The sequence below is a fragment of the Hyperolius riggenbachi genome, chromosome 3 (genome assembly GCF_040937935.1).
Source record: "Hyperolius riggenbachi isolate aHypRig1 chromosome 3, aHypRig1.pri, whole genome shotgun sequence".
NCBI lineage: Eukaryota > Metazoa > Chordata > Amphibia > Anura > Hyperoliidae > Hyperolius > Hyperolius riggenbachi.
In genome coordinates this window covers 323542280-323686458 of record NC_090648.1, presented here as the reverse complement: position 1 = coordinate 323686458, position 144179 = coordinate 323542280, and the positions used below count along the sequence as shown (strand labels likewise).

Genomic DNA, 144179 nt, shown 5'->3' with positions numbered 1-144179 from the left:
GGATTATCCCCCAGAGGGTTAACTTCATTGAACCAGCCATTTGTGTAAAGAAAACCTTTTACGACATCAACCAGGGATTTAAAAAAATAAAGAAAAAAACTATACCTCTCCTTGGTCAATATTAGTGTTTTCATCATAGTCATAAAGATTATCCAGTAGGTCAACTTCATATGTATCTGTGTCATAGTTGATGGAGTCTGTTGGAGGAGCAGTAACTACTGCTTTAATTATTAAAAGTCCCAGGAATAAATCTGCTAATATCTTCATTCTTCAAACCTTGGAGAGACACAGCAATATATAAAAAGCCATAAATATATTTGCAGAGCAATCATAGCATTACTACCTGAGTACAAAAATATTAATGTCAATGTGTCCTGTGCCCCTGTGTGTTTGGACCCTATGATGCTATGTCCAGACAGCACTGCAGGATTTAAGAAGAGGCATTGAGAGATCACACTGTAGCATTAATTCAGTAATTTTCCCAGTGCAAATACTCTGTAAATGGGAGTTCTCATAGAGTTTGGATGCATGCCATTGAGCATACAAGTCAGCATGTCACAGACGGTGTATCCAGCATGTATGAGGACATGATGATCCTTTGCTTTGTGTTTATTATGCCACACTTCTGGCTCAATAGCATCCTACTAGATTTATTTAATAGGACAGTGCTGTGGTTAATGGTTATTTGCAGTAACTCACAGCAACAAGTCCTAAGGACTCACCTTTTATTCTGTATACAGTAGCATGCTATTCACTCTGGGATATTATGAATTGTATACTATTTTTTTTATTTTCGCTGCCTTACTCTTTATCGGAGTTTATGAGCAGTAGCCTGGGGCTAATTTAGCAAGAGTAAAAAAACTGGGGTCAAGCGGAATAAACAGATCTGGGCAACTGATCGTTTTCTACTGTTTGACACATCAACTTATTGCATACATCACATTAAACATATCATTTAATATGTTAAATCCATACCTGTTTAAAAACTACTTTTCCCTCCTTGTTTCTTAATGACGCCCCTAGTGGCCACTCCAGAAGTATATCTGATACCATACAAGCGTCATAATGGTGATGTTGATTTTTTTGGCATAGAAGGGGATTGTCTTATTCAACAGAGAGGCACTCTAAACCAATGTTATTTGAAATCAAGTTACAGCCAATCGTATTTGATTTTCAGTGTTTCCATTTAACGGATGAAAAAATAAATAAACACTTTAATGTAGGAAGCCATATGTGCAGCTTGACTTTGCCTGAGATAAATAAGTGTGTGACATGGCACTATCTATGGGAAGGACAGTGCTTTTGAAGACACTAGCTGTTGCTTAGCACTATACACTTGTCCTATTCATCTCTTGCTTCCAGTAAACTTCAACCCTGCAACATTACCAATTCATGTGCCAGAATGCACTGACACACAAACTAAATTTCAGTAGCTCAAAAGAAAGAAAGTCTTTATGGAGCAGCTTTAGGCAGGAGGATATGAAATTCCTCTGGGAACAGAGAACAGTACAAAGCTCTCATTTATGTCAGATTCTCAAAGATACTTTATGCTGTGCACCCATCAAGCCTACTCTCCTAGAATTACCTATTTCCATTGGAAAAAAAAAGTCTTAGGCAGCAATAACATCTTACATGATTAAATATATACTGGCTGGTTCAGTGCACATGAAGAAATGATATTTTGTGATATATCATGCATACATTCATACTTAAATATATATATATATATATATATATATATATATATATATATATATATATATATATATATACATATATATATATTATCCTCTTAAAGTGATAATAACCAGGTCTATATGTTTGCAGTGGTCATTTGCAGCAACAACTGCAATCTCAGTATCCCAGTATACCAAAACATTAACATCTTTCCTCCTGAAAAGTTTTTTTTGTATTATTTAAATTGCATAGAAAATAAAATCAATTTCTTCTTAATTTCTGATGTAATGTTTTTTGTTCAGTCATTACATTCTAAAAAAAAAAATATCATATATTTTGAAAATGTAAATATATAAATTTCCCTCAGGTAGACATCTGTTTTCCAAATATTGGCTGTGATAGTAAAAGGTGCTTAGAGATAAAATAACACTGAAATATACACGTGTTCAGATAAAAGTTACATCTTTAAGCAAGACTTTAGGAGAGAAACTTACCTTTGGCTCCTGTCTTGTGGAATGGCAACAGGTTAGCTTGAGTACACTGCAAGTGGTATGTGACCTGACCAATTGCAAGCCATATCTCAGCTTCAAGGAGGGTGGTACACTGACTTCTTAGTATCAACTTGGAATTCTAGCCATAGGAAATTTTGTTGGGCTTGTGCAAGCTAGAATTAGTAATATTAATGATCCTGTGTTTATATTGAAACGTGATGTCCACTATGCATTGATCCTGGTTTACAAATGCCAGATGTCTCAGCGTGAAGTTTACTTTGACATGTGAATGCCTCCATTGTAAGTTCTGAACCTGTGGAGTTTGTAAAGATGTAATTATGCTACTACAGTTTATGCAGTTTTTAGAGAAATCTGAGAGCAGCAAGCAAATGGGCAAAAAAAAAAAAAAAAAAGATGTAAAAACATTTTAAGATTTGCTATATCAATAAAACAACAATTATACATGTAACTATCACTGCATAGAATTACATTATATATTTACATTTTGGTTTATCTAAGCAAAATAAATAAATACATGAATATTGTGTTTCAATTGCAATGGGGTATTGTCATCAAACATGCCCCTTCATTTAACCTCATTATTAGGCTTATTTCACACCACAAAGCCCAGTCACTAGTGGTTAGTGATTATAATTTTGCAATGAGATTTTCAGAGTAATTTTTGAATGAATGTGCTTTTTTGCACATTCATATTCTACATGCAGTATGTTTGCAATCTTAACCAAGTTGCAATGCTGCTGTGGGAACACCCTCATAGGGGGATACTGCACTAGCATTTTGCCAATTGACGGCGATTGGCAAGAGCATCTCAATAATCCCTGGTGTGAACCAAACCTGAGGCTACTTAGGTGTTGATACATGAAAAAATGCTAATATTGTTGTGTGCACATATCTCACACCAATATTATCATTACTACCGCCAGCAGTATACTGCAAGCTATGCTATTAGAGCATTACCTTAGAAATGCTCATTTTACTCGAATATTGCAGGTCACGCAAGTAGCGTAGCTTGCGATACATTGCTGGTGGTAGTGGGCAGCACGGTGGCATAGTGGTTAGCGCTCTCGCCTTGCAATGCTGGGTCCCCGGTTCAAACCCAGCCAGGTCAACATCTGCAAGGATTTTGTATGTTCTCCCTGTGTCTGCGTGGGTTTCCTCCAGGTACTCCGGTTTCCACTCACATCCCCAAAAAAAACATACAGATAAGTTAATTGGCTTCCCCCTAAATTGGCCCTAGACTACGATACATACACTACACAATACATACATAGACATATGACTATGCTAGGGATTAGATTGTGAGTCCCTCAGAGGGACAGTTAAGTGACAAGACAATATACTCTGTACAGCACTGCGGAAGATGGCGCTATATAAATACTAAAATAAGAAGTGTAATGTTAAAGGGGACAGCAATATTTCCACCACTTTGTTTATTAACCCCCTATGAGTGATATTTTATGAGAAAGGAGAATGAAGTGTGTATATTTGCCACAAATAACACACAGACCACAAATGAAACTCCTTAAAGGATACATCCAGGCAAAATGAAAAACAAAAATCCACTTACCTGGGGCTTCCTCCAGCCCCTGGCAGCCGTCCTGTGCCCTCGCCGCAGCTCCGGTGGCTCCCGGTCTTCTCCGCTGCAGAAGCCGACCTCGCTAGGTGGGTTTCTCATGTGCTCCAACGCTCCTCTGCTGATGTCATTAGCACAGACAGAGAACTACTGCGCTTGCGCAGTGCAGCGCTGATAATGTCAGTGGAGGAGCGTTGGAGCGCATGAGAAGCTGACCCAGAAGCCAACCTGGCGAGGTCGGCTTCTGAAGAAGAGAAGACCGGGAGCCACCGGAGCTGCGGCGAGGGCACAGGACGGCTGTCAGGGGCAGGAGGAAGCCCCAGGTAAGTGGATTTTTGTTTTTCATTTTCCCTGGACATATCCTTTAAAGGAACTATCAGGGAATTTTAATAAAATGGGGTCTACTTACCTGGGGCTTCTTCCAGCCCCTGGAAGGCCATGTGTCCGTTCCCAGCTGGTTTCCCAGAGTCCCCTCCGTTGCAGCCACTGACCTGGTCAGGTCAGTATCTTGTGGGCCTGCACTCACATGCGGCCCTGCTCATATAGCCGAGAGATATGTGCACAGGTGCAGTACGTCTGCGTCTTCGCAGAATGCTCCCAGCTATGTGAGCACGAGTGGCGTGGCCACTCGCTTGTGCAGGTGCAGGAGATGGCGATCTCGCCAGGTCAGGGGCTGCAATGGAGGGCACCCAGGGAGACCAGCTGGGAACAGAGCTGCAGTGAGGGACACATAGCCTTCCAAGGGCTGGAGGAAGCCCCAGGTATGTAGACCTAATTTTCTGATATTTCCTTTTATTATGCCTCTAATTGTTTAAAATATTCAATACAACTTTTGCAAGTCTTGCTTGATTACTTTTCATAGCAATATGTATAAGCAGAAATGGTCAATGAGATGCAAATCATGTTCACTTGCATGCAGATTCCTTGCAAATTGTACGCAGCTTAAAAATAAACTATTCAAATTCACCTTCCTGCTGAAAATGATCCAATTTTAAGCTGCGTACACTTTGCATGAAATATGCAAGCAAATCAAATTATTTGCATCTTACCATCTCTTCTTGTAGGTTATTGGCCTTCATTTTTAAATAAAATTATTGTATGTCTTTTTCATTTTCTTTCTAAAGTAACTAACAAGGAGTGTAACAGTCCTGAGCAGGGCTGGATTTAGCACTAGGTACACTAGGCACAATTCTACAGGAGTTAGTGTGCTGAGAATGGCTTTCACAGGTTCGCAAACCCATGCTCACCAAACTGGAGCTGTGCTGATGTCACCACCCCCAGTATATGAGGATGGGTAGTCCCATCCAGCTCTCCATGTAACCCAGGTTTGTGTCATGATTTGTGGAAGCAGAGGGCGGAGTTTAGAACACCAGAACATTTGTGCCCATAGGCTCCAGATATTTAAATCCGGTCCTAGGTTTTACTTACTAAGGTTGAGTGCCCGTTTCCACTATCGCGGTTTCCGCCGCTATTCCGCAGAGTTTCCCCGCACATGAATCGCACGGGGAAACTCTGCCATAGGGGATAACGGCGCCGCGGCCGAATCGCTTGCGGGAGCGATTCGGCCGAAACCCCCCGCAGAATTCGCGGCGGAGGCTGCGAATCCCATAGCCGTGCATGGCACGGCTCATGGGATTCGCCTGCGATCCCGCCCACCCGCTCAGTGCTGGCGTGCGTCTCGCAGACTAGTGGAAACGAGCCCTTAAAAAAAAAACTGAGTGCATCTTAAAAGTCAAATTATGTGCAGAGCAAAGTTTTTCTCTCATTGGTTTTGATTACCTTGCCCATTACTGGAAGAGCACACAGGGCCAATTTAACATAAGAAAGTTACTCCACCTCGCAACTACTACACAAGGGAGACATAAGAAAATAAGAGAAAAATATGCCAAAATGTCTGCTTGCATGATGGCAGGTGTTAGTTAGTGTAGGGACTGTTTCAAGGAAGAAACCTTGCAGTTTACTGATCTGCTTTGTTGCAAAATACTGCGGTGCTTTCTTAACTTATGTCCTCCATTATCAGCCTCTTTAAAGGTTTTTATATTTGCCTTTTTATCTGGCTGTTGGATTGCATGTAGTTTGTGAGTGTAAGCTGTTATCAATGATACTAGTGGACCTAAGCCCGGTTAAAAACGGGCTAGGTCTGTCACTGCGCTTGTGCAATCTGCGCAAGCACATTCCCACCACGCACGCGCCGCACGTGTCCACGCCACGCCCGTCCACCCGCGCACGCCCACTTGCCGGTCCGTCCGCCCCTTTGCCCATCATCGCTCGCCGCGCGTCACTCTCCCTCAATGTCTCTGCATCCCTGCACAGGCGCAGAGCACATGTGGGACACATATGGGACGCAGAGACAGTAGGGTTTTATTATAGAGGATTTGTTTCATTTGGCAACTCCCTCTAGCACCTGCCTTTGTCTATTTAAGGTCTCTGAACACATCTCTGTTTGTTTGTGAGTACCCTTGTTGGATTGAAAACCTTGCCATCCAACTCCTCTTCCTCCTGATTGAACTGAACCTTGCAGTAATAAACAGGAAGTGGTGCCTTTATTTTTTGCTTGCATGTGGATCTCCCCCTCAGAAATGGCCTGTGGAGGAACACTAAGCCTGCATGCTCTTCTTCCTCCTCTGAGGAGATAATGTGTTGGGTACCAGTGCATTGTAAATTGCATTCTATATTTTCATGCTCTCCTTAAGTTTGTGTCAATTCCTTCCTTGCTGGACCAAACATGAGTCTGTCTGCAGAGGAAGTAGAATGAGCCTTTACCAAGCTTTCAAGTACAGGAAAGTACAGGAAAATATACTTTGAGTTGACCCTTACTATGTTATCCAGTCTAGTACCTTGGCATCATGCTGACTCTGGGAGTTTCAACGGGTCTATTAGTGCTGAGTTGTGTTAGTGCTGCAGAGGTTAATTGTGGAATTGTGAATTTATTTTGCCTTACTGTTGATTTTCCCATTTTACTCTTTATTGTGATAAAAAGTCAGTCATACTAATGTAGTCTGTCAAGGTAGGTTCCAGACTTTAGAGTCAGGGACTCTAGACTTTGCTGTCTGGACCAAACTTGTGAGGATGCTCTCTCACCCCCACCCCAGGAAAATCACAGTATATATGATTATGTGTATGTATATATATATATATATATATATATATATATATATATATATATATATATATATATATATATATATATATATATATATACAGTGTATATACAGTGTATATACAGTGTATATATATATATATATATATATAGTGGGATGCAAAAGTTTGAGCAACCTTGTTAATTGTCATGACTTTCCTGTATAAATCGTTGGTTGTTATGATAAAAAATGTCAGTTAAATATATCATGCAGGAGACACACACCGTGATATTTGAGATGTGAAATGAAGTTTATTGGATTTAGAGAAAGTGTGCAATAATTGTTTAAACAAAATTAGACAGGTGCATAAATTTGGCACCACAAAAAAATAAATGAAATCAATATTTAGTAGATCCTCCTTTTGCAGAAATTACAGCCTCCAAACCTTTTATTTAGGTTCTAATGATAGTCTGGATTCTGGTTGAAGGTATTTTGAACCATTCCTCTTTACAAAGCATCTCTAGTTCATTCAGGTTTGGTGACTTTCGAGCACGGACAGCTCTCTTTAACTCACTCCACACATTTTTAATTATATTCAGGTCTGGGGACCGAGATGGCCATTCCAACACGCTGTACTTGTTCCTCTGCATAAATGCCTTAGTAGATTTTAAGCAGTGTTTAGGGTCGTTGTCTTGTTGAAAGATTTAGCTCCGGCACAGCTTCAGTTTTGTCACTGTTTCTTGGACATTGAGCTCAAGAATCTCCTAATACTGAGTGGGATGTGGGTGTCAAAAACACCCTCTAGTGAAAAGATGCAGGAGACAAAAGTGGGAGCCCAATAGTGTAGTATGTCAAAAACAATTGAACGTAATAAAAGTAAGACACTACTCACAAAGGTGGGTTGCAGAGGGGCAACCGACCACAGGAAGCAGGTGGAGACAACAAACCCGACTCCACTCGGGGTGGTCCCTAGGGACCTGGATGCGGTCGCTCTCCTTGGTAAAAGAAAGGGGACAGATATCCGCCGTGGTCGAGGTAAGGGGGTATGATTGCACAATAAGGGTATAAGAGGCGCCCTGGTGTAATAAAAGCATCTAAAAACAGTTTAAAAACGGGAAATAAATTTGAGGTGGCTTACCTCAGTGACGAAAAAATCTTTGTGTTTTACAAAGGTTTTTATTAGTAGCACAGGCAACGCGTTTCGCGGGTCAGAGCCCGCTTCCTCAGGCCAATAACAGTGCCAAACTAAATGACAGATTCAGCAAGAGGCTCCCTTTGCTGAATCTGTCATTTAGTTTGGCACTGTTATTGGCCTGAGGAAGCGGGCTCTGACCCGCGAAACGCGTTGCCTGTGCTACTAATAAAAACCTTTGTAAAACACAAAGATTTTTTCGTCACTGAGGTAAGCCACTTCAAATTTATTTCCCGTTTTTAAACTGTTTTTAGATGCTTTTATTACACCAGGGCGCCTCTTATACCCTTATTGTGCTCTTAATACTGAGTGGAATCCATGCGTCCCTCAACTTTGACAAGATTCCCAGTCCCTGCACTGGCCACACAGCCCCACAGCATGATGGAACCACCACCATATTTTACTGTATGTAGCAGGTGTTTTTCTTGGAATGCTGTGTTGTTTTTCCTCCATGCATAATGCCCCTTGTTATACCCAAACAACTCAATTTTAGTTTCATCAGTCCACAGCACCTTATTCCAAAATGAAGCGGGCTTGTCCAAATGTGCTTTAGCATACCTCAAGCGGCTCTGTTTGCGCTGTGGGTGGAGAAAAGGCTTCCTCTGCATCAATCTCGTATACAGCATTTCCTTGTGTAAAGTGCACTGGATGGTTGAACGATGCACAGTGACTCAATCTGCAGCAAGATGTTGTTGTAGGTTTTTGGTGCTGTTCTGTGGGTTGACTGTTCTCACCATTTGCTGCTTCTGTTTATCAGAGATTTTTCTTGGTCTGCAACGTCTAGCCTTAACTTGAACTGAGCCTGTGGTCGCCCATTTCCTCAATATGTTCCTAACTGGGGAAACAGAAAGCTGAAATCTCTGAGACCGCATTCTGTATCCTTCCCCTAAACCATGATGGTGAACAATCTTTGTCTTCAGGCCATTTGAGAGTTGTTTTGAGACCCCCATGTTGCTACTCTTCAGAGAAAATTAAAAGAGGAGGGAAACTTACAATTGACCCGCTTAATTACTCTTTCTCATAATTGGATTCACCTGTGTATGTAGGTCAGGGGTCACTGAGCTTACCAAGCCAATTTGACTTCCAATAATTAGTTCTAAAGTTTGTGGAATCAATAAAACGACAACACGGCCCACATTTATGCACCTGCCTAATTTTATTTAAACAATTATTGCACACTTTCTGTAAACCCAATAAACGTAATTTCACTTCCCAAATATCACAGTGTGTGCCTCCTATATGATATATTTAACTGACATGTTTTATCATAACAATCAATGATTTATACAGGAAAATCCTGACAATTAACAAAGTTGCCCAACTTTTGCATCCCACTGTATTTATATACACAGATTATATATGATTGCTATGGTAGGGATAGGTTTGTAGATGGATGAGACCGATTACACTGGGTTCTGCTAGTGGATGGGTATGAAAAAAAAGCAAATTAGGCAGGTGAGAGATATTGAAATGTACCTGAGGCCAATGAAGCACAAGCATTTATACTTTCCTGGGGCTTCCTCCAACCCCTTGTAGTCTGTGGGCTCCCTTGGTTTCTGTCTTATCCCCTCCAGTCACCTACAGCCAGCTCCGAATAAGTCCCTGACTGACCTAGTGCGGAACTACTGCACATGTTCAGCCCTGGCTGTGTGCCTCCTGGGTCATGTTTCCATTGCTGGGAACATTCTGCAATATGCACCTGTGCAGTTACAAGCCTTAACTAGTTGTGCAGGTGCAGAACGCTCCCGGCTACGGGAGCATGACCAAGGAGGTGCTTGCTCCACAGTCCTCAACTACCGGCGCTAACTGTGGTAGAATGGATGGGACAGGATGGAAATCGAGGGAGCCCACAGACTACAGAGGGCTGGAAGAAGCCCCAGGTAAGTATAGATAATTATTTAGTATTAGTATTTAGTATTTATCTAGCACCGCCATCTTAAGCGTTGTACAGAATATGTTGTCTTGTCACTTAACTGTCTTGTCACGTAACTGTCCCCCAGAGGCTCCCTATGCTACATTGATTCATTCATTTGGCACTGTTATTGGCCTAAGAAGGCGAGCTCAGACCCGTGAAACATGTTGCCTGTGCTAAATAAAAAATCTTTTGTAAGTTACAAATATTTCGTCATTGAGGTAAGCTACCTCGTGTTACTTTTAGCTTTTATGCTGTTTTTAGATGCTTTTATCAACCAGGGCGCCTCTTTCCCCCAATTGTGTCCCTCAGAGGGGCTCACAATCTAATTCCTACCATAGTCATATGTCTATGTATGTATCTTGTAGTGTATGTATTGTAGTCTAGGGCTAATTTTATGAGAAAGCCAGAGGAAACCCACACAGAGACGGGGATAACATACAAACTACGTGCAGATAGTGTCATGGCTGGGATTTGAGTGCTAAGCACTACGCCAGTAACGCCACCATGCTGTCTACATAAATGATTGTGTATAATTGATCTCAGGCTTCATTTAGGCTAAGAGCAGCTTGGTGGAGGAAATTAGACTGGGCACTTCTGGGTGGGGGGAAATTTATGCTGCTTGCTTCTGGGTGGGGGGAAATAGGCTGGGTGCTTCTGGGTGGGGGTGGGGGGGGGGGTTAGGCTGGGTGCTTCTGGGTGGGGGGAAGTTAGGCTGGGTGCTTCTGGGTGGGGGAAAATTAGGCTTGGTGTTTCTGGGTGGGGGGAATAATTTGTGTGGATCTATAAGGGAGAATGTAGACTAGGCGTTGATGGCTAGGTAGGTGACTGCATGCTGGGTGCAGATGCCCGATGGGTGGATGCAGATGGATGTCTGCTGATGTGTGAGTGGCTGATTGGATGCTGTCAGGTGAGTGGATAATTGTGTTTACTAGTTGACAGCTCCAGAGCATACATGTTAGTCCTCTTGTAGTGGTAACAGTAGAGGTGGACACACATTTAGGCCTCTGGCATGGGACCTTGTTCTTTGGGCCCTGTTTGTTCCTAGCAGGCGAGGTCCAGGCTTCTGCATTCTTATAGCACTTCTGAGGCATTATAAAATAATGTGGATACCTGCAGTGAGCTCCTGAGGGGTTCAGATAGGGTTGTCACCTTTGGATACCAATTCACTATGCTTTAATTTTTAAGGGCCGTAACCTACTAGCATGCTTCTGTTCATTTTTCAGCAGCACATCAATTTACTGATAAGCATTGCTGAAAAGCAAACACAAGCACAGTAGTTTGTTTAGGCACTAAGGAAGTTTTCACACTTATCCATGCAAATTCCACATGCAATTTTCTACTTGTTTCACACACATGAATCTGCATTTTCCTTTGTTTTATTTGTTGTATATGTTACGGCCAGAACCCGAAGTTTGGCCACTTTGCGTTCTGGCCGGCCACTTCGGGTTCTGGCCAGTCGATGTGCGAACTGGCCGCGGCGGTGTGGTCAATGTTAGAAATGAAATGATTGCAGTAAAGATTAATGTATGTTCTGGCAGTCTCTCTGCGGCCAAATATGTCAAAAGTGCGTTCATTTAATGAAATTAAGCCGGCGGCAATGTAGCAGATGAAGCCGCCGGATTTCTCTCCTCCCCCCTGCCTCTCTCTCCTATAGAACATCGGGCAGCCGACGGGGACATGCGTGTCCCCGAGATTTGTTCATCGCGCCAGGGCAGCAGAGCGAGGAGGCTGCAGACATTTCTTCTGCCAGCACATGCTCTGCAGGAACGAACAGCAGGATTCCCTGCTGTGATGAACGACTCTGGGGGGACACGCATGTCCCCGCCGGATGCCAGGAGAGAGAAAGAAAGAGAGAGAGAGAGAGAGAGAGGCAGGGGGGAGGAGAGAAAGCCTGCGGCTTCATTTGTTACATTGCCGCCGGCTTTATTTAATTAAATTAACGCACTTTTGATACATTTGGCCGCAGCGAGACCAATTTTTTGGATTGTTTTTTTTTTCTGTGAACATCAATGAAGTTAGTTTACATGAAAGTGTTCTTAATTAACTTCAAAATTGCATTTGAACATTTGCAAAAATTACTATTTTTTGCAGCGCAAATGCAAAAACACAGAAAAATGCAAAAAAACTACAATTTTTTGCAGCGCAAATGCAAACACACAGAAAAATGCAAAATTTACCCCCCAAAAAAACCCAGAATAACACAGGACAAATGCAATGCTATTGAAATGCACACATAACGGTACTGATTTCACACGAAATTCACGTTTGCGCACGAAAACAATAACGATTTCACACGAAAACGTTTAATTGCTCACGGACGCGAAAAATCGTGCGAAAAACGGCCATGCTAACAGTTAGCACTCTTTTGTGAATCAAGCCCTATGTAATGCTTCACTATGGAGATTCGCAATGAAGTGTTTTAAATGTTTATTTTTCTATTGTAACTCTGTTGCTTTTGTTTGCACACCACATGCTTTTGCCAACCAGGCCCAGCGAGGGTAAAAGCACAGAGCTCCGTGGGTACAGGGAGGGGGGTCTTGACTTCTGTCTTACTTCTCCTCAGGCAGGGGCGTAACTAGAAATCACTGGGCCCCCCTGCGAATATTTGGATGGGCCCCCCCCCCCCCCATAGGTGCCAAATAATCGTAATGGGGCAGCGTTTCACTGTAAATTAATTGTAAAGTGGGCAGCATTTTACCAGACAATCGTAATGTGGGCCAGAAAATCGTAATGTTGGCAGAGTTCACCAGAAAATCGTAATGTGGGCCTTTAGAAAATCATAATGTGGGCAGAGTTCACCAGAAAATCGTAATGTGGGCACCAGTCACCAGAAAATTGTAACGTGGACAGCATTCACCAGACAATCGTAATGTGGGCAGCGTTCACCAGAAAATCATAATGTGGGCAGAGTTCACCAGAAAATCATAATGTGGGCAGAGTTCACCAGAAAATCGTAACGTGAGCAGCAGTCACCAGAAAATTGTAACGTGGACAGCATTCACCAGACAATCGTAATGTGGGCAGCGTTCACCAGAATATCGTAATGTGGGACAGAAAATCGTAATGTGGGCAGAGTTCACCAGAAAATCGCAATGTGGGCAGCAGTCACCAGAAAATCGCCATGTGGGCAGCAGTCACCAGAAAATCGCAATGTGGGCATCAGTCACCAGAAAATCCTAATGTGGGCAGCAGTCACCAGAATATCGTAATGTGGGCAGCAGTCACCAGAAAATCCTAATGTGGGCAGCAGTCAGTCACCAGAATATCATAATGTGGGCAGCACACACCAGAAAATCCTAATGTGGGCAGCAGTCACCAGAAAATCCTTACGTGGGCAGCAGTCACCAGAAAATCGCAATGTGGGCAGCAGTCACCAGAAAATCGCAATGTGGGCAACAGTCACCAGAAAATCGCAATGTGGGCAGCAGTCACCAGAAAATCCTAATGTGGGCAGCATACACCAGAAAATCGTAATGTGGGCAGCAGACACCAGAAAATCGCAATGTGGGCAGCAGACACCAGAAAATCGTAATGTGGGCAGCAGACACCAGAAAATCGTAATGTGGGCAGCAGACACCAGAAAATCGTAATGTGGGCAGCAGACACCTGAAAATCGTAATGTGGGCAGCAGACACCTGAAAATCGTAATGTGGGCAGCAGACACCTGAAAATCGTAATGTGGGCAGCAGGCACCTGAAAATCGTAATGTGGGCAGCAGACACCTGAAAATCGCAATGTGGGCAGCAGACACCTGAAAATCGTAATGTGGGCAGCAGACACCTGAAAATCGTAATGTGGGCAGCAGACACCTGAAAATTGCAATGTGGGCAGCAGTGACCAGAAAATCGCAATGTGGGCAGCAGTGACCAGAAAATCGTAATGTGGGCAGCAGACACCTGAAAATCGTAATGTGGGCAGCAGGCACCTGAAAATCGTAATGTGGGCAGCAGTCACCAGAAAATCGTAATGTGGGCAGCAGACACCTGAAAATCGTAATGTGGGCAGCAGGCATCTGAAAATCTCAATGTGGGCAGCAGACACCTGAAAATCGTAATGTGGGCAGCAGTGACCAGAAAATCGCAATGTGGGCAGCAGTGACCAGAAAATCGTAATGTGGGCAGCAGACACCTGAAAATTGCAATGTGGGCAGCAGTGACCAGAAAATCGCAATGTGGGCAGCAGTGACCAGAAAATCGTAATGTGGGCAGCAGACACCTGAAAATCGTAATGTGGGCAGCAGGCACCTGAAAATCGTAATGTGGGCAGCAGACACCTGAAAATCGTAATGTGGGCAGCAGTGACCAGAAAATCGCAATGTGGGCAGCAGTGACCAGAAAATCGTAATGTGGGCAGCAGACACCTGAAAATCGCAATGTGGGCAGCAGTGACCAGAAAATCGCAATGTGGGCAGCAGTGACCAGAAAATCGTAATGTGGGCAGCAGACACCTGAAAATCGTAATGTGGGCAGCAGGCACCTGAAAATCGTAATGTGGGCAGCAGTCACCAGAAAATCGTAATGTGGGCAGCAGACACCTGAAAATCGTAATGTGGGCAGCAGGCACCTGAAAATCGCAATGTGGGCAGCAGTGACCAGAAAATCGTAATGTGGGCAGCAGACACCTGAAAATCGCAATGTGGGCAGCAGTGACCAGAAAATCGCAATGTGGGCAGCAGTGACCAGAAAATCGTAATGTGGGCAGCAGACACCTGAAAATCGTAATGTGGGCAGCAGACACCTGAAAATCGTAATGTGGGCAGCAGACACCTGAAAATCGCAATGTGGGCAGCAGTGACCAGAAAATCGTAATGTGGGCAGCAGACACCTGAAAATCGTAATGTGGGCAGCAGACACCTGAAAATCGCAATGTGGGCAGCAGTGACCAGAAAATCGCAATGTGGGCAGCAGTGACCAGAAAATCGTAATGTGGGCAGCAGACACCTGAAAATCGTAATGTGGGCAGCAGACACCTGAAAATCCCCCTGCAGAATTTCAATGTGTGTGGGCAGCGGGCAGCGGGCAGCAGCGGGATACATACCTTCTTCCTTGCGTTCCATCGCCGCCTTCTCGCTCTAGCGGCTGACGTCACTTCCGCTTCCGGAAGTGACGTCAGCCGCTAGAGCGAGAAGGCGGCGATGGAACGCAAGGAAGAAGGTATGTATCCCGCCGCCGCTGCCTGCTGCCCACACACATTCACTAGCTGGAGGGGAGCGCAGAGGGGAGAGCCCCGAGGTGAGGGAGAGGGGGGAACTTCCCCTCTCCCCGCCGACTGTGGGCAAGGCTTTCCCCTCATGCTGCCACCCCTCCAGCCCCCAAAAAACGGCCCGAGCGGGCCCCAGGGGGGGGCCAGGCCCCCCCGCGGGCGCAGGCGCTGCAGGGCCTATTGCTACGCCCCTGTCCTCAGGCCCACCTTCTGTCACTGTGCTGCCCTCCCATCTGCAGAGCTATGGAGCAGTAGATGCTTTACAATACATTCACCTCCTTCAGACTTCGTGCTCCAGCCCCTTGAGTTCTAGGTCCCCCCCCCCCCTTGTCATAAGTGGCTCTGCATAGAAGACAGATTGTACCTCTAGTAGTTGGGGCCTGGAGGAGGTAAGTGTGTACTGTAATCCATGCCAGCTGAGCCATTACTCGGCAAATGGGGGAGCACAGCAGGGGCCTTTGAGGTTGGGCACTTTAGAGTGTCTGCCTGTGGTGCTGGAAAACTTTGTTTTGCCCCTGTAACCATGAGCTGTCGTCAGCTGGCTGTCGGCCAAAGTGTGCAAAACTGCTAAGAATGATCTGCAGAAAACCGCAGCCATTGTCCGTGGACTCACTCAAGTATGACTTCTGTGCGAGGCTTCTTTTAAATGACGTCCATTGTATTGCAGAATAATTCTGCATGTCATCTCTCTACAACCTATTATTCTCAAAGTGCACCTATGGCTTTTTCTGCAGTCCATATTTTCACTAACTGTTCAAACAAGGTCTGATTTCTGCGCAAAGCATTTCCCACACTCAGCACATGAAAAGGGATTCTGACCAGTGTGAGATCTCTCATGTGTGACATCAGGGTGCTGTTGGTGTAATGGGTGAGGGTAAGTAGCAAGGATTGCAGAAGCCTTGGCAGCAACAGTGACGACCAAGCTCTCAGCTATATTTTGTACAGCTGAGAGCCTTAGAGCGGATTGTCACCATTAAAATCAAATTTCAACAACAACTGTTCAGAGTGTATTAAGTGATAAAGATGCTAATCCTGCATTCAAAACTTTTTCTGCTATTATGGTTTGGAGTTATCACATACCTTAGGAGCACTAGCCCTTTAATTGCCATTGCATTCTGGGGGGCTTTTTATCTATGATATATCCCTCCTCTTCCCTTTATTTCCCCCACCTTCTAATGACATAAGACAGTGTGCTTCCTAGTATAGACACCTCAGTAGGAGTGTCTGAAGATTCTGGGAGGAGGGCGGGTAAAAAATACACAATAAGCAAGAGGAGAAAAAATAACGAGTGATGGAGGAAATTATGTCAGAAGGTCAAAAGTAACCAAGATGAAAGCTGTCTAGAATAGGATTCTCTGCTTTTCTGTTATCAAATTCACAGGAATCAGTGTAATACATCTGTTATGTAAGTAGAACTAGTATTTATCTACTGATATATGTAGGTTACTTATATGTATGTAGGTTAGCATGGGTGTCACTTGTTCTTTAAGCATGTTTAACTACTTGCCGACTGCTCCACACCAATTGGCGTGAACACGGCGCCAGTCCCAGGACCCTCTACGCCGATTGGCGTGAACGGCTCTCTATGGGGCTAGCAGGAGATCACGCGCAGGCTGCGCGCATCTCCTGCTTGGAAGTCGGAGCTCCGCTCTGCCTTCAGTCTCCCAGCGGCAATCGCCTCTCAGAGATTGTTAGACGGCGAAACTGCCATCTAATACCTGTGTACAGCGCTGCGATCTGCAGCAGCGCTGTACTGGGGCTCTTTTAGTTCTTGTTTGTGTTCCTTATAAGGATATTTGATTATACATTATTTATAGCATGTTGTGGGTTTTACCACGGTTGTCTTTTTGTATGAATTCATATGATTTCAATTGATCACTAGCTTTGGGATGCTGTTGAAGAAGAGTTTATAATGAGGTGTGAGTGTGTTGGAGGGATAATAGTTAAAGCCCCAGTTTACCCACTGGGATTTTTGGTAGTTAGTGAAGATAAATAAGAGCCTGTGCCGCCCATAACTCATTCAATTTTCATATTTGATGTAGTTGTACAGAAATGTCTTCTGGAAAAGTCAATCATATGGTGCAGAGATCTATAGAGTATGGAGCAGAGGGACAATTGCTTCCCATGCATAGAGCCGTCACCTGACCACATCCACCTCCTTCCTCTCCTGCTAAGAGAGCTGAACTCTTTGTTGCCAGCAGTGCGGCTACAGTTCAACAGGCTTCCATTTTGCTCGGTGTGTAATGAACTCATTTGTCAGTCTTTCATTGCTCAATTGCAGGGTCCCTGGGGAACACAGGTAAGTTGACAGGCCCGTACAGGCTCTGGGGCAATTGCCCCCTTTGCCTCTTTGGAAGCGCTGGCCCTGTTCCCACCCCAGGTGTTCCTTGAATACTTCATGCGTTGAAGAGATGGTGAAGGAGTATGGACACTGGGCAGAACATAGACTGAACACTGCTATTCAGTCCTGTCATGCAGCATCAGTTACTTGCACAGGCAGTCTGTATTTTAAAGGGAACCAGAGACGAAGCACCCTCGTGTATTTTACCATATATATCAGTGGGAACATTAGAGAAAACACCTACCTTGCTTTCTGTTACATTCGGCACTGCACAGCTTGCTTCTAATCAGCCCTGATAAAATCCCAGACTGAGCATTCAGTCTGGCTTTGCTCAGGAATATTTATAGCTCAGTCTGTGTTCTCTGGTGTCTTTTCTAGCCCAAGCTTGCCCCCTGCTGGCTCTGCTCAGAAATTATTATACTGTAGCTGTGTCATTATAGCAAAGCCAGACTGAATACTCAGTCGAGGATTTTAACAGGGCTGATTAGAAGCAAGCTGTGCAGTGCAGAATGAAACAGAGAGCAGGGTAGGTGTTTTCTCTAATGTTCCTACTGATCTATATGGTAAAATACATAAAGGTGCTTCGTCTCTGGTTCACTTTAAACTTAATCAGCTAGGTATCTGCAAATATATAATACAAAATGGTTGACTGTACGAATTGCAAATTATGAGCCTGAATTATGACTTTAAAGGGGCACTATGGCGAAACATTGTACAATTTAAAATATGTGCAAACATAGACAAATAAGAAGTATGTTTTTTCCAGAGTAAAATGAGCCATAAATTACTTTTCTCCTATGTTGCTGTCACATACAATAGGTAGTAGAAATCTGACAGAAACGACAAGTTTTGGACTAGTCCATCTCTTTATAGGGGATTCTCAGCAAGGCTGTTATTCTTCATAAAGATATTCCCTAAAATAGAATTTATAAAATGATGTTTGTCAGCTTCCCTGCTCGCTACACAGTTTTTGGCAGTTAGACAGAGCAAATTAGATGTTATCTTCACTCTTCCATGATATTAGCATTAATAAATAAGGAGGGCAATCATTTAGTGAGTGGGCATATAGTTTTAAACAATTCTATTTAGTAGATAAAAGCATGAACTTATATAGATCTGATTAGATAGGATAGAGGGACAACTGAAGAAAAAGAGGGACGTGTGGATTTAGTTTCCAAACAGCGACTTTCTTCCAAAAACAACGAATACTGTAATTGGGATCTCTGTAACACTAACAATTATAATCTTCTTTCCTTGTTTTGCCAAAATTAATAAGCTTCAAACAGATTTATTTAGCAGTCCATGGCCCTACATAGACACAGTTATCTTTATGCTGCAATAGGTTCCAGCATCTGTTTCTTGATGCTAACAAACTGTTGCCTTAATAAAGTGATAGAGGTTTTTAACATTAATATTTGATTCTTAAAATGGATTACAGCAGGGTATTGCATGTCTTTATTCATTCACTAATGGGTCACCTAATTAATGAGTTAGCCCTTCAATAGAAGAAGATGCAGTTGAATCTTCAAGAAGGATTTACCTATAAGTATGATCAGTGCTTTGTGGGTTAAGGAGGCTGTCAGCAGATGTGTCCGCCGGCGCCAAGCTTGGGGAAGCCCATGGAATGCCAGAGAGGTGACTCTTGCTGTTTTCTGACTGAGCATGTGTGTGTGCCAAATCAGTAAAATGTTTAGACAAAGTGTGAGCTCCGAGTTGGTACTGAATGCCTGTGAGCAGATGTGAGAGAATAAGGAATAAATAATTCACTCCCCCAGCAATTCATTGGGTTTACTGTTATTCCTTCATTAGATACATAGTGTATTAGCTGATAATTATCAGAGTTTTTATTTATTACTTTAAAATAATGATGTGCTCTCTCTTTTAACATGTTATCATCAAATCATATCAGACAGGATGGGTTGTTAAGTTGAAGCTTAAAGGTCTGCATTCTGCAAGTGTGCTGCATACACATGTACAATGTACAATTGTTGTCCCTTGTAGGGATTGGGACTTGATCCTCTGGGCAATAGTTAAAGAGGAACTCCAGTGAAAATAATGTAATAAAAAAGTGCTTCATTTTTACCATAATTATCTATAAATGATTTAGTCAGTGTTTGCTCATTGTAAAATCTTTCCTCTCCCAGATTCACATTCTGACATGCATTACATGGTGACATTTTTACTGTGGGCAGGTTATGTACCTGTTCCTAGCTGTTCTGGCCTTGCAGACAGTTGTAAACAGCCATTTCCTGTCTGTGAACATTGTTACATTGTGGCAGTTTGCCCAGAGTACCGTACGGTACCAGAGCCTCTTGTGGGAGGGGTTTCAGCACAAAATCAGTCATACAGCGCCCCCTGATGGTCTGTTTGTGAAAATCATTATATTTCTCATGTAAAAGGGGGTATCAGCTACTGATTGGGATAAAGTTAAATTCTTGGTCGGAGTTTCTCTTTAATAACAAATCTATACATGCAATACAGTTTGTTTATTATATAGTTAGTTTGGTTGAAAAAAGTTTTTTTTTTTACTATCATCATTTGGGGAGTTAAGGAAGTGGTAACCTCGAATATATCAGCACTGGCTGCCTCAGTTGGGGACTGTTGTGTTGTTGTTTTTTTATTTACTTTTAACTCTTTAACCCCCTTCTCAGGATCTGTCTCCACATGCGTGAAAGTAGTTAACCTCATCGTCCCAAGCATGAGCTTCAAGGGGGCTTAGCAAAAGGAGGAACACGTTTCTGTCCATCTCTTGAAGAGTCCCCAAATGTCATGGGCCATGAGGACTGGTATTGTTTAAGCGGCAGTGCCCCATGCTGGCTGCCTCAGCTCAGTTATTAGCCTGCCCGTGGTAAAGGGGGTTTGAAGGGATGGGGAGAAACACAAGTTTTATTTTATTTTATCAATTCAAATGTTTAAAAATTAAAAAGAATTATTAAAAAAAAAATTTAAAATAAAAGAACTGTGGTAAATAGTGCAGCATGGTCCTGACAACAGCTCAACAAAAGCAGTATAACTTGCCCAGCATTTTACCAAAAAACACCTTTTTAGTGCTCAAGCTGTTTACCTGAAAGTGCCAAGTGAGTTAGAATTTGCACAGGCATCAAAAGTGTTACTTCTACTATTGCATTAAGTGGTAACTAGTTTGTGATGCAGGTGGGTGACAGGAGACCCATATGGTGTTTGATGTAGTGCACTGTAATATTTTCTGGGTTTTTGTTTTACTTCTCTATTATTTTTTATTAAGGATGTCCGATAGGAAGAAACTAAGAGGTTATAAATGACCTCTGCCATTACTTTCAAGCTTCTTTCCATGCTGAGAGTTGTACTGACCAGTTTGAATGAGGGCAGAACATGGACCCATAGATTTACTAATGTACCTACTTGTGAGCATGCTAATCTGGTAGTTGTTGAGCTGTGCCACTCACTCAGGAATAGGGATGATTGCACAGAATTCATAGAATTCCGATTTTTGCACTGGATTTTAACAAATTCTTGTTAGTTAGCTAGTCATAATTTGGGAATCTCAAAATTCCGACTTATAAATTCCCAAAGAATTGTGCATAGCATTTTCTAATTTTTGCAAAAATGTTCACGCTTTTGTTTAGAATTTTTGTATTTATGTCCCTTGAGCATGATCAGCAGATATTTTCCACAGTAATGTTCACATAAGGAATGAAAAATGTCTAGTGAGCATGTTTGAGGGTCATTAATATGAAAGTTCAAAGTGAAAATGTCAAGATTCTATAATACATTACAATTTCATGTTTTCGTAAAACAAACTGGCATCCACAAAAGTTAGAATTTGTTAGCTATATCTTATGAAATTTCAGAATTTTTGGCTCATTTGGAATTAGGCAATTCCATCCATCCCTGCCATGGAAGTCATTTTGAAAATAAGGGAAGCACTGAGAATTCCTTGTGAGGAATTGTTATAGTCCAAAAGCTGTTGGTAAGAGGTTATAGATCAAAAAACTGTCTATATTGAAATTGTGCACACATAAGTTTATGAAAAAAAATTGTCCCAGAGTAAAATGCACTGCAAATTACTTTCTTCCTAGGTATCTGCCACAGTAGGCAGGGGCGTAACAACCACCCCAGCAGCCCCTCTAACTGCGGGGGGTGGGGCACTCAGGTTCTGACCCCTCAGTGTAATGGCAAATAAGGTATTAGCAAGGGTTACTTACTCCATGGGCTGCCTTACTCATTGGCTGCAGCTCCTATGCTCCACCCCCGCTCTATCTCTAAATGGCCATGATGGCTGTGTTATAGCTCCACCTCCCATATGAGCTGCGGCATTTGCTAGGACGCCTTAAAACATGGTCAGAGGATCAAAGTAGCAGGCTAAGTTCAGCCCCAAACAGCTAAGCTTGACCTCCAAATGGATAAGCTCTGCCCCCAACAGCTGTGTGAGATGAGCAGAGCAGGAGATTTGAGATGTAAACTAAATCTAGTTTTCTTTTCACTTCCCTTCAAAACACTCAATAAACCCTTTTTGTTCTCCCCGGCAGCCTCAGTAGCCCTTAGCCTCTCCCCTCCAGACCCCTTTCTGTAATTTCTCCTTATCCCTACCTAACACTAACCTCCTCCTCTGGGATGCACATTCTGCCAGGCTGAAAAAACACTACGACAACTGTGCTTTATTTGTGCTACTATGCTGCACACACATTTTGGCTGTATGTACATTGGCCAGCCCCCCTAGTCCCCCTCCCTGACCATTATGCAGTAAAATCTGTCACCCCACAGCACCATAGGGTACAGGGTATCTTGACTCTTTAGCTTGCTGTCAGACCCTAGTCAAGTATAAGAACTATTCGGCGTAGATCGTGTATTTGTGCTTGCCGAGAGCGCTACTCGACCCACCCCGATACAACATCATTGGGCTAATCTTTGACACAGTCAACAGGCACATGGCAGCCAATCAGCCTGCACTCCCTCACGTAATCCCCCACTTCCTATAAAAACACTGCAGCGTCCTCCATGTTCCAGTCTGTGTTCCTCTGGAATAGATAGAGGAAGGGATAGACATTGCTGGAGATAGGGAAAGTGGTAGTTAGGCTTGTTTATTTTGATCCTCGCTGGCTGATAGCAGTTTATTCATCCCAGACATCCCCTCTGAAGGCTACTTCATCCTTCTGTTGTTGTTTTTTTCAGTGTGTGCGACACTCCACATGACCACATCCCACAGGCACCCACCATTGTGCCCAGTGCCCACTACAAGCACAATAGTGCTCCAGGGCCTGTGTTATTAGCACTGTATTGTGTTTGAACGACTGTTGCAGCATTCTCAGTGTCTGTGTGTTAGTGCACAGGCAGCACACTGGCACAGAGCCATCCACTTGCCCACTTACTCTGATATTGAATTGTGTGCCATATACTGTAAAAGCACCTTTTTTCCACAATTGCTGCAGGGCCTGTGTTATTATCACTAAATTGTGTTTGAAGTGTTGCTGCATTTCTCAGTGTCTGTGTGTCTGTGTGTTAGTACACAGACAGCACACTGGCACAGAGATGCACACGTGCCCACTTACTCTGATATCAAATTATGTGCCATATAAAAGCATATTTTTTTCCACAACTGCTGCAGGGCCTCTGTTATCATCACCGTATTGTGTTTGAACTACTGTTGCAGCATTCTCAGTGTCTGTGTGTTAGTGCACAGACAGCACACGGGCACAGAGCCACACACGTGCCCACTTACTCTGATATCGAATTGTGTGCCACATAAAAGCACCTTTTTTCCACAACTGCTGCAGGGCCTGTGTTATTATCACTATATTGTGTTTGAAGTGTTGGTGCATATTCTCAGTGTCTGTGTGTTATGGATAGTATCAAAACATATATATCTTTATTATTAAATAATTGTGTTTGTAAAACACTGCACTTCACAAATTATCCATGATTTAAAAACAATTAAAATTGGGAAACAGACCCATCAAATGTTCTGCCCAATTACAATATATCCGCAATGCATAGTATATACCTACTAAATATAATGAAAAGTGAATCAACTCCTCAAAGGGCTCAGTGCATGAGCCCTGATCGGAATGAACCCGGGTTCAGTATTGAAAGACAGTGTTTAGATGAGAATACCTCAATATACCAATTGTGTTAATATATCAATAAATAATATCACAAAACCTACAGTTCCAAAAATATAAATACGTAAAAATAAATAGATCAGTGATAGAGAGTAAAGGCAGGACCAGTGAATGTGAATTGGCAGCCTATAGTGAAAAAAGAAAGCATTAGATCAATACTTAGCCAGGCCAATCATAAAGGAGGTAGGCAGAGCGGATCCCCTCAAACGGCGCCGTCTCCCTCCCACCTTGAAAAAGCGGGGTAACTCCCGCGAAACTAGTGGGTCCGTTTGAGGTGATCCTTTGCCGCACTCTGCCTCCACTCTGCCTACCTCCTTTATGATTGACCTGGCTAAGTATTGATCTAATGCTTTCTTTTTTCACTATAGGCTGCCAATTCACATTCACTGGTCCTGCCTTTACTCTCTATCACTGATCTATTTATTTTTACGTATTTATATTTTTGGAACTGTAGGTTTTGTGCAAATGATGTGATATAATTTATTGATATATTAACACAATTGGTATATTGAGGTATTCTCATCTAAACACTGTTTTTCAATACTGAACCCGGGTTCATTCCGATCAGGGCTCATGCACTGAGCCCTTTGAGGAGTTGATTCACTTTTCGTTACATTTAGTAGGTATATACTATGCATTGCGGATATATTGTAATTGGGCAGAGCATTTGATGGGTCTGTTTCCCAATTTTAATTGTTCTTAAATCATGGATAATTTGTGAAGTGCAGTGTTTTTACAAACACAATTTGTAACGACCGGTGTAACACAGAGAGGATCTGATTACCGGTGATCTGCAGTATCACCGAGAATGCAGATATATACCCGATTATTGATGATCTGCAGTATCACCGATAATCAGATATATCTCTAACCTCTGGACACTGGAGTAATATGAGTGTTTGATGCAACAGTAATACTTAGAGGAGGATCCCCGTAAAGGGGTACAGTACAGTAAGAGATACTAAGGAGGTATACAGAGGCGCCAATAGAGTAAAAAAATTTTTGCCAAATAAAAACAATAAAAGTGTGGGTGGTGGGCATAGACCAACCCACCCCACAACAGACACAAGCACAGCTTTGTGTAAAATAAGGAAAAATTTAATGATTACTCCTAGTACATATACAGTTTGCAACGCGTTTCACGGGTCCCAAGCCGCTTCCTCAGGCAAAAAAAGTTTTACAGGCAGGAGCAACTGAAATATACAAAAAACAGAAAACAGAAAAACAAAAAACAAGGGGGGGAAGGGGGGGGGGGGGAGGGGAAAGATATAAAACAATAAAGGAAAAGAAAAAGACAAAAGACAAAAAGAACCATATGTCAGAATAACTAACATCAAGGTTAACATCTGTCATGTTAAAGCCAAAAACAGTGCATGATCATGATTATGCTATTATAATATAACATCCAACTATATCTGTGGGACCTATATCCCCACCGCTACATCGGTATATGGTACTATATATAAGATAGAACAACGGATCTTGTTTCCATAGTAACAACAACGTTAGTCCCTCGGGTGGTGTGCAGTAAGTTTAAACACAGGTATAGGATTTCTTTAGGCCATTGGTGCAGCGGGACCCTGCAATTAATCAATCAGGGACACAGCATCTATATATGCCATAAGACGGCCATCCCTGGGCAGTCTCCCCCCCAAAAAAACAAAACAAAAAAAAAAAAAAAAAACCAAAGTATGCAATTTGCTACAATAATATAGTCAATCTTCAAAACGATATACTTGGTCTCCCACATGGAGAACCTTTTAAATACTTACATAATAGTGCGGAGGAGTGGGTGGAGGGTGGGAGGGCTATACCAAATAGTCCGTGGTAAGGAAGGGAAAGGGGGGGGGGGGAGAGGAAGGAGAAGAAGATTGTGCTAGGAGCTTGCACAACACTTACCAGTGTCCTTGTGCAGACGAGTGTGGCGCCTTTGCTACAGGTCGGCGCCACACTCGCATCTAAATCACTTCCGTACTGTGACGTATGCGTAAGGGAGGGGAGTATGGTCACGTGGAGTGGGGAGGCGTGACTATCTGATACATTGTCATAGGCCGCGCACGCCGCTCGTAGAGTCATAGAGCGGAAGTGCGTCGGCTAATGGCATGATGGCTGGGCTGCCATCTTTCTTATGGGCTTATAGTTATTTATATACGGAAAGAAGTAGCATAACATATACGGAAAGGCTTTTAAAGCCACATGAGAAATTCTATGATATCAGAAACGGAAAAACGTATAGTTATATAAACGGAAAGACCATGCAAGCCTTCCAGGTGGTAATATAGTGAGTGATTTATAGAGATAGGGAAATATGTGAGGGAGAGGGTGTCTGTGTTAAGGTGAACTCCAAAACGGGAGTTCACCTTAACACAGACCCCCCCCACTAATAATTTACTTGGGTATAGGGCTGCAAAATACAATGTGGAACCTCCATTCATTTATTACCCCTTCCATTTACCTGCCCAACCAATTGTACTATCAATTTATTCATGTTTTTGTTCATATACTATGCTACCTTTACATATTTCCCCGTTTTGGAGTTCACCTTAACACAGACACCCTCTCCCTCACATATTTCCCTATCTCTATAAATCACTCACTATATTACCACCTGGAAGGCTTGCATGGTCTTTCCGTTTATATAACTATACGTTTTTCCGTTTCTGATATCATAGAATTTCTCATGTGGCTTTAAAAGCCTTTCCGTATATGTTATGCTACTTCTTTCCGTATATAAATAACTATAAGCCCATAAGAAAGATGGCAGCCCAGCCATCATGCCATTAGCCGACGCACTTCCGCTCTATGACTCTACGAGCGGCGTGCGCGGCCTATGACAATGTATCAGATAGTCACGCCTCCCCACTCCACGTGACCATACTCCCCTCCCTTACGCATACGTCACAGTACGGAAGTGATTTAGATGCGAGTGTGGCGCCGACCTGTAGCAAAGGCGCCACACTCGTCTGCACAAGGACACTGGTAAGTGTTGTGCAAGCTCCTAGCACAATCTTCTTCTCCTTCCTCTCCCCCCCCCCCCCCCCCCTTTCCCTTCCTTACCACGGACTATTTGGTATAGCCCTCCCACCCTCCACCCACTCCTCCGCACTATTATGTAAGTATTTAAAAGGTTCTCCATGTGGGAGACCAAGTATATCGTTTTGAAGATTGACTATATTATTGTAGCAAATTGCATACTTTGTTTTTTTTTTTTTTTTTTTTGGGGGGAGACTGCCCAGGGATGGCCGTCTTATGGCATATATAGATGCTGTGTCCCTGATTGATTAATTGCAGGGTCCCGCTGCACCAATGGCCTAAAGAAATCCTATACCTGTGTTTAAACTTACTGCACACCACCCGAGGGACTAACGTTGTTGTTACTATGGAAACAAGATCCGTTGTTCTATCTTATATATAGTACCATATACCGATGTAGCGGTGGGGATATAGGTCCCACAGATATAGTTGGATGTTATATTATAATAGCATAATCATGATCATGCACTGTTTTTGGCTTTAACATGACAGATGTTAACCTTGATGTTAGTTATTCTGACATATGGTTCTTTTTGTCTTTTGTCCTTTTTCTTTTCCTTTATTGTTTTATATCTTTCCCCTCCCCCCCCCCCCCCCCTTCCCCCCCTTGTTTTTTGTTTTTCTGTTTTCTGTTTTTTGTATATTTCAGTTGCTCCTGCCTGTAAAACTTTTTTTGCCTGAGGAAGCGGGCTTGGGACCCGTGAAACGCGTTGCAAACTGTATATGTACTAGGAGTAATCATTAAATTTTTCCTTATTTTACACAAAGCTGTGCTTGTGTCTGTTGTGGGGTGGGTTGGTCTATGCCCACCACCCACACTTTTATTGTTTTTATTTGGCAAAAATTTTTTTACTCTATTGGCGCCTCTGTATACCTCCTTACAATTTGATCCACTTTGTGGATGGGTTTTTAACCCCTTTTTTTCCTTCTACGGAGAGCGACTTTTTAACCTGAGCGAGGACAGGTCTAATCTCCTCGCCCGCGATTTGAGTGGTTGCCTGGATCCGGCAACCCAGACTTGTGAGTATATATTTTTATCATTCTTATGCCAACTGTACCACAGTAATACACTATCGGGGGCTCTCGATTGTCTCTTCTTCTTCTTTCATTTCAGTAAGAGATACTGCTCTGAGAACAGATTCCTTCCAATGGCCTGATGCTCCCCAAGGGGCGGAGACAAGCTGAGAGTGGGAAGGACCAGAGAGTGAGTGACACCAATGGTGAAGTGTCACTGACAGGTCAGTGAACTATCTCCAAACAGGGAAGATAGTTCTCGAGGTCGGACAGGCCAGGTCGGCAACAGACAGACAGATCAGATACAGAGACAGGAGGCAGATGCAGAATCTAGAGACTAGCCGAGTTCAGCAACAGGGTATCAGAATGACAGAGGTACAAAATCAGAGATCAGAAGAATGGTCAGGGAAGCAGAAAGTCATAACAAATAAACAATGCAATTAGTACTTTAAGCTATCAAGAATCTGACTCAGTCTGGATTCCCAGCTCCAGCCGGTTCTGGCACACTGTCGGATCTAGCTAAGGTCTGAGAGCTAGCACATACAGATTTCCCTAGACTGAGGTGTGAGGTCCTTGATCATCAACACCTAGGAACTGGTCTAGATAATAACACAGATAATATCACAGATACTGACAAGGTCTGAGTGCTACCACGTAGTGATCGCAACGCCAGACACCAGAGGAATGACCAGCACCCAGTATATATACACCAGCGCTCACCTGCGCCTCCCCTAAGTGCTGGACCAATGAGAACTGAAAGAATTGTCAGCTGACCGGCCTGGTCAGCTGACAACCCTCTGGCTGTCATAAATGCTCTGCCTCTCCACGCGCGCACGCGTCCTTCTGAACCAGTGTGGACTATCAGTCCCAGCCACACTAGACATGTGTTGTAATGCCTCTGCTGTATTGGATGCAGAATCCACCGCACCGCTGTCAGAGCGTGCGGCATTTTCTCCGCATTCAGCAGTACTGAGAGAGGTAGGCCTATGCGTGCAAACCGCCGCGTCGGACGCGGAATCCGCCGCCCTGTTCTCTGGGCATGCGGCGGTTTCTCCGCGTTCCGTCAGGCCAGTAAATGCAGGTCCATGCACGCAAGCTGCCATGTTGAACGCGGAATCAGCTGCCTTACTCTGAGTACTTGCGGTGGCTTTTCCGCATTTTCTCACAGTTGTTCCAAAGACTGGTTAACCCTTTGCGTCTGACCATTTGTCTGTGGGTGGTAGGTCTAGTGTTGGGCGAACAGTGTTCGCCACTGTTCGGGTGATGTTCGAGTTCGGCCGAACACCTGGTGGTGTTCGGCCAAACTGTTCGGGGTTCGCCCGAACTGCGGAATGACTAGCCGAACAGGGCCGAACAGGGCCCCTGTTCGGCCGAATACTGCCCCCCTATGGGGTCGCAGGCATAAGGGGGGAGCATGCCCCGATCGCGGGGGTGGGTCGGAAATTCCCCCCACCCCCTCCGCTAGCGCTCCCCCCTCTGCCTGCTTCCCCATACAAAAGTTTCAGGAAGTAAAACAGTACCAGTGGTACTAGTGGGTGGCTGGCAGTGGGCGGCACTGTGAAGTGAGTGACTGAGGAGGAGGAGTCCGAAGAGTGACGCGTTGAGGGAGGCCGGGCAGCGGGCGGTTCAGCAGTAGTACCGTACTACTGCTGAACCGCCCGCTGCCCGGCCTCCCTCAACGCGTCACTCTCCGTTACACAACCCGAAGGGCATCACCAGGTACTCGTAATGCCCCTCGGGTGTGTTGAAGGCCGTCTTCTACTCATCGCCCTTTCTGATCCGCGCCAGGTTGTATGCACCCCTCAGATCCAATTTTGAAAAAACCTTAGCATTGGTGACTTGGGTGAATAAATCGTCTATCAAAGGTAACGGGTAACGATTTTTGACTGTGATCTTATTCAGTCCCCAGTAATCAATGCATGGCCGAAGGCCTCCATCTTTCTTTTTTACGAAAAAGAAACCTGCTCCGGCAGGCGACCGGGAAGGGCGAATGAATCCCTTAGCTAAGTTTTTACGGATGTATCCTTGCATGGCCACCTTTTCTGTCCCAGACAAATTGTAGAGATGACCTCTAGGGGGCATACAACCTGATCGGAGATCAATGGGGCAATCGAAAGGGCGATGAGGAGGCAGTTTATCGGCAGCTTTGGGGCAAAACACGTCCGAAAACTCAGCATATTGCTCCGGAACTCCCTCCACATGAATCCTGGTCTGGCCTAAGGTCACCTTCACTAAACAATGACGAAAACAGTGGGCCGACCAGCTAGTTAGCTGATCAGTGGCCCAATTTATCTGAGGGGAGTGAAGGTGTAACCACGGCATGCCAAGGATGACTGTGGAGGTTGTCATGCGCAACACGAAAAACTGCAATTTCTCTGTATGCAACACCCCTATTGTGACTTCCACCTCTGGTGTCTGGGACAGAGGATAGTTACGCTGCAGGGGTGAATCATCCACTGCTGTAACCTGGAGGGGTGGTTTTACCGGGGTGAGCGGAATACCCAATTTCTTTGCAAATTCGTAATCCATAAAATTAGCCGCTGAGCCTGAATCAATGAAGGCCTCAGAGACTTCAGATTTATCATCCCATGTAATCATACAAGGAAGAAGTAACCGCTTATCCTCTAGGGGTAAAAATTGCACGCCCAGGGTACTACCCCCAATCTGCATTGGCTCAGGGGGAGGCGGGACTGGAGGAGATGGAGTCACAGGAGGCACAGCGTAGGACACCATTTTAACACTGTTCCTACCCCGGGTCTGCCTTTGATAGCGTAATCTGCGATCAATCCTGATGGCTGAGGAAATGGCCTCATCGACGGTTTTGGGTTCAGGCTGACTTAACATAAGGTCTGAGACCTCATCTGATAATCCTGATAAGAAACAGTCTAAAAGGGCATAGGTGTCCCACCTGGCTGAAACTGACCACCTCCTAAATTCGGCAGCATACTCCTCGACCGGACTCTTGCCTTGACGCAACAACTTGAGCTTCCGCTCAGAAATCGAGGCAATGTCTGGATCATCGTAAATTACTGCCATAGCCTTAAAAAATTCATCTACGGAGGTTAAAGCTAAATCTCCGGTGGGCAAACTGTATGCCCAGTTCTGAGAATCGCCTGACAACAAAGTTTCAATAAATGTGACCCTTTGGGCCATGGTTCCTGAAGATCTAGGTCTCAACTCAAAGTATGACAACACTCTACTCCTAAAATTTCGAAAGTCAGATCTGTGACCAGAAAATTTTTCAGGTACAGACATACGTATGTCTGTGCTAGGAGGGGATCGCACTTCATCTACAGCTGTCTGGAGGGTTCGTACGGATTCAGACAATGCGTCTATTAAAGTCTGATGACCACCCAGTACTTGGTTGATGTTATCCACCGAAGTGGCAAGTGTGCCCAGACGGCTGTGTGCGTCCATTTGTTTTTTGGTCTGGCGTTCTGTAACGATCGGTGTAACACAGAGAGGATCTGATTACCGGTGATCTGCAGTATCACCGAGAATGCAGATATATACCCGATTATTGATGATCGGCAGTATCACCGATAATCAGATATATCTCTAACCACTGGACACTGGAGTAATATGAGTGTTTGATGCAACAGTAATACTTAGAGGAGGATCCCCGTAAAGGGGTACAGTACAGTAAGAGATACTGCTCTGAGAACAGATTCTTTCCAATCAGGGGCGCCTCTAGCCATGTTGTCACTCCAGGCGAGAAAATCTGTGGCACCCCCCCCCCCCCCCCCCCACGGCGCCCTTCCATGAAAATAATCATAATGCGGCAGCGTTTCATCCGAAAATTCGCAATGCGGGCAGTGTTTCACCAGAAAATACATGTAATGTAAGGCTGCAGAAGTGATCTTACGGGCTGTGGGCCAGTGAACTGATGCGGAGTCTATTTGACGCCGCAAGCCTGTTCACCACCTGGGGACACAACATCTGCCGGGGGGGGGGGTGGGGACCACGGTCCTCCCTGCACAGCACTCATGCCTGGTCGGCCTGGCACCCTCTACAATGGGTCAGAAGGAGGCACACAGGGGGACTAAAGGAGTCACAGGGGGACTAAAGGAGGCACACAGGGGGACTAAAGGAGGCACACAGGGGGACTAAAGGAGGCACACAGGGGGACTAAAGGAGGCACACAGGGGGACTAAAGGAGGCACACAGGGGGACTAAAGGAGTCACACAGGGGGACTAAAGCAGTCACAGGTGGACTAAAGGAGTCACAAGGGGACTAAAGGAGTCACAGGGGGACTAAAGGAGTCACAGGGGGACTAAAGGAGTCACAGGGGGACTAAAGGAGTCACAGGGGGACTAAAGGAGGCACATGGGGACTGAAGAGGCACAAAGGGAAACAGAAGGAGGCACAAAGGGAAACAGAAGGAGGCACAAAGGGACACAAAAGGAGGCACAAGAGGACAGAAGGAGGCAGAGTGGGACTAAAGGAGGAACAGGGGGGCAGAGGTAGCACAAGGGGACAAATAAAGGCAAAGGGGACATAAGGAGGCACAAAGGGCACAGAAGGAGGCAGAGATGGCACAAAGGAGGAAAGAAGGATGCACAAGGCACAGAGGTGTCAGCTGCCTGCAACTTACGCTAAGTAGATTCAGCAGAAGCAAGTAATAGAACAGCCACAGGGGTGGGGCTTAATTTGGGGGTGGGGCTTAATTCTGCAACATGGCGCCCCCCAGGACCAATGGCACTCCAGGCAATGGCCTGTACTGCCTATGCCTAGAGGCGCCCCTGCTTCCAATGGCCTGATGCTCCCCAAGGGGCGGAGCCAAGCTGAGAGTGGGAAGGACCAGAGAGTGAGTGACACCAATGGTGAAGTGTCACTGACAGGTCAGTGAACTATCTCCAAACAGGGAAGATAGTTCTCGAGGTCGGACAGGCCAGGTCGGCAACAGACAGACAGATCAGATACAGAGACAGGAGGCAGATGCAGAATCTAGAGACTAGCCGAGTTCAGCAACAGGGTATCAGAATGACAGAGGTACAAAATCAGAGATCAGAAGAATGGTCAGGGAAGCAGAAAGTCATAACAAATAAACAATGCAATTAGTACTTTAAGCTATCAAGAATCTGACTCAGTCTGGATTCCCAGCTCCAGCCGGTTCTGGCACACTGTCGGATCTAGCTAAGGTCTGAGAGCTAGCACATATAGATTTCCCTAGACTGAGGTGTGAGGTCCTTGATCATCAACACCTAGGAACTGGTCTAGATAATAACACAGATAATATCACAGATACTGACAAGGTCTGAGTGCTACCACGTAGTGATCGCAACGCCAGACACCAGAGGAATGACCAGCACCCAGTATATATACACCAGCGCTCACCTGCGCCTCCCCTAAGTGCTGGACCAATGAGAACTGAAAGAATTGTCAGCTGACCTGCCTGGTCAGCTGACACCCCTCTCTCTGTCATAAATGCTCTGCCTCTCCACGCGCGCACGCGTCCTTCTGAACCAGTGTGGACTATCAGTCCCAGCCACACCAGACATGTGTTGTAATGCCTCTGCTGTATTGAATGCGGAATCCGCCGCACCGCTGTCACAGCATGCGGCGTTTTCTCCGCATTCAGCAGTACTGAGAGAGGTAGGCCTATGCGTGCAAACCGCCGCGTTGGACGCGGAATCCGCCGCCCTGTTCTCTGTGCATGCAACGGTTTCTCCGCGTTCCGTCAGGCCAGTGAATGCAGGTCCCTGCGCGCAAGTTGCCATGTTGAACGCGGAATCAGCCGCCTTACTCTGAGTACTTGTGGCGGCTTTTCCGCGTTTTCTCACACAATTATTTAATAATAAAGATATATATGTTTTGATACTATCCATAATTGTCCTGAGTGGTGCTATTATACAGGGTTTTCTTTTCTTCCATTGTGCATTGTTGTCTAAACCCTAGCACACTGCAGACTTATGTGGGAGTAGCGGACGCACTCTTTTGAAAAGTGTCTGTGTGTTAGTGCACAGACAACACACTGGCACAGAGCCACACACGTGTCCACTTACAGTAATATTGAATTGTGTGCCACATAAAAAAGCACAAGCACAGTGCAGTGGAATTGGTGTCACCACCACCAGGAATGGTAGGCAGGACTGTTGCTAGCCTGGGTGACACTTGCTGTGTTAACATTTCAGGAAAAAAAAACCACTGTAGAATGTTATTTTATAAGAAGTAAGTTTTTTGTTTTTGTTGTTTACATTTTTCAAAATGTCAAAAACACAAATATGTTATACAGTATATGTAAGTATATTTTTTAAAAAATAACTTTGTCAAACAAGGTTAACTAAAAAATGAGGGTGCCAATTCACCTACACCACCCACCACCCTCCCTTCTCATTATTGGTTCTTCAGACACCATGATGGAGTTTCAGGTAGCCTTCATTTCATTGCTTGAAAGCCTCCACTGTGTGGCTCTGCACTGCAGGGGAGTTGCTGGCACCACCACCACCACCACGAATGGCAGGCAGGCCTGCTGCCAGCCTGCCACCCACTGAACACCAATGGCAAGTGGCGGCAAGCCTCCACTGCGTGACTCTGCATTGGAGTTGGTTAACACCACCACATCACTCCCACCATGAATGGCAGGCAGGCCTGCTGCCAGCCTGACACCCACTGAACACCAATCAATAACTTTCACAAATAGGCCCAAGAAAAAAAAAAAATTCACCTGTACACTGAGCTAGTCTGCCTCAGTTGAGCGTGCATGCAGCGCCCACACACCTAAGGGCCTTACAGACCTGTTAGCGCTCAATCTCGGTAAACACAGTGTTTAGTCTGTCAGTGTGAAGCAGGCATAACCCTTACATTACCACTATGGACATTTTAAAGCAGCCCTTTTCCTCAAATGTGGGACTGTACTGTGATTTCTGCCCTTTAGGCAGGGACGGATCTAGGGGGGAGCAAGCGGGTCTCTTGCCCCAGGCGCAGTTTGTTGAATTCTTAAAAAGGCGGAAAAATTTGGATGGGGAATGGCAGTTTAGGCGCCAAAACCTGACCTTGCCCCAGGCGCAACTTGGGGCAACTTGCTCTAGATCCGTCCCTGCCTTTAGGGATTAAAACCTGACTCTGCATCAACTCCATAATTTTTGGTGGGACTTTTCGCATAGATCGCCCTCCTCTATGCCCCTGTTCAGGTGTTAGAGCCTTTGAAACTAGTTTTCCATCACTTTTTTGGCCAGAAACAGTATTTGTAGTATGTGAAATTCGCCTGCCCATTGAAGTCTATGGAAGTTCGCGCAAATCCCAACTTTTTCCGAAAGTTCTGATTCGACGTCCGCTAACCCAAAATCTGATGTTCTCGACATCTCTACTGACCAGGGGGAAGGTTTACCTAAGTTTTGGTGAGGAGTATATATTTGCTGTCATTCATTCAAGCATGTGCACTTGAAGAAGAGGGTAACCCCGAAACGTTTCATGTATTTGCTAAGCTATACATACATAGTTACATAGTTACATAGTTATTTGGTTTGAAAAAGACATACGTCCATCAAGTTCAACCAGAGAACAAAGTACAACACCAGCCTGCTCCCTCACATATCCCTGTTGATCCAGAGGAAGGTGAAAAACCCTTACAAGGCAAGCTCCCCAAAAGGGAAAAAAAAAAATTCCCGACTCCAGATGGCAATCAGATAAAATCCCTGGATCAACATCATTAGGCATTACCTAGTAATTGTAGCCATGGATGTCTTTCAACGCAAGGAAAGCATCTAAGCCCTTTAAATGCAGGTATAGAATTTGCCATAACTACTTCCTGTGGCAATGCATTCCACATCTTAATCACTCTTACTGTAAAGAACCCTTTCCTAAATAAATGGCTAACGTTTATATAGTTTATTGAGCCATTGGAGTGCCTCCTTATTTTTTATAGGGGCATGCCTGTACAGCACTTAGCTTTGAACTGTTGCCCGAGTTTATTGAGCCACTGGAGTGCCTCTTTAATTTTTATAGGGGTATGCCTGTACAGCACTTAGCTTTGAACTGTTGCCCAAGGGATTGAGTCCTGATCACTACAGGCAACAGTCACAAACATCATATCCTCTATTTATTTTACTGACAAGAGTGAATCTTTATCTCAATACAGATTTTTCATACATTACTTATGATACTTGATTTTCACCTAGAGCAAAAATGTTTTTCTTCTGTGGGTGGATATAAGAAGAGTAACAAAGCTCAGAAACCTCAGGCCTGATTCACTAACACTAAACTTGTGCACACCGTGCATGTAAAGCTTTGCTAACTGAACTTAACTAACAGGTGTTACATAAATAGTGTAATTTGATTTATACATGCAACGTGTACATTGCATGCATGTATAACATGCAATACAGGCTGACTTACTCAGTGTTAATCAGCCTGTAACATTTTATACAAGAAATGTGTATAGCACGAGTTACGTTATTTATAGTATGTAGTACATAGTACATAATTGATGTACCTTCAGTTGAATTTTATGTGTGTTGTGTGCGCACAGACAAATTAATATTTATTAGTGAACCTGGGCAATTGACTGCATTCTCCAGACCTGTTTCTTACAGTGGGCGGACCACGTGACCGCCTAGGACTCTGCTGAGGGGGGAGGGGGGGGGCACAGCATTGGGGCAGAGTGGGCCTAGAGCTTTACTCACCTTTGGACATGATCACGGTCTCTATCTTTTTCCCTCCAGGCATGTTGGTAACAGCGCCCCTTGTGATTTAACTGCATGTCATCACATGGGGCACTTTTATCAACTTTGTGACGGATGCCTGGCTATCTATACTGAGAACACCTGTGTCTGGCTGCCTATACTGGGAACACCTATGCCTAGCTACCCATACTGGGGACACTGATGCCTGACTACCTATACTGGGTGCACCTATTCCTGACTACCTATACTGGGAGCACCTATGCCTCGCTACCTATGCTGGGTGCACTTATGCCTGGGTACCTATACTGGGGGCACATATGCCTGGATACCTATACTGGGACACCTATAGCTGGCTACCTATACTTGGGACACCTGTAGCTGGCTACCTATACTGGGGGCACCTATAGCTGGCTACCTATACTGGAGGGACCTATAAATGGTTGACTTATACTGTGGGCACCTGACTAACCTATACTGCGGGCACCTATACCTGGCTCCAGGTCTAAAAGCACTTGGTTTCCTGCTTTTAATTCTATTTGACATGTCAGCTGCTCCCATTCACAGCTGGGTGCTTGCTAACACTTGGTATGGGCAGTGGACAGGCAGCTCCCCCCCCCCCCCGACCCGCTCCCCATCCTAAAGTTGCATGGAAGCATGGGAAATGATGTCTTCAGACTCCACATGAGATAACTTTTGGCTGCTAGGTAATGCTATCACGTGTCAAACATGATGCATGGTATTGCCAAATATTGCCATATGGCTGCATGTAATTGCAGCTGAACCGTGCTATGTGATCGGCAGCCAGGAGAATGAACTGTCCGACAACCATGCTGTTCAACCTCTTGTGGAAAAGATCCCTTAACCAATAGCTGCACTGAGTGAGTATAGACTCTCTGATTGATTATTACATTGTCAAGTGAAATAATGCAGTAACACATTACTTTGAATATTATATACATTTTTTTTTACAATTTAATAACATTTGTACCCTTTTACATTTGAACTGGGGCCATCTATACATATCACAAATGAAACAGAGAGAACATAGACACACAAACATCGCTATACTTTTAATTTATCTATTGTGGTGCAGAGTATCCATGTTCACCATGGCTAGGAACACCTGGTCAATGCATTGCAAACTGAATGAAGTCTAAGAAAGACATTTTTATTTTAAATACAGAAAAAAAAACAATATTTCTTGTAAACAAATGCACAGCAGAATTCTAACTTAAACCAAAGACTAATATGAATATATTGCTTGGGGATAGAATGGACATTTAGCTAACTAGTGTCATATTGAGGGTAATGCTATGCAGTAATTGTATTATCTTCTCTCCCTCTAATCTTTCAAGTTTGTGATTGTATATGTTATGGTATAAACTTCTGGTTTTATTTCCCTGGTTGCAGAGGTGTGCAACTCAAGCAGGCACTACCATTGCTTCAATAAGAAGCTTATCAGATAAGTAACCTCAGACCGTTAAGATACATTTCTCATGGGGACTTCTACAGTTCCATTTTTTAAAATTTACCATAGTTCAAATACTTGAATCCACATGTTACGCAGGGAGTTCTTATTTGCTATAACAATAATAAAACACTTACAGAAAATTCATAAAAATACCTTAGGAAAAGGTCTCCCCAAGGCTTAAATTGATCTATTTTCTTTTTTTTTATTGACACGATTAGGTTATTGTCACTCCAAGGATTTAAATCACTACAGTTTGCAGAAGTCTAAAGCAAATGATTAGATCAAGGGGGATTGGTGGCTGAATTTCATTTCCATCCAGGCGCAAATAACGAAGACGAGGTCCATGAGGAAAATGAGGGTCAAATTCTTCTCTGACTTCATCGGGGCAGACTAAAGTTCCATTTATGTCTGTAAAATAGAAATATATTTATTACATTGAGAGTTTCAAATTCAGCCTATTGCAATACTTTATACACATATAATGGTGAGTTCAAAGGTAGCCACACACGGTACAGCAAACAATCGAAGTTCCCATGTATCTGTTTGCTTCTTTTTTTGTTTTGTTTTTTATAAAAATAATTTCTTGTATTGAAAAATTGAATGTTTTTTTTTCTCCCAACAAGAAATGTTATTTAATTTTGCAGGTTTTTTTTTATTGTTATTTGTTGACACATTTTTCTGAAAAGTCAATGTGTAGGATAGGTTCTAAATTTCTTGATTTATAGACCTAAGATTTTTTTTTGAAGTTTTCAATTATTTTTTACATAAGTGTGTGTATGTGATACATTGGTCAGATGTTTCAAAATGTATAATCAATCTATGTATATAAACAATTGTATAGTGTGTGGCCACCATAAGTGAGAGGCATGTGGAAGCTGCCATTCATCTTCCTCTTTATTTATTTAATTTTATTTATATTTATTGTATTTATAAAGCGCCAACATATTACGCAGTGCTCTTGCAACAAAATTAACAGGGAAGGTCACCTCAATAGGGTAAAAGCAAAAGTATTTTTATTTTAACACTCCTCCGTGTATAACAATATTATACCTTTACTCACATTAAAGTTTTTAGGAACATTTTGTATGCCCACCTCACACTCAGATGTGGTAAAATGATCAATAATTGGTTGCCCGCTTTCAACCCTCAAATAACACTACTTTTGCTTTTAATCTTCTGAGGTGTCCTCCACTGTTACTTATTGTTGGTCATTCACGCTGAGTGGAAAGAGGACTGGTGGTGACAAAGAGAAGAAGGGGACACCAAGTGATGGAAAAGTTGTTTCAAGGGGCCTAACACCTGGACTGTGGCATGCCGAAGGGGAATCCATGGCAAAAGTCCCACAAAAAATTACATAGTTGACGCAGAGTTGTGCTTTAATCTCTAAAGGGCAAAAATCATTATCACAGCACATTCCTAAATTTGTGGAATTAAGTACTTTAAAATTTCCAGCTTGTGAACACGGTAATAAGATAGTATAACGGTTAGGCCCAGTTCACACTTGCAGATGAAACGCCGTGTTAAACACACCACAAACAACTGCAAAGAGATTTAGTGATAATGTCAGGTGAGCAAATTATTGTTTTTACTAGTTGACACCTCCAGGATATAAATGTTTGTCCTCTCAGCGTCAGTCTTTGTGTAGTGGTTGCCGTGCTTGTACACACATTCCTGGGAGTGCAGGCAATCACGGTTTTCCAGCCTCTATGGTAAGGCTGTGGTAGTTCATTGACAGTTAAGTGACCAAAAAAAAAAAAAAAAAACCACTGACTCTGCACTGAGGCCTTATACAGGGGCAGTAATGTATACTAGATGACAGTAGTGGTGGTGAATGATTATTGGGTTATGGTCGTGCACTACTAGGACCAGCAGATATGTCTGCAACAGCTAACTTGTGCACTGGACACAGAACAGCAATACAACAGCAAGAAAAACAATGTACTAGCCCTAATAAGGGCTTAGCTGTTCAGGACAATGTGGTAGCAGCAAGAATCTGCACTGAAAACACAGAACACAGGCATATCTAAAGCTGACCTTGTCAGCAGCACTCTCTCCCTGATCTGCCTAGCACAGAAGCCAAACACAGACTGCAAAATGGCTGCTGTGCTGGCTTTCTGATAGGTGTGTGTGTGTGTGTGTGTGTGTGTGTGTGTGTGTGTGTGTGTGTGTGTGTGTGTGTGTGTGTGCGTGTGTGTGCGTGTGTGTGGAGGGGTCAAGGTGGGAGGGATAGGTGATTGGCTGCCATGTGTCTGCTGACTCTGAGGAGAGGGTTTAAAGTTTGGCTCCATTATAATATATAGGGGGCGTTGGGTGAACAGTTCATGCCATCTCTAAAGGGGATTTCTGCAGAGTGGTTGTTTACTGAGAGTTCCAAAGACAGTGCAAAATATACCTGGTCTCCAGAATGCTCTGGAAGAAGAATTCTGCAAAGCTAATCAGTCTAGACTAAACCTCACTGGGAGGAAGAGCTTCCTTTCAATATTCAGCAATATATAGCTATAGGTGTGTTTGAAGCTGAAAACCAACATAATTACTATAAAAGTAGGTATCCTGAATAATTTGCTGCTCTCTATTATATGTCACTACAGTAGTGCCTCTTTAGGTGCCTTTCTGTTGTTGTTTTTGTCTTTTAGAAGTGAATGTAGCGAAGGCTGCTTCAAAGCTTTGTTAACTACTTTGGCCTCCTGGACATAGTAGTTACGCCCAGGAGGCCATGTGCGCGTCCGCGTGCTCCCAGCCGCGATTCGTTAGCCTGGCAATCAGTGAATCGGGCTATGGTGCCCGATCACTGATTCCTCTCCCCCGCTGAAAAAGTGACAGCTTCTCTCGGAAGCTGCGCTTCTTCTGGCTGTAACGTCCCCCATACGTCGCTCTAAGCGTATGTTACGCTTAGAGTGACGTCATGTAAACAAACTCATGGCCGCCATCTTGTGGCCAAAAAGTAAAACTACAACTACAAGTGAAAAAAATAAAACTCAAGACACATTTACATTATAAAACTATGGCTTACATCCCACCCTCCCAAAAATACCCAAATAAAATGTTTAATACAAAAAAAAAAAAAAAAAAAACATTACAATAAAAAAAAACAACATGTAAATATTTACCTAAGGGTCTAAACTTTTTAAATATCAATGTAAAGATGAAATATTTCTAATTTTTTTTTATTTTAAACTTGTAAATAGTGATAGATGCAAAACAGAAAAAATGCACCTTTATTTCCAAATAAAATATTGTCGCCATACATTGTGATAGGGACATAATTTTAACGGTGTAATAACCGGGACATATGGGCAAATACAATACATGAGTTTTAATTATGGAGGCATGTATTATTTTAAAACTATACTGGCTGAAAACTGAGAAATAATGAATTTTTTCAGTTTTTTTCTTATTCTTCCTGTTAAAATGCATTTACAGTAAAGTGGCTGTTAGCAAAATGTACCCGCCAAAGAAAGCCTAATTGGTGGCGGAAAAAACAAGATATAGATCAGTTCATTGTGATAAGTGGTGATAAAGTTATAGGCTAATGAATGGGAGGTGAAAATTGCTCGGATGCATAAAGTGAAAACGACTGAAGGCTGAAGTGGTTAACAATGGGAATCCATAACAATGAAGACTGAAAATATTTTAGAAGGCAAATCTTGGGAAGTCATACCTGTAGGCCCCTTTTACACGTATTATTATTATTTATTGTATTTATAAAGCACCAACATACAATGCAGTGTTGGACAATAAATATATACAATGATACAAGAATAACAGATATAACAAGGTTATACAACATAGAACAAAGTTATACATGCAAATTGGACAAGATACATATGATATGATCATGGGATTATGGGCTGGTTATGTAGGCCCACTAATACAAGTACAGGCTATCATAGGAAAGGAGCACACAATCATGTAGACTACACTGAGGAAGGGAGGACCCTGCCATAGGCTTACAATCTAATGGGGGGGGGGGACACTAGAGAGTAACTGTGTGATAGGGGGTGGGTAGGCCATCTTAAAGAGGTGGGTTTTGAGAACTTGCTTGAATGTGTTGAAGGAGGGAGCAAGTCTGACAGGCAGTGGAAGTAAGTTACAGAGGGTGGGGGCAGCTCTTGAGAAATCCTGCAGGCACGCATGGGAGTCGGAAATGCGTGGGGAGGTCAGGCGAAGGTCATTGGAAGACCTGATGGGATGACCTGGTGGTACCTGTGAACAAGCTCCGAGATGTAGGTAGGGCAGGTTTTGAGCACAGATTTATACACCAGGCATAGAATCTTAAAACGTATCCTGAATCGGATAGGGAGCCAGGGCAGGGATTTACAGAGGGGAGATATGGATGCAAAGTGGTGTGAAGAATGGATAAGTCTTGCAGCCGTGTTCATAACTGATTGAAGGGGGGCAATGTGTTTCAAGGGGAGACCAGACAGGAGGAAGTTACATTAACCAAGGTGAGATATGATGAGAGCATGGATGAGCAGCTTGGTCGTGTCTGGGGTTAGGAAGGGGCAGATCTTGGAGATATTACGGAGGAGGAAATTGCAGGCTCTGGTGACATTTTTGATATGGGGAATGAAGGAGAAGTCAGAGTCCAGCTTGATGCCCAAACAGCGCGCCTGAGAGGTAGGTCGAATGGTTATGCTGTCAATTGTGAGGTCTAAATCTGGGAGGGGTGTAGCAGCATGGGGTGAAAAGATCAGGAGCTCAGTTTTGTCTACGTTAAGCTTCAGGAACCTAGCTGACTTCCAGTAGGAAATTATTAAAAGACATAAGGAGACCTTGTCCATAGTCGGCATAAAGGTGGTATTTGAAGCCCAGGGAGGAGATGAGTTTGCCAATTGAGGAACTTTATATGGAGAACAGAAAGTGGCCCAGAACAGAGCCCTGGGGAACCCTGGCTGAGAGGGGGGAAGGTGTTGAGGAGGAGCTGTTGAAGAAAGTCATGAAGGAGCAATTGGATAAGAAGGAGATCCAGGCCAAGGCGAGGTCATGGATGCCCATGGACTGTAGTGATTGAAGGAGGAGAGGGCGGTCTATCAAATGCAGAGGAAAGGTCAAGGAGGAGCAGAATGGAATAACTGCCTTTGTATGCAGGTCAGAATCCAGACTGTATGGGGTCATGTACGGTATTGGTGTTGAGGTATTGGGTAATGCATCAGTGGACCAGGCATTTAGAGGAAAAGGGAAAGGAGGGAGATTGGGCGGTAGTTTGCACTTAATCAGTTGATCTCAGTTATAACTGAAAGAAAACTAATTTTCAAAGTACTGCCCATGTTTTCCTTTGGCTCAGTTCCCACTTTGCGCGTTTTAACTGAAATATTTTTCACAATGCACTGCTATGGAGAAAATGCATACCAGCACATACTAACACATATTATCGCATATGGTACCAACGCATTACGTGTAAAAGGGCCCTAAGTAAACTATTGATAAAGGTGCATTTATAAATGGGCAGATATCTTATCGATGAAGGCTCAAGATGAGAAATATTTGCATCATTATCAGCAACACTTCCATATTTGGTGAAACCCCTGTTACTTTTTTACCCAATAGTAGATGGTTGAAGAGCCATTCCATCCACTTTGAAGATGAAGTTTCAGATAATATGACTGTGTCCCAAATCCTCATGGTACAATGATTCCTTCAAACACTAAAGCTATTTATGCACTTTCAAAAACAGACACCAGAAAATGAATACGTGATCATTCTGGGTGACAGTTTAGGAATGATTGTTGCACAGTAATGTTGCTCAGGTCTGTCCTGTTTTATGTTACAAAGATAGAGGATAGGTGGGTGATAGCAAGGGCACCTATACTTTGCTTGTATTTTTGCCCATTTGCATGCTGAACAGTTTTTTTTCTTTTAGACAACAGAAATCTAGCATTAGTAGGTAACTTGAAGGGGACGTGTAGATAGAAAAATTGTATTGTATAAACTAAACCAAGCATCATGATTGTATTTAGTTGCATTAATTTAGTTTGTATCTATCGTTGTCTTGCTTAGTGAAAACCTGACCGGTAGCATGGTTGCATGGAACTTGATGTATTGACCAGCTCCAACCCATTTCCACCCACACTGCAGTGTCACTCCCTCCCACCTTCCATTCACCAGCCTGTCCATTTATGAGAGGCGCTCTAACTTGGACATGACCTGCTAATGTTCTTCTCCGTTTTGATTGCCTGATGAGGCGGGAGCTTTACCCGTGAAACGCGTTGCATTACCTGGAGAATCCCTAATAAATAATACAGTTGTTTGTTAACGGCTCATTGGCTGGTCTCTGCTTAGGGGAGGTGAATCCACCCACATCCCTCCCTTTTTTAAACGCTTTTAAAATAATTATTTTATACTTACTGGCGCCTCTGCCGTTTGACGATTGCATTGATTGAGTCCACCCTGGGTGGAGGGGTGCATCCCCAACTTCTTTTCTTGTCTACAGAGAGCGACATTTTAATACCTGAGTGGGGTCAGGTTACAATTCTCCCTACCTGCCGTTTCAGTGGTTGCCTGTTTGGTAACCCAATTTTGTGAGTATATCAATTATTGACTACTTTTGTTTCCATTTATCTTGACATACTACACCATATCGGGCTCTCGGTCTCATTTGTGTTTTTTCATAAGCTGTCCATTTATGCTAGCATTGTTTAACTACAGGGTCCCTTAAAGTTCTGATTCTTGCTTCTTGGCTTTTTATCCCAAGTTACATCTGTTGCAAATTGGATATGTATGTGTGTGGAAAGAGTAACAAGACAAATATACTACAATAATGAACATCTATGGGAAGCAGATGTCTGCACAGGATGTGTCTAGGGCAGAGTTAACCAACAGTGGGAGGTCATCTCCCACGGGTCATTCCACCAGGTTAAAGTTGTATTTGTATCTGTCAAAAAAGCAACACGATAGTGTAATATACACATATCTCAACAGATAGTGTATTATAAAGTATATCACATTATCTGGACAAGTGAATTTTAACTATATAAAAACACACAGTCTTGTAGTACATACAGGATGCCAAAAATCCTCCACAAGCAAACATTTGTTCATTGTTTAGGGATACTTGAGGTAAACTGACACATTTGGAAAACATTACGTTACTTGGTAAAAATGTTCTGTTTTAAAACAATTTACAAGACGAGAAGGAAAACTTCTTGATGTTTCATTGAACAAGGCAGTGACTGAAAAAAGGGATTGTAAGTTATATATTTTTAGCACTTTTGTCCTGTAAAGAAGTCCTTTAAACACTTTCTTGGCAACAATGCCAATTAGAATTATTTGAATAAATCTCGGGTAGAAAAGAACCATATTTATCTAAGAGGAGGGAATCCTTATGATGCTGTAAAGGCTCCCCATGTCCTCCTCTCCAGGACCATCTGGAAGATGCAAGCCATGCCGCTCTTCAGGTATGGTCACAGTTATGCTACACCCATGCAGGCATTGCCTCGCCTGCACAGTAGCATGGAACTGCTCCTATATGAGCGCCACCTGTCTAATGAGCAGGCGTGGTTGGACCCGTGTAGGCACAGTACAGCCGTGTTTGTGCCTGGAAGGGAACGTAGCCCAATCTTCTTACCGACTAGCCCTTGTCGGAATTCTTCAGGGAGTCCATGCTTGGTAACAGGGGCCAGGAAGATGACTAGGGAAGCCTCTATAAAATAAAGAGGGAGATTTTCCCTCTTCTTAGGTAAGTATGAGGTATTAGGTAAGTAACTCAAGGTTTGACTTGGGTAAACCTTAACCACTTGCGTACCACACTCTGGACAGAAGAGGAGCATGGCCCTGATTTTAGGAAGGGTCCAGACAAGCCATGAGAGGAACAAGGATGACCCACAAAGCCTCTATAGGATCCAGAGGAGTCCACCTTCTTAGGTAAGTATGTGTTTCTAAACCTGAGCTTGGGCTTAGGTTCTCTTTAAGGGGAATGTGTCAGAGTGACTGAAAATGAACAGGGAACTGTAGGCTGCTATGGAGTTGAGGTGCAATGGACTTGAGCAGAAGGGATTTTCCTTTTTCAGTTTTTAAAAAACACTGCTAAATATAAATATACCAATTGACAGAGGTATTCTGTGAGACCACCCTTTGCCTTTAAAACAGAGTCCGTTTTTTTCTATGCACACCTGACAGTTTTACAGAACTCAGCAATAGATTTTTCCAAATGCCTAGCAGAACTAACCACAGTTCTTTTATGGATTTAGGCCTCCACAGTTGCATTTGTCTTTTTGTTTGATCCCAGTCTAGGCAGATTTAATTATATTGAAATCAGAACTATATGAGACTAATAACCTCTCTTCCAGAACTCAATGTTCCTTTTGTTGCTATAGATAATTCTTTGTGGCTTTTGCAGTAGAGTCATTGGGCTCGATTCACAAAGCGGTGCTAACCCAGTTAGAGACTTTAGGCGTGATAACCATTGCACTATGCTGGTGAATAGTGTTGGGCGAACATCTAGATGTTCGGGTTCGGGCCGAACAGGCCGAACATGGCCGCGATGTTCGGGTGTTCGACCCGAACTCCGAACATAATGGAAGTCAATGGGGACCCAAACTTTTGTGCTTTGTAAAGCCTCCTTACATGCTACATACCCCAAATTTACAGGGTATGTGCACCTTGGGAGTGGGTACAAGAGGAAAAATTTTTTTAGCAAAAAGAGGTTATAGTTTTTGAGAAAATCGATTTTAAAGTTTCAAAGGGAAAACTGTCTTTTAAATGCGGGAAATGTCTGTTTTCTTTGCACAGGTAACATGCTTTTTGTCGGCATGCAGTCATAAATGTAATACATATAAGAGGTTCCAGGAAAAAGGACCGGTAACGCTAACCCAGCAGCAGCACACGTGATGGAACAGGAGGAGGGTGGCGCAGGAGGAGAAGGCCACGCTTTGTGAGACACAACAACCCAGGCCTTGCATGAGGACAAGAAGCGTGCGGATAGCATGCTTTGTACCGCCATGCAGTCATAAATGTAATAAAGATAAGTGGTTCAATAAACAGGGACCACGCGGCAACGCTAACCCAGCAGCAGCAGACGTGATGGAACAGGAGGAGGCGCAGGAGGAGAAGGCCACGCTTTGTGAGACACAACAACCCAGGCCTTGCATGAGGACAAGAAGCGTGCGGATAGCATGCTTTGTACCGCCATGCAGTCATAAATGTAATAAAGATAAGAGGTTCCATAAACAGGGACCGGCAACGCTAACCCAGCAGCAGCAGCAGCACACGTGATGGAACAGGAGCAGGCGCAGGAGGAGAAGGCCACGCTTTGTGAGACACAACAACCCAGGCCTTGCATGAGGTACCGCCATGCAGTCATAAATGTAATAAAGATAAGTGGTTCAATAAACAGGGACCACGCAGCAACGCTAACCCAGCAGCAGCAGACGTGATGGAACAGGAGGAGGCGCAGGAGGAGAAGGCCACGCTTTGTGAGACACAACAACCCAGGCCTTGCATGAGGTACCGCCATGCAGTCATAAATGTAATAAAGATAAGTGGTTCAATAAACAGGGACCACGCGGCAACGCTAACCCAGCAGCAGCAGACGTGATGGAACAGGAGGAGGCGCAGGAGGAGAAGGCCACGCTTTGTGAGACACAACAACCCAGGCCTTGCATGAGGACAAGAAGGGTGCGGATAGCATGCTTTGTACCGCCATGCAGTCATAAATGTAATAAAGATAAGTGGTTCAATAAACAGGGACCACGCGGCAACGCTAACCCAGCAGCAGCAGATGTGATGGAACAGGAGGAGGCGCAGGAGGAGAAGGCCACGCTTTGTGAGACACAACAACCCAGGCCTTGCATGAGGACAAGAAGCGTGCGGATAGCATGCTTTGTACCGCCATGCAGTCATAAATGTAATAAAGATAAGTGGTTCAATAAACAGGGACCACGCGGCAACGCTAACCCAGCAGCAGCAGACGTGATGGAACAGGAGGAGGCGCAGGAGGAGAAGGCCACGCTTTGTGAGACACAACAACCCAGGCCTTGCATGAGGTACCGCCATGCAGTCATAAATGTAATAAAGATAAGTGGTTCAATAAACAGGGACCACGCGGCAACGATAACCCAGCAGCAGCAGACGTGATGGAACAGGAGGAGGCGCAGGAGGAGAAGGCCACGCTTTGTGAGACACAACAACCCAGGCCTTGCATGAGGACAAGAAGGGTGCGGATAGCATGCTTTGTACCGCCATGCAGTCATAAATGTAATAAAGATAAGTGGTTCAATAAACAGGGACCACGCGGCAACGCTAACCCAGCAGCAGCAGCAGCACACGTGATAGAACAGGAGCAGGCGCAGGAGGAGAAGGCCATGCTTTTTGAGACACAACAACCCAGGCCTTGCATGAGGACAAAAAGCGTGCGGATATAGCAGCAATGCTTTTTGCCGCCATGCAGTCATAAATGTAATACAGATGAGAGGTTCAATAAACAGGGACCGGTAACGCTACACCATCCCAGATGTTCATTGGTCATGTTACTTGGTTGGGGTCCTGGAGTGTTGCGTAGTCGTTTCCAATCCAGGATTGATTCATTTTAATTTGAGTCAGACGGTCTGCATTTTCTGTGGAGAGGCGGATACGCCGATCTGTGACGATGCCTCCGGCAGCACTGAAACAGCGTTCCGACATAACGCTGGCTGCCGGGCAAGCCAGCACCTCTATTGCGTACATTGCCAGTTCGTGCCAGGTGTCTAGCTTCGATACCCAATAGTTGAAGGGTGCAGATGGATTGTTCGACACAGCTACGTCATCTGACATGTAGTCCTTGACCATCTTCTCCAGGCGATCGGTGTTGGAGGTGGATCTGCACGCTTCCTGTTCAGTGGGCTGCTGCTGCATGGGTGTCAGAAAATTTTCCCACTCCAAGGACACTGCCGATACCGTTCCCTTTTGGGCACTAGCTGCGGCTTGCGTTGTTTGCTGCCCTCCTGGTCGTCCTGGGTTTGCGGAAGTCAGTCTGTCGGCGTACAACTGGCTAGAGGAGGGGGAGGATGTCAATCTCCTCTCTAAAGTCTCCACAAGGGCCTGCTGGTATTCTTCCATTTTGACCTGTCTGACTCTTTCTTCAAGCAGTTTTGGAACATTGTGTTTGTACCGTGGATCCAGAAGGGTATAAACCCAGTAATTGGTGTTGTCCAGAATGCGCACAATGCGTGGGTCGCGTTCAATGCAGTCTAGCATGAATTGAGCCATGTGTGCAAGAGTCCTACCAGAATCCTCATCATCCTCTTGTGAGCGTTGTGATAGTTGTTGTGATGCATCATAGTCGTCACCTTCCTCCTGGTCTGCTTCTGCTGACCATTCGCGCTGAATTGTGGAAGTCCAACGTGCACGGCTCTGGCCCTCGTCAGTGGTGGCATGAAATTCCTGCTCCAACTCCAGCTGTTCCTCCTCCTCTTCTTCGTCATAGCTGCTGGGGCCAGCGTTCCCTGAGGCGGATGGCCTGATGTTGGTACCATCACGCTGATCGTTTTCTCCTTCAGATTCCCCCAGTTGCATCATGACAGCTGTTTCCTTGATTTTCAACATTGACATCTTCAGTAAACACAGCAGTGGTATGGTAATGCTGACTGAAGAGTTGTCACTGCTCACAAGCAACGTGGATTGCTCAAAATTTTGGAGGACTTGGCAGAGGTCCAACATGTTGGCCCAATCGGATCCACAGAAGCTTGGCAGCTGTCCGGATGCGCCTCGGTACTGCGCCGTCATGTACTGGACCACTGCACTCTTCTGCTCACAAAAGCATGCTAGCATGTGCAGCGTAGAATTCCAGCGCGTAGGGACATCACACAGCAAGCGATGGTGGGGGAGATTGAAGCGCTCCTGCATCTTGGCGAGTGCCCCCGAAGCAGTACTGGAATTTCTACAATGTTTGGCCACTCGACGCACCTTCAACAGAAGATCGGCCACGCCTGGGTATGTCCTCAGGAACCGCTGAACTACTAGGTTCATCACGTGCGCCAGGCAAGGGATGTGTGTCAGCTTAGCCAACCTTAAAGCGCGAATGAGATTACTCCCATTATCACACACAACCATGCCCGGTTTCAAGTCCAGCGGTGCCAGCCACAAATCCGTCTGTTCCTTTATTCCCTTCCAAATTTCCTCCCCTGTGTGCTGCTTATCCCCAAGGCAGATCAGCTTCAGCAACGCTTGCTGACGCATGCCAACAGCTGTGCTGCACTGCTTCCACGATCCTACTGCTGCTGGGTTAGCGTTTCCGGATGAGGTACAGCTTTGAGATGCGTTGGAGGAGAAGGAGTCAGAGAGGTAGGTGCTGCTGTTGTTATCCAGTGGGAGGGACGGCGGTGCAGCTGTTTGCGGCGTGGGCAACACCCGCGCCGTAGCAGGTGAGGAATCGCTGCCAGGCTCCACAAGGTTCACCCAGTGCGCGGTAAGGGAGATGTATCGACCCTGGCCGAACGCACTCGTCCAAGTGTCAGTGGTGAGGTGAACCTTGCAGGCAACGGCATTCTTCAAGCTTCGGGTTATTTTGCTGACCACGTGCTCATGCAACTCAGGCACTGCAGAGCGCGCAAAGTGGTAGCGGCTGGGAACCACGTAACGTGGGATGGCCACTGACATCATGCCCTTGAAGCTGTTTGTCTCCACCACTCGATATGGCAGCATTTCGCAGGCCAGAAGCTTGGCTATGCTGGCTGTTACTGCCACGGCCCGGGGGTCATTTGCTGGCAATTTCCTCTTGCGCTCAAACATCTCCGACACAGACAACTGAACCGTAGCGCTGCACACGGAAGGGCTGTTGGTTGTTGTGTTTGATGAACACTGGGAGACCTCAAGAGCACTACTCCGGAAAGTGACAGTGTCAGCGTCGTCTGATGTTTGTGAATGTTGTGAACCACGCAATGGCTGGGCTACTGCTGCTGCTGAGGCGGGTCTGGTGGTGAGTCTGGTGAACCCAAGGGAGGCAGTGTTGCTGGTACCCTGTCCTGCCGCGTTTGCCCACAGAGTGGGATGTTTGGATAGCATGTGGCGGCTCATGCTGGTGGTGGAGAGGTTGTTAATACTTTTCCCCCTGCTCAGGCGAGTCTTGCACACCTTGCAAATCGCCATGGTAACATCCTCAGTGCAGTCTTCAAAGAAAGCCCAGACTTTGGAGCACCTGCCTCCTTGCTGGCGATTTCTGTTTCCTCCTCTTTTGCCTCTCACTCTAACTTCCACGCTTGTGGTGCCTGAAATTGCGCGCCGCCTACCTTGTGGCACAAGGCGAACTCGTGCAGCAGTGGGTTCTTCAACAGACTCATCTGTGCTGCTGCTACGACGGCGATGTTCTCGTTCACAAATAAAATCTGGGTCTCTGTCCACATTGTCCATACCCTCCTCTTCCATCTCCTCAAACTCGTCATATGTCATTGTGGGGGGCCGCCGCCGTGGAGTAGAGCTCCCCAGAACAACCTCTGCGCAGCTCACTCCAACGTCGTCTTCCAGATCTTGTCGGCCGACCTCCTGCAATTGCAACCCCTCCTGCCCAACTTGCTCTGGGATTTGGGTTTCCGAGTCCTCCTCGGACTCGCCTTGTATTTCAGTGCGCGGTGCATTTCCCACAGTTAATGGCTGTGAATCCGGGCACAACATTTCTGGCTGTTCCTCCATTGACCTTTCATAGGTGGAAGTTTGTTGGGCTGGGAATAGCTCCTGCGAATACCCCATTGTGTCCTGAGGTAATTCATAGGACTGGTTATCTGGCAGTTGTGTGCGTGGTGTCGCTGCCGGTTGTGTCAGCTTTGTGCCCACTGGCTCCTTGTAACTGGCTGAGGACTCGGACCTCATGCGTGATGTGCTGGTGCTGCTTAACCCACTGCTGGACGCTTGAGAGGTCATCCAAGTAATTATCTGGTCCTGTTCTTTTGGATTTGTGAGGGTTGTTGTCCTGGACAACATGGGCGGTATTGAGTGGGTTTTCTTGGGTGCTCCCCTGTGGCCTGTACGTGAACCGTCAGGGGAAACACCTCTTCCCTTGCCCCTTCCTCTTTCACCGGATTTCTTCCTCATTTCACTTATCCTTACAGTACACGCTTACTGGCAGCAGTACAGTGGCAGTACAGAAATGCTATACAGTACCACTATTCCCAGCAGCGACACAGAGCACAATGCTATACAGTGGCGGGTGAGCGGTGTACTACTGTTCCCAGGCCCAGCAGACACAGAGTGGAAGTAAACACAATGCTATATGGTCTGGCTGAGCGGTGTACACAGAGTGGCAGTACACACAATGCTATATAGTCTGGCTAAGCCGTGTACACAGAGTGTCAGAAAACACAATGCTATATATAGCGTGGCTGAGCGAGGTGCACAGTGGCAGTACACACAATGCTATATTAGTCAGGCTAAGCCGTGTACACAGAGTGTCAGAAAGCACAATGCTATATATAGCGTGGCTGAGCGAGGTGCACAGTGGCAGTACACACAATGCTATATAGCCAGGCTAAGCCGTGTACACAGAGTGTCAGAAAACACAATGCTATATATAGCGTGGCTGAGCGAGGTGCACAGTGGCAGTACACACAATGCTTTATAGTCAGGCTGAGCCGTGTACACAGAGTGTCAGTAAACAATGGTATATAGTCTGGCTGAGCGGTGTACACAGAGTGTCAGTAAACAACGGTATATAGTCTGGCTGAGCGGTGTACACAGAGTGGCAGTAAACACAATGCTATATATAGCGTGGCTGAGCGAGGTGCACAGTGGCAGTACACACAATGCTATAGAGCCAGGCTAAGCCGTGTACACAGAGTGTCAGAAAACACAATGCTATATATAGCGTGGCTGAGCGAGGTGCACAGTGGTAGTACACACAATGCTATATTAGTCAGGCTAAGCCGTGTACACAGAGTGTCAGAAAACACAATGCTATATATAGCGTGGCTGAGCGAGGTGCACAGTGGCAGTACACACAATGCTATATATAGCGTGGCTGAGCGAGGTGCACAGTGGCAGTACACACAATGCTATATATAGCGTGGCTGAGCGAGGTGCACAGTGGCAGTACACACAATGCTATATATAGCGTGGCTGAGCGAGGTGCACAGTGGCAGTACACACAATGCTATATTAGTCAGGCTAAGCCGTGTACACAGAGTGTCAGAAAACACAATGCTATATATATAGCGTGGCTGAGCGAGGTGCACAGTGGCAGTACACACAATGCTATATATAGCGTGGCTGAGCGAGGTGCACAGTGGCAGTACACACAATGCTATATATAGCGTGGCTGAGCGAGGTGCACAGTGGCAGTACACACAATGCTATATTAGTCAGGCTAAGCCGTGTACACAGAGTGTCAGAAAACACAATGCTATATATATAGCGTGGCTGAGCGAGGTGCACAGTGGCAGTACACACAATGCTATATATAGCGTGGCTGAGCGAGGTGCACAGTGGCAGTACACACAATGCTATATATAGCGTGGCTGAGCGAGGTGCACAGTGGCAGTACACACAATGCTATATTAGTCAGGCTAAGCCGTGTACACAGAGTGTCAGAAAACACAATGCTATATATATAGCGTGGCTGAGCGAGGTACACAGTGGCAGTAAACAATGCTATATATAGTGTGGCTGAGCGAGCGGTGTACTACTGTTCCCAGCAGCGACACACAATGACTGGGGGGGACCCTGGCTAGCGTGGCTGGAGAGCGAACTACCCTGCCTGCCTACCCAAAGCTAAACCCACAGACAAATGGCGGAGATATGACGTGGTTCGGGTATTTATTTACCCGAACCACGTGACCGTTCGGCCAATCAGAGCGCGTTCGGGCCCGAACCACGTGACCCGTTCGGCCAATCACAGCGCTAGCCGAACGTTCGGGGAACGTTCGGCCATGCGCTCTTAGTTCGGCCATGTGGCCGAACGGTTTGGCCGAGCACCGTCAGGTGTTCGGCCGAACTCGAACATCACCCGAACAGGGTGATGTTCTGCAGAACCCGAACAGTGGCGAACACTGTTCGCCCAACACTACTGGTGAAAAGCCAGTTTAGGTGTGATAAGTTTAGGCGTGATAAGTTTAGGCGTGATAAGTTTAGGCATGATAAGTTTAGATAAGTTTAGATCGCGCACAAAGTCCCGCACGCAAAGCAGCGCCATTAAACTCTATGCGAAGTGCACCAGACTTTGCTAGCGTAAAACTTTTGATCAGCTGTGCACTGCGGTGCTAACCCAGTTGGTGCTTAAACTTATCACGCCTAAACTTATCACACCTAAACTTATCATGCCTAAACTTATCACACCTAAACTTATCACACCTAAACTTATCATGCCTAAACTGAGTTTAGGCGTGATAAAGGGCTTTTCACCAGCGTGTTAACTGTTAGCACCGCTTTGTGAATCAGGCCCATTGTCTTGCAGCACAATTAATTTGGAACTGTTAACTTTTTAGCACCGAGGACACCATTAATTCTGATCAAATATTCAACTCCATATGAAAAAATACAGCCTGCAAGGAATAATTATCATGCTTCAGCATTGGCTGGCTGTATATATTAAAATATTTGTTCTCGTACTGCTGTACAGACCCTTGGTAAATAAACTACCAATTTTTGCAACAAAATATTTGGGCTTTTCTGTGCAGATTGCCTGCTGTCATATTTCTGTACCAGGTCATGAGTTTTCATGCACAGGCTAGTCCAGTGGTTCTCAAACTTTTCCAGGTGAGGGCATCCTTGCGGACTCCACTTAGTAAAAGCAATTACCGAAATGCATGGTTGCCATATTACGCAGCAAATATGGCCCAGTAGTATGCATTGCAAACACCACACTAAACAAGCCCCCTCTAATTACACAACATCCCAGCCAGACAAGCTGGGTCCCTCTTAACATAAGCAATTTCCAGTTTTAGTTAGGTCTAGTTAAGTGTCCCAGTCCCCTTTTAGATAAGACTTATTCCTGTTAGGTGTTTAGTGCCCCCTTTGTGCAGTGTCCCTTCTAGGTGGTCCCTGATCTAGTTCCCCTAAAAAAAAATAGATTCCCTGGCGGTATAGTGGTGCCCATCTCTTCCCCAATCAAATTCCCTGGTGGTCTAGGGTTTTTCCCCTTCCCCCAAATAGATTCCGTGGTGGTCTAATGATGCCCACCTTATCCCCCAAAAAGATTCCATGGTGGTCCAGAGATGCCCACCCCTTCCTAAAACATTCCCTGGTGGTCTAGTGGTGCACACTCCATCCACAAAAAGATTCCCTGGTGGTCCAGTGATGCCCACTGCCCACCCCTTCCCCACACATTCCCTGGTGGTGTAGTGGTGCACACCCCTTTCCCAAACATTTCCTGGTCATCTAGTGGTGCCCACCCCCTCCTAAAATAGATTCCCTGATGCAGCATGTTATCCCTGGTGGAGCCCCACCATGTGCCAAGTGTACCTGGAAGGCAAATGGTCACATCAAATATCTACGTGATTTAGACTTTATCTGTTGTTTTGTTTATGCACTAGTTTGTAGTTGATAAATGTTACATTATTTTTGAAGGAGTCCACACTTTACAGCAAACGTCTTGCTCTGAAAATAAAAAAAGAGTGTGATGCAGTGTGTCAATTTTCACGCTTTAACCTGATGGATGTAATGACTGCACAAAGTTATGTTGTCAGCTGTTATAGAGGACAATGACATTAAAACAAGATGTGTTCATAGGACAGGATGATTTGCAGTGAAAAGGAACCTCACAGAAACAGATCTATATAGATGTCTTATTTAGCTAAGAAATGGTATCGGAGTGGAGTCTAAATGTGAAATATGAGAATTTCCAGCTCAACTGTAAACATATGGCTCAAAGATGTGTTCATGCTCTTAAACAGCCTTCAACCTCTTTCTGCATTTGTTTACAGCAGGTTAGAATGGGCTGCGAGCCTGCGACCACTGGGTATCAGCAAACATGATTACCAAATGTTAAAATAAAAGATACAGAAAGCGCTGCTGTTGGAAAAATTGTATATAAAAACTTAATAAACTTTATTTGATTAAATCAACCTGAGGTTGCTAGAGGATTGATAGGCACCTCTAATAAAAAGTGCTGTTTAGCACAAGAAGCTGTATCAGGTGGGTAAACACCCGACACAATATATGTACATATATTGAAAAGATAAAAATCATAAAATGTCATAAAACATTACAGGTAAAAGCACCTGGTGCTATGGCTGAGATGTTCCAGATGGTGGCCTTGATGTGGTACCAGTTCCTATATATACCAAAATGTAGATCAATCTGAGGTGGTCATAGGCCACCTTTCAACATTGCAGAGCGTTATTTCTCCCGTGATAGGGTGATATGAGAAAATCCCTCCGAAACTCCCATTAAGCCCTATGGGACTTTGCGCGCGCACGTACGCACGTACGCGCGTACGCGCGGAAACTTTGCGCGAGTTAGAGCACAAAGCGGTGATAACTTTGCTGGTGCAAAGGTTATCACGCCTAAAGTCTTTTAGGCGTGATAACTGAGTTATCACCGCTTTGTGAATCGAGCCCATTGTGTCGGGTGTTTACCCACCTGATACAGCTTCTTGTGCTAAACAGCACTTTTTATTAGAGGTGCCTATCAATCTTCTAGCAACCTCAGGTTGATTTAATCAAATAAAGTTTATTAAGTTTTTATATACAATTTTTCCAACAGCAGCGCTTTCTGTATCTTTTATTGTTTTCAAATTAGATCTGGGATCCCTACACAGAGTCTGCAGCTACTGGTGTGGGCGCAGCGTTATCTTATCTTTATGATTACCAAATGTATCTTGTACGCTGACATCGTGATGCTGAATTTGGCCATTATGTCCTAGCCTAACTTTAACCAATCACTTTGATGCAAAGCCTTTAACCCTTTCTTAATGTCTAACTCCCTTCTTAATGTCTAACTCCCACCTTCCCTCTAGTGGCTGGATAGTGCACTGGTTGAGGAATCTGCCTCTGACACAGAAGACCAGCGTTCAAATCTCTTCTTGTTCAGTAAGCCAACACCTATTCAGTGAGGAGACCTTGGGCTAGACTCCCTAACACTGCTATTGCCTATATATTGCGCCCTTGTGGCTGCAGCTCTGGTGCTTTGAGTCCGCAAGGAGAAAAGTGCAATATAAACGTTCTGTGTCTTATCTTATCTCTTAATGCTCAGCCCTTCTTAGTGTCTTATGCTGGGTATACACTGTTCGACCGGCGGCTCGATTAGCCACCGGATCGACCCCAGCCGTGTCCCCGCTCATCCGCGCGTGCGCGTGGATCGATTGCCGCTCGCCGGCGCTTCCTTATCAGCGCTCGATTCCCTGCCATTGTCCGCAGGCGGGAATCGAGCGGGCGAGGGTTAAGCGGCTTGATCAGGCCAGCTGAATATTATCAGCTGGCCGGATCAGCTGGTTGATACACGGTACAGAAATGTACCGTGTATCCCCAGCATAACCCTAATCTCACCCAATAGCAGGGATGAGCAGAAACTACGCCAGTGCGAATTTGCGCATCGTAGTTCGCATCTACGCATCGTAGTTCATAGGCGAAGTTTCAAACCAACGCTTACGAATTTATGCGTAGCGAAGTACCGCTACGAGTAGCTTACGCCCACTATGCGTAGTTAACATGTGTATTGCGTAGTGAACTACGAATGCGTTACTCGCGTCTAATTGTCCGCATGCGATTGTATGCATACACATTTACGCATTGGAAAGGGGAATGTACGCATAGAAGGGTTCCCAGTATATGCATTTATAAAGAAATTAATGCGTACAATTTTCTGCATACGGGCAAAAGTATCCGCATACACTACGCTTCGCACTATGCGTAATTGCGTATTTTAACGCGTATTCTACGAAATGCATACAAAGCGAATATTTGTTTTCGAAGCCGTAGTTTGGCAAAGCGTAATTGCGTAAATTTCCAGCGTAGCGAAGTTGGCTGACTACGACCATCCCTGCCCAATAGCATTAACCCTTTTCTGATGCTAACCGCAAAAGTCAACCTTCCCATAACAATACCTCTATTAATCTATGGCTAACACTAAACAATAACACTAACCACTATTCCTTTTATACGAACTTTGCCTACAGATCTGGGTGCCCTTTATTTTCCCCTCCGGGTGAAGATGTGATTGTAGCCCAGTGCAGGTGCCCAATGCTACTGGGCCAAATCCATATGCTTCATGCTGGTATGGGTAAGCAGCATTTCCTAGTGCTGTGTTAGACGCAGATCTTGATTCTGTAGCCCATATGTCTGTCAGTCCCTAATACGTGAGGTTAGAAGGAAGGTTCATAAAACTGTTACTAAAAATATTCAATTTCCAAAAATAACAGAAACCTAAAACAGCTCTTCTTTGTAGCCTTAGCAACAAACAATTATCTCTGTACTATGTGAGTACAGTTGCTATGAACCTGTGTAGAAACTCCTACATTGCTCCAGTAGTAATTCTATATATAGTGTACAGAACAGCACAGTAACTTGCTGTTTTTGTATACCTCTTCCACTTGGTGGGCGAGCACCTGTGTAATCTCTCAGTTTAGTAAATTACCCTGTTTGGAGTATCTCAGTTATTTTTCTGATATTCCTTGAACATGCAAAGTTTGGATACTCAGAGTGGAGACACCAGAACTCGGAACTGAAGCTAATTATTTGACTAGAGGCTTTACCAGGAGCACATTTACTGGTATGCATGCACAGAAAAAAATAAAAAAAACAGCATTGTGCAATTTGCATACCACAGAACATGGGACCTAGTGGTGTACAAATCTGAACGCTGGCATACTATAAAGATTGATTATTTTTTATTCATCACTAATAACACTGAAAATGTTACATGAACATGTACATTTTTTTTTTTTACAGGATTCTTGATCAAGATGGCCCCTAAAAAGGCTTCTTCAGCTGAGTTTATCCCAGTGCATGTATGCACTTGCACTGTAGCTTTAGGCGTGCATGAAAAAAGGGCGCCATGAAAAAAGGGCCCAGCTGGATAACGAAATGGCGCCGGTGGATAACGAAATCTGGTAACGATAAACACATGTAAAAACAGATGGGAAATAATAATAAAAAGATATAATGTTAAAAATTGTTACGTAAGTGAACAATACAGCGTAACCCAACCCTACTCTCACATAGAACCCTCCCCTGGTGGTGCCTAAAACGAACCACCCCCTGGTGGCACTGGCACCTAACCCCACCCCCCTGGTGGCGCCTAACCATAACTAGTGTTGAGCCGAAATTTTCGAAATTTCGCGTTACTATAATTACGCATGCGAAATTTGCTATTACGATGCGAAATTATGGTAGCGTAATTGCCATTAAAATCGTAATTGAAAATACCGTAAGCGTAATTTTCAACGCGTAATTTCGCGTTTTGTTCATAACGTAATTTCGCGTTAAACCATAACGTAATTTCGCATTAAACCATAACGTAATTTCGCATTTCTTCGTAATTTCGCGAATTTCGTAATTACTTGTTAGCAGGGTTGCTCGCGAATTTTCGCCAAAGGGTTCGCTTAATTTCCGCGAAATTTTGCTTATTTTTTCGCGTTTTCGTCTGCATGGCGAATTTTGATGCGAAATATCACTACATGGCGAATTTTATATGCGAAATAGCACATGTAGACAGTACAACTTGTCTTGAAGAACAACTCAGCATTCCGTAACGCGAAAACTACGCGAAAATTAACGCTTACAGTAATATGAACTATCGTGAAATTACGTTATGTAACTACGCTTACAAACGGTTGCATGCAAGGCAAACGTAATTTCGCGATACCCACTGTAATGCGAAAATTACGCGAAAATTACGCTTACGCGGAATTTCGCGAAATCCTTCTTCATTACGATTATGTACTTACGGCCATAATCGTAATTACACTAATTCCGTGAAATTCCGCGAAATCGTAATTAAGTCATTACGCTCATCTCTAACCATAACCCCCCCCCCCCCCCCGGTGGTGCCTAACTCTAACCACCCCCCGGTAGTGCCTAAAACTAACTTCCGCCTGGGTGGTGCCTAACCCTAACCACCGTTCCGGTGTTGCCTAAAACTAACTACCCGGGTGGTGCCTAACCATGACCATTCCCTCTTCATTGTGTTACTTTCGATGCCATTTAATATGTCTCTTTTTTGCATTGGGAGCATAATAGTGACCTCTTTACTGGGAGTTCCCTCCTAGGTGACGTTATGATAACTAATATTCAATGCATACTTATGTCTCAATATTTTCCCTCCTTCCCTTGTCTCTCTTCTTTACTCCCCCCCCCCCTCCCTCCTTTCCCCATGTTCTTTCTATGTCTTTAAACTATGCCAGCCACACTAAGAGTTCTACGCATGCTATGCGTAGGTTTTGTCGCATATATACAGTATGTTTATCCGCATGTCACTTCCTATTGGCTGATGTGGCTTATGTGCACCGCCCATTCCATCCGTCATGGCGTGCGGCGATACGCTGACGCGTCGCCGCTCGCCTTGACGTTGCCAGGACAACATGGGAGGCGGAGCTGTGGCTCCTTCTATCCCATGTGACGTTGGTCGGTTCCCCATCAGGTCCGCCGGACTGGCGGCTTGTGGGGGGAGTGGCCATACACTTCCTGGCTAGGCGATGCCCGATGGCCTCTCAGCAATAGGTGAGTGTGAGAAGAAGGGGAGGATCCACATTTGAACGGTCCAATTGAACTTATCCAACTTAGTTTCCCATTAGGTCCGCTCTGAGGACGGGCTGCAGGATTGGGTGATGTTAGAAGTGAGTTGTGATTGGTTATGTTTCAGCCATGTTTTGTATAAAAGGCGTTCTATGATCATTTGTACACTTGATGGCAAGCAGCTTAACTTGATAAAGGCGTGGTTGCCCTGAAACGTCATTATGACAGCTGTCTGCTAATAAAAGAGCATATATACTACATTGATGGTGCCATGCTCCCCTCATGCCGTGACCCCTTCTGCCCCCCAAAGTGGCCTAGAGAGGGCCCGGGGAGGGGCATCCAGATTTCCACAGGGGGTCCCAGTGATTTCTAGTTACACCTCTGACCATAACATTTATGTACAAGGCTGGATTTTTACTGCCCCTAGGGCAAGTAGGTTGGTGCTCCCATTCCATGTGCAACCCCCACCTCTTCTATGTGTTACATCCATGTATGCAGCCCCTCTCTTTTATTAACAGCTCACTTGGGCATCAGCTTTCTTATTAACATGTTGCTCCCCATTTGCAGCCTTCTCTCTTTAATATGTAGAAACCCTATTTCATGTCCAGGTGCCCTCTTGGGTTGTAGCCACCCAAGGCTTAGGACTTTGTGGCCTTTCCAGAAATCTGTCCCTATTTATGTACCAATTCTTTATTATGTGGCTGTGTCTGTATTTATACACCCATGTTTGTTTCCGACTCTGTACATTACCACTAAAGATGATGCCACTATATCAATAATAATAAGTAGACCTTCTAGGAGGAAATATGAAAGTGCACTTTTTGTAATGAGCTCTACAATTAATAACACTGTCTCTAACTAAGCAAACTACAATAAAGCGGTTGTTTGGTACATTTTCTTATTTAAGAAAAGAAAAAGAATTTTTGCAAACTCTGCCATCATTGTGGTATTACTGATTAAAGAATGGACTTCTAACAGACATCTACCAAACACAGTGCCTCAAACATTTTTCATCAGAAATGAATGATCTGCCCTATCCTAGGCTGAAGCAAGTGAAGCCATGTGGTATAAAATTATAAAAATAACAGCTTCACATAAGTCTGAAACTTGTTAGAAGCATGATGATGGTGGCACTTTCTCATCCTTTATAAATGATCTTGATTTCTCCAAACCACATTCTCTTTCCTGTAATGTTCCACTGTATACTTGCCAGATGTCCATAATTTCTGTCTGCAGTTACAATTTTTAAAGAGGGACTTTAGTGAAGGTAATGTAATAAAAAAGTGCTTAATTTTTACAATAGTTATGTATACATGATTTAGTCTGTGTTTGCCCATTGTAAAATCTTTCCTCTCACTGATTTACATTCAGACATTTATGACATGGTGACATTTTTACTGCTAGCAGGTGATGTCAGTGGAAGGAGATGCTGCTTGCTTTTTTGGCAGTTGGAAACAGCTATAAACAGCTATTTCTCACAATGCAACGAGGTTCACAGACATGAAACTAGGAGGACCATGGTCCTCCCAGTTTCCTGTGGGAGGGGTTTCAGCACAATCAGCCATACAGAGCCCCCTGATGATCCGTTTGTGAAAAGGAATAGATTTCTCATGTAAACAAGGGTATCAGCTACTGATTGGGATGAAGTTCAATTCTTGGTTACGGTTTCTCTTTAACCTCCACTTATGTCATGCAACAATCATTATAACTGTAGCCCCCTAAGTCCTCCTTTGTCACATGGTATCTGCTTTGCGTCCTTGTGGACACCATATATGTGGCCGTCATGTCTCTTTATCTGTCTTCATTATTTTGTTAATGAGAAGACAAATAGGGTAAGTGATTAAGAGTAGGCATTGGTTTAGGAGGGTTAATTCTGGGGAATGAGTAGGGGAAGGTCATCTTTAGCAATTAGACTAGAAGGCTAGGGATAGGTGTCACAAAGTTTACTATGAAGTAGCAAGGTTAGTTTAACAAGGAATTGATATTGGGAACAAGGTATAGTTATGCATTACGAAGATGTTTACGTTAGGATGAGAGTTTAGCTTTAAAGTAAGTGTCCAAGCAAATTAAAAAAAAAGATTCACTTACCTGGGGCATCCTCCAGCCCGTCCTGTGCCCTTGCTGCAGCTCCTGAGGCACCTTCTGCGCTGCAGAAGCCGACTTCGCCAGGTCAGGTTCCGGGTCTGCCTCTTCTGCGCTCCACGGCGCAGGTCGCGTGGGTTCTGCGCCTGCGCAGTAAAGACTTGATGACGTCGGCAGGACCACGTTACCCGCGCCATGGAGCGTAGAAGATGCCGACTCGGAAGCCGACCTGGCGAGGTCGGCTTCTGCAGCGGAGAAGACCTGGGGCCTCCGGAGCTGCGGTGAGGGCACAGGATGGCTGCCATGGGCTGGAGGAAGCTCCAGGTAAATGTATATTTTTTTACATTTACTTGGATGTTTCCTTTAAAGGGAACCTGAAGCAAGTAAAATTATTTAAAAGAAATGCATGATGTACCTGCAAATGAATATTACATACTTACCTCACCATCAGTTCCTCTCAGAAGCTCACCATTTTCTTCTTACAGTGATCCCTTCCAGTTCTGACAATATTTTGTCAGAACTGAAATATACCAGTTACTGTCAGTCATATATCAGCAGCTTTCAGTTACAACTGAATGTTCAAGCTGTCAGTTACAACTGAATGTTCAAGGTAATGCCCATGTTTCCCTATGGCTCAAGAGGGCGATATTACAGTTTAACAGTGTGCTGACCAGGAAGCTGTTATGGGGTAATGGCCATTTTCAAAATGGAGGACAGAGAATTATATTGATTACAGTGGACAAACGGAACGCAGGAGAGGAGAAAGAAATTAAGGAGTACACTACACAAGTGGTAAGTATGGCATGTTTATGTTTATTTTGACTTTTAATTTTCAGTTCAGGTTCTCTTTAAGCATTAGAAAGAAAAATAGTAGTGTTAAAAGATACATGAGCTAAAACAAGTAAAGAAAATCAATGCTGGACACATAGACTTCTAGGGGCTGGAAGGTGAGTAAAGCTTTTGTTAACTAGTTTTAGCTCATGTATCATTTAAGGATGGGTGAGGAGAGCCAAAAACCTTACTGAAAGCCCAGCTGCAAAGCGGACTGTAGACTATTGGTAATCACACTTGGTATTCATGCTAGCATTCAAATCCCTGAATGACCTCAGCACCGGATACCTAAAGGATTTGTTGCAACTGCATTACACCTCTCACAACCTCAGATCAAAAGGATCTAGGGGTTGATTCATCAATGAGCGGTAATATTAACATGCATACACAGTGCACAGCAATATTACCATTATTTACACGGGAAGTACTGCGAGATATGCTAGTAGCCTGACCCGCGGTACTCTAGTACTCTAACATAGTAATGGTCACACTACTTGAGTACAACGGGTCAGGCTACTAGCGTATCTTGTAGTACTTCCATGCGTACTATTGTACTATGCTTAACCACTTCCCAACTGAGGGGTTTTACCCCCTGACCACCAGAGCAATTTTCACCTTTCAGCGCTCCTTCCATTCATTCGTCTATAATTTTATCATTACTTATCGCAATGAAATGAACTATATCTTGTTTTTTTCGCCACCAATTAGGCTTTCTTTAGGTGGGACATTATGCCAAGAATAATTTTATTCTAAATGTGTTTTAATGGGAAAATAGGAAAAAATGTGGGAAAAAATTTATTATTTTTCAGTTTTCGGCCTTTATAGTTTTTAAATAATGCATGCTACTGTAATTAAAACCCATTAAATGTATATGCCTATTTATCCCGGTTATAAAACCGTTTAAATTATGTCCCTATCACAATGTTTGCCACCAATATTTTATTTGGAAATAAAGGTGCATTTTTTTCAGTTTTGCGTCCATCCCTAATTACAAGCCCATAGTTTATAAAGTAACAGTGTTATACCCTCTTGACATAAATATTTAAAAAGTTCAGTCCCTAAGGTAACTATTTATGTGTTTTTTTTTGAATTGTAAATTTTTTATTTAGTTTTTAATTACAAAAAAAAAATTGGGGAGTGTGGGAGGTAAGGAGTTAATTTTTTGTGTAAAACAAGTTTATTTGTGTGTAAAAAATGGTTAGGGTGTAGTTTTACTATTTGGCCACAAGATGGCAACATTACCAATTTGTTTCATGCGACCTGCAAGCATCCTTCCGGACGCTTGCAGGAAGTAGAAAGAGGCTGGGACTTTGTTATTTTTTCACAATGATCGCGCTGCTCAGCCGAGCGGCAGCAGTTCATTGCGGGGCTTAGATCAACGAACGGGAATGGATTTTCCCGTTCGTTGATCTCTGGGCGAGCGGCGGGCGGCGTGTTTACGAGCGGGAGCGCGGACAGCGGCGGGAGTGCGCAAAGTACGGATTTCTCCGTCCCTGGGGGTGAAAGGATGGAAAAAGGGGCGGAGAAATCCGTACGCGCGGGGGTAAAGTGGTTAATATTACCGTTAATTGAAGAATGCTCCCCTAGTGACTTGACCCCCTACAGTCCAACTAAAACCCTTTCAAAACCAGAGATTTATGTCATGTTTACCCTACCTTTTGGAATGCCTTGCCACGCCCAATCAAGGCAGCTCCAACCCTGGACGCAATTAAATCGAAACTGAAAAGCCACCTGTTTAGGCTGGCATTTATGATCACCCTGTATACATCCCTATGTACTGATCTGAGACAAGCTTATGTGCTTTACACATAAGTGCTTTACAAATGTTTTGTTGTTGTATTCAGCATTTAACCATATTATTGGTTATTTAATAGTGTAGTGCACTAGCTACTGTAAAAAGGAAATATAGTAGTGAGCTGGAAACAAAGGCTGCCATCTGTATTATCAGTAAAAAAACAAAATAGTATTTGAGTCACACATGTAAAGCAAGCATACAATCAGTGAAATCAGACATGAATCAAGATACCTGATCTATGCACTTGTTTTGCATCAGTATTATATTATATAAGTCGTAAATCATTACAGCCAGTGAAGTGCATTTTACAAAAAGGAAAAGAAGATGACAGAATCCAGATCCTTCTAACTAATGTACTCCTTTATTGAGCACCTAAAGTGAGAGGCATATGGCACCTGCCATATTTATTTCCTTCTAAAGATAACTAGAGAACTCATACATTAAAGATTTGATACTTACATACATGCACAGAAGACCCAGACTGGACCAGACTGAGTCTGTTATCGGGGCTGTTCATGGCTGAACGACAGACCGCGCAAGGATGGCGTGGGACTCAGATATGTTTATGGGGTGGGAGGAAGCCCTGGGTAAGTATCAAATCTTGAATGTACAAGGTCTCTGATACACTTTAAACATTACCAGTTGCCTGTCAGTCCTGCTGATCTCTTTGGCTGCAGTAGTGTCTGAATCTGAAATAAACATGCAGCTAATACAGTTAGACTTCAGTCAGGAACATCTGATCAGCATGCTAATTTAGGGTCTATGGTTGAAAGTATAAGAGGCAGATGGTAAACAAGACAGCATGGCAATGTGCGTTGTATAAAATGAAATACACGTGTCAGCCTCCATATCCCTCTCACTTCCTGTGTCTTTTAAGTACCTACTTCACACCATATATCTACAGAAAGAATGCTGTCCCTTCACCCCACCTGTGAACCTCCTTTACTTGAACACTGTCCTGACTCCTGATGGAACTGACAGGACCATTAATGTTGATAAAATGTTTTGGTCCTAGCCAGAAATGCTACAAGAGTTTACAGACAGAAGATGTTTTTTACTCATTCGGACCATTTATTTTTAGACAAATATATATCCTTGAGCTTTTGTTTTTTTTCGGAAAAGTTTATTAGCCAGCTTCTTTCGTCAAGGGTCACCATGTTTCTCCAAGCTAAGCAAGTGCCTCTTTTACCCAGTTCCTAGTTCCACAGAAACAAACATGCATATCTGGGCAATTTATTATATACTAGTTAATTAGGCCCATTTCAAAAGGGTGCTAGATTGTCAGACAGTGCGCACGGCCGCCCATGCACATCGGCATGTGTGCCTATGCTGGTGCACACACGCGTGCCCACGTGTATGCCTGCAGCTCTGCGTCTGCACACTCACTGCCTTATATGCAGCCTATTGATGCAGATGCTAGAGCTTTTATTAGGTAAGATGTTCATAGAATCATGCACAACTAAGATGCGTTAACCCTTTCCAATCAATTATCCTGATTACCCACATCTCCTAGCACTTGCATTTGTGGGTGTGCTGTGCAGCAGGATGCTGGTGGGGTCTCTACTTTCTCACACTAGGATGAGGAGGTTGGCACCAGTGGTGCTCGAGAGCTGTAGCTCTGACCCCATTATTATGCGGCACAACATGGTGCTTTAGGGGAACATAGTGTCAGATATTGTCTGACACTTTGATACACATTGGGTGACACCGATCTGGACCGGATCCAGCAGCAGTGCCCCTACAACAAACCCAAATGCGCCCATGTAATATTTACATTATGAAGTGCAGGGGCAGGGAATGGGGTCAGCGGCAATCAAAGTGTCAGACTTATTCCAATACTTTGAACAGAAGGGGCTGATCCTGTACCAGATTTTATCGGCAATAGTGCCACCTGGCGGCAGCCATTTTTCCTATGTCGGACTATGCCAAACATTAAGACTATGCTGGAAAAGGCCAAAGTCAGATTGGAAAGGGTTAATACTCAGACCTTTTAGCAGTCAGATCATGCGTACGCAACTATTATTTCATTTGTGCATGCAAAATATCCCTAAATACCTGCTTTGACTACCATTTGAAACTTATAATTCAAGTATTCAAGATAAATTAGGTAAATTGTCTGTCTGCTGTCCATAGATGCACGTTGTTGTAAAGTAATTTCTTTCCCATCTTTTCTATTCGCTGTGAGCAGGTGGTGTTTTTCAAAGGAAAAGAATGAGAAATAGCTTGGAGGCATGAAATATCAAAGAATATATTTCTCACTCAGCCCTGTCAGACATGAAAAGATCCAAAAATCCAAGGGGCAAGAAAGTGACATTTTTCTTCTCTGAATTTCACAAAGGTTAACACTGATAGGCTACCGTTGAAGCCTTTTTTCCCTTCAGGCTATGTTTGAAGGTAGTTTTGTTAAAGACATGTTGAAAGGTGTAAATTAAACCAAAAAAAGAATGCCTCTTAGCCTGCAGAAATAGCTCAAAACATTTAAATGCACATCACGCTGTGAACAGGTATTCAAAAACATATGTATTCACAAAGTCATGCAAGATGTAACCATCAGATATTGGGTACCCGCAGCTTTAGGTCAAGAGTAGGCATTAGGTGACCGTTGTTTACACCTAGTTCTACTGAAGTTAGTTTGGGTATTTCTGAGTACCTCAGACTGCAGCAAACATGCCCAGCCACGTTAGACTCTGCATGAGGAGATTTGATGTGGACTCTCTCAGCTGAATTAGATGTGGTGCTGTAGATATCTACCAAGAACATAAAGATTCACTCTCACAAGACACAAGAGTACATTTGTTACATTTCTATTGGCCTTTGCCAACTGTGATAATGTGTAAAGTAATAACTATATGCACAGAGGGGGTACTGCTTGCTTAGGGCCTGAGCCCACTGACGCAGTTGTGTCCACCACTTTTCAGTTACACATCAATGTTAGGGCCTGAGCCCACTAACACAGTTGTGTGCAGTTGTGTCCGCTTTTCAGTTACACATCAATGGAGATGCTGAAAAGCGGACAGAAGTGGGCACAACTGCATTAGTGGGCTCAGGGCCTTACAGATGCTGAAAGCGGACAGAAGCTGACACAACTGCGTTAATGGGCACAGGCCCTTAGCAGTGTGAAACAGCAGTTATTTCCCACAATGCAAAGAGGTTCACAGATAGGACATTGTCAGGGCCCTGACATCACACTGTGGGAGAGGTTTTTCCACAATATCAGCCGTACAGATGTCCCTGCTGATCTGTTTGAGAAAATATTAGATTTTCTCATGGGAAAGGGGATATGATTTGAATAAAGTTTAATCCTGGGTTAAAGTTCCTCTTTTTGCTACTTATGAAACAGATCTTATCCCCTACTTTTTAAACTACCTAACCTGATACTACGTTACTAATCAGTACACACTAACACCCTTAATACTGAGGGTTAACCAGCGCAGCTGCAGAGGGCTTTGGCAATGTTCAGCGGCCTGACGGGGAGCTCTGGGGGTCTCCTTATTAACTACCTAGGGAACGCCTAATGGCGATGGGCGTGGCCATGGCGGCATCCCCAGGACCGCCTAACGCCGATTGGAGTCAAGTCCTGGGGCAGCAGTTTCCCAGGGAACGGCCGCGCGCATGCGCAATCGTTCCCTGCCACTTCACGGAATGGAGTTTGTTTGTAAACGAAAGGGGAAAGAAATCTCCTTTGTTTACATCCGTACAGCGCTGCGGCACCCGGCAGCGCTGTACAAGATCGGCGATCCCTGGCCGGGGAGTGCCATCCTCTCATAGGCTGTTGCCTATGGGAGGTAGAGCAGGACGGATCACCGTCCTGTTCAATTCTGTAGGCGGAGGGGAGGGAGGAAGGAGAGGGAGGGGGACAGGGAGAGAGAGAGCCTCGATGAGGCTGAAGAAAAAAAAAATAAACAAACTGCTGCGTGGATTGGACCCCTCCGGCAGCATGTCCCCCTAGGGACAAAAAAAGGAGGTGAATCTGATCGCTGGGCTCCATAGCTGGGCTGTGCAGGAGGCTGAAAAGCCTGCACAGCCCAGTGCTGCAAAAAACAGCCTGGTTGTTAGGGGGGGGGGGGGGGGTAGCACTGTGGTCGTCAAGTGGTTAACCACTTTGTCCTCCTTGACATAGAACTACATCAATGAGGCCATGTGCGCTCCCGCGGCCGATCGTGCGCGTGCAGCCTGCACAGCTCAGTGCTGCAAAAAACAGCCTGGTCGTTGGGGGGGGAGGGGTTAGCACTGTGTGTTGGGGGGTTAGCCTGGTCGTTGGGGGGGGGGTTAGCACTGTGGTTAACCACTTTGTCCTCCTTGACGTAGAACTACATCAAGGAGGCCATGTGCGCTCCTGCGGCCGATCGCGCGCGTTCACACGTGCTCCCGGCTGCAGATCGTTAGTCCAGGAATCAATGAATCGGGCCATGGTGCCTGATCACTGATTCCTCTCCCCTGCAGAAAAAGCGACAGCTTCTCTCAGAAGCTTCGCTTTTTCTGCTTCCTATGTCCCTTTAAGCGTACATGTTATGCTTAGAGTGACGTCATGTAAGCAAACTCAAGGTTGCCATCTTGTGACCAAAAAGTAAAACTACATCTAAATGTAAAAAAAAATTAAAAAACACATATATTTACCCAAAACAAATACTGTTTACATCCCACCCTCCCTCCCAAAAGTACCCACATAAAATGTTTAATAAAAAAAAAAAAAAAATTAATAAAAAAAAAGCACATAAATATTTACCTAAGGGTCTACATTTTTTAAATATCTATGTAAAGATGAAATATTTCAAAAAATTTTTTTTATAAGCTTGTAAATAGTGATGGATGCAAAACGGAAAAAAGGCTCTTTTATTTCCAAATAAAATATTGTTGCCATGCATTGTGATAGGGACATAATTTAAACAGTGAAATAACCGGGACAAATGGGCAAATACAATACGTGGGTTTTAATTATGGAGGCATGTATTATTTAAAAACTATAATGGCCGAAAACTGAGAAATAATTATTTTTTTCAGTTTTTTTCTTATTCTTACTGTTAAAATGCACTGTTAAAATGCATAAGTTAGCTCTTAGCAAAATATACCACCCAAAGAAAGCCTAATTGGTGGCGGAAAAAACAAGATATAGATCAGCTCATTGTGAGGGCTTAAGTGGTTAAAGGAGACCCCCAGATGCAATAGCAGAAGACGGCAGTGGTTGTTTGGAGGGTGCGCACGTGTGGGGAGCGAGGCTGTGGTGCTGAAGGACGGCACCACAGCGAAAAATCTCACTCCCCTATCGCCCGTAACATGGGAGCATCGCTCAGGCTGTCATCTGAGAAATGTTCCCCAACGATCGGCCATCACACGAAGTAAACTGGCCATAGGATTTGCCTGTAATTCTCGCACAATGGCAAGGTGATAAGTAGCTCATATCTGCAAGCTATGTATCAGCTAGAATAGGATATGGCCCTAAGTGTCTAACATTCACACCTTTCAGCAATAGAGTCCTGAGTTTGAATCTGAGTCAAGACACTATCTGCATGAAGATGGTGGGTTATCCCTCTATATGCATGACTTTCATCACACTTTCTAAAAACCATAGTGGTACATTAATTACTACCCCCTAAAAAATGGTTTAGACTTTGGTAAGGACATTAGACAATGACTTTATTAGGAATTAGATTGTGAGCTCCATTGAGGAACAGATGGTGACATACAGTAAATTGTTCAATGTACTCTGTAAAGAAACCTAGAAAATGCCAGAGTTATTGTATATAAATGCATGATAATTAAAAATGATAATAGATTAAACACCAGATAATCAGGACCTCCCACCATGTATTACTATCAACATAGGACTCAAACATTAAAAATATGTATTTGATGATTACATTCAGAACACTAAACACAGTCAGGCTTGACTGCAGCCAACCCTGCTGAATTAAAATATATATATGGAACATTACTATAGTGATCCCCACAAATTTCTATGAGCATACTGTACCACAATCAAATGAAGTTCCAAAGCTAATAAAGATTGTTGAAATGTTTTAGTCTTGAATGGGTTACACAATTATCTCTACAGCTCTGGGACTCCCCAGTGACAGGCATTTACTGCAGATGGAGAGGATTTAGAAGAGTGGTGACTCCCCAGGAGTGGCTGGCCTGACATTTTTTCCAACATCGTAGGAGGCAGCTCATTCAGGAAGTTACAAAACATCCCAGATGAGTATCCAAAGAACTACATGCTTTTCTAGCCTCAGCTGAGGTCAGTTTTTAAAACTCTAGAGTTAGACAGAGGATTAAAAAAAAGAGAGCAGAACCAGTGGGACAGCCTTTTGAGGTATTACATAGCCAAAAAAACTAAAAGCTGTGGAATGCTTTGGATAAAACAGATCCCACTGCAGTACTTATAATGCAGTACAATATAGCATCAGCCAATTCTGATATTTGTATAGTATAGAATGCATCAACAGACTCCTTGATGCCATCTAAGTTTTTCTGAAAACAAAGTATAATTGGTTAAAGTCACCTGTAAATGCCTGAAATTAGGGTGGTTTAGATAAATAAAGGCAGTCTAAATTTTATTTTTAAAAAGTGAGTAAGTAACTGCAGTCACATACCCACCATTTAATTTACCCTTAAACAGTCATTGAAATGGTCTTATATGATATAGTCAACAGTTACAAAAATTCTGAATCTCTCAGTAAAGATGGGAAGGGGTACACCATTCTATTATACATTGTCTAGACACATAGGCCTCAATTCACAAAGCTTTATCAAACACTTTATCAAACGTTTGATAATTTACTTCATGGGTACAATCTAATTTTGAATTCACTAAGGTGTTATAGATTTATCGAATGTTTTATCGATAAGACGTTCAATAAATCTATAACACTTTAGTGAATTCAAAATTAGATTTTACCCATGAGGTAAATTATCAAACGTTTGATAAAGTGCTTGATAAAGCTTAGTGAATTGAGGCCATAGTGCTACAATTTGAGAATAAGATTCCTCAGTTTAAATTTGTAATTAATTTGGATCGAGAAAAATCACAGGAATTGTGATTCACAAGTGCCAATGCATTGAAAATAGACATAATTTTACAGTGAAAATCACTGCTTGGGTTTAAGAACACTGTTGATAGTCATTGTGTAACGATCGGTGTCAGCACACAGAGAGAATCTGATTATTGGTGATCTGCAGTATCACCAAGATTACAGATGTATACCTGATTATTGATGATCTGCAGAATCCCCAATAATACAAGTATGACTAACCTCTGGACACCTAGTAATGTGTAAGTGTTTTGGTGCAACAGTAGGCTATCTCCCGTGGGGCGGGAGACGCAGAAACTATGAGCATGGACCACCTGAGGAGCAGGTGGCCTATGGCTGTGTGTGAACTATCTCCTAGGAGAGGGGATAGAGATAACCAGGGAGCCAATGATTCCCTGCTATACTAGGAATCAGACTATACTGCAGCCAGAGGACTCCAAGGGGTAGAGCCCTTGGCAGTACTTCAGAGAGGACTCTCTGAGGAGCGGAAGTCCTGGTTGCAGCCGACACCTGGTGGAATGGTGTTACTGCTAGTACAGTTAGACTGAGCACTCAGGGAGAGTGACAGCTAGAGTGGTCGGGCAGGCCAGGTCGGCAACACATGAGCAGATCAGGTACAGAGAGAGAGAGACTGATTCGGTAACCGGGTACAGGCAGGGTCTGGCAACAGGTAGGCAGATATGCAGAGGTACCGAATCAGAAAGCAAGAGAAAGGTCGACAGAGCAAATGGTCATAACATATAAGTATAACAAAGTCCTAGACTGGGGTGTGAGTTCCTTGGTCTCGACACCCTGGAACTAGTCTAGAGTATAACACAGCAATGACACAATATCCCTAAGCTTGAGCGTGTGGTCCTTGGTCACAACACTCTGGAACTGGTCTAAAATATAACACAGCAATGACACAGTATCCCTAAGCTTGGGTGTAGAGATGGGCTGAACGGTTCGCCGGCGAACGGTTCCCGGCAAACTTCGGTGGTTCGCGTTCGCCTCCCGCAGGCGAACGTTTCCGGAAGTTCGGTTCGCCCCACAATGCACTATGAGGGTCAACTTTGACCCTCTACATCACAGTCAGCAGGCCCAGTGTAGCCAATTAGGCTACACTAGCCCCTGGAGCCCCACCCCCCTTATATAAGGCAGGCAGCAGCGGCCATTACGGCCACTCGTGTGCCTGCATTAGAGAGAGTAGGGCGAGCTGCTGTCTGTCTCTCATAGGGAAAGATTAGTTAGGCTTAGCTTTTCCTGGCTGCATACCTGTTCAGTGATCCTGCCACTGCATACCTGTTCTGTAAACCCACCCACCACTGCATACCTGTTCAGTGATCCTGCCACTGCATTCCTGTTCTGTGAACCCACCCACCACTGCATACCTGTTCAGTGATCCTGCCACTGCATACCTGTTCTGTGAACCCACCACTGCATACCTGTTCTGTGATCCTGCCACTGCATACCTGTTCTGTGAACCCACCCACCACTGCATACCTGTTCAGTGATCCTGCCACTGCATACCTGTTCTGTGAACCCACCACTGCATACCTGTTCTGTGAACCCACCACTGCATACCTGTTCTGTGAACCCACCCACCACTGCATACCTGTTCAGTGATCCTGCCACTGCATACCTGTTCTGTGAACCCACCACTGCATACCTGTTCTGTGAACCCACCACTGCATACCTGTTCTGTGAACCCACCCACCACTGCATACCTGTTCAGTGATCCTGCCACTGCATACCTGTTCTGTGAACCCACCCACCACTGCATACCTGTTCAGTGATCCTGCCACTGCATACCTGTTCTGTGAACCCACCACTGCATACCTGTTCTGTTCAGTGGACCCGCCACTGCATATCTGTTCTGTTCAGTGGACCCGCCACTGTATACCTGTTTAGTGAACCCGCCACTGCATACCTGTTCTGTTCAGTGAACAGTTTGGTGTGTCAGTGTGAAGCAGTACCTTAATTACACTACCTGATTGATGTATACACATGCAAGATGTTTTAAATCACTTTAGGCCTGTCATTTAGCATTCAATATGATTTCTGCCCTTAAAACGCTGCTTTGCGTCAAATCCAGATTTTTCCTGGGGACTTTTGGCGTGTATCCCACTCCACCATGCCCCCCTCCAGGTGTTAGACCCCTTGAAACATCTTTTCCATCACTTTTGTGGCCAGCATAATTATTTTTTTTTTCAAAGTTCGCATCCCCATTGAAGTCTATTGCGGTTCGCGAACTTTAACGCGAACCGAACCTTCCGCGGAAGTTCGCGAACCCGGTTCGCGAACCTAAAATCGGAGGTTCGGCCCATCTCTACTTGGGTGTGAGGTCCGTGGTCACAACACCCTGGAACTGGTCTAAAGTATAACACATCAAATGACACAGTATCCCTAAGTTTGGGTGTGAGGTCCGTGGTCACAACACCCTGGAACTGGTCTAAAGTATAACACATCAATGACACATGTAGGAGTATGTGAATAAATTATGAATTTTTTTTCTACAATCAACAGCAATTTTTTGTCTGTTTGTGTGTGGACGGTCCACCACCGCCACCTAAACCGTTTTAAACCTTTTATCTTGTTTTATCCTACTGGCGCCTCTGTATCCTTGCACATCAATGACACAGTATCCCTAAGCTTGGGTGTGAGGTCCGTGGTCACAACACCCTGGAACTGGTCTAACATATAACACAAACGTAATCTGGCTAAGTGTGAATTCCCAGGTCCTCCTGGTTCTAATACACTGTGAGATCTGACTGGTCTGAGTGCTCACACGTTAGTATTCGCAACGGCAGACCACCAGCAACTGACAGGCAAGAAGTATATATAGTGCAGCGCTCCTCAGCGCCGCCTAGTCCCACTCAGCCAATCACCCACTGCGCTGGGATCAGCTGATCGTCCTGATCAGTTGATCCCTCTCCTATTGGCATAAAGGTCCTGCCTCCTAGCGCGCGTGCGTAGCTCTCCATCTGTGTGCACTACTAGGCTCAGACAAACCAGACGCATGCTGCTGTGCGGAAACCTCCAGTCTGAACGCGGAGACAGCCGCCCCGCTGCCAGACCGCGCGGCGGTGTCTCCGCAATCCATTACACATTGTCTGTGAATATAGTTAATCACTGCATCTGAGAATGCAAGTTAAAACCAGGGGTGCTCGGATACTTCTTTTTGATATCTGGGTTGTTCCAGATCCAGATAGTAAAAAAATCTGGATAAATCCAGATATCTAGATTCGAACCAAAATGGCTGTAAATTAACATCAGGAGGTTCCAGACAGCAGTCGTGTAGCCCACATTGTGTCCAATACACAACTGGGACATCACAGTTTTCAACACAGACATCTCAAAAAATTTCAACAGTTTTTATTTCAACAAAATACAGCTATTTTAGTGGCTGGTGACAGTGGTAGCTGGTGACAGTGGCAGACTGGCAGCAGAAGATTCCTTCTGTGTGATGGGTAGAGATCTCTGTTGTAGAGCTGGTGGTGGCCTGCTCATCCACCATCAGCTCCATCACAGGCTCGGCGTCTTTCTCCTCCAATGTGCGCCGACGACCCTGCTGGAAAATGGCCGTTACACGCTGCTGCACCTCTGCAATGTGACTCCCCCTAACAGCTGGGCGTCCAGTGCATCCACGGCCAGTGGCTAGCGGCGTAATGGACACTGACGCGGCAGAACTGCCGACGGTGGCTGCAATGATGTTCCCTCTCCTCTTGCCCTTGCTTTTCATGCTGCCCCTCACCTTGCTGTCAGTGCCAGCAGACATAGTACAACTTTATATGTGTCCAAATGAAGTGGGGTACTTGTACTTTATTCAAATCAGTATTACTAGTAGATAGTAGCAGTAAAAGAACTTCAACTAATGGAGTGACAGCAGAGTAGCACACACTGACACACTAACTGTCTGTCTATCTGTCACACTGTAACAGCACTGCAATTAAAGTAAGCTAACTCAATACAAATTAACTATATATAACTGGTAGTAGAGTAGTAGACTAGTTGTAGTAGTACTAGTAGAAAGAGTAGCAGTAGTACAGTAACCTAATCCCTAATAACCTACAAGCTATCCTGTAGCTAAGGCTGGCAGCGGGCCCTAACCTAGCCTAGCAGCTGCAGCACTGAGTCTGACTGTCACACTGACTAAAATAAAAATACAAGCTAGCTAACTAAAAAAAACAATAAAATACTGGTGTAGTACAGGTGTTTTGGAGCAAAAACGCTAGGTTTAACTCAGTAATACAGCATTTGCTTAGCCAATAGCACATGAGATGTCTCTCAGTCAGCAGTCACATGCAAGGACGAGATTCTCATCATCTCTCACCTTTTATACTGGAGGGGCTGGCCAGGGTTCCCCTCTGTGATTGGTTGCTTGGGCTTCAGCTGGGAGCCCTCTTATTGGCTCAATGATGTCATGGACGTCATCTTTGTAGTTACGCTATCCGGATCCGGGTATCCAAACTAGGTATCTGGACTGATTTCCAGATACCTAACAGGTATCCGAGTTAGCTCGGATAGTGCATTCCGGATTTATCCAGGTATCTGGAATTCGTATCCGGGTTCGGATACCAGAAAAAAGTTCGGATATCTGGATAGTTCGGGTATCTGGAATCTGGATGAGCATCACTGGTTAAAACTCTACAATACAAACAAAAAGCAATAAATAAACACGAACCAGAAATAATGCCCCATTTTCTGGACCTGAGCATATTGAAAGGCTACCTCTGGTAAAAGATAAAGCCTGTCATAATCTGGGGGGTGGGGGTGGGGTGGAGAGGGTTTGGTCAGTCTTAACTACTAACCCGATTCAACATAATGTAGACTGAGGTGGTGCTCTGTTCCCCTCTTCAGGATTTCGGGAATGCAATTTGTGACCATGAGTTCAAAGTCTGGCAATTTGTAAACCTCTGCCTATGTTGCTGTGGTGCTCCCCCAGCTTGCTAGATACCAATTAGGCTCCGAGTTGGGGAGGGGAGCATCACAATGCAAATGGGGTTGGCCACTGGCCAGAGTCTCAGCGGAATTTAAAAAAAAAATCCATCCTGCCTGCTGTATCATTAAGAAAGAGACAGTCATAGTACTGTTTAACATGGACTGAGGTGAAATAATATTGTATTGTGCCATTTTAGCCATCAGTGAAAGCAAGAAGTATTGAATAGAGATGGGCCGAGCCTTCGTTTTTCGATTCGCGAACCCCGTTCGCAAACTTCCGTGGAAGGTTCGGTTCGCGGAAAAGTTCGCGAACCGCAATAAACTTCAATCGGGAGGCGAACTTGTAAAACTAGAAACACCTATGCTGGCCAGAAAAGTGATGGAAAACATGTTTCAAGGGGTCTAACACCTGGACCCCCAGGTGGCGGAGTGGGATACATGCCAAAAGTCCCGGTGATAAATCAGGATTTGATGCAAAGCAGCGTTTTAAAGAGACTCTGAAGCGAGAATAAATCTCGCTTCAGAGCTCATAGTTAGCAGCGGCATGTGTGCCCCTGCTAAAACGCCGCTATCCCGCGGCTAAACGAGGTTCCCTGACCCCCTAAATCCCCTCCGTGCAGCGGGGGGATAACTTCCTGTTTGAGGCAGGGCTAACCACCGCAGCTCTGCCCCACGCGTGTCTGTCAGCGCGTATCTCCGCCTCTCCCCCGCCCCTCTCAGTCTTCCTTCGCTGGGGAGAGGCGGCGATGCGCCGCTGATAGACGCGACTAGAGGTAGGGCTGCAGCCGTTAGCCCTGCCTCTAGGAGCAGCAAAATCTACGACCAATGTGGTCGTTGATTTTGCGGGGGGGGGGGGTGTAAAGGGACCCCCGTTTAGCCGCTGGATAGCGGCATTTTAGCAGGGGCACACGTGCCCCTGCTAACTATGAGCTCTGAAGCGAGAATTATTCTCGCTTTGGTGTCTCTTTAAGGGCAGACATCACATTGAATGCTAAATTGCAGGCCTAAAGTGCTTTCAAACATCTTGCATGTGTATACATCAATCAGGGAGTGTAATTAGGGTACTGCTTCACACTGACACACCAAACTCACTGTGTAATGCACCGCAAACAGCTGTCTGTGTTGTGACGGCCGTGGTTTACTACTGCACAGTGCGCACCATGGCGAGATTGCTCAGTGATGTCTGGTAAGGTAATGTCTGTCTGCCTTATCAACTTTCAATGGTTCTTTCTCTACCATTGTTAAAGCTTACATCTATTTTTTTTACATTACATTTTCTACTTGCTGTTCAGTGCCTGCAACGAGAATCTATTATAGAGGGCAAGTCTGCCATTGTGACCAAGGGTAATGGCGGGGGAAGCCTTCCTGGTGTGATTCCGGTCTGGAGTTGTAGCCTAACAAATGGCTACCACCACACATCCAGGCAAGGAGGGCAGCAGGCATGCCCGCCCCGAGGTAGTGACCAAAAATAACAATACGGGACTCGGGAGGACCTGCTGTCTTTGAAACAAATTCACTTTCAATCCTTTAACGACACTCTGTTATGGCGGACAAAGATGACACCACTTGCCTTTCATGAGAATCATTTATGGAGGGCAAGTCTGCCATTGTCACCATGGGTAATGGCCGGGGAATCAAGGTTCGATTCCGGTCCGCAGTGGGAGCCTGCTGAGACCCATGCTGTACCTGCCCTGACCGTGCTTTGCAGAGCACGCATCTGTGGTCAGATGGACCCTTGACCCAGCAGAAGACAAACCAACTCGAAAGCATTTGCCAACAATGTTTTATGGAGGGCAAGTCTGCCATTCCTTGAAGTGTGTGAAACTTTCGATGGTATTAGTTTCACAGTACCATGGTGACTGACCACGGGTAATGGCCGGGGAATCCGGTTTCTATTCCGTTCCGGAGTTGGAGCCTAAGAAACAGCTACCACCACACATCCAGGTAAGGAAGGCAGCAGGCATGGCATGCCCGCCCCGAGGTAGTGACCAAAAATAACAATACGGGACTTGGGAGGACCTGCTGTTTTTGAAATGAATTCACTTTAAATCCTGACGAGAATCTGTTATGGCGGACAAAGATGACACCACTTGCCTTTCACGAGAATGAGTTATGGAGGGCAAGTCTGCCATCCATTCAAGTGCAAGGTATGCACTGACTGCTAGGTATAATACAATGTGCAGTCACAGATGCAGTGAAAGGTATGCAGTGACTGCAAACAGCCGTTTGTGTAGTGACGGCCATGCTGGACTGGTGCGCACCATGACGAGAGTGCAGGTGATGGTGGCTTTACAGCCCATATGATCGCTGACGTAGCTGAATGACAGAACAGTGACTGTCCAGCTGATCAAATTTGATCTGACCACAATGAAACAACGACCTTATTATCTTTGGTGTGCCACCCCCACCCGAGACACTCATATAGCCGGCGGTCATTGATTCATTGTGATACGCAAGCCCCTTCACTGCGGCAAGGTAATGATCACGAAGGAGGATGGGCACATGTACATGCCTTTTGTTTTTTTGTTGCAGCCGCCCGCAGTGCAGCCAGAAAAATTAGGCAGGGATGAACACTAGAGTTGGGCCGAACCTCCGATTTTAGGTTCGCGAACCGGGTTCGCGAACTTCCTCGGAAGGTTCGTTAAAGTTCGCGAACCGCAATAGACTTCAATGGGGATGCGAACGTTGAAAAAAAAAAATGTATGCTGGCCACAAAAGTGATGGAAAAGATGTTTCAAGGGGTCTAACACCTGGAGGGGGGCATGGCGGAGTGGGATACACGCCAAAAGTCCCCGGGAAAAATCTGGATTTGACGCAAAGCAGCGTTTTAAGGGCAGAAATCATATTGAATGCTAAATGACAGGCCTAAAGTGATTTAAAACATCTTGCATGTGTATACATCAATCAGGTAGTGTAATTAAGGTACTGCTTCACACTGACACACCAAACTGTTCACTGAACAGAACAGGTATGCAGTGGCGGGTTCACTGAACAGAACAGGTATGCAGTGGCGGGTTCACTGAACAGAACAGGTATACAGTGGCGGGTTCACTGAACAGAACAGGTATACAGTGGCGGGTTCACTGAACAGAACAGGTATGCAGTGGCGGGTTCACTGAACAGAACAGGTATACAGTGGCGGGTTCACTGAACAGAACAGGTATACAGTGGCGGGTTCACTGAACATAACAGGTATGCAGTGGTGGGTTCACTGAACAGAACAGGTATGCAGTGGCGGGTTCACTGAACAGAACAGGTATACAGTGGCGGGTTCACTGAACAGAACAGGTATACAGTGGCGGGTTCACTGAACAGAACAGGTATGCAGTGGCGGGTTCACTGAACAGTACAGGTATGCAGTGGCAGGTTCACTGAACAGGTATGCAGTGGTGGGTTCACTGAACAGGTATGCAGTGGTGGGTTCACAGAACAGGTATGCAGTGGTGGGTTCACAGAACAGGTATGCAGTGGTGGGTTCACTGAACAGGTATGCAGGGATGGGTTTACAGAACAGGTATGCAGTGGTGGGTTCACAGTACAGGTATGCAGTGGTGGGTTCACAGAACAGGTATTCAGTGGTGGGTTCACAGAACAGGTATGCAGTGGTGGGTTCACAGAACAGGTATGCAGTGGTGGGTTCACAGAACAGGTATGCAGTGGTGGGTTCACAGAACAGGTATGCAGTGGTGGGTTCACAGAACAGGTATGCAGTGGTGGGTTCACAGAACAGGTATGCAGTGGTGGGTTCACAGAACAGGTATGCAGTGGTGGGTTCACAGTACAGGTATGCAGTGGTGGGTTCACAGAACAGGTATGCAGTCAGGGACAAGCTAAGCCTAACTAATCTTTCACTATGAGAGACAGTGCAGCAGCTCGCCCTACTCTCACTAATGCAGGCAGGCAGTGGCACACGAGTGACCGTAATGGCCGCCGCTGCCTGCCTTATATAAGGGGGGTGGCGCTCCAGGGGCTAGTGTAGCCTAATTGGCTACACTGGGCCTGCTGACTGTGATGTAGAGGGTCAAAGTTGACCCTCATGGTGCATTATGGGGCGAACCGAACTTCCGCAAAAGTTCGCCTGCGGGATGCGAACGCGAACCACGGAAGTTCGCATGGAACCATTTGCAGGCGAACCGTTCGGCCCAACTCTACTGAACATGCACCAGAAAAATTAGTATAGCAGACGCTGCTAGCAGCGGCCTTAAAAATTCAGGAATCCGCCTAGAGTCCTGGACCCTGTTGGTGGTGGCGGAGAAGGCAGTCAAGCGGCCTGCAGGCAGAGATGCTGTGTGTGGGGACTGACTTAGTCTTCGGTTGGGCAGTAGCCCTCCGGGATCCATGCCTCATTCATTTTGATAAAGGTGAGGTACTGAACACTGTTGTGACTTAAGCGACTTCTTTTCTCAGTGACAATGCCTCCAGCTGCACTGAAGGTCCTTTTGACAGGACGCTTGTGGCAGGGCAAGAGAGAAGTTGGATGGCAAATTGGGACAGCTCTGGCCACAGGTCAACCCTGCGCACCCAGTAGACCAAGAGTTCATCGTCGCTGCTCGCAGTGTCTACATCCACAGTTAAGGCCAGGTAGTCGGCTACCTGCCGGGCCAGGCGTTGGTGGAGGGTGGATCTGGAAGGACTATGGCGAGGCATTGGACTAAAGAATGTCCACATGTCTGACATCCCCCCGAGATCGCTGGAGCGTCCTGTCCTTGCCTGCGTGGACTTGGGAGGAGGAGGATTACTGCCAATGGTACCTTTATTGCGTTGTACTGTCACATCACCCTTAAATGCATTGTAAAGCATCATTGCCAGCTTGTTCTGCAAGTGCTGCATCCTTTCCGCCTTGTGTTGAGTTGGTAACAGGTCTGCCACTTTGTGCCTGAACCGAAAGTCTAGTAGCGTGGCCACCCAGTACAGGTCATTCCCCTTGAGTTTTTTGATATGGGGGTCCCTCAACAGGATGGACAACATGAAAGAGGCCATCTGCACAAGGCTGGATGCAGACGTACTTTCCATCTCCTCTTGCTCTTCCTCAGTGACGGGACGCAACTCCTCTTCCTGCCCGTAGCCACGAACAATACCACGGGAACATGGAGCAGCAGAAGCCCCCTCTGATGGCTGCTGCGGTTGTTCTTCTGCCACCGCCTCTTCCTCCTCCACAGAAACACTTTCTTCATCCGAGTCTGACTCCTCTTCTTCCCCACACGACTCCTCTTCTTCCTCCTCCTCCCCCCTCTGTGCTGCCGCAGGTGTCAAGAAAACATCTGGTTTGAAAATCGCTCCCACGACTCCTCCTGCCGTAACTGTTCTCATTCACGCTCCTCCACAGCTTCATCCACCACTCTACGCACGGCACGCTCCAGGAAGTAAGCGTAGGGGATCAAGTCGCTGATGGTGCCTTCAGCGCGACTCACCAGGTTGGTCACCTCCTCAAACAGCTGCATGGTCCTGCATGCATTTCGCATCAGTGTCCAGTTCGGTGGCCAGAACATCCCCATCTTCCCAGATTGTGTCTTTCTACTTTAATTGTACAGGTACTGGGTGACGGCTTTCTCCTGGTCTAGCAGGTGAGAGAACATGAGCAGAGTGGAATTCCAGCGAGTCGGGCTATCGCAAATCAGGCGTCTCACTGGCAAGTTGTTTCTCCGCTGAATGTCCGCAAAGCGTGCCATGGCCGTGTAAGACCGCCTGAAATGCCCACATAACTTCCTGGTCTGCTTCAGGACGTCCTCTAAGCCTGGGTACTTTGACACAAATCTTTGCATGACCAGATTCAGCACATGTGCCATGCAGGGTACATGTGTCAGCTTTCCCAAATTCAAAGCGGAAAGAAGATTGCTGCCATTGTCACACACCACGTTGGCTCCAGCTGGTGCGGGGTCAGCCATTGCTCCACCTCTTTGTTAAGAGCAGCCAGGAGAGCTGGTCCAGTGTGACTCTCCGCTTTGAGGCAAGACATGTCTAAAATGGCGTGACACCGTCGTACCTGGCATGCAACGTAGGCTCTGGGGAGATGGGGCTGTGTAGCTGGAGAGGAGGAGATGGCAGCACCAGTAGAGTTGAACTGCCACTTAGCCAGGGAGGAGGAGGAGGATGACAGTGAAGAGGATGTAGCAGGAGGAGAAGGAGAGGAGGTGGCAGGTGGCCTGCCTGCAAGACGTGGAGGTGTCACAAGTTGGTCCGCTGCGCAGCCACGTACTCCCTGCTTGCCATCAGTCACCAGGTTGACTCAATGGGCTGTGTACGTAATGTAGCGGCCCTGCCCGTGCTTGGCAGACCAGGCATCCATGGTCAGGTGGACCATTGACCCAACGCTCTTCGCAGGAGATGACACCACTTGCCTCTCAACTGCATGGTACAGTTTGGATATGGCCTTTCGTGAAAAATAATTGCGGCCTGGTATCTTCCACTGCGGTGTCCCAATGGCCACAAATTTACGGAAAGCCTCTGACTCCACCAGCTTGTATGGCAATAGCTGCCGAGCTAATAGTTCCGCCACGCCAGCTGTCAGACGCCGGGCAAGAGGGTGACTGGCTGAAATTGGCTTCTTCCACTCAAAGACTTCCTTCACGGACACCTGGCTACTGCTGTGGGCAGCGGAGCAGGAACCGCTCAAGGGCAGAGGCGGTGTGGAGGAGGCTGGCTGTGAAGGTGCAAGGGAGAAAGTGGCAAAAGATGCAGCACCTGAGGAGGAAGAGGAGAAGGAGGGTGGCTTGTCTTTTGGGTGCTGCTTTTCCTCAGGTTTTCTTCCCATTGCTGTTTGTGCCTTTTCTCCAGGTGCCTTCGTAAGGCACTTGTCCCTACGTGAGTGTTGGCCTTTCCACGGCTCAATTTTTGGAGGCAGAGAGAACAGATGGCTTTGCTCTGATCTGAGGTACACACGTTAAAAAATTTCCAAACTGCTGAGCCCCCCTGGGGTGGTGGCACCATGGTGGCATCAGCAGCTGACCTTGAAGGGCATGTTGGATGGCTGTCCATTGCTGGCAATACATGGTGCTGGACACTGCCCCCAGCTGTTTCTGAGGATGAGCTCACTCTGCTTCTTTCATGGACTCGTCTCCTCCTACTCCTCTCTGGCTCCCCTCTGAACTGTCCCCTATGTGGGAACATACGTGGCATCCGTATAATCATCATCATAATCCTCCTGCCCAGCTTCACTTTCCTCAGACACCTCCACAACTGCACCAACATCATGTGCTTCATCATCCCCCTCCTCACACGTTACGTCCATACTGCCACCTAACTCAGACGTATGAGGTGTTGTAACTTGCCTAGGTAGGTAGTTATATGCAGTGAGGTGGGTTCACTGAACACTAAGTAGGTATATGCAGTGAGGTGAGTTAACTCAACACAAAGGTACTTATATGCAGTGAGATGGGTTTGCTGAACACAAAAGGTAGTTAGATGCAGTCAGGTGAGTTCACTCAACCCAAAGGTAGTTATATGCAGTGAGGTGAGTTCACTCAACACAAAGGTAGTTATATGCAGTGAGGGGGGTACCTGGACACAAAAGGTAGTTAGATGCAGTCAGGTGAGTTCACTCATAACAAAGGTAGTTATATGCAGTGAGGTGAGTTCACTCAACCCAAAGGTAGTTACATGCAGTGAGGTGGGTTCACTGAACACAAAGGTAGTTATATGCAGTGAGGTGAGTTCACTCAAAACAAAGGTAGTTATATGCAGTGGGGTGAGTTCACTCAACCCAAAGGTAGTTATATGCAGTGAGGTGGGTTCACTGAACACAAAAGGTAGTTAGATGCAGTGAGGTGAGTTTACTCAACACAAAGGTAGTTATATGCAGTGAGGTGAGTTCACTCAACCCAAAGGTAGGTATATGCAGTGATGAGGTGGGTTAACTAAACACAACAGGTACTAGTAGGTATATGCAGTACTGGGTAGTACAATGTCACACACACAGGTAGTCACTGAATGTGCTGCTGCTGGGCTGCTGGCAGTGGCACACACATAGTATGAATTAGCAATGCTGTCTATGCAACACAAGTGTCAGTTTGACACACAGAAAAAAAAATGATCACAACAACAGGATTAGCTCTGAAAAGAGCTGTTGAATGAGGGGTGCTATTAAAGCAATACGATTCAGCCAGGAGCAAGCTAACAAGCCAAGAGCCTGACTAATCTGTCCCTAGGAGAAAAAGTCTGCAGCAGCTCGCCCTAGTCTGTCTATGTGCAGGAACACGAATGAGTGTAATGGCTGCCAGAGCCTGCCTTATATAAGGGGGGGGGGGGGGGGCTCCAGGGCTGAGTGTAGCCCTACAATGTGCCTGCTGACTGTGATGTAGAGGGTCAAAGTTGACCCTCATAGAGCATTATGGGGCGAATCGAACTTCCGGGAAAGTTCGCCTTCGCCGGCGAAGGTGAACCACCCGAAGTTCGCCTGGAACCGTTCGCCGGCGAACCGTTCGGGCCATCTCTAGTATTGAATCAAGATGATAGAACAAACTTGGAGACGGCACACCAATGGCTTGCAAGTTGCAATTTGAAATTGTTAGATACTTTGTAGATAGGAGCGGCTGGGCACATCCAGTTAAAAGGACCTTTATTGTAAACAGTTTTAAAGTAATGCATAACATCAGCAGCAACAGTGTACCAGGAGAGAGAGGGATTAGCATGAAAAGATAGTCGACAACTGTTTCGCACTTCACAAATAAGTGCTTCCTTTTCATGCTAATCCCTCTCTCTCCTGGTACACTGTTGCTGCTGATGTTATGCATTACTTTTAAACTGTTTACAATAAAGGTTCTTTTAACTGGATTTGCCCAGCCGCTCCTATCTACACAGTATCTGGCTTGGTGGAACTGCTTTTTGGGCTTTGAGCACTCCGGAGAGACCCAGTGAAGTGGTCCTGTGCACCTTCTCCTTATTACTGGCATTTTGAAATTGTATTGGAGTACACAGCAGTACACGACATGTTTCAGGCATTGCCCTTCCTCAGGTGTACCACCCCTTCCCCCAGTGATACTCTTATATCCACCCACATCAAGCCATACATATGCAAACACATCACATGACCACATAACATAAATTCACAAATTCTAAAAATTACAAATCCTATCTGGTGAACTACACAATAATGTGTCTACTCCAGGAAATTCCTGAGGAATACATCACCTAGATATGTCATAACATGTCCATTCATAAGTCCTTGGTATTTCTAATACATTTTCAATACAGTTTCATTTTCAATAAAGTCCTGTTTTAGAGGTACTTGCGGACAGTCCCATTTATAACCTAGAATCAGGATGATATCATTTATTAGCTAACTTAAAGGAACTGTCCAGGCTATTAAAAAAATAGATCTACTTACCTGGGGCTTCCTCCAGCCCTTGTTGGCAAGTCCACGTTGTCCGTAGTGCAGAACTACTGCGCCTGCTCAGTACACTCCGGAAAACATAGACTTGATTGTCAGTGGCACATGTTCAGGCGCAAGAGAGGTCAACCTGGTGAGGTCGGCCTCTGCACAGATGGGAACCCCGGGCCAGCAGCTGAGAGTAGAGCTGCAGCGTGGGATATAGTGGCTGCCAAGGGCTGGAGGAAACGCTGGATAAGTAGATTTTTTTCTATAGCCTGGACATTCCCTTTCAAAGAAAAAGAGTAAGATTTTGGCTGATAAACCTTCTTCCGACTTTGAGTGAGCCAAAAAGCTTACTATTTTTCTTTTAAAGTAACCAGTAGCCAATAAATGATATCATACTGATTCAAAACTTCTTGAGGTGAAATACAAAACTGTCCTTTTATAAATTCAAATATTATTTTTCCATGCTAAACAGGTGGAAGATGATTCAGCTTGTTATCAGATGACAACTCAAAAGCCAGCATCTGTAATGTTATGGACAGGGGCGGACATACGGCCGTGCAGGCCGTGCCGCCGCACGAGGGCCCCTGAAGTTCCGTTTTCTTCAGGGGCCCATTAAGTATTTTTTTTTTTTTTTTAATATATTTTTTTTTTTATTATTATTTTATTCCCGGGGGGCCCCCCGACTCCTATCCTCCCTCACCTCGGGGGGCCCCCTCCCGATATGCGCGGCGGGAGAGCGAGCGAGCGGCAAATGCAGGAAGGGCTCTCCAGGCATCCGCTAGAGGCCCAGCCGCTTGGTCTCCAATATGTCTCCAGTTGGAGACATATTGGAGACTCAGCGGCTGGGCCTCTAGCGGATGCCTGGAGAGCCCTGAAGACTTCCTGCATTTGCCGCTCGCTCTCCCGCCGCGCATATCGGGAGGGGGCCCCCCGAGGTGAGGAAGGAAGGGAGGGAGGGAGGATAGGAGTCGGGCCCCCCACCCGGATAGCCACCCACCCGGCTACCTAACCACCTACCCACCCGGCTACCTACCTACCCACCCACCAGGCTTCCTACCTACCCACCCGACTACCTAACCACCCACCAGGCTTCCTACCTACCTACCCACCCGGCTACCTACCCACCCACCAGGCTTCCTACCTAACCACCCACCCAACTACCTAACCACCCACCCGGCTACCTACCCACCCGGCTACCTACCCACCCACCAGGCTTCCTACCTAACCACCCACCCAACTACCTAACCACCCACCCGGCTACCTACCCACCCGGCTACCTACCCACCCGGCTACCTACCTACCTACCCGGCTACCTACCTAACCACCCACCCGGCTACCTACCTAACCACCCACCCGGCTACCTACCGGGCTAGTTACCAACCCACCCACCAGGCTACCTACCCACCCACCAGGCTACCTACCTACCCACCCACCAGGCTACCTACCCACCCACCAGGCTACCTACCCACCCACCAGGCTTCCTACCTACCCACCCGGCTACCTACCTACCCACCAGGCTACCTACCCACCCACCAGGCTACCTACCTACCCACCCACCAGGCTACCTACCCACCCACCAGGCTTCCTACCTACCCACCCGGCTACCTACCTAACCACCCACCCGGCTACCTACCTACCCACCCACCCGGCTACCCACCCACCAGGCTTCCTACCTAACCACCCACCCGGCTACCTACCTAACCACCCACCCGGCTACCTACCGGGCTAGTTACCAACCCACCCACCAGGCTACCTACCCACCCACCCGGCAACCCACGCACCCACCAGGCTACCTACCTACCCACCCACCGGGCTACCTACCTACCTACCGGGCTAGTTACCCACCCACCCACCAGGCTACCTACCCACCCGGCTACCTACCCATCCACCCACCAGGCTACCTACCCACCCACCCACCAGGCTACCAACCCACCCACTCACCCACCAGGCTACCAACCCACCCACCCACTCACCCACCCACTAGGCTACCTATCCACCCAACCACCCATGGGAGCTGCGCGCCGGATGGAGGCTGGGACAGGAGGTCTGCTGCTGCAGGTGAGTAAATGTTTTTGTTTTATTTATATTAGCAGGTGTATGTTCTGGGCAGGTCTGCCACATGATTGCATGTATTTTCTTCGCAAATCTGCCGACATGATTGCATGTATTTTCTGGGCATATCTGCCGACATGATTGCACGTATTTTCGGGGCATATCTGCCGACTTGTTTGCACGTATTTTCTGGGCATATCTGCCGACTTGATTGCATGTATTTTCTGGGCATATCTGCCGACTTGTTTGCACGTATTTTCTGGGCATATCTGCCGACTTGATTGCACGTATTTTCTGGGCATATCTGCCGACTTGATTGCACGTATTTTCTGGGCATATCTGCCGACTTGATTGCACATATTTTCTGGGCATATCTGCCGACATGATTGCACGTATTTTCTGGGCATATCTGCCGACATGATTGCACGTATTTTCTGGGCATATATGTGTATTTTCTTGAGAAAACCTGCACAATTATGTGAATTTTCTGGGGAAAGGGTCACCAAAACTTGGGCCCACTGTCTTTGCGTTGCACTTTTCAAGGGAACCTGAGGTGAGAATAATATTGAGGCTGCCATATTTCTCTCCTTTTAAGCAATACCAGTTGCCTGGCTGCCGTGCTGGTCCTCTGCCTCTTATTCTTTCAACCATAGACCCTGAACAAGCATGCAGCAGGTCAGGGGTTTCTGACAATATTGTCAGAACTGAGAAGATTAGCTGCATGCTTGTTGCTGGTGTAATTCAGTTTATTACTGCAGCCAAATAGATCAGCAGGGCCGCCAGGCAACTAGTATTGTTTAAAAGGAAATAAACCCTCACCCCGGGTTCGCTTTAAGTTACAGTTAGCTCCGCCCTCATCCGGTCATTGCCACGCCCATTTTTTTGCCGCGGCGCTACGCGCCGCAGGCTCTATCCACTAATTTTTGCCGCGGCGCGCTTTGCGCGCCACAGGTTGTAGCCACGCCCATATTTTGCCGCGGCCATAAGGGGCCCACAATTACAATTTTGCACAGGGGCCCACTGCTGGCTGTGTCCGCCACTGGTTATGGAAGTTGATTAATGTGCATGGCGCGGGTACGTAAGGTATCTGGGAGGACACCTTTAATTCTGAACAATTTATATAAGTTCTGGATTATGTATGTTGCCATTTAGACAAGGACTTTTCAAGAGTCTGCTTTGCATTTTTAATAAGGCAGTGCAACTTATTCTGCACTTGTTACAACAGTAGGACTGCATAGTAAGAGCCTTCTTGGATCCAAACTTAGCAGCCACTGGAAACATTTGGTGCAGCATGAAGCTAAAAGCATGATAGAGAAAGTCTTAAATTCTAGTGCAGAAGAACTGCTGTATCTGTCAAGAATGGGATATTGTAGTACTCTCAAAAAGAGGTAATGCTGCACGGGGACTGTCCCCACTTTTTTGAAACATGTTTTAGATATGGATTTGAAAATAACAAGGTCAGACATTCATCAGTAGTGAAAAAACAAACAAAATTATAGAAATGTGTGAATGCATTGACTTCTGCAAAATATGATGCAGTAAGTTATTGATTTCCAAGAAATATTTACTTTTTTAGCAAAGATGAAATGGGTTTGGCATTTTGTTCCTTCAAGTAACTCAGTAGTGAGAGAAATATGAAGACTGCCATATTTATTTCCTTAATATATTTTATTATTATTATTTAGGGTTTTTCTATATAGCGTCGACATCTGACGCATCGCTGTACAGAGTATATTGTCTTGTCACTAACTGTCCCTCAGAGGAGCTCATAATCTAATCCCTACCATAGTCATATATCTACAGTATGTATCGTGTAGTGTATGTATCATAGTCTAGGGCCAATTTTAGGGGAAGCCAACTAACTTATATGTATGTTTCTGGAATGTGGGAGGAAACCAGAGTACCCAGATAAAACCCACACAGAATATACAAACTCCTTGCAGATAGTGCCCTGGCTGGGATTTGAACTGGGGACCCAGTGCTGCAAGGCGAGAGAGCTAACCACTATGCTCCTGTGTATGTCAATCACCAGGCTTTCCTACTGAGACAGTGCCTCTAAAACTTTCAGTTAGTGACCAAGAATGAATATGAGCATTGAGTGCTATGATTACAATCTGGCTATATTAGCTGCATGCTTGTTTACAGGTGTGTGATTCAGATACTACTGCAGTCAAACGACTGAAGCCAAAACTGACAGGCATGTGACGTTCTTTAAAATGAAATAAGTATGGCAGCATCCATATCCATCTCTCTACTGGCCTTGCTCCCTTTAAAGCAGGATTACATTTTTGACAAAATATATAATATAAAATATATAATAAAGACTTGTCATTTCTTGGTTTCCCTTCTTGGTATCCTACCTCCCCACTTATCCAAAACCAATGCAATGTTGTGTGTAAAATCTTAATTGAATCCACCACAATGCTGGAAACAGCCATTGCATCATTACCTGTTCAGTCAGAGGTAGCTATGAGTAAAAAAAAATAAAAAAAAATTGTCTTTGAGCGTCTGTGCAGCTGTTACATTAGTCACCCATGTAAGGTACATGTTAATTTGATTTAAAGGTTTTGTTTGAATTGATTTGCAAACAAGTTCTGCTTTCTGTGCATCAAAGGAGGCCCACCTGCGTAGCAGGGAAAGCAGAGTAAGCTTATTAGCCATGCCATTCAATGTTTAAACTGGACTCTATGTATTTATAGATGTGTGGCAAAACTATTGGGGCAGAGGATACATTTAAATAAAAATGAAGGACTCGTTTAAATGTAAAGCTTGTTAAATATCATTTATAATTAAGAACACACTGTCACATAGGCAATGAGGAAGAGGCAACTACAGTTTTCCAGCACTGTAGACAGACAGATAAAGGTATGCATTCTTTATTCATTTTTAATTTTTGTTCCATTGCTAACCCCTACCAGAAAGTTCACAGTGGCCTCACATTCACTTATTCATAGTCAGTATAGAAGCATTAGGTATTAACAGAAGACAGCACAGACCGTGTCCGTCTGCAAACAATCAGAAAGCTGCAGTGCAATAATTCCATCTGTAGCTAGAGGTTACATTTATGACAGGCATAAAGAACTGTTTTGTAGATATGTGAATGTCTTTAACTTCTTAAAGGAATTATCAGGCAAAAAAAAAGTTTCACTTACCTGGGGCTTCTAGCAGACCCATGCAGCCATCCTGTGCCCTTGTAGTCACTCACTGCTGCTCCAGTCCCCCGCCGCCAGCTAGTTTTGTTTTTGCCGACAAAACTAGCTGGCGGCGGGGGACTGGAGCAGCAGTGAGTGACTACAAGGGCACAGGATGGCTGCATGGAGCTGCTAGAAGCCCCAGGTAAGTGAAACTCATTTTTTTTTGCCTGATAACTCCTTTAAACTAACCAAGGAGATGGGATAATGACTTCCTGCCTCTAGGATCCCTGCTGTCAGAAAGATAAGAAGTGGAATGGTTTGCATGTGGAAGTGGCACACTATTTGTGGCACACTACATGGCCATTTGACAGCCGAACTGAACTGCACAACTTTTGCACAACTTTTGCCCATTAAAGCTAATGGGAATTGGTTATTAAATAAAAAAAAAGTCAGATACTCACCTAAGGAGAGGGAAGGCTCGGTCCTATTGAGCCATCCCTCTCCTCTGGCGGTGCCCCCGGTGCTGCGCTGGCTCACATCCCCCACCGAGGGGACTTTGGAAGTCTTTGGGAGCCGAGTCCTCCCGAAGACAGGCAGCGCAAATGCGAATGCGTCATAAGTGCGTCATAAGGGCAATGCAGAGCGACCCGTCTTCGGGAGCACTCGGGCTCCCGAAGCATTTCCGAAGCCTCCCTTCGGCCGGGAGACCGCGGTATTTGACCGAAACGGTCGAATACTGCTACGGGGGAGCCAGGACAACAACTGGGACTGGGAGAGGAGAGGTAATGCTCTATCGGAGCCAGAGCCTCCCTCTCCTAAGGTGAGTATCTGACTTTTTTTTTTTTTAATACGGGTTTCCATTCACTTTAATGTCCACCTCTAGAGGTTTATTCTCCTGCCCAATCAGGGGCGTAGCAATGGGGGGTGCAGAGGTTGCGACCGCATTGGGGCCCGTGGGCCAGAGGGGCCCTCCCTCAACTGCAGTATTAGCTCTCTATTGGTCCTGTGTTCATAATAATCACTTCTATAGATGCTTTAAATGATAATAATCATTAACAAGCTTTTTCCCATCCCCTTCTTGCAACTCTGACACCATGGATGTCCTTGGCAGGTTTTGGTGCGCCGCATCAATTGTTAGGTATAGAGTACTTGGAGGGCCCATATAAAACTTGCATCGGGGCCCACAGCTCCTTAGCTACACCACTGTGCCCAATCCCTCACCTGATGTTATTGCCAGTGCAGAGGGAGAATAGAGAGCAGGATGTGCAGGCTGGATGGACAGTGTGTAGGAAAGCAGCCCTCTGATTGGCTGAGTTACAGCCAAACAGGGGGCTGCTTCTGGCCATTTTTCATAGCCAATCCCTATTCTACTCTCAATAGTGATATCATATCAGTGGAGATCAGAGAATTCCAATGATCACAGTGGCCCGGGCCCATGAAAATAATCATAATGCGGCAGTGTTTCACAAGAAAATAAACATATTGCTGAAGCGTTTCACCAGAAAATAATAACCCTAATGCAGCAGCATTTCTTCAGAAAATAATCAGAATGCGGCAGGGTTTTACTAGAAAATGCACTTATTGCAGCAGCATTTCACCAGAAAACACACGTATTGCGGAAGCGTTTCACCAAAAAATACACCTAAATGCAGGCAGCGTTTCACTAGAAAATGCACCTAAATGCGGGCAGTGTTTCACCAGAAAATACACAGGCAGGGCTTCCCCCCCCCATTACTTCCCCCTGATAGCGCTGCACCTGTAAGTGGCAAAAAAACATTTACTCACCTGCAGAAGACTGCTCTCTCTGCCACCCTCTGGAACATGCACAGCAGCTCCCCCGATGATCTCTTGCAGCAACTCCAGCTGAAAAACTCCCGTGCTGACAGGCAGAACAGGACTACGGGAAAGTGGCGCCCAAAGCCCTGCACTGGAAACACAAATAGTCTCCAGTGCAGGGCTTCAGACGCCATTTTTCCGCAGCCCTACTCTGCCTGCCGGAACCCACAGACTCCGCCGGGTGCGCCGCAAGCCAGTTAACTTCCTGGTGACACACCATCTGGCGCCTCCCCCCCTACACAGCACTCCAGGCGACCGCCTGGATGGCCTGGTGGACTAGGCTCTACTGAGGAAGAGATTGATTAGCAGACTACACGGGAGGTAAGTATGACATGTGTATGTTTATTTTGACTTTTAATTTTTAGTTCAGGTTTGCTTTAAAGCTAGCTCCAAGCACCGTGATTTGTTGTGACTTGCAGTGATCTCATTAGTGCACGTGTACAGGTACAATAAATTGTTTCAGCCCAATGCTCAAGACAGGCTCTAGCTTTAGCTTCCACTGCAATGTGAAACTCACAGCAGGCTTCATTTATTAAAAACTCAGTATTGCCCTAAAGTAACCAATCAAATTTAAATCTGTATAGAAAATGACAATTTGAGTCTGAGTGTTTTTCTTGGGGCAATTCAAACGGTTTCACTTAAGACAGTATGATAAATGAAACCTGACATAAGGACAGACTTATAATCTGTTCATAGTTTACATAGGAAGAAAACGTTGCTGAGAGGGAATCTATCAGACAGCCTAACACCTGCTTACTATTACTTCAAGGAACGCGAAGCTCAGCCCAAGTCTCATTGCAGATAAGGGAGCTGGCTTGAAATAAGTATGAGGCCTGTAAGTCTAAAGCTGAACACTTATCACCTGACAGCAGATGGATCCAGTGATGCCCCCCTCACGATGAGCGTTCCACTATCCATCTTCTGGCTGGTGGATATGCACGACACGTGCGAACAGGAAATCAAGCAATGGCAGTACTTTGCGCAGAGTCGTCAGGGATCTTAAAGATCTGATCCGCTGTGGCAGTCGTCATCGCTGCACGGTGCTAAAACGACGTTTGCCTGATGTACCCACGTCACTAATACATGGAAACGATCGCTTGTTGCTCAAAGCATCGCCTGTCAACTAAAAAATCAACGGGAAAATTGCATTGTGGGTACAGGCCTTAAGAAATTACATTCATTAAGGATTTATAACACAGAAATTGAACTTAATGGTTGTTTCCCTGAGAAAGTGATTTTCAGGAAATTAGGTAACTATTCCAAAGCACACCCAGCCTCTGAATTACTATCGACTGTAAGTGCTTCTTAAAACAAAAAATTACATTTACCTTATTTAAGCTATGATTTTTGTAGTCAAGCGATGACACTCAGATACCTGTTTGCGATTCAGAGTGCCAAGCAAGGTCAGACACACTGGCATTCTGGGTAATCCAGGTCACTCCCTCTATCATTAGCATATATACATATGTAGTACTGTGTTATAAGCCTTAAAGAGGAACTGTCCTGAATATTACTACAGAACGAATACAATTGCTTATTTTTTACAATATTTGTTTATAAATCATTTAATCAAAGTTTATTCATTGTAAATTTTTTCTTCACCCTGACTTGCATTCTTAAATTTATCACAGGTGGCGACATCTTTACTGCTGGCAAGGTGCATCACTATGTGCAGGCTAAACACCACAGAAAGGGCGGGATTGCATACCAATACACAGCAATATATAGATATAGGAAGTGTTTCTGATGCTGAAGCCAGAATAATAAATGTAAACATAGTTAACATACAAATGGGTCTCCATAATGTACTATATGTTTCTCTTTAAGCCATCAGCCTTGTCAATGGTGGATTGATCATTAGGGTGACATTTCAGTGAGGAGTGGTGGGACAACCGGAGGCGCACAAGCGAGTGAGGCCCTGTAGCACAGGAAGAAAAGGAAGATAATGCTCTCCTTTATCCCTTGTAATTTTGGATTTAACCAGCATCATGGGACAGTTGATGACCTGCTAGATTAGAGACAGCGCAGAACGATCCTCTCCGCCGAGGATTATCTAGCATATGTAAAATGCATTAGAGGTAACAAACCCTTCTCCAAACAATGTGGGGATGATGAGTGGAGGCTTGTAATGGTCACATGACCATGAATGACAATTACAGCTGAAATAAGCTAACTTTGAGGAAATTGTGTTAAATCATGTATAATTACTTTATGAATGTTAAATAGAAACCATAACCAAGAATTGAACTTCATCCCAATCCCATCCCAAATTGAACTTAATGAGAAAGTGATGTTCAGGAAATTAACTATTAACTATTCCAAAGTACACCCAGCTGATACCCCCTTTCCCATGAGAAATGTCTTCCTTTTCTCAAACGGATCATCAGGGGGCAGGGAGCTCTGTATGGTTGATTTTGTGGTGATACCCCTCCCACAGTGTGATGTCAGCACCTCACAGCTCTGAGGTCATAGGCAAACGCAGGGGGGATTACAGCTGCCCAGAATACCCCCTCAGACCCGGGTACAGAGCATGGACTAGCAACGTGTGTACAGAGCATGGAGCAGCTCTGGGGAACATAACAGAGTCAGGTATGAGGACAGCCCTGTGCCCTGCTGTGTGAATGCTTCGCTTTCCCATTCATTACCAATATCGCCTGTCCTCATTATTATCTGGATTCAAACTGCTCCTGATCAATCCGTTGTCAATCGGGAGCAGCAGATCAGACATTTATGAAATAATTGTCAGATCCTGTCAGTCGGACTGGAAGTTGCATTATGTGTACCAAGCATGATGTCATTATTATACTGTACTGTGTGTGGCTGAGGGAGACCTGTCAGGAATCCCCCTCCCTTGAAAATCCTGTTTTTGCCCCTGGAGATCCTGACATCACACTGTGGGAGTCTTGTTTCATTGTGGGAAATAACAGCTGTTTCCAACTGCCAAAAACGGCAAGCAGCATTTCCTTCCAGTGACATCATCTGCCAGCAGTAAAAATGTCACCATGTGATAAATGTCTGAATGTAAATCAGGGAGAGAAAAGATTTTACAATGAGCAAACACTGACTAAATCATTTATACATAATTATTGTAAAAAAAAATTAAGCACTTTTTATTACACTATTTTCTCTGGAGTTCCTCTTTAAGAATTACTTCATAACCAGAACACAGAAGTATGACTTCAGCTAACAACACACTGGCATCAGTCTGTACTGAAATATTAGTTGGCTGTACTGACCTTTAACAGGAAAGAAATTCTATCTGTTTGCCATGGGAAATCCTGTTTTACTTTGCAATAGTTTCATCTAGGACATCCATTGTTTAAGTACATCATAACACTTCTTAAAATAAAGTAGATCAAATGCAGTACTTAGTATGTAAGCAGAAATTCAGTTCAAATGTTTTATTTTAGTGTTGGAATATGGAACGGTAAAGGTTACTGGCAAACTCTGTTGTCTGGGTTTTGACTAGGGAGATTTGCCCCTCTCTGTCCTAAACACAGAGTCACCCAGAACACAAAGTGAGCTACAATTTTTCCATTGGTAATACAATGAAAACATCTAGTTGGGATGGGGAGGAGTGGCAGCTATGAGATTTTTATTACCCTCTGTGCTCTTACTGAGGTTTTCATCACTTCCTGGCTGAGCGAAACCCTCCTTAATGTGGACACAACAATACAAACCTAACAGAAGTTTTAAATGTTTCAACACAGTCAAGAATACATTAAAAATTATGTCCAAGTAACACACCAGTTTACAAAATAAGACATGATTTGTGGACCTCTAGTGTAAAAATAAAACCCATTCTACTGTATCAGCACAAGTAGCAGAAGTTACAACAGAGTAGTAGGGAAAAAAGTCTAAAAACTGACTACTACTGACTACTTAGAGCTAGTCCACACTAGGTCCGGAAACATATCCGTGGCTGCGTTTTTCAAACCGGATGAAAAACGGAGTTCCGGATACTAATGTTGATAATAGCAGCCAGCCTCACCCAAGTAAAAAACGGATCCGTCTGCGTTTGCGGGGATCCGTTTTCAAAACCTGAACGTAAGGTCCGGATCTGCTGCATTTTCACGCAACGGATCAGGACCATGGATACACGCAAGGGGTAGTGAAAGCAATGAGAAAACGCATCTCCAGCTCCACAGGCAAAAAACAGATGTTAAAACGGATAGCCTAAGCTTTATGATTGGCCCAAAAAAATCCTCCCACTCCTTCCTAATGATGGAGACGTTTTCTGTCAGGGAAAAACCTGAACGGAAACTGATGCAAAACTGATGCACTTTCATCAGTTTGCAGTACGGTGGGTACTTCCCCTGATCCGGACTGCAGTGTCCATCCTGCAACTGTGTCTAGTGTGGACCAGCTCTTACTGACCAGGTCTTCTTGGTTAGCGCCCCCCCCCCCCCCATCTTGAAAAACTGCCATGGCAGTTTTCTGCCTTTAGAAAGACTGCTAAGAGATTGTGTTATCTGTGGTTGGGAGGAGCCTCATAGTGTGGCCTGAGGGGTACTCTGCTTCTACCTGTGCCAGCATCTCAGAGAGAAGAGGTGAAGAGAGAAGTGGTGTTGTGCCAGCCACAGTATGGTGCATTTCAGAGCTGCCACAGTGTTTGTCTGCTGCCTAATGAAGCAGTCAGACATTACTGGGTAAAAAAAAGAGGGGGAACAGTCATTGTGAGGATAATTTTGGCTTTTTTCACCTTGGAATTTACAGTGGAGGTCCGCTTTAAATGAATAACAGGTAACAGCTGGCATTACTATTATCATATGTCTCAAGTAATCATATGTGTTGCCAATGGTATAATGCAACCATCCTTACACGAGGAGAGGCCACAGGGATGACCCATCAGTGTGCTGCTGATATGTTCATCATAATCAGCAGCATGTCCTTACCTACCTGTGTTTTCTGAAGTACACAGGTCAGGTTACCAGCTATGTTCTTTATCTGGGCTGTATTAAACCTGCAAATCTGATGGGACTGGCTCGTTAGCAATAAATTCCTTTTAGAATGTAAAGACAGTGGGCCAGATTTATCAAGAGTGTCTGAGACAAAATATTAGTCGGTTTTTAGAAATCTACGCAGAACTGTCTCAGGCATCTTAAGCAATCAGTAGATAGTGCAGATTCCTTCTAAAACTGTTGTAACTGTTGTATAATAGGAGAAGCTATGAAGGTCTCTCAGACAGTGCAGTGTGTGAGAGGAATTGCTGTTGCTGAGGTAACCAACACACCCGCTGTGTTGATAGCAGCAGGCTCTGAGGAGGAATTCAGCAGGTGAGAGGAGCACATCCCAAATCATGTACAGCCTGCACTCTACAATCATGTCTAGCCAGCAGTTCTACATCTGTAGAACTGCTATCAAGCACTTCTTAATTTGCATTAGTTAAGGATGGATTTGCACTTTTCTTAACTGTAGTGCAGCTCTAGAACGTCATGCTAAATTGCCACTATTACCTAGGATTAAGAAGAAAAAACTGTTGGTAATGCGTTGATAAATCTCCCCCAGTGAGCATGGAATTTGACTTTGGGGGCTTTCTTGATCAGTTGCCACTTATGACCCATTCAGGAAGCAAAAGGATTGTTCACTAGTTCTACTGTACAAAATTAAGGTACCGACATATGCTCAATCATTGTCACCCATCAGGATCATGCTTGATCCCTTGACAACACTGTGGTGCACAAGCGGTGTACAGCACATCCCATGGCTAGTTGGCTGCAGCCAAGGGACGCATCTGTTTCTATGGAGATGGGACAACAGCACAAAGGAGGATGATGGAGTGGCTTCTGGCTGGCAGGGTGAGAAGGGGAATAATGGAATCAATAATGGGATTGTGCTTCGCTCCGGTTTCACTGTTGCTAAAGAACCAGTGATCCCTACTACTTTACATATGATACTTTTGTCATCTGATCAAAGTAACACAGCTGTTTCAGCCCTATTTGAACCACAGAGAAGAGAAGATGTATTACAAATGATAAATAAGTATGGTATTGCAATATTTAAATCAAGAAGGAGGCTGTTGGGAAATTGGTGCTACAACTTCTGTCTACCTGGTCACATGACAGCACAGTGCTGTTAACCTTTAGTCCTGAATACACCTATTCTTTGGTTTAGATACAGTCTGAAATCATACTTACCACTTTATCATGCTGTTTCTTTCGAAAGCTGCATATGCATCCTTGCCCACATGCCTTTATTGATCCTGGACTGGTCCCATGGCTGGGTGTGTTCTGTGCTTGCACAGTAAAAATTGCAATTGTGTATGCGTTGGATGCTCGTGGCCATGGGAGTACTATCGAGGAGGAGCATGCTTGGTGGCACACATGTACAGTAGCCATTGGCTGGCTGAGTTGGCCAGATTTTGGAGGGGCACAGCTGCTGAGTGAAGGAGCATGGAATGACGGGGAGGGACCAGAACAACTACAGGGGCTAGAAGAAGCCTTAGCTGAGTTAAACTGGGTACATTTTGTTTACTTTAGAGACCCTTTAATTCTGTGACATACAAGCAACTTCTTAAGTACTACAGAACGGTAATATTTTAAACTAAGGATTATTGATTACCAGTGGCATTAAACCTCACTTTACTTGTAAAAAGGCACTTTGATCACACTATCTTTGGAAATTCTTGACTAAATACACCTTTGACCAAGATTCCTGGTAAAAAAAAAAGGTATCATTGCCTAGATCAAGGCTTCCCAACCCTGTTCTCAAGTACCACCAACAGTCCATGTTTTGTAAAAATCCACTGAGGTAGTTAATCAGCTCTGCTGAGACACTAAATACTAGGGGTGGGACGGCGAATCCGGCGAATCCACGAATCCCTCGAATATTGAGAAATATTCGAGATTCGTGGATTCGAATCCCGACGCAATTTTCCCCTAAACGAATCCGCCGAATCCCGCTGCATCCCCGCGCAACCGCCGATCCCCCGCTCGTCCTATTCCGACCCCCCCGCGCCTCCTCCGCTCGCCGCTTGTATAGATGTGAGCATTGGCTCACCTAACACCTGCCCTGGATTCCCTACCTGCCGCCAGCGCAGAGCCGCAGACCTCTTGTTTCCTCCTCTGTTCCCCCTAGGGATCCGCTTTTGCATCGCGTCATCACTGAAGCGCCGGGCGGTTACTAGAGGGAATAGAGGAGGAAACAAGAGGTCTGCGGCGCTGCGCTGGCGGCAGGTAGGGAATCCAGGGCAGGTGTTAGGTGAGCCAATGCTCACATCTATGCAAGGGGCGAGCGGAGGAGGCGCGGGGGGGTCAGAATAGGGCGAGCGGGGGATCGGAAGAGGACGAGCGGGGGATGTAGCGGGATTTGGCGCTGGATCCCCTTGTTAGGTGAGCCGATGCTTTTTTTTTCTTTGTAGGGGGTGAGCAGAAGAGGTGCACAGAGGGAGGGGTACCCTAGCTAGCTACACTGAGGGTCCCTATACCTAACTAGCTACACTGATGGTCCCTATACCTAACTAGCTATACTGAGGGTCCCTATACCTAACTAGCTATACTGAGGGTCCCTATACCTAACTAGCTATACTGCATGCCCCTATACCTAACTAGCTATACTGAGGGCCCCTATACCTAACTAGCTATACTGAATGCCCCTATACCTAACTAGCTATACTGAGGGTCCCTATACCTAACTAGCTATACTGAATGCCCCTATACCTAACTAGCTATACTGAGGGCCCCTATACCTAACTAGCTATACTGAATGCCCCTATACCTAACTAGCTATACTGAGGGTCCCTATACCTAACTAGCTATACTGAATGCCCCTATACCTAGCTATACTGAGGGTCCCTATACCTAACTAGCTACACTAAATGCCCCTATACCTAACTAGCTATACTGAGGGTCCCTATACCTAACTAGCTATACTGAGGGTCCCTATACCTATCTAGCTACACTGAATGCCCCTATACCTAACTAGCTATATTGAGGGTCCCTATACCTAACTAGCTATACTGAATGCCCCTATACCTAGCTATACTGAAGGCCCCTATACCTGGCTAGCTCTACTGAGGTCCCCTATACCAAACTAGCTATACTGAATCCCCTTATACCTAGCTATACTGAATGCCCTTTTACCTAACTAGCTATACTAAGGGCCCCTATACCTAACTAGCTATACTGAATGCCCCTATACCTAACTAGCTATACTGAATGCCCCTATACCTAACTAGCTATACTGAGGGCCCCTATACCTAACTAGCTATACTGAATGCCCTTATACCTAGCTATACTGAATGCCCCTATACCTAACTAGCTATACTGAGGGCCCCTATACCTAACTAGCTATACTGAATGCCCCTATACCTAGCTATACTGAATGCCCCTATACCTAGCTATACTGAATGCCCCTATACCTAGCTATACTGAATGCCCCTATACCTAGCTATACTGAAGGCCCCTACCTAGCTAGCTATACTGAAGGCACCTATGCCTAGCTAGCTATACTGAAGACACCTATACCTAGCTAGCTATACTGAAGGCACCTATACCTAGCTAGCTATACTGAAGGCACCTATACCTAGCTAGCTATACTGAAGGCACCTATGCCTAGCTAGCTATACTGAAGGCACCTTTACCTAGCTACCTATAGTGTGAGCACCTAGCCTGCCTACCTATACTGTGGGCAACCATTCCACGGAACGCAGGATTCGTTAGATTCAGGATTCGAAAGGTTCGAGATATTCGAGAACCTTTTTAGATTCGGATTCGTATTCGGATTCGAAGAAATTGTGGATTTGTCCCATCCCTACTAAATACCTCACCTGTGAATGTCTGTGGTTTTCTAAAAAGCATGCACTGTTTCTGGTACTTGTGGACATAGTTGGGAAGCCCTGATCTAGATAACACATTGAACCTTAAGTGTTTCTCAACATAACATAAGAAGTTGACTTACTTTTTATCTTGTTGTGATCAAGATGAAGGCGTTCCAGGTGACCATTGACCGTAGGCACAGAAGACAGTTCATTGTATGACAACTGCAAGTCTAACATAGAACTGATATTAAATATATTTGCTGGGACCCCGGTATCTGATAACTTGTTGTAGTTTAACCTAAGAAAAGCTATCTTAGGTACATTATTAAAGTAGTTATTGGGTATAGCCTCAATGTTATTGTTATCTAAATACAGCTGTACAGTGTTAGATGGAATGCCTGATGGCATCTTCTTGAGTGAATTTTTTGCCACATTCAGCTGAATCAGATTCTTGAGCCCTCTAAAAGCATCTGCCTGGAAAGAACCATCTGTGAGCTTGTTATGGTGTAAATCCAAGAGAGTCAGGTTCTCTAAATTGCTGAAAACACCTTCAGGAATCTTTGAGATTTTATTCCTGGCCAAACGGACTTGCTCCAGGCTGCTTGGCAATGGTGCTGGTATAGCTCCTAGTTCATTGTCCTCTAGGAATAAATAAAGTAGGTTCTTCATGTTTTTGAAAAAATTCTTCTCAATTTTTTCGTTGGTAAGTTTATTTCTATTCAGATTAATCCACCTTATTTGAGTAGCATTCAGAAATGATTTTTCATTAAGTTTTTCAATGGCATTATTGTGCAAATATAGGTACCAAATTCTTGAAGGAATGGGAGGCACCTCTTTCAGGCCTTTGTTCTCACAATACAAAGCTCTTGGGAAGCTTGGAGGGCAAAAGCATTCCATAGGACAGTCTTCAGCAATTAAACTAACGGGTTCCAAATCAAAGTAGTCATTATCAGCCTGTGTTTTGGAGAAACTTACGATAAAAAGCACCAAAAAGCATTTAAAAGTTCTGAAAGTAACTTGTGTTTCCATTGTCAACCTTAAAGAAAATAATAAAAATGTCATTCACGTACAGGTGAAAATTTCAGGTTGTGCTCAATTATGTAACTAGAAAGATAGCATCTCAAACCTTCAAGTGTTATAGCATACTTTGTGTAGTTAAAATGTCTTAAAATAGGTCTCTGATCAATTGTGCAGTTTATTTGTATTCCCAATTTAGCCCTGTTTTAAGTTACTGGCATGTTACTCTCATGGTTTAAAGTAAGAAGATAATCAGGGATAGTTCACATTCTATACTCAGTGAGAGCTGAAATGCAGATAATGGTCCTTAAGTAAGGTATAGAATGCAGCGAGAGATTTTACAAAAGGGGAGAGGAAAAGTAACATTTAATAAGCATACATTTTAAGTAGAGATTCCCACACACCAAAGCTATTTTAGTATTAGTATAACATAGAGTACCAGCTTATACTGTACATTCTGTATAATAGGTGACATACTGGTATCTTAAAATTGGGCTAAATCAATAATGCTCAATTCTAATATGCGTTTTAATGTTTGATACCTCCTTAATATAGGATAATATACACTATCCCTTTAAGTTACATTTAAACTACATTTCTGGACTAGGCCTTGCTACATTTGTGGCACACTGCATTGTGGGATATGCCATTTATACCATATATTGAGCAACAGATGTTTTAGAAATGTGTATAACATTCAAATCTTGCACTGAAAATGAGCTACATCATCTTTTTTATATTTCCAACATCCCAATAGGCTGACAAAACAAAGCCTCCTTTTGTTTAAGATTCCCATCATCTTGTGTAATGTGTGGGTAGTGAAATCAGACAGATCAGATGGGATCACTGAAACACAGACTGGGCTGTTCAAGTCAGGTATCATCTCTCCAATGAAATCACGTGCTAAGACTGTCTATTCCCCAATTCAAAAAGTCATCTGGACGGCATTATGTATGAATATGTTGTGAGCTCGCATAAAGGATCAAAGGCCATTTAAACAGCTGTTCCTTGTGCATGCTGCTTCAACCTTGAGAATTCTGTATGAGAATCCTTGCCTGCAGCTATGAGAACTCACTTAGATAAACAATAATGTTTAAGCATCTCTTTGAACATGTTGTTCCCATTGAATACAGTTTGTTTATAAAACATAAAAAGGGTACTCATGACTTAGTTCAGTTTAGTGTATTTGTGTAAAATGTGTATACATTTTCAATAAAAATAATGTATCAAGTGATAATGTTAAGAACAATGGCATCAAAAACAATAGCATAATAGTAATATCACCACTGCCAGCACTAATAATAATAGTAATAATCCACATGCATAAATCAATATTGAAAGAAAAGACATTATAAACAAACAGTTGAATCAAAAGCATCTCAGCAAAGATCATGCAGAAAATAAAGATTCTATGCTTTACTTTTTCAGTGTAAAATTCCACAAACGTGACTGATATTGCATTAAAAGCCCCTCTGTTAAAATGGGAAAACTGTCTAAATTATGCAAACATCAAGCATAAGTTATGCACAACTACAGTCAAACCCATAGAAATACTGCACAAGGTGCCAAATGAATGACAGTTATACATATCACTTTACAAGACTAACAGCTACAGACTTGGACTCTCTCCAAAACATTAAATACAATAGTCTTAAGAAACACTAGAGCAAAATTCACCAATGCATGTCCTGCTCAAAAGTCTGCCTTAATAGAAAGATTTAAAAATGCTAAAAGAGTTACCTCTTATTTGAGCAGTGGCAGTTCTTCCTCACTCTATGTGATGCCTGCTAGAATTCACCTTAAAGTGGAAACTCTTGGCTCCTAGCAGATTGTTTTCATTCTGTCCTTAGAGGTTTAACTGCCTGACTGTTACATCAACTGTACTCTCCTTAAATTCACAGGCAGAGTCTTATGTTACTTGTACAATATAATCACAGTTATTAGCTCTAGTGTCTCTTTGGCAATGTTTGAGTTCTCAGCTTACCTATGATTTCCTGAAGCCTCAGTTGTTTTGTGTTGCTCTCTGGTCAGGCTATGACTGAGGTAAAATGCCTAAGTTTTATGAATGCTGCCTGCCTGCCTAATATATATGCACCAGTGACTACAACAGTTAACCCATAAAGCAACTTAAGGCACTTCAGCACCTAAACAACACAAAGGAGGACATAGCTGGTTTATATTCGTTGCTGGAGGGCACAGTGCTTTCATTTGCATTCTCATTTCAGGACATGTCACAAATAATTGTAAGCACTGTCAACATATTAAAGGAAAGTTTTTTTTGTGTTTTTTTTTAATACTGAACATCTTTTGGAAAATAGCACATGAGAAATCAGAGGAAGCTATCTCAGAGCATAATATTTTCCAATGAGAAATTATACAAGCTGGAGGAGAATTAATATAAAATATAACTGCAGATTGATTAGAACCAAATGCTGAGCTTTTATAAATGATGTTCCTACAAAATAAGACATTCCCTGCTCCACTTTTGCTGATATAGCGATTATTTATTTTTTTATTATTATTATTTGAAGTAATCTTGGATAGCATTGAAAATTAACTGTTTATAAAGAGCTTAAAATAAAAGAATGTAAGGAGTTGCAGATTAAGCTTTCTCTGTAAGTCTATTTTTGTACATAGTGTTTCCATGAGTAGTAGACAAAGGTGTTTATTGGATTGTAATACTGTAATACTGTATAATAGCAGAAAGAAGAAAGAGACCTCAGAGGCAAGAGCCGAACATGCTATCTGTGACTGGGGTTTCAAATAGGAACTCTGAAGTATAAGGATAATTAACAAGGGGGTGGAGTGTTGTGAAAGGGGTGGATGACTCAGGATAGGTCATATCAGGATATGTGTAATCCCTCCTCTCTATCTGTCATCGTCTAGGACACTTAGTTTGTAGGGCAATTAGACCACAACTGGACACCACTGCCAACCGTGAAAAAACGTAAGGTTTATTATTACGGATTAAAACAGGATTTTTAAGAATGTCCTAAAAGTCCAAAATATATTGTAAACATCAATCTTTTATTCCTGAATGTGGTATCAGGCAACCCCAGTGCCACATTTGACTGTAATTAGAAGCTGAAAATGGATTTAGCAATTATGTGCCCCGTGGCAGAGAAGTGTTTATGCATCACTATAGTAGTTTCCATGTCCCCATGATGTGTTCCTCAATAGATCTTAACCACATTATTTCTTAATATCTCCCTATTTGCCCCCCCTCCCCAGTGCAATCACTGACCACTCTATTGATTAGTGTTTTGGGAAGGGGCAGCATAGGAGTAGCCATATAGACTGTAGTGATAAGTACCTGTCAGGAAACTTGGAAGTGATTTGAAGGTGGGGGGACTAGGTGCATCTAATGCAAAGTGCAATCCAAGTCATGTCAGTGGTAACAGTGCAGTCCCAATCCATTTGCAGTTAATTGCCACAATTGAATCCTAGTTCAGTCAATAAAGTGTCAGTCCATTCAGTAGTTCCATCACAGTACCAACAGTCATCACAGTGCTGTTAGAGTTTGGTTACAGGTCCATCAGTTATCACAGTTAGTTTGGTCAGATTGTCAGGTTCTTTGTCAGAAAAGTCCAGGTCCACCCTCTGTCATTAGTTACAATACACTCTCAGTCCCATCCAGTGAAAATGATCAGTCTGAGCCTTTTGGTGATCAATTATAGTAGAGTTTGTCTCAATGGCCAGTTCACTGTCAGATGGTGGACAAAATGAAGTCATAGACAAGAAAAATAACAATTATACTGTTTTTTTTTTTCTCTTGGTGAACTCAAAGCACCAGAGCTGCAGCCACTAGGACACGCTCTACAGGCAAGCTTTGCCCAAAGTCTCCTACTGAATAGCTGCTAGCTTTAAGCTTACTGAACAGGAAGAGCTGAGATTCAAACTCTAGTCTCCTGTGTCAGAGGCAGAGCCCTTAACCAGTACACAATCCAGCCACTGTACCTATCCAGCCTATCCATAGAACAATCCCGATCTTGATACATAATACAGAGGACCTTACAAAGCTGGCACACACACCATTGGGACACTGGAAAGCGCTAGGGACACAATACAGGAGGGGGCACTGAACTTCAAGGGGAAGTCAAAAGCTAGGGACATAATAAGGGAATGTAAAAGCACAGGACATGCTTTGGGTAAGTGGAAATCTTTAAACATTTTTGAGCCAAGGAAGGATGGGAAACAATATGAGGGCCCCAGTAAATTATGACCCTCTTTGGGAACACTGGAAAACTGGGGCACATAGTAAGAGATGGCAAAAGTGAAAGTAGTGAGATGGGCAATGAAGGAAGGGGGAGGAGGACAAAGTTCGGACACATAACATTGTGTCGGAAGCTCTGTATTATTGCTATTTGCTAGTGTTATGAGCATTCTAGATAGTTCAAAACAATAGAGCTTTCACATGTATACACTTATTACAAAAACACAATCAGATGCAGGGCAGTTTAAAGTAAATTAAAAACCTCATTGGGTATTTGAAGTGAAAATTGTCAGATATTATATTTAGTGAATTGACTTAAAGCGGACCCAAACCAAACATTTTTTTAACTCAAAATACTTAGTTGCACCTCTCTGACACATACAAAGATAAATAAACACTCCTTCAAGCCTATGAGCATTTCAGTGCATGCTTTTCACCATTCTCTTTTCATAACTAGGGTTATACAGGTGGCAGCCTGTAACGATTGGTGTCAGCAACACAGATTTTCCTGATTATTGGTGATCTGCAGTATCACCAATAATACAGATGCTATACCTGATTATGTGGTGATCTGCAGAATCACCAATAATACTAGTATAGCTAGACACAGGACACCCAATGTGATATAGTGTTTTGTGAAACAGTAATTGGAGAGATTATCTCCCGAGAAGCGGGAGATACAAACACTTCTGCAGCCTGGGATTCCCTGAGCGGCAGTGAACGAGGCTGTGCTGCAGCCAGTGGATACCTGAGGAGCAGGAATCACTGTCTGGAGTAATATTGATGATGATTGGTCTGCAGCTAGGGATTCAGACTGTACTGCAGCCAGTGAACCTTGGATAGGTAGAGACCCACTGACTGTGCTGCACGATGGTCTCCAGTGGAGCTGGTGACCATAGGCCTGATATAGCAGCTAATAATCACCTGAAGAGCAGGCGTCCCAGGTATACAGTAAGGCTGATCACCCAGGGGCTAGATGACAGCCATAAAGGTCAGACAAGCCAGGTCGGCAACACACGGACAGACAAAGTACAGAAGCGGTTAACTGATTCGGTATCCTGGTACAGGCAATGTTGGCAACAGGTAATCAGATGGGCGGAAGTACCGAATCAGAGAACAGGAGAGTAGTCAGGAAAGCCAGAGGTCATAACAGGTAACAGTATATATATCAATCCTAGTCTTAGGTGTGAGGTCCTTGGTCTCAACACCTGGGAACTAGTCTAACACATAAACAGTAGCAAGCAATAGTACTTTAAAGCTATCAATGGAATCTGACTCAGTGTGAATTCCCAGCTCCGGCTGGTTCTAACACACTGTGGGATCTGACTCAGGTCTGAGCGCTCACACGTATATGTTGGGCAGCACGGTGGCGTAGTGGTTAGCTCTCTCGCCTTGCAGCGCTGGGTCCCTGGTTCGAGTCCCAGCCAGGGCACTATCTGCAAAGAGTTTGTATGTTCTCTCCGTGTCTGCGTGGGTTTCCTCCGGGCACTCCGGCTTCCTCCCACATTCCCAAAACATACACATAAGTTAATTGGCTCCCCCTAAAATTGGCCCTAGACTACAGTACTTACACTACATAATATAGACATATGGCAATGGTAGGGATTAGATTGTGAGCTCCTTTGAGGGACAGTTAGTGACAAGATATCTTTATACATTGTACAGCGCTGCGTAATATGTCGGCGCTATATAAATACTAAATAATAATAATAATAATATGTTCGCAACAGCAGACAACTTGCAAGTGACAAGCGTGTCCTATATATACTAAAAGCGCTCCACAGCGCCGCCCCAGTCACTCAGCCAATCCGGAGCTTAGCTGGAGTCAGCTGATCGGCATGATCAGCTGACTCCTCTTCTAGCAGCATAAAGGTCCTGTCGCCTGGCGCGTAGTTCTCTATCTGTGTGCACTAGAAGGACCAGGCAAGGCAGCATCACGCTGCTGCGTGGCAGCAGCCGCCGGCTGGGACGCGGAGATAGCCGCCATGCCGCTTTCCCATGCGGCGGCATCTCCGCTATTCATTACAGTATCCCCCCCTGAGGAGTGGACCCCGGACACTTCCTACCCGGTTTCTCAGGGTGTAAGTCATGAAACTCTTTTTTCAATTCCTCAGCATGCATGCGACAGTCCGGCAAGTTCTCTCCTCCAGACCATACCCCTTCCAGTGGACCAGATACTGTACAGAATTTTGCACCTATCGAGAATTCAAAATCTTCTCGATCTCATACTCGGATTGGTTGTTAACCATCACAGGGGGGCGGGGGGAGAGGAATCCACATGCACTGCAGGCTTCAACAGAGACACATGGAATGATTTCACACCTTTCATGCTAGCTGGGAGATCAACTGCATACGTGACGTCATTAATCCTTCTGGACACCGGGTATGGTCCTACAAATCTGGTTCCCAATTTAGGTGACGGTTGCTTTAAAGCCAAGTGCCGAGTGGATACCCACACCATGTCCCCTGGGGAAAACTTCCACTCTACAGACCGTCTCTTATCCGCCTGTTTCTTCTGAGCCTGGAAGGCTTTCCCCAGATTCCTCTTAACCATTCCCCAAATCTCCCTCAATGCCCTTTGCCAATCCTCCAGGGACGGAAATAGGGTAATGACACAGGTAATGGGGCAAACTTGGGAGATCTTCCTGAGACTACCTGAAACGGGGAGAATCCTGAAGAGGAACTCTTCAGATTGTTATGTGCAAATTCTGCAAACGGCAAAAACTTTACCCAGTCAGACTGTGCATCTGCCACATAACATCTGAGAAACTGCTCAAGGGACTGGTTTATTCTCTCGGTCTGGCCATTGGTCTGTGGGTGGTAGCCTGATGAAAATGAAAGGTCCATGTCCAGCTGATGGCAAAAGGCCCACCAAAATTTTGACACGAACTGGACTCCCCGATCTGACACGACATTCTCCGGAATGCCATGCAGCCAGAAAATGTGCTGGATGAAGAGAACAGCCAACTCCTGGGCCGAGGGGAGTCCTTTCAGAGGGACAAGAGCCATCTTACTGAATCTATCTACTACCACCCAAATGACTGTCTTGCCCTCAGACTTGGGGAGTTCTCCCACAAAGTCCATCGACAGATGGGTCCAGGGTTCACTGGGCACTGGTAGGGGTTGTAGTGTACCCACTGGTGCCTGACAAGAGGGCTTACTCCTGGCACAAACTGAGCACTCTCTTACAAACTCCTTACAATCAGTTGCTAGCGTAGGCCACCAAGCGCATCTGGCCAGTAAATCCTGAGTTCTGGCAGCCCCAGGATGCCCCGCATTTTTATGGGAATGAAACAATTGCAGGAGTTGTAGGCGGAAGGGTAGTGGTACAAACATGACTCCCTCAGGCTTCCCTTCTGGAACATCCTGCTGATAGGGGCCCAGAGTAGCCGTCCAATCCTTCCAGGTCTCAGTAGCTGCCAACACTACTTTCTGAGGCAGATGGTTTCTGGGGTTGAGGTCTGCACTGTCTCGGGCTCGAAACACCTAGATAGGGCGCCAGCTTTGACGTTCTTACTCCCTGGGGTGTACGTTATGACAAATCTGAATCTTGAAAAGAACAAAGACCAACGGGCCTGTCGAGGACTGAGTCTTTTGGCCCCTTCTATGTACTCCAAGTTTTTATGATCCGTATAGACTGTGATAGTATGCTCTGCCCCTTCTAGCCAATGTAGTCATTCTTCAAAGGCTAATTTAATGGCCAAAAGTTCTTGATTGCCAATATCGTAGTTCTTCTCAGCAGGAGAGAACCTACGGGAAAAGTAAGCACAGGGGTGAAGTTTGCCCCGCAGACCAGAGCGTTGAGACAGTACAGCCCCAACCCCGACCTCTGAGGCATCGACCTCTACAATGAAGGGGAAGTTGACATCCACATGTCTCAAAATGGGAGCAGAACAAAACAGTTTTTTCAATTTGGAGAAGGCAGAATGTGCCTCTGCTGACCAGTGGTATGTGTCCGCCCCTTTCTTGGTAAGACTGGTGAGGGGTGACACTACCGAAGAGAAACTATTGATGAATCTCCTGTAGTAATTGGCAAAGCCCAAAAATCTTTGGAGTGCCTTCAAACCCACAGGTTGTGGCCACTCCAAAACAGCCGAGACTTTTTCTGGATCCATGGAGAGACCAGATGTGGAGATAATATAACCCAGAAAAGGAACAGAAGTGACCTCGAAGAGGCACTTCTCTAACTTGGCATACAGTGAATTCTGTCTTAATTTCCTCAAAACGTACTTGACATGTTTACGATGTTCTGTCAGATTAGGAGAAAAAATCAGTACGTCGTCTAGATACACTAGCACGAATTTCCCCAGTACCTCCCTGAAAACCTCATTGATCAACTCCTGAAAGACGGCAGGGGCGTTACACAACCTGAAGGGCATCACCAGATACTCGTAGTGCCCGTCGGGTGTGTTGAACACTGTCTTCCATTCGTCACCATCTCTAATCCGTACCAGGTTGTATGCACCTCGCAAATCCAGTTTGGAAAAAATACTGGCATCACCTGAGCGAATAAATCGTCAATCAAAGGCAAAGGGTACTGATTTTTTACTGTAATCTTATTTAACCACTTGATGACCCACCCTTTACCCCCCCTTAAGGACCAGCGCTGTTTTTACTGATCTGTGCTGGGTGGGCTCTGCAGCCCCCAGCACAGATCAGGTAGCAGGCAGAGAGATCAGATTGCCCCCCTTTTTTCCCCCCTATGGGGATGATGTGCTGGGGGGGTCTGATCTCTTCTGCCTGCTGGGTGTTGCGGGGGGGGGCACCTCAAAGCCCCCCTCCGCGGCGAAATTCCCCCCTCCCTCTCCTACCTGCTGCCCCCCCCCCCCCCCCCCCGGCGATCGAGGCTGCACAGGACGCTATCCGTACAAATGTAAGCGCCGTACAAATGTAAACAAAGCGGATTATTTCCGCTTGTGTTTACATTTAGCCTGCGAGCCGCCATCGGCGGCCCGCAGGCTATTCACGGAGCCCCCCGCCGTGAATTGACAGGAAGCAGCCGCTCACGCGAGCGGCTGCTTCCTGATTAATTAGCCTGCAGCTGGCGACGCAGTACTGCGTCGCTGGTCCTGCAGCTGCCACTTTGCCGACGCACGGTATAAGCGTGCGGTCGGCAAGTGGTTAAACCTCGGTAGTCAATGCAGGGTCGGAGGCCTCCATCCTTTTTCTGTACGAAAAAGAATCCTGCCCCAGCTGGTGAGCGAGAAGGGCAGATGAAGCCTTTGGCCAAATTCTCTTTGATGTAATCCTGCATTGTCACCTTCTCAGGTCCTGATAGATTATAAAGGTGACCCCTAGGAGGCATACAACCAGATCTTAAATCGATGGGACAATCGAAGCTACGGTGAGGCGGGAGTTTGTCTGCAGACTTGGGACAGAACACATCAGCGAATTCCACATACTGTACTGGCACACCTTTAACCTTAATCTTGGTAGCGCAAACAGCAACTTTCTCTAAACAATGATGATGACAATGGGCCGACCAGCTCTTTAGCTGACCTGAAGCCCAGTCAATCTGAGGAGAGTGAAGTTGTAGCCAAGGCATACCAAGAATAATGGTAGAGGTTGCCATCTGCAGGACCAAGAACTGTAAACTCTCTTTATGTAACACCCCTACATTACACACCAACAATGGGGTCTGAGAAAGAGGTTGTCTACTCTGTAATGGAGAGTCGTCAACTGCAGTAACCAAAATCTGTTGGTCTAATGGAAGTAAAGGAATTCCCAATTTCTTAGCAAAGTCATAATAATAGTCGGAGTCTACAAAGGCTTCTGTAGGGACAGTCTGACCCTCCCACGTGATAGAACAGGAAAGGAGCAGACAATTATTGTTTAGAGGTAGAGACTGCTCACCTAGGGTATTACCTCTGACTACTCCTAGGTGGCAGCGTTTCCTGACTTCTTAGGACAATTCTGAACCCTGTGACCCTCCTCAGCACAGAATAAACAGGTTTTTTTCCGATTTCCTGCGATTCTTTTCCACCTGCGTCAATCTAGAGTGTCCGATTTGCATCGGCTCTGGCGGGGGTGACGAGGGTGGAGAGGAGGCGTAGGAGACATATCTTACAGCATTTCTACCCCGGGACTGTCTTTGATAGCGTAAGCGGCGATCTACCCGTACAGCTAAAGCAATTGCCTCGTCAATGGATTTAGGCTCAGGATGTCCCAACATCAATTCGGAAACTGCATCAGATAAACCTGACAAAAAACAGTCTAATAGTGCACATGTTCCCCACCTAGCTGATACAGCCCACTTCCTGAACTCTGCCGCATAAACCTCTACCGGATCTCGACCCTGGCGCAGGGTCTTTAGCTTCCATTCAGCGGTGGAAGCAATATCCGGATCATCATATATAATGGCCATGGCTTTAAAAAATTCCTGAACTGATGACAGAGCCTCATGCCCTGCCTGAAGACTATATGCCCATGTTTGTGAATCCCCTGATAAAAGGGTCTTTATAAATGTAACTCTCTGAGTTCCAGTTCCTGACCGGGTAGGCCTTAACTCAAAATATGATAGCAATTAATTTCTGAAATTCTGAAAGTCAGATCTATGTCCAGAAAACTTTTCAGGTACAGACATGCGAAGGTCTGTAACTGGAGGGGATCGCACTGCATTCACAGCCTTTTGAAGGACCTGTGTTGAACAAGACCAAGCTGCCATCTGAGTCTGTTGGCCATAAAGTACCCTGATGAGATTATCCACCGAAGTGGCTAATCCGTCAATGCGGCTGTGAAGTGCCTCCATATTGTTTTGGTCTGCTGTTCTCTAACGATTGGTGTCAGCAACACAGATTTTCCTGATTATTGGTGATCTGCAGTATCACCAATAATACAGATGCTATACCTGATTATGTGGTGATCTGCAGAATCACCAATAATACTAGTATAGCTAGACACAAGACACCCAATGTGATATAGTGTTTTGTGCAACAGTAATTGGAGAGATTATCTCCCGAGAAGCGGGATATACAAACCCTTCTGCAGACTAGGATTCCCTGAGGGGCAGGGAACCAGGCTGTACTGCAGCCAGTGGATACCTGAGGAGCAGGAATCACTGTCTGGAGTAATATTGATGATGATTGGTCTGCAGCTAGGGATTCCCTGAGGAGCAGGGAATCAGACTGTACTGCAGCCAAGGATTCCCTGAGAGGCAGGGAATCAGACTGTACTGCAGCCAGTGGACCTTATATAGGTAGAGACCTACTGACTGTGCTGCACGATGGTCTCCAGTGGAGCTGGTGACCATAGGCCTGATATAGCAGCTAATAACCACCTGAAGAGCAGGCGTCCCAGGTATACAGTAAGGCTGATCACCCAGGGGCTAGGTGACAGCCAGCAAGGTCAGACCAGCCAGGTCGGCAACACACGGACAGACAAAGTACAGAAGCGGAAGACTGATTCGGTATCCTGGTACAGGCAATGCTGGCAACAGGTAATCAGATGGGCGGAAGTACCGAATCAGAGAACAGGAGAGTAGTCAGGAAAGCCAGAGGTCATAACAGGTAACAGTATATACAGTGGAGGAAATAATTATTTGACCCCTCACTGATTTTGTAAGTTTGTCCAATGACAAAGAAATGAAAAGTCTCAGAACAGTATCATTTCAATGGTAGGTTTATTTTAACAGTGGCAGATAGCACATCAAAAGGAAAATCGAAAAAATAACCTTAAATAAAAGATAGCAACTGATTTGCATTTCATTGAGTGAAATAAGTTTTTGAACCCCTACCAACCATTAAGAGTTCTGGCTCCCACAGAGTGGTTAGACACTTCTACTCAATTAGTCACCCTCATTAAGGACACCTGTCTTAACTAGTCACCTGTATAAAAGACACCTGTCCACAGAATCAATCAATCAAGCAAACTCTCCAACATGGGAAAGACCAAAGAGCTGTCCAAGGATGTCAGAGACAAAATTGTAGACCTGCACAAGGCTGGAATGGGCTACAAAACCATTAGCAAGAAGCTGGGAGAGAAGGTGACAACTGTTGGTGCGATTGTTCAAAAATGGAAGGAGCACAAAATGACCATCAATCGACCTCGCTCTGGGGCTCCACGCAAGATCTCACCTCGTGGGGTGTCAATGGTTCTGAGAAAGGTGAAAAAGCATCCTAGAACTACACGGGAGGAGTTAGTGAATGACCTCAAATTAGCAGGGACCACAGTCACCAAGAAAACCATTGGAAACACATTACACCGCAATGGATTAAAATCCTGCAGGGCTCGCAAGGTCCCCTTGCTCAAGAAGGCACATGTGCAGGCCCGTCTGAAGTTTGCCAATGAACACCTGAATGATTCTGTGAGTGACTGGGAGAAGGTGCTGTGGTCTGATGAGACCAAAATAGAGCTCTTTGGCATTAACTCAACTCGCTGTGTTTGGAGGAAGAAAAATGCTGCCTATGACCCCCAAAACACCGTCCCCACCGTCAAGCATGGGGGTGGAAACATTTTGCTTTGGGGGTGTTTTTCTGCTATGGGCACAGGACAACTTAATCGCATTAACGGGAAAATAGACGGAGCCATGTATCGTGAAATCCTGAACGACAACCTCCTTCCCTCTGCCAGGAAACTGAAAATGGGTCGTGGATGGGTGTTCCAGCACGACAATGACCCAAAACATACAGCAAAGGCAACAAAGGAGTGGCTCAAGAAGAAGCACATTAAGGTCATGTAGTGGCCTAGTCAGTCTCCGGACCTTAATCCAATAGAAAACCTATGGAGGGAGCTCAAGCTCAGAGTTGCACAGAGACAGCCTCGAAACCTTAGGGATTTAGAGATGATCTGCAAAGAGGAGTGGACCAACATTCCTCCTAAAATGTGTGCAAACTTGGTCATCAATTACAAGAAACGTCTGACCTCTGTGCTTGCAAACAAGGGTTTTTCCACTAAGTATTACGTCTTTTATTGTTAGAGGGTTCACAAACTTATTTTACTCAATGAAATGCAAATCAGTTGCTATCTTTTATTTAAGGTTATTTTTTGATTTTCCTTTTGATGTGCTATCTGCCACTGTTAAAATAAACCTACCATTAAAATGATACTGTTCTGAGACTTTTCATTTCTTTGTCATTGGACAAACTTACAAAATCAGTGAGGGGTCAAATAATTATTTCCTCCACTGTATATCAATCCTAGTCTTAGGTGTGAGGTCCTTGGTCTCAACACCTGGGAACTAGTCTAACAGATGATAGCAACAATATAGCAATCTCCTAGTCTTAGGTGTGAGGTCCTTGGTTTCAACACCTGGGAACTAGTCTAACAGATGATAGTATCAATATAGCAATCTCCTAGTCTTAGGTGTGAGGTCCTTGGTCTCAACACCTGGGAACTAGTCTAACACATAAACAGTAGCAAGCAATAGTACTTTAAAGCTATCAATGGAATCTGACTCAGTGTGAATTCCCAGCTCCGGCTGGTTCTAACACACTGTGGGATCTGACTCAGGTCTGAGCGCTCACACGTATATGTTCGCAACAGCAGACAACTTGCAAGTGACAAGCAAGTCCTATATATACTAAAAGCACTCCACAGCGCCGCCCCAGTCACTCAGCCAATCCAGAGCATAGCTGGAGTCAGCTGATCAACATGATCAGCTGACTCTTCTTCTAGCAGCATAAAGGTCCTGACGCCTGCCGCGCGCGTAGTTCTCCATCTGTGTGCACTAGAAGGACCAGGCAAGGCAGCATCACGCTGCTGCCTGGCAGCAGCCGCCGGCTGGGACACGGAGATAGCCGCCATGCCGCTCTCCCATGCGGCGGCATCTCCGCTATTCTTTACACAGCCATTAGCAATTTCTCCTTTGCCAGAAACCACCTACTCCACCAGTTTGCCGAATTCTGTCCGGCAATATGAAAGAAAGGGAGGGGTTCCTCCAATAAATGTAAAATATGTTATACTTGTCATCATGCAGTTGAAAAAAGGCTGCTATTTATTATTATAATTTAAAAAAATAGATTTTATTTCTGAAATCTTGTATTTTTAATTTGGGTCCACTTTAAGTGTTTTCCAGGGTTGGGGAAAATACAATAGAAAACAGGGGAGGAGAGCTTTAAAATTGTTGGCAAATGGGAATTAGAAGATTGCCCTCCTCACCTCCAAAGGTTAATGAAATAACAGTTGTGTGATTCTAGTCACATGAATTCACCATCGGTTACAACTTTGCTTTAGAGAACTTCTGGACAACCTAGGACTATTGCAAAAAAAAAAAATGTTTTAGTTGGAATGATTGCAATATCACAACTGCAGTTTCACTATCCTTTGCGTATGACCACACTATGATCATGATAAACTGCAAACTTGTACCACCTAATAGCAAATGATTTTTAATAACCTGAAGCCAGTCTTGACCGATCATGGATGGTCTGCAGTTATGACACTGGCCTACCACCCCTCACAAGTGCTCCAAACCCACAGCTGAACTACCTTTAGTGTCCCTACCTCTCCCTCTAGATTGTAAGCCTTTGGGCTGGGTCCTCCTCCTTTTGTGTCCTACCTGATCATACACCTCCATTACTGTGAACCCATGCTATGCATTTGAGTGAACCAAACTTGCCTAATCTCCATGCTCCCATCCCGTGACTAAGCATTACCTTGTACTCAAACTGTGCCGAGTGATCTGTTTTTTCTTGTATTCGTGTATTGTCATATTGCTGTATGTCACCCCTAAATATTGTCTGTAACCTAAACTAATGTCCAGCGCTGCGTAATATGTTGGCGCTTTATAAATACAATAAATAAATAAATAATAATAAATAAAATGACGCCTGATGTTCTCCAACCTTGGAACAATCCTGTAGTACATCAGGTCTATTGTGATGGTGCTCTAAAATAAATATTTAAATATAGATGTTCTGCCAAGTAAGAGCCCCAATTAAAGCATCAGCAGTTTTCAAATGTAGAGCTACTGTCACTGAAAACTATGCAAAGCACACTCAGGCCTGGAACTCCCTACAAATCGCAAATTGCTACTTTCTTGAGCATTTTCTGGCGATTTTGGAAGTGATTTTAAAACGTAAGCTTTTTGCCTGCAATTGTGATTGCGATTTCAACTCTGATTGGTCATTTTAAATTAGTATAAATTTTTTTTACATTTTGCATTAATTTTAATAACACACAAATCACTCTGTGTAGCGATTCATAAGCGATTTGCGCAAACGCTCCCAAAATGCTGCATGTCCTACGATTACGATTTTGCTAATTGCAATCGCTACTGTGGAATTTGTCCAATCCATTTACATTAGCTGAGCGTTTAGAGTAATCGCTAGCGATTTAAAGCGCTCCCTAAACACCAAAAAAAAACAAAAAAAAACGCTCTAGTGGGTTCCAGTCCTTAGGATGACTTATTTCAAATAAATAATCTACGTTGTAACAGATGAGTATATAAATGAATTGTTTTAGCCATACTCGTTCTGGTTAACTGAAAGAAGATACATGAAACCTAATATTAAATTACAACTTCAGTTTAGTTTGAGCAGAGTACATTGAAATATTACTAACCTTAATCCCTCCTGCTGCTGGAATGAATGGATCATATTCAGGGCATGGAGATCAATCACTATGTTTTCAATGATGAAAATAGAGAAAGGAATGGATCCTTTGTGTAGCAATCGGTGGAAATGATGGTGGTTTTCAATCACCAGTTCTCATTTGTCAGCATGTCTGAAATAAGAACTAGTTCTATTCCCCCATTGCAAGCAAATTAGGTTCAGATCTGACCTTGAGTATAACAGCCGTATAGTGGAAGTCTGAATTTTGGTTGCTTTGGGTAAATACGCACTATCCTTAAATCACACATTTTTCAAAATGAGGCCAATAATTCCTTACCCATTACTGCATTACCAGAGTCAGTTGGAATTAACATTTGTCAGTTAAAATAGATCTATAAAAAGTGGGATCTAAGAGGAAAGGCTAACATTTCCCCACCACAATTACAAACAGAGCTGCAAAAGTGAGTCACCTAAGATTTCTTGCTAATTAGCAGCATTTGTCAGTGAAACAGAAAATGTGACATCCAGCACTCACATAGCAAGCAATATAAAACAGCTAATAGTTCTAAAACAGGCAAACAACTTGTTTCAAAACCGAGCTAGCTTTTTTTCTTTAATAAAATACAAAATTCATTTGTTGCTTTAGAACAGTCAAGATAACTCAAGGTACATGTGGAGAAACCATAGACTGGAGCTTCACAGAGGTTCCCACAGAACCTGGTTTAAAGTGGAACTAAACTCAGAACTTCCTCTTTGCTCTAGAAAATAAGCCACAGCATGGTAACCTTTATAGAAAAATCCTTACTTGGTTTCACTTTTGTAGGGGGCACTGAAAAAGTTAAGCCTCAGTGTTTACTGTATGCCAGAGCTGGCCTGCCAGAGCTCTTCTTTAAGGGGCCCATACACCTAACGATTTTCCCGCCGATATACAGCAGATTTGATCACTGTGATCGAATCTGCTGTGAAATCGTTGCGCAAACGCCGACAGAACGATCGATTTCCATCCAAAATCAATCGTTCCCGTCGATCTGTCCATGTGGAAGATTTCGCTCGATCGCCGGCGGGTTGGGAGTGCGTTGATAGCGGCGTTCGAATGCCCGCCGACCGTCGCTAGCGGCAATACATTACCTGCTCCTCCGACGCATGTCCCCTGGTCTCCGCTGTCCCGTTTCCATGCTCAGCTCCTCCAGCTTCACTGAACTTCCTGTCCCGGCAGGAAGTTTAAACAGTAGAGCGCCTTCTACTGTTTAAACTTCCCCGGCAGGAAGTTCAGTGAAGCTGGAGGAGCCGAGCACAGAGAAGAAGACAGCAGAGTCCAGGGGACACGCGCCGGCTGGAGCAGGTAATGTATGCGAGGGTAGGGGGTGGTGGCAGTGGCAGCTTCACAGATGGTGAATCGATTTTTATGCTGAAATCGATTCACACAATCTGTTTGCAGTAAAGGCAGCCATACGATCCCTCTCTGATCAGATTCGATCAGAGAGGGATCTATCTGTTGGTCGGATCTAATGGCAAATCGACCAGTGTATGGCTACCTTTAGGCTACTTTCACACCAAGACGTTGCGTTTTAGGGGACGTTATAGTCACATAATGTGCCCCTAACGCAACGTATGGTGGTGTTGAAGTTGGACATCAGATTGAGCTACGTTATGCAGCTCTCAAAGCAGCCACTCCAGGTTAGTGATAGGAAGTCCAGATCTTTTTAAGCATTCAGATCATTTGAATCGGATCATTGAAAAGATCTGGATCTTTGAACCGAATCATTTGAATCATTTTACTAGGGAAGCAGACTGGGTGAAATGACTAGCAGGACAGGACTTTCCCTGCACTGTACATTCTGTATGTTCCTGTTTCTTCCAGACAGACATCCACTGTGAACCGAATCTTTCATTGTGATGATCCGGATGATTTGACTCACAAAAAAGATCCGGATCAAATGAAGGATTCGTTCATAATCCGGACAACACTACAGTCCTACCACGAGTCTCTGCAGTGCAGTGAATATTAATTAGCCATGTGGCTGGCCGCGGAGGAGGAGGTCTCTCTTCCTCCAACATTACTGAGCACGTGCAAGCAGTCTAACGCTGCTTAGCCCAGTATAACGTACAGCATGCAGCACTTTGTTTAAACGTGCTGCATTACTATGTAAAGCAAGGTATGCACTGTGAACAGCACATTTGATTTTACAGTGCTGTGAGTTAGGCTGCGTTACTGGCTGCTGTAACGTCGGACTTTAATGTCCCACTGTGAAACCAGCCTATGACTATTCACAGTTGCTGATAAGAGCTAATTAGACATTGTATCTGCCTAAACAAACACAGAGAAGTGCATTTATTCAGTAACTCTATGTGAAATAAAGACGTTTCATTGTGTGCTGTGCAAGAGTTAGGGTCCACTTTAAGGGGTAAATTTACTCCATTTCCTACATTTGAGTAGGATTACATTTAAGATATAAAGGTTACGCTATGTCTGTGACCAGTTGATAAAAATGTTGAGTGGTTCCAAAATCATGAGGACAGTCATCTCATGAGAGTCTTTATGTACGATGGTGACTTGGCTAACAACAGATACACCCAAAAGACTGAAATCTTCCCTGGCATTTTCATATTCCAATCCAGAATACCATTATACATGTTGCTAAGCAATTTCAATAGTGGTTTATTGATCATAAAGATGAAGATAAATGTCTTCTTCCATGGTATCTTCAAGCAGCAGATTAAATGTTATTAAGTCATAATGGGAAGTGTTGTGCTGTGGAGCGTCATGTAAAGTACATTTGCACCTTCATACCTAAAGAGACTGTAGAATTTCCTGAACGTTATGAAAGCATTCCAAGATGTCTAGCATAAAGCTCTAAACAGATAAATATGTTAGCCCTCCAAAGTTTTCCTAATAAGCTACACTTGGTAGCGTGGCAAGGCAGAATTGCTGAGCTTCTACTCTAGATGAATAGCCATGAAACTTTCAGCTGACTGAATGTGCCCTGTTTCTTTCTGAGACATTACACAGTGACCTAAATATTTGTTAAGGAAATGGCATGTCATCATTGGCAATGAAAAAGTCGTCAGGGAAAAGTCCACAATATCATAAACAAAGCCGACAGGTCAGTTTACTCAGTAACTGCTATGCCCTTTCAGCTAATTTCATGAAGTGTGCAGATTAAAGAGGTCTGAGGAAAGTTTGTAGGTGTGTGATTGCCTGAAAGAAATCTTGGTGGAAATTCTAATGTAGAGGAAACTGTTCAGGATGAGCACATGAAGAGGATTTCCACTCATTCACCTATGCCTTCAATTACTTCAAATAGTGTTTTTCAACTGTAAATGGTCTTTAAAGCAAATTTTATATCTAAATTTATTTGACTAAATTATGACTTGCAGAAAAAACAGCCACACGGGTAGATCTCCATATAAAAATGTAAAATATTTCAGCCTATCCAGTAAGCATTTATGTAGGAATCATTGCGGAAGATGCATGTGAGGAATGGTCAATAGTGATGTCGCAAACTTGAAATTTGCCGCAAACGTTCACGAGCCGCCATAGACTTCAATTGGCAGGCAAATTCTAAAACTTAGAGGGACTGTTTCTGGCTAAAAAGTGATGGAATTTCAAATTGGAGTTCAAGGTACGTGGCCTCTGAACATGGGGCAATATGCTAGGGCAACAGAAAATCACAGCAGAACGACGCCCCTAAGACCCCTGTGGTGTAGCATGCCCCTGTCTTCAGGCATATTTCCAGATGTAAGCTGTAGTAAAACACTGATGCAACGAAATAGCAAACATGAAGATGGCAGTTTGCTATTTCGCTGCATCAGTGTTTTACTACAGCTTACATCTGGAAATATGCCTGAAGAAGGGGACTAGATCCCAGAAAGCTTGCATTATTTAACGTTATCAGTTAGCCATTAAAAGGTATTACTTTTACAAGACTTTGTTTTTTTCTACCTACATATATTGTTTGGCTAACACGGTACAGAAACATTTTTACTGCTATCCAATGACAAAGAAATGAAAAGTCTCAGAACAGTATAATTTCAATGGTAGGTTTATTTTAACAGTGGCAGATAGCACATCAAAAGGAAAATCGAAACAACAACCTTAAATAAAAGATAGCAACTGATTTGCATTTCATTGAGCGAAATAAGTTTTTGAACCCTCTAACAATAAAAGACTTAATACTTAGTGGAAAAACCCTTGTTTGCAAGCACAGAGGTCAAATGTTTCTTGTAATTGATGACCAAGTTTGCACACATTTTAGGAGGAATGTTGGTCCACTCCTCTTTGCAGATCATCTCTAAATCCCTAAGGTTTCAAGGCTGTCTCTGTGCAACTCTGAGCTTGAGCTCCCTCCATAGGTTTTCTATTGGATTAAGGTCCGGAGACTGACTAGGCCACTCCATGACCTTAATGTGCTTCTTCTTGAGCCACTCCTTTGTTGCCTTTGCTGTATGTTTTGGGTCATTGTCGTGCTGGAACACCCATCCACGACCCATTTTCAGTTTCCTGGCAGAGGGAAGGAGGTTGTCGGTCAGGATTTCACGATATATGGCTCCGTCCATTTTCCCGTTAATGCGATTAAGTTGTCCTGTGCCCTTAGCAGAAAAACACCCCCAAAGCAAAATGTTTCCACCCCCATGCTTGACGGTGGGGACGGTGTTTTGGGGGTCATAGGAAGCATTTTTCTTCCTCCAAACACAGCGAGTTGAGTTAATGCCAAAGAGCTCTATTTTGGTCTCATCAGACCACAGCACCTTCTCCCAGTCACTCACAGAATCATTCAGGTGTTCATTGGCAAACTTCAGACGGGCCTGCACATGTGCCTTCTTGAGCAGGGGGACCTTGCGAGCCCTGCAGGATTTTAATCCATTGCGGTGTAATGCGTTTCCAATGGTTTTCTTGGTGACTGTGGTCCCTGCTAATTTGAGGTCATTCACCAACTCCTCCCGTGTAGTTCTAGGATGCTTTTTCACCTTTTTCAGAACCATTGACACCCCACGAGGTGAGATCTTGCGTGGAGCCCCAGAGCGAGGTCGATTGATGGCCATTTTGTGCTCCTTCCATTTTTGAACAATCGCACCAACAGTTGTCACCTTCTCTTTCCCAGCTTCTTGCTAATGGTTTTGTAGCCCATTCCAGCCTTGTGCAGGTCTACAATTTTGTCTCTGACATCCTTGGACAGCTCTTTGGTCTTGTGAGCATCCTTTCTTGTTCACGTGAGCGTGAGCAGTATAGAGCTGCCTGCCTTTTGGAGGATTCAGCTCTCGAAGACTTCCGAAGTCCCCCGTGGTGGGGGATTCAAACAGAGGAGCTGTCACGGCAAAGAGGGGACCGGGAGAGGAGAGGGAAGGTTCATTAGGACCAAGAGCCTTCCCTCTTCTTGGGTAAGTCACTGGTTTATTTTTTTCCAATTCCCAATTGCTTTAATAAAGTTTAAATCTACTTTTTACACTTAATAGGGTATAGGGTATTAGTTACCCCTTGCTAACAGAGCCCCCATATCATGTACCAGCCTGCATAGGCAAAAAGGGGTTAAGGAAAGTTTTAAAAAGATGGGATTGAAGCCAATTTTGCAAAATTAAAAAAAAAGAGAAAATAATGTTGTGCTCTCCTTTCTCCTTCTTTTTTTGTAAAGGGACCCCCAGATATCCATCCCCTTCCAGAAAAATCCTATACCTATTTATTGAAGAAAATTTACTTCAACTTTATTAAAGTGGAAAAAAAACACTTCTACTGTATTGTCCTTTTTTATCTGTCATTTCTTTTTTCCTTTAATTTCCTTCTTCTTTTTTTACCTTTAAATCTTGATTGCTGAATATCCTTTGGCCCGAGGCACCCATTGCAAGCTGCCACTTCAGCCCCATGCACCCTGGAGCTCACGTGACATCCCCTGGCACCATCGCTTTATGTCAGCTATACTGTAGCTGAACCGGCAGACCAGCTGAGACTGCAGTCACCCCTATCCTCCACTTTTGACTGGTAGTGGTGATAGAGAACTCTAGAGCTCCAGCAAAGCATCTTCATAGCTCCTGCCGGTTCTCCCCATTGGTCCAATAGATAGGACCAATGACAATCCTTTTATGGATCCTTAAGAGGCTTTTCCTATCATCTCTAGTGTCAGTAACATGTCATGCTGGTTGAAAAGCTACCAATGTACCTTTGTAAGCCTATTTACTAGCTCCTGTCTGAATCTGAGTTCATAGTTATTTATCAATCATCTCTACATTCCTTTTAATACAGTAATTACTGCCGCATTGTTTAAAAGTATCCAGTTTAATTCATGTACAATTCCCAGACCCACATATTTGGTTTTACCAATATTTGAAAGCCAACTGGTTACTTTTCTATTATTTATCAAAGTAAGTATGATTAATGGAAGGCATGGAGTTTTTTGCAGGGTTCACAGAAGCCTGACATGTTATATCTAACAGTTACAGGAGATGAGATTCAGCTTCTTATTAAATAGTTAAAAAAAATGAATTCACTTTTTTTAAAACTAAGTACACACAAGCGATAATTGTCATCCGTTGGGGATTGGGAAATGAGCCCTCCCCCCGACAAATTGGAGACTGATGCTGTATAGACAAATCGCTAGCCTTCAGACATCATGTTCCTATGGAGGGGGCCGGAGAGCCAACATTTGGTGCATGGTGAAGCGGATTCCTGTGGATGGGGGGAATAGAAATAGCATTGTGATTGGTTCTGCTCAGGGAAAAGAGGCCTGTAGGCACATGAGTTCTGGTGCCCTAAACTCCACCCCTGAACACAAGACACACCCACAAGTAAAAATATTCTGAACTCTAATTCCTGCCTTATGTCACCAACTGTTCTTATAATCTTACACTCGAATCACTGTCTCATATCAACCTTAGTGACATAAGACAGGGATTGGATTTTAAGGCCCTGAGGACAGTGATATAAGGCAGGGATTAGATTGTAAGCTTCTGAGGTCAGTGATCTGAGCAGTGCTACTAATGGGGTACCCCAATGCTCTGGTTTGTGTGTATGGAGAGGTGTGTCAGTGTGGACTGCATGACAGCTTTGGGTTTTTAATGACAACAGCGCTGTTGCTCTTTTAGCTCCATTGTTTATTGCATAATTGGTCTCGTTTTCATGTATAGCCAATAAAGTTTTTTCAAATTATGCATACACCGATGTGTCCTTAGGAGCCCTTTGGTTTATATTTTTGTAGTTACAAATAAGGTTCAGGACTTTAACCCAATGGGGAAAGGTGATGCATAACAATACCAGTTATGTTCCTATTTTTTCCCAATCCCAGTCCCCCTTTTAACAAATCCAGATAGCTATCTGCGGATAGTTGGCTGGGCTATGCGGATATCCATGGATATCTGACCAATGAAATATTGTAAGAGGTCCAGGACGTCCTGGGAGCCAATCAGAGAGCTCCCAGCAGAAGCCCCAGCAACCAATCACAGAGGGAAACCCTGGCCAGCCCCACTTGACCTCATTGAGCCAATCAGAGGTCTCCCAGCCTAAACCCTGGCACCCAATCACAAAAAGAAACACTGGCCTGCCCCCCTGTATAATAAGGAGGGCTGCCATGATGAGACAGATTGCTGTCCTTGCTGAATGCTCACTGAGAGACATGCTCCAGTCTAGTAGCAAGGGCTGCCTGTACACAGTTATAAACCTAAAGCTGTTCAGTGATTAACCCCTTCACTATCACTACACTATTGTGAAATCGTTAATTAGCTTGATTTCATTGTGTGTTAGTCAGTCAGAGTGTGTGCTGCAGTGCTGCTGACCAAGTATTTACACAGTGATAAAGCTGTTCAATGATTAACCCCTTCACTATCACTACACTATTATTAAATCGTTAATTAGCTTGATTTCATTATGTGACAGACAGTCAGAGTGTGTGCTGTGCTACAGTGCTGCAGGCAGCTGCTATGTGTCCGTGTGTGTGCTGTGCACAGACCAGGCCAGCTGCTGCCTGCTGGCCAGCTATTAGCCTTAGCTAGCTACAGTTTAGGTTAGTTTAGGGATTAGGGAATAGGAACACATGCAAAGTGCCACGTGCAAACACGTGCAAAGTGCCACATGCAAAGTGCCAAGCGCAAAGTGCAAAGTGCCATGTGCAAAGTGTCATGTGGCACTTTGCACATTGCATGTGTTTGCACGTGGCACTTTGCACTTTGCATGTGGCACTTTGCACGTGGCACTTTGCACATGTTTGCACATGTTTGCACGTGGCACTTTGCAATTTGCACTTGGCACTTTGCACGTGGCACTTTGCACTTTGCACATGTTTGCACGTGGCACTTTTCACTTTGCACGTGGCACTTTGCACTTTGTACATGTTTGCAACTGGCACTTTGCACTTTGCACTTGGCACTTTGCACGTGGCACTTTTCACTTTGCACGTGTTTGCACGTGGCACTTTTCACTTTGCACGTATTTGCACATGGCACTTTGCACTTTGTACATGTTTGCAACTGGCACTTTGCACTTTGCACTTGGCACTTTGCACGTGGCACTTTGCACATGTTTCCACGTGGCACTTTGCACGTGGCACTTTGCACGTATTTGCAGGTGGCACTTCGCACTTTGCACGTGGCACTTTGCACTTTGCATGTGTTTGCACTTGACACTTTGCACTTTGCACTTTGCACATGGCACTTTGCACGTGGCACTTTGCACTTTGCACGTGTTTGCATGTGGCACTTTACACTTTGCACCTGTTTGCACGTGGCACTTTGCATGTGGCACTTTGCACGTGTTTGCACGTAGCACATAGCACTTTGCACGTGTTTGCACGTGGCACTTTGCACTTTGGACTTTGGACACAATGTGGGCTGCACGACCGCTGTCTGGAACCTAGGCCTAATGTTAATTGACAGCCATTTTTTGGGGGGGGGGATTTTAAGTCCCCACATCTTCAATTAGTGTTCCCCTTTAAAAAATAATAATGCTACATGCCTCATTGACCCTAAAAAATGTTTTTAAAGCAATTTAAAGGGCACTTCTGGGTTTTCTATCCAGATGTAATGATTGGTGTCAGCGAGAACAGATTTCTCTGATTATTGGTGATCTGCAGTATCACCAATAATACAGATGCTATACCTGATTATGTGTTATCTGCTGAATCACCAATAATACTGGAATAGCCAGAAACAGGACAACCAATGTAAGGGTAGGTGTTTGGTGCAACAGTAATGATAGAGATACCTGCTTTCCCAGAGGAGCTGGGAGATAGGAATATCTCTATATAACACAGGAATACAAACTCCAGCAAGCTGGAGATACAGACAATAGTGAGATAGTTCACCCGAGGAGTGGGTAGAACTATAACTAACAACCGTACTGGTCACCCGAGGGGCGGGTGACTCAGACTGTAGTGTAGCCACTAACACCTGAGGAGCAGGTGATAAAGACTGTACTGCAGCAACTGACCACCTGAGGAGCAGGTGATTCAGACTGTACTGCAGCTATTGACCACCTGAGGAGCAGGTGATTCAGACTGTACTGGTGATTCATACTGTACTGCAACCTGAGGAGCAGGTGATTCAGACTGTACTGCAGTTAGTGATCTCCTGAGGAGCAGATGATTCAGACTGTACTGCAGCTAATGACCACCTGAGGGGCAGGTGATTCAGATAGTATTCACCTGTGAAGTAGGTGATGATAGCAGAGGATCCCTCACCAGTGACTAGGCTCACTGGTGAGGACAGGAGAGTCAGACAAGCAGGTTTGGCAACGAGCAGACAGATACGGTACAGAGACAGAAGGCTAGATCAGAGTAGTGTTTCAGGCAGAGTTGGCAACTATTTCAGATAGACAAAGGTACAGGATCAGTAAACAGAAGAGTAGTCAAGCTAGCAGAAGGTCATAACAGATAATACAATTCAATTAGTACTTCAAGCTATCAACAGAATCTGGCTAAGTGTGGATCCCCAACTCCTGCTGGTTCTAGCACACTTTGGCATCTGACTAGGTCTGAGTGCTCACACGTAGCATTTGCAACAGCAGACGCAGAGCAACTGAATGACCTGTCCTATACATACTGCAAGCATTCCACAGCGCCGCCTCAGTCACTCAACCAATCCAGAGCATAGCTGGAGTCAGCTGATCGCCTCATCAGCTGACTCCCCTTCTAGTTGCATATAGGTCCTGTTGCCTGGCGCGCGCGAGCATAGCCCTTAGTCTATGAGCAATAGAAGGACCAGGCAAAGCACCAGCGTGTAACTGTGTGGTGGAAACCGCCAGCTGCGACGCCGAGATAGCAACCATGCTGCTTGCTGTTGCGGCCGTATGTCCGCTATCCATTACAGTACCCCCCCCCCCCCCCCCCGAGGAGTGGACCCCGGACACTTCCTACCCGGTTTCTCCGGGTGTAACTCATAAAACTCTTTCTTTAACTCCTCCACATGCATGCAACAATCCGGCACCCAAGTTCTCTCCTCTGGGCCATACCCCTTCCAATGGACCAGGTACTGTACAGAATTCTGCACCAGTCGAGAATCCAAAATCTTCTCGATCTCATACTCAGGTTGGTCATCAATCATCATGGGGGGGGGGGGGGTTAGGAATCCACATGAACAGCAGGCTTAAGCAAGGAAACATGGAATGATCTCACACCTCTCATGCTAGCTGGGAGATCAATCACATATCATTAATCTTTTTGGACACAGGGTATGGGTCTATGAATCTGGGTCCTAACTTGGGTGATGGTTGCTTCAACGCTAGATGTCGAGTAGACACCCACACTTTATCTCCTGGGGAAAACTTCCACTCTTCAGACCGTCTCTTATCTGCTTGTTTTTTCTGAGTCTGGAAGGCTTTCCCCAGATTTCTCTTTACTAAGACCCAAATCTCCCTCAAAGCCCTTTGCCAATGTTCTAGGGCCGGAAAGGGAGAAGATGCCACTGGCAAAGGAGAAAACTTAGGAGATCTCCCCGTGACCACCTGAAATGGAGAAAAACCTGAGGAAGAACTCTTCAGATTATTATGCGCAAACTCCGCAAATGGCAGGAACTTTACCCAATCTGATTGCGCATCTGCCACATAACATCTAAGAAATTGTTCCAAAGACTGGTTAACCCTTTCGGTCTTTCCATTGGTCTGTGGGTGGTAGCCTGATGAAAATGAAAGGTTCATTTTCAGCTGATGGCAAAAGGCTCTCCAGAATTTTGACACAAACTGGACTCCCCTATCTGACACTACATTTTCCGGAATGCCATGCAGCCAGAAAATGTGCTGGATGAAGAGATCAGCCAATTCCTGGGCCGAGGAGAGTCCTTTCAGAGGAACGAAATGAGACATTTTACTGGACCTATCAACTACCACCCAGATGACTGTCTTTCCCTTAGAGCTGGGGAGTTCTCCCACAAAGTCCATAGACAAATGAGTCCAGGGTTCATTTGGCACTGGTAGAGACTGAAGTGTACCCACTGGTGCCTGACGAGATGGCTTACTTCTGGCAAACACAGAGCATTCCCTTACAAACTCCTTGCAATCAAGTGCCAAAGATGGCCACCATACACATCTAGCCAAAAGGTCTTGAGTTCGAGCAGCTCCGGGATGCCCTGCATTCTTATGGGTATGAAATAGTTGCAAGAGTTGTAAGCAAAAGGGAAGTGGCACAAAGAGAACCCCCTCGGGCTTCCCTTCTGGGATATCCTGTTGGTAAGGCCCGAACGTAACTGCCCAATCCTCCCAGGTTTCCGTGGCTGCTACCACCAGTTTCTGAGGTAAGATGGTCTCAGGGGTTGCAGGCTGAACTGTCTCAGGCTCAAAGCACCTAGACAATGCATCTGCTTTGACATTCTTACTTCCTGGGGTGTACGTTATCACAAATCTGAACCTTGAAAAGAACAGGGACCAGCGGGCCTGTCGGGGACTGAGTCTTTTGGCCCCTTCAATTTACTCTAAGTTTTTATGATCAGTATAAACTGTAATTTTATGTTCTGCCCCTTTAAGCCAATGACGCCACTCTTCAAAGGCTAACTTAATGGCCAGAAGCTCCAGATTGCCAATATCGTAGTTCCTCTCAGCTGGAGAGAATCTACGAGAAAAGAAGGCACAGGGATGGAGTTTGCCTTGTAAGCCAGAGCGCTGAGACAGTACAGCCCCAACCCCAATCTCTGATGCATCTACCTCAACGATGAAGGGGAAAGTGACATCCACGTGTCTCAGAATGGGAGCAGAACAAAATAGCCTTTTAAGCGTCACAAAGGCAGACTGTGCCTCTGCCGACCAATGGTAAGTGTCATCCCCTTTTTTGGTAAGGTTGGTTAGGGGCGACACTACAGAGGAAAACCCTTTGATGAACTTCCTGTAGTAATTGGCGAAGCCAAGAAATCTCTGGAGTTCCTTCAAACCTACAGGTTGCGGCCAATCCAACACAGCAGAGACCTTGTCAGGATCCATGGAAAGGCCTGAAGTGGAAATAATATATCCCAGAAAAGGGACTTGAGTGACCTCGAAGAGGCACTTTTCCAACTTGGCGTACAACGAGTTCGGCCTCAATTTACGTAACACAAACTTCACATGTTTACGATGTTCCATTAGGTTGGGAGAAAAGATCAGTGTATCGTCCAAATACACTAGCACGAATTTTCCCAGAACCTCCCTAAAAACTTCATTAATCAATTCTTGAAAGACGGCAGGCACATTACACAACCCGAAGGGCATGACCAGATACTCGTAGTGCCCGTCGGGCGTGTTGAACACCGTCTTCCATTCGTCACCATCCCTAATGCGTACCAGGTTGTATGCCCCTCGAAGGTCCAGTTTAGAGAAAATACTGGCATTGGTCACCTGAGCAAACAGATCGTCTATCAAAGGCAGTGGATAGCGATTTTTCACCGTGATCTTATTTAAACCCTGATAGTCAATACAAGCTCTTAGCCCACCGTCCTTCTTCTGCACAAAAAATAACCCAGGCCCCCACTGGGGATCTGGAAGGATGGATGAAGCCCTTGGCCAAATTTTCCTTAATGTATTCCTGCATAGCCACCTTCTCGGGCCCAGACAAATTATAGAGATGACCCCTAGGAGGCATACAACCTGATCTTAACTCAATGGGACAATCGAAACTTCGATGAGGTGGGAGTTTGTCTGCTGATTTGGGACAAAACATGTCAGAAAACTCTGCATACTGCACTGGCACCCCTTTCACCTGAACCTTGGTGGCACAAACAGCAACTCTCTCCAAACAATGATGATGAAAATGGGTTGACCAGCTCTCTAGCTGAGGGGAGTGTAGTTGCAACCAGGGCATACAGAGGATAATGGTAGAGGTTGCCATTTGCAGGACAAAGAACTATAGTTTCTCTTTATGTAGCACCCCTATAGTACATAACAACGAGGGAGTCTGGAAAGGAGGCTGTCTACACTGTAACGGAGAATCATCTACCGCTGTGACCAGAATCTGAAGATCCAGCGGGAGTAAAGGAATACCCAATTTTTTCACAAAGTCATAGTCTATAAAATTAACTGCAGAACCCGAGTCCATGAATGCCTCTGTGGCCGTGGCCCGACCCTCCCAGATAATGGAGCAAGGGAGGAGCAAACGGTTATTGTTTAGAGGCAGTAACGACTTGCCTAGGGTATTACCTCTGACTACACCTAGGCGGCAGCGTTTCCCGACTTCTTAGGACAATTCTGGACAATATGACCCTCCTCAGCACAGTATAGACAGAGTCTTTCTGACCTTCTGTGATTCTTTTCCACTTGCGTTAACCTAGAGTGACCGAGCTGCATCGGTTCGTCTTGAGGTGACGAGGGTGAAGAAGAGGCGTAGGAAACAGATCTTACAGCGTTTCTACCACGGGTCTGTCTTTGATAACGAAAGTGGCGATCAACCCGTACCGCCAACGAAATTGCTTCATCTAGGGATTTAGGTTCAGGATGCCCTAACATCAAATCAGAAACTGCATCAAATAATCCTGACAGGAAACAGTCTAACAATGCATACGTTCCCCATCTAGCTGATACAGCCCACCTCCTAAACTCTGCGGCATAAACCTCCACCGGATTACGGCCCTGCCTGAGAGTTTTTAGTTTCCTTTCAGCAGTGATAGCAATATCCGGATCATCGTATATAAAGGCCATGGCCTTAAAAAACTCCTGCACTGAAGATAAGTCCTTATGCTCAGCCTGCAGACTACAGTATATGCCCATGTTTGTGAATCATCTCCTGTAGTCAAAGATGCAATGTGGGTCGGCACCACCTAAGTGGTATAAAGCTCTTTATTCCATGTAAGCAGTGACAGACGCTGTTTCAGGCTAAATAGCCTTTTCTCAAACTGCTACAGACAAACAGTGTAAAAACTAGCCACCTTAAATACACCCCCTGAAAGAGGGCGGAAACACCATGAGCGGACCTGATGGGAAACAGTATAAACTTACCGACAAATGACGTATGCCATCTCGGAAATACAGCAATCGGTATACCACATGCGGGTCAGGAAGTAATCTGCGTGTAACAGCAAGTGAGAGCCATGCGCAGTGACGCCACACGCGCCACCAATCAGTGAAAAGTGGTCACGCCGCTCAGCCAATGTGGCTGGCGGCAGATACAAGGCCGCCCATACCTCGAGTGAAAGGCTGCCAGCCAATGGGTGTCAAGTGTGGCTACAATGCCACTCCTCCGCAACCAACGCGGAGAGACACACACCCCCTGTACCACCCAACGGTCAGCTGACGCCACGCAGTCTCCAAACACGATACCGCTCGTCATAACACGGCAAGCCTCACCACGCCCCCGCTGCTATGTAAACATAGCAACACCTGGGGCAACAGTTCACCGGCTAATGCATATGCTAATAAAAAACCGCATGATCCATTCACTGCAATATAGGCAGAGTGTATACCACAACATCCAGATGGGCATGGTAACTACCTATGTGTTAATACTATATAAGATATATGTACAAAGAAACGTGTCTACCACAGAAAGCCTCACCACGCCCCCATTGCCAGATAACCACGGCAACCCCCAGGGCCAGCAGATCACTGGCAAAAAAACACTAAAAGAATGTTGGAACAACCCTGCTCCGCATGTGTGTATACAAAATTCACGATTGCAACAAAAGTAAAGAACGTAAAAATTACTTACAGTCAACTCCCATCAAGTCCGTATAGCAATATTTCTAAAAACATCAGAGCATATGTAGAATAATCTATAAGTAAAGAAATACAGAGAGAAATATAAGATGACAGCACCAGATATCAAGAACACAATGAATTAGATACAAAACCGTAGGTCATACTCCCTGTTTAGTCCCCCCGCCCCCATGGTACCCAATTTTCTAATCCAAAACGCCTCTTTGCGTAATAATGCTTTATCCCTATCACCACCTCTCCAATTGGACGGAACACTATCGATAACGGTTACTCTAAGTTGGGATACTGAATGTCTGTATTCGTGAAAGTGATCCGCTACTGCCAAAGTACATGACATATTGCGGATATTGGACTTATGGGACGCTATCCTGTCCTTTAAACGCTGGGTGGTCTTGCCTATGTAGGCAAGACCACAAGGACATTTCAACATGTAAATAACAAAAGAAGAGTCACAATTGTATAGTCCATGTATCCTAAGGGGGGCACACAATGAAGGATGTGACACAGTATCTCCCCTTATGACACTATTGCACATGTGGCAATTGAGACAGGGATACATGCCACGCCGTGCGGTATTGGGGCCAGTGTATTTAGTTGTTTTAGTCTTAATCTTATCACGAACAGTAGGTGCTCGTTTAAATGACATCAGGGGTGGGTACCTGAATTCTGGAACTGACGGGAGTCCATCCCTGAGCATATGCCAATGTCTGCGGATGATCTGTGAGATCCCCTCACTGCGCAGACATTGAAAGTAGAGACAAATGGTAACCTTGGGCCTATTCTCCTAGCACCATTCCTTGTCTTGGGTCTGAGGCTGTGTTCAGGATAGCCACGTGACCTAAACTTGTCCATCATCTCACGCCCACGCGCATGCCTCATCTGGTCATTGCTGACAATCCTATTGACCCGAGATAATTGGCTACACGGAATGCCATCCTTGGTGCTCTTGGGGTGGAAGCTTTTATAATGAAGGACCGAATTGCGATCCGTCTCTTTAACAAACAAATCTGTGTTCACACCCCCGTCACCAATAGAAACTAAAACATCCAAAAATGGGACACTTGTGCTGTCAGCATGTACCGTGAGGCGCACGTGGGCGCAAGAGGCATGGAGCTGAGATACAAATCTGTGTAGCTCACTCAGGCTATTTAGCCTGAAACAGCGTCTGTCACTGCTTACATGGAATAAAGAGCTTTATACCACTTAGGTGGTGCCGACCCACATTGCATCTTTGACTACAGAGGACCCCAAGAGGCACTGGGGTTGGGGTCTGGGCACACCGCTTTGATACATTGGTGCTCCTACTACTTGACTAATTGGATTCTATACAGTGCCTATGGTAGTGAAGCACGATGACTACTACAGAGCAGATGGCAGCGCCTGATACCTTTTTCTACAATGAACAGCAGGCAACTGAGATTCTGGCTCTTGATGCGAATGAGGTGGACTTTCTACAAACCCCAGATGCCAAGCTCTTTCAGCGGGAGTTTGGGATGACTAAAAAGAGGCGGATTAGTTTACATCTGCATGCCAAGACACTTGGGGAATATTGCAGGGTGCGGAGAATACCGAGGGCCATCAGATCTCAGGTTGCACCAATAATGTTTCCAACTGACGCAACATTTACAAAAGTGTGGGAGCGAATATGGAATAAGGCATCTTTTGATGCTATGCTCCACACTATAGTGCGTATTCACCAGGAGTTACCTGGTCTAGATGCCAAGCTTAATCTCCTGGCCTTACAAATCAAAGATATCCTCTCACCTGATGAGTTTCATAGCTATATGGAGGGCTTCAACAATAAGATGGAGACCTTTGAGAAAGCAATCCAAAATGAAAAGAGGAGCAAGTTTACACGTGACTCATCTGACTATGTGTCAGGGTATGTATATGCGTGGCAACGTCAGTCCAAGCCACGTCGTCCCGTACCGAAAGGTGGTAAACCACCTAGAGGTCGTAAACCTCGAGTTCCAGCCTCGGGTTCAGATGCCGGGTCACCTTCTGATTCTTCTAATGTTGATTCGGATGCCTCCCCAAACGTGGGAGCTGCAGGAGGAGACGGAGGGGCGGCCGCAGGCGTAGGAGGGGCAAAGAGACCACCCCAGCAAGCCAGTCCACGCGTCCTGAGACCAAGGAAGTAGAACATTCTCTTGTGGTCAATATATCCTCGTACTGCCTGTCAAAAGATGAGACTGATGTATTAGAATTGGGCCTGTCGTTTTGCCCGACGAATTTCCCAGATTTTTTCACACTTGATCAGGAACTGTACCGTTTCTTCAGAACAATCAAACTTAAACAGTTTTTTGCAACTCTTCCACAATTTCCTACTTCTGCCAATTCAGTGGAGGGTCGGTTTGAACTCAAGTCTTTGGGGCTGCGCAATCCTAGTTCCTTCGTCCCTCCTAGTCATCCTGTGATTGATGCTTTTGTTAACAAAGTCCAGGAGGACCTTAAGAAACTGGAATGCTCGTTTGTTAAGGGCACATTCGGTGTACAACATAACTTGACGTTGTCTCAGCGTAGGGCCCTTAATTCGTTACAAAATAATCCAGCCATCACTGTCCGCCCTGCTGATAAGGGTGGGGCAGTGGTGGTAATGGATACTAGCATGTATGTGGCTGAGGTGTATCGCCAATTAACTGATGTGGCTGTGTATGAACCCATTGCTTTTGACCCCATTAATATGATCCGCAACAAAATAGATTTAGTATTAAATGAAGCATTACAAAAAGGTCTTATTGATTTGGGTTTGTTCCAATTTCTCAGGGAAGATCATCCTGTTACACCCGAATTGTATATTCTACCGAAGATTCACAAGAGGCTTGACAGGCCACCTGGAAGACCCATTGTGGCGGGTATCGGGTCCATTTTTGTACCCCTCGCCAAGTTTCTGGATGGCCTGTTACAGCCGATTGTACAGAATATCCCTTCATACCTCAGAGATACATCTATGTTCTTAGATAAACTGCAGGGGTTGTCTATTGTCGATGATGGGATTCTTTTTGGTAACAATGGATGTGGAGAGCCTCTACACCTCCATCCCACACGATGGAGGTGTGGAGGCGGTGGATTGGTATCTGATGACGAGTACGGACCTTACGTTGGAGCAGCGCAGATTTGCTGTTGCCCTTTTGGAAATTGTGTTGAAGTTTAATTATTTTTCTTTTTCAGGTGCATACTATCTACAGCGCCGTGGTACGGCGATGGGCTCTAATGTGGCCCCCTCCTACGCAAATCTTTTCATGGGCCTCTTTGAAGAGGCCTTTGTTTATACAAATTCTTTGTTCCACCAGCACGCTTTGTGCTGGTGGAGATTTATAGATGATATCTTTTGCGTATGGAGGGGGCCACTGAGTGAGCTACACAGATTTGTATCTCAGCTCCATGCCTCTTGCGCCCACGTGCGCCTCACGGTACATGCTGACAGCACAAGTGTCCCATTTTTGGATGTTTTAGTTTCTATTGGTGACAGGGGTGTGAACACAGATTTGTTTGTTAAAGAGACGGATCGCAATTCGGTCCTTCATTATAAAAGCTTCCACCCCAAGAGCACCAAGGATGGCATTCCGTGTAGCCAATTATCTCGGGTCAATAGGATTGTCAGCAATGACCAGATGAGGCATGCGCGTGGGCGTGAGATGATGGACAAGTTTAGGTCACGTGGCTATCCTGAACACAGCCTCAGACCCAAGACAAGGAATGGTGCTAGGAGAATAGGCCCAAGGTTACCATTTGTCTCTACTTTCAATGTCTGCGCAGTGAGGGGATCTCACAGATCATCCGCAGACATTGGCATATGCTCAGGGATGGACTCCCGTCAGTTCCAGAATTCAGGTACCCACCCCTGATGTCATTTAAACGAGCACCTACTGTTCGTGATAAGATTAAGACTAAAACAACTAAATACACTGGCCCCAATACCGCACGGCGTGGCATGTATCCCTGTCTCAATTGCCACATGTGCAATAGTGTCATAAGGGGAGATACTGTGTCACATCCTTCATTGTGTGCCCCCCTTAGGATACATGGACTATACAATTGTGACTCTTCTTTTGTTATTTACATGTTGAAATGTCCTTGTGGTCTTGCCTACATAGGCAAGACCACCCAGCGTTTAAAGGACAGGATAGCGTCCCATAAGTCCAATATCCGCAATATGTCATGTACTTTGGCAGTAGCGGATCACTTTCACGAATACAGACATTCAGTATCCCAACTTAGAGTAACCGTTATCGATAGTGTTCCGTCCAATTGGAGAGGTGGTGATAGGGATAAAGCATTATTACGCAAAGAGGCGTTTTGGATTAGAAAATTGGGTACCATGGGGGCGGGGGGACTAAACAGGGAGTATGACCTACGGTTTTGTATCTAATTCATTGTGTTCTTGATATCTGGTGCTGTCATCTTATATTTCTCTCTGTATTTCTTTACTTATAGATTATTCTACATATGCTCTGATGTTTTTAGAAATATTGCTATACGGACTTGATGGGAGTTGACTGTAAGTAATTTTTACGTTCTTTACTTTTGTTGCAATCGTGAATTTTGTATACACACATGCGGAGCAGGGTTGTTCCAACATTCTTTTAGTGTTTTTTTGCCAGTGATCTGCTGGCCCTGGGGGTTGCCGTGGTTATCTGGCAATGGGGGCGTGGTGAGGCTTTCTGTGGTAGACACGTTTCTTTGTACATATATCTTATATAGTATTAACACATAGGTAGTTACCATGCCCATCTGGATGTTGTGGTATACACTCTGCCTATATTGCAGTGAATGGATCATGCGGTTTTTTATTAGCATATGCATTAGCCGGTGAACTGTTGCCCCAGGTGTTGCTATGTTTACATAGCAGCGGGGGCGTGGTGAGGCTTGCCGTGTTATGACGAGCGGTATCGTGTTTGGAGACTGCGTGGCGTCAGCTGACCGTTGGGTGGTACAGGGGGTGTGTGTCTCTCCGCGTTGGTTGCGGAGGAGTGGCATTGTAGCCAGACTTGACACCCATTGGCTGGCAGACTTTCACTCGAGGCATGGGCGGCCTTGTATCTGCCGCCAGCCGCATTGGCTGAGCGGCGTGACCACTTCTCACTGATTGGTGGCGCGTGTGGCGTCACTGCGCATGGCTCTCACTTGCTGTTACACGCAGATTACTTCCTGACCCGCATGTGGTATACCGATTGCTGTATTTCCGAGATGGCATACGTCATTTGTCGGTAAGTTTATACTGTTTCCCATCAGGTCCGCTCATGGTGTTTCCGCCCTCTTTCAGGGGGTGTATTTAAGGTGGCTAGTTTTTACACTGTTTGTCTGTAGCAGTTTGAGAAAAGGCTATTTAGCCTGAAACAGCGTCTGTCACTGCTTACATGGAATAAAGAGCTTTATACCACTTAGGTGGTGCCGACCCACATTGCATCTTTGACTACAGAGGACCCCAAGAGGCACTGGGGTTGGGGTCTGGGCACACCGCTTTGATACATTGGTGCTCCTACTACTTGACTATGTGAATCATCTCCTGACAGTAGGGTCTTTATAAATGTTACCCTCTGGTTCTCAGATCCTGACAGATTGGGCCTCAACTCAAAATAAGACAACACACGTTGGTAGGGATTAGACTGGCATTTTGTATGATAAACTCTGAAGCACTGCATAAAATAATAGTGTTACGTAAGTAAATGCATGATAATAATACCATGCACGACCACCTGGCTGTAAAAAAAATCTTTTACACATTCCATTCACCAGTGGAGCTCGGCAGGAGATTTAACAATATTTTTACCAGGGTTCCCTAAGGGCCCTTTTCCACTGGGAAGCGTGATTGCAAGCGCAAATGCAACGTATTGCTATTGTACAACCTACTACAATTTCCACTCGCTGCGAATGCACCATGAAGCCTTCAGGAACGGAGCCTGATCACATCAAGGATTGTGCAGGCCGGCAATTGCGTTTTGGGAAAAAGAATTGTGCTTATGAAAAATGAGCGTTGTGATTTACATGTAAATCACAGTGCAGTTGCAATCGGCAAAAGGGCTTCAAAAAGCGGATCAGCCTAGTGGCAAAGGGCAGTAGTCCACAGTGGTCCATCAGAGTCATAAGTGCTGCAGCAGAGATCCTCATGCAGTGTGCGACTCTACAATAAAAAAAAAAAAAAAAAAAAGTAGACAGAATGTCGAAGTAAAGAATATGGCAATAGCAGAAGAAAAGAAGTTTAGAGGAGAAGACAGAAGTTAACAGATAAAAATGCCAGGAAAATATAGGAGTATATTGTAGAAGATTATAGTGTCCAAGCATCCACAAGAACAAAGAAGATAACAGAAGAAAAGATAGAAGTATAAAGATGAAAAATCAAGGCTGCAGATGAAAAAAACAAAAAAATGTTTTTCTATTTTAATAAAGCATTTATTGTTTGCTTTTATTTCTGAATAAATGTCCGAACTTTTAACTCTTTCATCTAAATAGGTAGGGGGAAATTACCCTCTTTAGCTATTAATTTGGGAGGTGGTTGATATTGTTAGTGTCTTAATCATTAAAAGGGGTTTACAAAATACAACAAAAGCCATCCAGGAGCAACTGCCACATCTTTGAAGTAGTTACTGCCCCCATCAGGAAATGCTGGTTAGTCCCCTGCTGTTGACATCAATAAGCAGGTTTTGCAAGAATTGGAAGCAATTTCTTGCCCCTTCTTGTAGAGTTCACCCATGTCATGAACATACAAGTTAATATTGTGCAAGTGTCAAACCTCCATGTTGTCCTGCTACGTTGTTCTGGCAATACCAGTGAGTAGGGCTTAAAGGGGATGGGGTGTCTATGCCAGGAGTTATGAAGTGGCAGTGTGTGATTTGGGTCATATCTGTAGTGAGAAATGTTTAATAAACCCCGGATTGCTGGATCACTTAGTTTGCTTACTATTATCCCATGTAAGGCTCTTAACGGATGATGGATTTCCATTGCACAAGCATCATTAGAGACATGCCCGCCTCTAGGGGCGGACAGACTTGGACTTCGCCCGGAGCACTGCTATGGTGGGAGCAGAGGGGGGGGGGGGCGCAACAGCAGTGGGTGAGGGGGGAGCTTTCAGAGGGGCAGCGGGAGCATTACTCACTTGTTGAGACACACACATGCTGCCCTCATCTCCCTTCCTGCTCTTTGGGTTCCCATCTCACTGGCAACAGCATGACTACAGGGGGCGCTGTTACCAGTGATATGGGAAGGAAAGAAGCAGAAAAGTAGATGCGGATGGCGTGTGTGTCACATGTGGACACGTGAGTTATGCTACCACTGCCACTCTGCAAGCTTCCTCTTCACCCTCCTTCAATCTGGCTAACTACAGGCGCCCACTGCTGTTGCACCCTCCTTGCTCTAGCTAAAGGTGGACTCTCCCTGAAGGGGGGGCTCTCAGGCTAAACGGGTCCTCTCCCTGGTGACCTAAAAGGGGACTTTAGCTAAACAGGGTTAGAGGCAGGGACGAGCAGAAACTACGCCAGTGCGAATTTACGCATGGTAGTTCGCATCTACGCATCGTAGTTCGTAGGTGAAGTTTCAAAACTACGCTTACAAATTTACGCGTAGCGAAGTACTGTTACGAGTAACTTAGGCCCACTATGCATAGCTAACATGTATATTGCGTAGTGAACTACGAATCCTTCTAATTTCCCACGTGTGACTGTATGCTTACAGATTTACGCATTGGAAAGGGGAATGTACGCATGTAAGAGTTCCCAGTATAAGCTTTTAAAAAGGAATTAATTAGTAAAATTTTATGCATGCGGGAATAAGCATCCGCATACATTACACTACGCATAATTGCGTATTTTAATGCGTAGTCTACGAAATGCATACGAAGCAAATATTTGATTTCGAAGCCGTAGTTTGGCGAAGCGTAATTGCGTAAAACTATGCGTAGTTCCAGCGTAGCGAAGTTGGCTGACTACGACCATCCCTAGTTAGGGGCTCTTCGACTACATAGGGGGCTCTCTGGCTACCTAAGTGGGAGGGTCTCTGACTACATCGGAAGTTAGCTCTCCCTACCTAAACAAGGGGGGGAGGGCTCTGGCTAAAGGGGTGGGCTCTCTTGCCACCTAAATGGGGGTAGGCTCTCTGGCTATTTAAATGGGGAGCTACCTGGCTAAACAGGGGCTCTCTGGATATACAGGGGCCTCTCTGGCTACCTAAATGGGGTGAAGGGGGCCTCTTGCTAAACAGGGGGCTATATGGGGGCTCTTTGGCTACCCAAATGGAGGACTCACTGAGTAAAAGGGGCTCTGGCTGTATGGGGGTCTCTGGCTACATGGGGGGCTCTTTAGCTACCTAAATGGAGGCTCTCTGACATACGGAGGGCACTCTGGCTAAACAGGGGGGCTTTCTGGCTACCTACATGTGAGCTCTCTGACTACCTATACGGGCGGTATCTTATACGGGGGGCTGAAACTTTGCTACCCATACGGGGGGGAGGCTACATCTGGCTAACTAATACTGAGGGCCACCTCAGGCTTGCTATCTTGCGACGGCTAATACCGGGCATCTCTGGCTAAGGCATTGCAAAAGTGTGCCTATTCAATTGTGGGGGGGGGGGGTGTATGCATCCTCATCCTGGGAGCTCTATAGCCTAGAAACTGCCCTGATTAGAGATCATCGTTCTAAATGCTGTTGTGCAAATCTGCTGTCCATACAACTCTCCCAGGATGTGATTAGTGATCTGCTATGGTGGACAGCTAAACAAGAAGTGATAAGCAAGTGCATGCATTGTTCTTACGGCACGGACTGCCATGTGTTCTTTTCCCCCATCCCCTCTCCATAAAACAAAGTAGGCTCCCTGGCTACAGCTGACCAACATGTATGTTTAGTGATCATTCCCATAGCTGATATTCTGAATGGTCAACAATGATTACTTAAAATACACCTAAAGTAATATATAATGGTAACTTTTTTATGTGCAAATATATACTGTATTCTTCCTAGATCACTATGGCTTTATGCTTTGACATCTGCAGTTTCACCTTCTGTTGAGCGCATCTTTGTTGTGGTAATATGCTGATGTTTCTGTCTCTCTCACTCTATGACATCATTCATAGTGCTGAAAGAAATTCAAGTAGACCGTGAGACTATCTTGTAAAACAAAAGTGAATTTTTACAATCCCAGAGGCTTGAAAATTTATAGAACAATTATTGTGAGCCAGGAGCTAACTACAGATTTGTTTGTATTTGTTGGCTACAAGGCCATCGCTCTATAAGATTTGTTTATTTATTATTTTCATTTACAGAGCAACAAAACAAAGGGGTAACTGACTCTTGGGTGCATGCACCCAAGAGTCAGTTACCCATTTGTTTTGTTGCTATTATTGATGCTGACATGGTGCATGTGAGAATCTAGTTTCTATATATATTTATTTATAGTGTATTTGATATTGGCCAAGTAGGCCTTAACGTCTATAGTAGTTTAATTTCTGTCTTTAGCCCACTTCTAGAATTTTTGCACACTTTAATTTACAGAGCACAGCGTTCAGTATAATGGACACAGAAATGAGCACAAACACATAAACTGGTACCATTTGCCATCTTTAGAATACATTTAGCCCCATTGTTATGTACAAATGCACTGCTGAACTTTGAGAAGCTGCCCATCTAATAAAGATATATGTAATCATTATTGACGTAGACAAGATCATAGGCCAAATGAATGGGTGGTTAAACATCAAGGCACACAGGGTCTAATGCTTGGTACACACCATACAATTTTGTGTTAGATAGATGGTTCGATAGATAATTTCCGACATGTCCGATCTTATTTTAGATCGATTTTCCGATCAATTTCTCATAGAAGTGAATGGAAGTAGATAAGAAAACATTACTGCATTGAATTGGAAATCGATTGGAAAATCAAATTGGAAATCAATCGGACGGAAAATCGACCGAAAAAACGCATTGTGTGTACCCAGCATAATTTACTAAAGAACACTGGAGAGCAAAGGCCATCCAGCAAACCTGGAGTTTTTTTGTCTGCTGTAAGTTGGCAAATGCTTACATTGCTCATCTGGATCATATCAGGCTATAATGAGGCTTGCTAAAAGTGAATTGTAGTTTGTGCTATTGATTACAGTTACATGTACACACCCAGAATAATGACATATTCCTAAAAAATCCATAAAACAAATAATTAAATAAAAAAAAATATTTTCACTGCAGCCAAGTAAATGTTACTACAACTGCTAGTCTTTCAGCAACATGATTATGTCCTGAAGTAACCCAAGTGAAGACTGGAAGTTTCTGGTATCTAATGGCAGAAACCTTTTCAAAAATCTATTCACAGGTTTGCTGGACCACATATGTCGTTT

At 44.8% G+C, this 144179-nt stretch overlaps 1 protein-coding gene across 3 annotated transcripts; it reads right to left on the bottom strand.

Moving 5' to 3' along the window:
- Positions 1–37255: 37255 nt before the first annotated feature.
- Positions 37256–118871, bottom strand: KERA (keratocan). Of its 3 annotated transcripts, none has more exons than XM_068272775.1 (3): positions 118780–118871; positions 102191–103086; positions 37256–38141 (listed from the first exon to the last, which is right to left on the bottom strand). In XM_068272775.1, exons 1-3 carry the CDS (start codon positions 118812–118814, stop codon positions 37972–37974), a joined length of 1101 nt encoding a protein of 366 aa, XP_068128876.1. In that variant the 5' UTR covers positions 118815–118871; the 3' UTR covers positions 37256–37971. The 3 variants fall into 3 exon arrangements, with proteins under 3 accessions (XP_068128876.1, XP_068128878.1, XP_068128877.1); XM_068272777.1 differs by lacking the exon at positions 118780–118871 and adding an exon at positions 105052–105112; XM_068272776.1 differs by lacking the exon at positions 118780–118871 and adding an exon at positions 104808–104912.
- Between the last annotated feature and the right edge of the window lie 25308 nt (positions 118872–144179).

What these genes read in the sequence shown, in the direction of transcription:
- KERA (XM_068272775.1), bottom strand. Translation starts at nt 118,814, where the DNA reads ATGATCCATTCATTCCAGCAGCAGGAGGGATTAAG. An exon ending in CAGCAGCAGGAGGGATTAAG is followed by an intron (nt 103,087 to 118,779) that starts GTTAGTAATATT and finishes ATTTTCTTTAAG; the next exon opens with GTTGACAATGGAAACACAAG. An exon ending in TGATCACAACAAGATAAAAA is followed by an intron (nt 38,142 to 102,190) that starts GTAAGTCAACTT and finishes TCTATTTTACAG; the next exon opens with ACATAAATGGAACTTTAGTC.